Here is a 144,179-nt window from a genome sequence, read left to right as displayed (position 1 = left end):
ATTAATGTCTACAAGTAAACAAGGGTAAACTTTGTTACAGTATACATGGACTAACTTTTAACTCTCGAAAAATTTTTTTGTTAATATTCCTGATGCCCCGATGCAGTTTATTTTTTATATCCTCCACATTCTTTGTTCTGTTCAGAGCAAAAAGAGTTCTGGGAGAACTAGCTACCCAATAAACCAAGGATTATTTTTTAGCATCTTAAAAAGGAGTTGATTAAATACATACTTTCCTGGGAGGTGGCTACTTTGAGAGGCATTTGTCTACACAGCAGAAAGCTTAATAATACGAAGTTTGTTAAAAGGAAATGAACTGAGGTTTCCTTATTTTTTCAATAGATGGTGACAGTTTATCTCCTGACATTGTTTTGCACATTTTAAATGAATTTTTCTGATGCTTCTTTAAATCCTCAAATAGAGCATAACGCAGGACTTCAGGGTCTCCAGCTATAACACCTCACACCAACAGTTCTTGGGGTTTTACCTCAAAGCATCATACTGTTTTAAGCTGACACTTATACTTTGTCTTTTTTCTGTAATATTTTCTCTTTCAGAAGCTGTATGTTCATCAGGACATTGCACTGTAAGCAGAAAGCTGCGTCTGCTTTAAAATTGCTAAATGCTGGCTACATTTCCTTAGCTGAGGTTTCTGCTAAGAGAAATTCTGAGTAATTTAGGAATTTAAGACTGAGACTAAAAAAGAAACTGTAAAATAAGGTTATTAGAGTTTGCAGGAAGACCAAAGTAGTCACTGGCTTTTTTTTTTTCTTTCTTTTTTTCTTTTTACAATTATGACCCTGTTCCTTCAAAACACAAAACCATATTTTGTTTGCTTAAAAATGAACATAATAATGATGTGCTTATAGGCTTGGACCTGAAGGCAACACTTTGGCAGATAACTAAAACAAGTCTTGAGCTGCTTTTTAGGTACATTTTGTGCAACAAGTATAACTATTGCAGCAAAATATATAATCAGTGCTCAGTACATTGTACATACATACGTATATATTGTCAAGCCTTAAACATCAGATTTTGCAAGACTACCCTAAATCCTAAGCACAATCCACAGAATATGTTAACAAATGCATCGAGCCATAGGAATAGTGCCAGTGGTTACTATCCTACGAGAAGTAGCTCAAGCTACGGTCATGTAAGTTGAAAAACTAAGTCAGTTTCTGAAACAGTTGGGATAAAGAAAGCCATTCCTACTTACTGTCAAGGTGGCACGCATCACACCTACCTCATCCAAAAGGTACCAAGGAGGAGCTTTCATCAGTCAGCCAGCCTCCTGAGACCCCTCCTTTTTTCCAGCAGCTTGGATGCTTATCGGTGAAAAGTGAATTAGAAGACTGCAGACTGACATTTATAGTAAATTAAAAATTTACCTCTCTTATCCAAGCTGTGAAAAATTTGAGTACAATCAGCATTTGGTTTCTACTACTATTTTTGAATGTATGAGCTGTCAGTGCTTTGAAACAGAAATGAATGGAATGGATTTTAAATAATGATTTTTAATGCAACATAAGACTAAACTTTGTAAATAGTATTGGGTTTGGATCATAACAATTTCTGATAACTTGAGGATGACATGACAATCAATTAAATACCAGCTGAGCTGCTCCCTTCTTGTTTGTATTAATATGTAACAGTGCTAATATCTTTAAGGAAATTTCTTAAACTGTTACATAAGTGCACAAAGAATCAGTTTGTACCAGTGAGTGCTCCACCTATTCTGAAAAGAATCTAATGATGTAGGTGACTTGGGTATTAAGCACACCTGAACTATTTTATGATTGAAAGCTTCATTCATTTGAGGTAAGTTTAATAACAAATTATTTATTTTTACTTACTAAATAATTACTGTGGAAGCATAGATTTATAAAGCTGGCTAAAGACACTTATGGCTAAAGAACTAGTAATAGTTAAAAGTGCTGATAGTTAAAACAGTAAGTTCACAGCCTCTTTTAATGATGTACAATGACAGTATGAATTGATATTGTATTGATTAAGTGACAGTTGCAACCAAATTAAATACAAAGCACTACAGATGTCTGTAAATATATGAAATGTAAAATGTAATAAATAGGAAAACATTAAGTAGTGATGTTGCTGCCTGGTTATTTTACATAATGATGTCTGAACAACTTTGTGTTACAGTTGTTAACATTATGGACAGTGATACTGGAGGGTAAGTGTCTTAAGAACAGAAGTGGAGCTGATTGTGCAGGGTTTCTGTTTAACTGGGGGAGATGCCTAAAGCGGTATTGTAACTGGAAGGGATGGAGAGTATTTGCACCACAATGCAATCTACCACAGAATAATCTTTCTTCCTGCATTGCATCTGAAATAATCTCTGGTACAAGTGAATATCTGCCCTTCATTTGAAATAATAGTATCCAGAATATCACTTTGGAGAAACTGCAATACTAATCTGTAATTGAAGGTAGGCATAATAGTGAACTGTAGCCCAGCTAGAGTCAAGCAATAAAAAGTTTTTACTTAATTGATGCTGCTCCCATTACAAAAATAAGCATCCACAGCACATTTATTTAATGTTTAAGTTACTTCATATTTTTACATAACCTGAAAAGAAAATATATTTATCCCACATACAGTAACAGTAAACAAGTGCATTATTTCAAACATTAAAAATAAATCTTTTAACCAAGTCTGTACAACAGATAAATAAAATTATATCTACAATACTTAAGTTGTGAAGAACAAAATAAAAATTATCCCTCAAACTCACAGTTCACCATTGCTCCTAATACTGGCATAGATGAAGGTTATGCGTCCTATCCCCCATGACAGTGTTCACCTATACCATTTCTTTCAGCCATTCAAATGTACTGATCAAGGAGGTTAACTTTCTAAACATTGGAAGTAATGCACACAAAGAACAAATAGCTGAGTATCTTTCCAATAGCTTCAAAATAGCTGGCAGACTTAGTAAAACTGCTGAATTTGGGGGAAGTGAATGATTTTTCTTTTTTATGATGAATGACTGGTCGTTCTTTAAAAGAAACTGTTCTCCACCAAAAAAAAAAAAAAAAAAAAAAAAGCCATTCTTTTCACACTTATTTTTTTGCACTTATTGGTGGCTGCAAATTTGAATTCAGTTTTTTAACTGGGATAAGATCAAAAACATGTACACGACAGTACATACAGTACAGATTAGGATTCATATTGTTTATAATCATACATAATTGCACATATGCTTGGAAAACAATACTGTGCTCATGTTTTTGACTGCTAATAAGTAATCAGTAGAAGAGTAAAATGAAGAAGCAACTAGAGGTCAAACTATCACTTGAACTAAAACCACAAACAGCAAAGAAATTACTATAACTTCACTGAATAAGTGGAACATAAATTACAGCTTGTCACTGCCACGCTGAAGGGCTATTTCTTTCAATTTTACTTTGTATGCTGAAGGAAAGAGTTAATAAGAAAGATGGGAACTGCTAAAAAGGATGGGGAAAAAAGGTTCCTCCAAATGGCTCCAATCTCATTCCATTTGTAATTCTGAGATTCAACCACCTGCATGCAACAAGATGACTACTAAATTCTTCCTCCTCATGATATCAACAGATTGACATGCATCCTTTTAAATGAAAATATTATTACAGGATAGAATATGGCACCAGTTCCCTAATGAGACCTAGTTCAAAGTTCCCTACAAATTCAGAGAGAGGTTCGAAGATCACCATTCCCCTGTTCTCCCGTTTCCTTAAGATCTGACAGAGTGGATATGATGGGATTTCATCTCACTGGAAAATGTTAGAGGTCTTCCAAAAATTCTCCATCCTGAACTGAGTGTCTGAAAATTATTCATCTGTTTGTTCACTGGGATTGTACAGAGAACTGCACATAGTTAAATAAATTAGTAGATAATTTATGAAAAAATGCACACAATTTTATGGAGAAAAAAAATCAAATTTTCTTTATAAAAAAATTTCACCTCAGAATTCACCATATTTGCTGAAAACATCTTAAATTTCTAAAAAAATCCCATTAAATATTATGTAAACTTGTATATATTCTTAAATCACTGAATTGGTGATGACTTTTTATTTCCACGTATAAAGGGTTTCATATAATGTATACTATCTCCACCCAAAATACTCCTTTCTAAACAAAAAAATACCATTTTGTTCAGAAGAACGCCCTGGTTTACCAGTAACTTCATGTTTCACATCAGCTAAAGGTGAGCATTAACGAAGGATCATCATGTTTCACATCAGCTAAAGGTGAGCATTAATGAAGGATCACAAGTTTGCTCTTTTTTGTTCCTTGATGAGAATGATTACAGAATGTGTTATGTATAGGTGGTACTCTAGTAATATCCACTCTTCATTCAACTGACCCAAGATAAAGATAATTCCGTGATATGCACGTGATATTGCTAAATGATTTAACTTCACTTCTTCGTGTCACGTTTAAACAGATATGTAAACAGAAACATATATCCAGTAGAAAAGACTCATTTTCACATGCAATTCTGTACAGTGCATTCTTGTTTCTCAGATTATTTGAGAAGGCTGTTTCCACACAAAATGTGTACATTTGCGCTATATACATTTTCCACAAACTTAATTTAAATGTCTTCTTGTACTTCCAGTTGAGAATTTTTGTTCAGGCAGACACAAAGTAAACCTGAAGAAAGTTTCCAAGAATGTTTTTAAGTTAATGCCTTGACTGATCTTGCATTGCTGAGAAAAGGAGTAGTCCAGAAAAAAATCCAGCTATGCATAGCAACCTTTTCAGCAGAGTTGAGTTATCTTTAGGAACCACAATCTGTGCTAGATCATTAGTGATCTGAGAAATCTCATGTGCCACACACACAAATATAAAAGTGCTGACAAGAACATTAAACATTGGATATCCAGGAATGAGCACCAAGATCCCCTTTGTGTCTGCTGCCAGCCAAATATGGTATTGGCAAATGAAAAGCTGAAAGAAAAGAAGAGTGTCTTTAATAATACTTATCTATACATATTTTTACTTATATAAAAACATACAATTATTACTATTGCATCAATTGACACACTGTCCTTCTGCTTAAGTCAGACATTTATGATTAAATAATGTACTTTGAGGAGCTGTTTTCCACATGTCTTTGCTACAAGACAAAACTATTAGTCTGTTACAATACAATGGGATGGCTTAGCTCTTAACCAAATACAGATTAGGGGAGCATCGTTTACATTATGTCAAAACAGATGAGGAATATGCCTCCACTCAGTTACTGTACATCTGGTTAGGGACTGAACTAACAAGCTTGCAAATAAAAGCTAATGCTTCAACTGCTGATGAATGCAAAGCACCTTAAAGTTCACTAGGAATCAGAACAGTGAAAATGTGATCCTTTAAAAAAAATTCAGAATCATGTACTACATATACATTGTATTACAACGAGTTTCTCATATAAGTTCCTTTCCTTTTTTAAAATATATTTTAGTAATACAATGAAATTAAACATTTAATTTTACTAAAGAGCAAATAAAATGGAAAGCAAGATAATTCCTACTGTTTCAAAATTACACTCAATGGAACAAGATAACATTTGCACTAAGAAGGGTTTTTTTTGTAAAGTTACATTTGTTTATTAATGCAGGAAAGCCTTCTAGGGCAAACACATTTATAAGTGTACTTATACTAGTCAGTATAATTCATGCTGATTCTTCAACTGGCTTAAATTTTATCTTCCAACTGCATACACGCCACAGCTTACTCCAGCATTAAATCCCCTCTCTCACAACCCTAAACTCCCACCCAAAACAGCGTAAGAAATAAGTTTGCTACTGTGAGACTGCTATTTCAGCTATGATTTTTAAGTGTAGATGGAAGCTACAATGCTCAAAGAGGTCAAACACAACAGCATTGTATTAAATAAGCCAATAAATGTTTTCACTATTTATGTGTTATACTACAGTTTAGATAATAAACCACCTTACATTTCTAAGTTTCAATTCACTGTACTTCTGATCATTCTACTTACCTCTAGAGAAATTTTGCCAAACCAGGCAAAGAACGAGCTATACACAGATCGGACGTATCCAGGAATGTTCCTGATGAGGATGAAAGCTAAAATCTTTTTTAAAAAAGAAGTAAAAAATAGTGACTGTGGATGACAAGTAGATTACACATACACACACAAAAGGTTTATTCATTTTCATTGTCTAAAGTGAAGGGCATCATGCATTAAATTTTCTTTAAAATCTAATAAATATATAAACCAAACAAAAAATCCATGTAGTTTATACTTAACAAAGTAGGTCTTGAAATTGCAAATCTCTTACACACATTGTTATAGCATAGCAAGTCACATTTACATCTTCAGTAGAATCATGGCCTTGATGTTGATAGACACTACTATACACTTACTAGGCATGGTCACAAAACACGTTATACCATGCTAGCCTAAAATGAAGGTGGCAACAAATTTGATTAACCCTCATTTTTTAAAGAGATGGTGTCAAGATGGACAAATTAATACTAAAAAATTAAGTCACACATGCTGCCCCTCAAGAAAGCAGGACAAACTATTAAAAAAAAAGAAACAGAGAAGGAACAGAATCAGATAGCTGGGGTATAGTGGGGCAGGGGACACAGTAAAAGGAAAATCTAAATTTAAGAAAACCACATGCATGCCTCTGTGGCCCACCTCTTCTCTGCCTAAACGTGACTATAGGGTCCCATAGGTTGCTTCCTACATTAGTACCTCCCAAACACTCGTGCTTCCCTACAGCTTTCTTCTTTTCCACTGCTATGCAATTAGTCAAAAGTTCAGTTTGGACTTAAACAGTGCATATGAAACCTACCCTAAGGACATCAAGGTTAATCAAAAGCATAATCACACTATGTGATTTCATTGCTTAAAGGAATGAAAAACAGCGAGCAATGTAGTTAAACCATTTTTCACTTTCAGACACAAGAATGAAGCTCAATATCTGACATGTCATGCTCAAGCAAAAATATATTTAAAAATAATTTTTAAAAAAGCCCAAACAAGAACAGACTAGATTCTATCACTGTAAGAAAAAGGACTATAATTATAATTACCTGTACCACAGAAACAGAAGGATGTAGTTCATTGCACTCTGTCTTGTTTTTACAGCTACTAGCCCAAATAGAGTAGGTCTAAAAGATATAAAAATTAGTCAGTGTAGCAATTATATGTAACATTTAAAAATGAAACAAGAGGTAAGCTATTTTGAAGTGCTTCAGCAGTAGTTGGTTCACTAAGATGTGGGACAGTAATAGAAAAATACACATTGTGTTTAGTTTTGTGTTTCTCAAATTCTTTGCAACTGACAAATACCATACTTGTTCATACCCTAAAATACAGGCATACTGTTGACAATTTTTTCATCATAAATAGGTAAGCAATGAAGAGTAAAGAGCTGCATTATCTACCATGTAATTTCTATGATCCAATTTTCTTCTAACCTTTGCAATGAACTAAAAGAGTGATGATGTTTTCATATACAGTTGACTGAGAGGAAAAATATTTTAGTGAGTAGATAGGTAGGGCTATGCACAAAAACACAGCTGAAATACCACCAGATCAAGATTTGATTTTTTAAATCAATTTTTTTTTATTTTCTTAAATAAGAACTTCAGAAAACTTATTCTATAGAGATTTACAAACCTGATTATACTAGTATACTAGGTACGTACCAAAAATGATACAATTGAAATAAATAATAAAACATTAGAAACTCTGTTGGAGAAAAGAGGATCTCCCTTTCCTTCTGATATCATCTGATGTTTCTGCAATGCCAGATAAATAAAAGCAAACAGCATCCCATAAAAAACCACCTGTAAAAGACAAACAGAATGCAATGAGTGTTTCATGGCTTTTACAAGTACTTCAGGTACAAACTCTTAACAGAAATGCTACAGGATAAACTATTTGTAATACCAAAGCTCAGGTGTCAAAAGGTCCTTTCCCAGATTTACTGAAGCAAACAAAAATAGGCTTTCTACACTAGATTGTCATAAGCTGCATTTTTAACTCAACTCAAAAACTACAAATGAAGTACTCTTACTAATGCTTCACAGAGCATTAAAGACACCACAATGAAATTTCAAGAAGCTTTCAAGTACCTACTATTCCCTCTGCAATCTATGCCAGCATTGAAAAGGTCTTTCTCTGGGGAAAAACCATGAGTCTCTGGCCTTCTCCCAGTTTGGCAGGTGAAAACATTCAAGAAGCACTACAAGTGCTTCCCTCTCTCACAGACACAATTCTTCAGAGTGTTTTATGATCTTATGCCAAGTTCTCATTAGCTAGCAACACGATGCTGTTTCAGGCCCATGTGGCGCATGTCTTCTGTATTTATTTTGGGACTTCCTCTTTAGCGGCATTAGAGAACACACACTATTCACAAGCAACAGATCTCCAAGTCTGAAATGTCACAACGCAGTGTGTGCTGCTGATGGGAGCAGCCCAGGATGTGACAACTGTGTACTCCACAAATTTCAGTTACTGAAGACCTCCAGAGGGACAAGCCTGCAAGTGCTCCCATTAAGGTTAGCAGATGAATGCTCCCGTCTTAGAAACTCCACTTATCTTACCAAGACAACAAAAAAAAGTGTCTGCCTGTTCTATTCCCCTACATTGTAGGGTCAGTAACTGGAAAGAAAGCACTTTCCCACTGGAAAATGATTTCAAAATATGTGCAAGAATAGTCTGGTTTGGGCATCAAGACCCTGATTTTAAAAGCGCTTTAAAGGTTACCTTAAAAGAAATACATCCTGAATTGATACAACTTTCAAAAAGTATTATTAAGAAAGCCACCACAATAATTTGCCTTGTATTTCAATAGCCTGAAGTGCTACAGGCGTTAAGTTTTCACAGTAAAATTTTTGAGAAAAGACTAATCTAGGTTGCTTTATGACTTTATTTTTTAAAAGCAAACTAAGCAGGATCCAGCAGCAAATAAATCAACAGCCATCTTTTAAGCAAGGCTTTGACAGACATTTGCAGAAGTAAGGTGGATGCAGCTTAGTCTTCTATTAAACAATCCACTGGGACAAACTTCTGCTTTCTCTGGAGGAAAGGAAAACAACCCACCCTCCCCCAGATTAAAAAATACACTTAAAAGACCAGTATAAATTTATGCAGATGTTACATACATAGCGATCCAACTTCCACCTAAACCACCATTCATAGACATTCCCATTCAGCTCAAAACACTTGGACAGTGGCCAAAAAGAAAATATCTTCTCAAATGCACCCTGTAAAAAATAAACATGGCAAAAGCATTAACACTGATGTCAACCATATTTACTAAGTTTAAATCAATATGCTGTCTTTTAATATTATCGCATCCCTATTTCACTAGCTACGTGGCATTACCAAAATAACAGCCTTCCTTAAAAGGCATTCTCCCCCCGCCCCCTCAAAGGAAAAAAACCCAACAAAACAAAAATACTTCTTCAGATGAGAGAGGGTTTCAGTTTTGCTTCCCATAAAGGTATTGGCATGCCTTCTATTTTGTACTGCAGGCTTAAAGGGAGAGATCCACTGGTGTGTTGGGATAACGAATGCATTCTCCACAGAAGACTACAGTTCAACAGGCTTACAACCAATGAGGGATTAACCACCCCCTCCATAAAATCCTAGAGTGACAAACTCTGCACTTACTTCTGTCAGCTATACTTACAGCATGCAGTAAGTCAATAATGTAGCATGAGAACCAGTCTTTTGATAAGGTATCAAAGACAACACCAGGTCTCCGAGAGACACAAATCTTCATATAACCGTATCACCAGATGTGTATCACCATATGCTAGCAAAACCCAGTAACTTTAAGCACATCAAAAAAACCCCACCCCAAAACCAAAGCATAGACCTTTGTATTTATTACAGTTGAGGTATACTGAAAACATGTCAAGCAATACAAGTGAGTAAGATAGAGAATTGCGTTTTTTCCAGCATCCACATCAATTCAAATATGAAAAGAAATTGAAAGTTTCAATTTTTTCTCTTCTGTATTTATGATACAGGAGCAAATATACAAGTTATGAGCACATTAAAAAGTAGAGAAAGATAATATACCCTTAGGATGTTAAGGATAAAAATAGTCAAAATTTACAAACCTGAGAATATGACAGAAAATATATACATGTCAGTAAGCAAATTAGTTTCAGCAGTAAACCAAAGTGCCATAAGCAGTTCCCTGAGGAAGAAATAAATTAATCAGTATACAGCCATCAATTTTTCAATAGCAAAACCCAGGACACATTAAATAATAATTGCCAATTATTTAGTGTAGTTATGCTTAGTAATAGACACATTCATAAATAAATGTTCAAGTATTACCAGCAATATTTTATCACTATCTACATTTACGTATTAAATTTTACTTTAAGCAATTAAAATAAACATTCATATTAATTAACAACCTATTAATCCTAAAACAATCCTCATGTCTAAAACAGGGACAACATACATAGATAAAGAAGAGAATTTAGGTGTTCAAACAGAAACACTATTTTAAAGCCTCTCCTTTCCCAAACACTCTGCACAGGCAGTCCTTATTCTAGTTGAATGTAAATAAATAAATAAAACAAAATGCCCAACAGCTTTTGTCATGTGAAATAAGTACAGCATGTATTATTAAACTTTGAGGTACCAGTTGTATTCTAAAGCTCAACAGCAGGTCATTAGGGACAAGTATCTTGTTAAGAGAAGCCTGAGAAACTGTTCCTCAAAGCTGTCGACTGATACTAAGCTCTACCCAAGCCTCAACATTGCAACCAAAATCATCTCCCTCTCTCACCATATAAATTGGTAGCTGTAAACAGGGACATAAGCAAGTGAAAGTTGTCATTGAAAGATTATCTAGTTTCACAGTACACTATTGCTCCTAAGTACACAACAGTAATTTTTCTGTATCTGGAACAGAAGTGCCTTTGTAGAAAAAAAAAGTAATATTGGAGCTGTTTGGCTTCGAGGTATCTTGTAAAACTACTCTCTAATTATATTTTTTTGCAGCATCTATTCCTAGCATGCATTTGGTATATTTCATTATCATATCTGCAGACTATAAGATATGGAAATTACTCCATCAATAGGAAAGGAGGATCTAAGACTCTTAATGTTTTAGTTCTAATTTAGGTGAATTAAATAATAAGCATTTACTTAATCTAAGATACTAAGATAACAAATCCCATGTTCTTAATTGGCAGGATATGGCAGAATTGGTGCTCAAGATGGATAAGACATATTGGCAATGCAGAATGGGAAAGTCTAAAAGCTCACTGTTCATGCCGTACTCATTGGTACACCACAGCAACAACCTCAGCTAGCATAGATAGTGTAACCTATATTTTTAGTTTGCATTCAGTAATATTACAACTCTTGATAAAATACATTTCTGATGGTCAAAGCTTATTAAAAAGTATTCTAATATGACTGTAACCAGAGACAGAGTTTAGTTATCAGCTGTTACATTTTTCAACCGACATCTAATTCATCCATGACAAACTGCATTTCTGTGAACAGCCATTTAACATATTTTGACTACGTTACAAAGAGACTGAGATCTACTAACAATACCATTTCTGTATGTAGCATGCAAATGTTTTATAGTAGAAAGAAAAAAAAAATCTTACCATTTGCTTTCTTCTGGACTATCTGAGGCCATATAGCTAAGGTGGCATAAATGATCATAAACCAGACAGTGACTAATGGCACAAAGTAGTAGAACTGGTAAGGTCGGTCCATCACTATGCACAGTACCACAACCAAGAAATTGAGACGAAATAAAACCTGGAGGGTGTCAGAGGAGGGAAGACAGAGGATATATAAACTGGGAGGCAAAGCTGAGAGAGACGGGGGACGTGTTTCTTTAGCACTATATGAAAATATCTATGTATTTTACATCTCACATCCTGATTATATTTCAGTTGAAACATGGATGAGTATCGTGGAGAACATCAACAATGCAATATAAGACTGCAGGCTGATTATGTAGTACTGGACCTGTCCTACACTGGCCTACTTGGGTAGAGATAGCAATGAAAATAGGGTAAAACAGAACTGACTATTTCCCAGGCTGGGGACTGAGTATTCCAGTTGCTGGATGCTGTTAAAGCCTCTCTGCTTTCACTCCCATAGCTACCTGGGCTAGCACAGTTAAAGCTAGGGTAATGTCATTACCAGCGCTGCAGTTAGGCTGTAGACTATAAGCATGTTCAATAAGCAAGATGACTTGAGTTATATGACAATATAACACTTAACAGCAATAAAAAATATTTTTTTTCTTAATTTTTTAAACTGCTACAGCACACACTGCAAAATCTGGGAGCAAAACCACAAAAATAGGTATGTTCTCCAGTACTGTTATGGTGTGAAAATTTATTTTCTTTATTAACAAATGTAGGCTCCAATACAGTCTTGGGGAGTCTGCCTGGATCATTACTTATATATTGCTATATACTGTAAATTGCTATTGGAATGAAAACTCCATTGCTATATATTGGAAAATATTTGTCTTGATATTTTAAAGCCTACATACTTACATTTTTTACATTGTAAGTATCATTTATATGCCATATGTTTGTATTAGATAAACACTACCAAATAAACAGGTCAGATTACATAGAAACAATAGCCACTTTTAATGCACAAACCTTGGTTAAGTAACCTGATATCACATTATTTAGGGAGTACAGGTATATTATGGATATTGTGTTATCTGAACAAATTTCTTTATAAAAATGGTAAGTAGGTATTCTTACCTGACACACTCTGTATACACCAAAGTCCCCTTTTATCCAGAAATATGAGAAGTGCCCATAACCTGTTTGGAACAGATACGCAGCAACCAGAACTCGAATGTGCATGTACACAGGCAAAAACTGTTGAGAAAAATAAAGTACCTTTTACAAATTGCCATGTAAATGCTTCTGGCTTTTCTTTTTTTCCCCCCATCTTATGCTTTTTCTGCATTGCGGTAAATCATGTTTAACTAAGAAAAGAAACATTATGCTACATTTCCCTGTTTATTACTAAGCTGTTTTGATGCCCTAACCTCTCTGATATTAAAATGAATTTCTTCTATTTATTACTCTACACTTTCCATATTTCATTACCAGTTAAGGGAGACTTAAGAATGGCTCTTTGAAAGTTTACATTCAGCAGTTTCCAGTTCAGAGCATAAAAAAAGAAGTGTTGCTAGCAATTAAAAATAAATTAATGTAATATTCTACATGGACGAAACAAGTATATTTTTTCACTGGTTAAGTAATGCATAAAATGTTCTTATCAATGAAATCCACACTTAAACAGAGAGAAAAACTAATTCAGCTAATACCATTTTTAAAACTACAGGAACGATAGCATTAGTTATTCATTCTATTCAATTCTAATACACACTTGCACTATCTTTCTTTTGAAGTAACATACCCAAATTGCATTCCCACTTAAAAAAATGATGAAATTCAAATAACTTACAGTGCTTGCTCCAGAGATATGATAAATCAAAATAACAAGTTGCATCCAGCCCTTCCATTCATCAGTCTGTTCTCTATTTAACACTTTAGTCTAATGCAAAACAAAACAAGAGTGTTGCTATTCCAAAAAGTACAACGAACATCTACAAAATGAGGAGAAAAAGTTCAAAACAATAAACCACTTTATGGGTAAATAGGTCTCAATTGTAAAAGCCTTCTGTCTAGTGGACACAGGTCTACCAGATTTTAACATCATCTACACTCTCTTGTATCCAAGCTATGCTCACTTCCAGTTTGACTATGACAATGGCTCAAAGCACTCATAGCCATATGCTTTCAAAAAGCTTTAGCATCTAATTCCATGCAAACATTAGATTGCTTGTGAGTGCATTTTTTGCAGATGAGTCATACTGACTTTGAAAATTTAACTTTCAATACTTAGCAATTAGTTATTTACACTCAAAATGGGAAACAACATTATAAGCTGGATGTCAACATCATCATTACCTCTTTGGTATTTTCGGTATAAAATACCCCCAAAACCAAGATATAGACGATTGGTATGAAGAAAGATGAATGTGTATAAAACTTATTTTCCTTCATGAAAAGATTTGCTCTGTCACATAGATAAAAATAGGTCATGATTAGACCAAGTTTGCAGAAGGAGTGTAAGAGCATCTCTAAAGTAGAAACATTAGGAGTGCTGATGGCAGGTTTCTTCTCCTCTCCACTTTCCAAATCAGTGCATGATTTGTTCTTCCGATAATTATTCCGATGAATTAAATTGATAATTAAATATCCAATAATGGACAAAGTAAAGAAACAGAAAGCTAACTTCTGTATCAGAGTGAGAGGAGGCTGAGGCTGGCAGCAGGAGCCATCAATGGGCTTCATTATCTTATTGCAGTAGACATTCATAAGAATCATCGCATTCTGTCAAAGAAATATGCAGTTTTGTCAATTAATCTCTAATTAAAAAGTTAACATTTTAATCATAGGAAATTTTATTCTAGATCATGCATTGACATAAAACATATGCTATTCTCACTTATCATTACATGGATAAAATTTCACAGTACCCCCATATACCTAGTTGCATTCAACAGTACAGTCAAAACATCTCTTCCAAACAGGAAACCCTTGAGCTTCTTGAGGTAACCAAAAAGACCTAATCCTAATCCTTACAACAGAAGGGTTCTCTCTACTGGCTGTAAAAGGAGCTATAAAGAGCTAAATGGACTATAAATGAAAAACAGCTCACAGACTTGGGTCCTAAAGGGGCACGGTAATGAAGGTCTCTAAAACATCACAATGCAACTGAAACCTGTGGTGAGATGGTATTTAGTTCATCCAGTACTTAAAAGCAACTGAAACCTGCAAAGGAGTGGAACTGAAAGTGACATGGCGGCAGAGCTCTTTCACAAGAAAGGCAGACTGACAAAGCTCAGAGGGGCTCACTGCATGCATATATATATTGCTAGGTTAAAGATAAAATAAGAAATAAAGTCAGTGGCACTCCATGCAACCAGGAAGGTGGCTATTGTATGTTTTCTTATCCTCTTCATACTCCTTACTAAACAAAATTATATGGGCACATAGGGGAAAATTTAAGACTTATTTCTTAGCACTGCTTTACAAATCATTATCACCCTAACTCATTCATGCAGATGAAGGCACAAAGTTTGCACTCAGGATCTAAAAGATCTAGCGGATTAACAGCTATTTCAAAATAGCTAAGCACTAGTGTGTTTGCTGTTATGTTTTTTAAACATCCTATATAACTGATTGCCCTCCCACCTATTGGGATCCTCTGAACAAAACTTCCTGAAGAATGTACAGGTCCTCATTACATTCATATTGTCGGCCATTTCAGAACATTCACTTAAAATCTTGTTTTACTATTAGTACTTTATACTATTGACCAGTGATAAAAACACTTACTGTATCCCTGCTTGATTCAGGGAGATGCAGGCCATCTGCAGACTTCATGATAGTTTCTTGTGCTATCAATTTTGATACACTGAAGACTTTAACTTTAGCTTTAGAATTTCGGGAGCTACTGTTCAGAATACGAACAGCTGCTTCATTATAAGCATCTATTTTCTCATTAGTAATCATTTTCCGACTTTCACTCAGCATATCTTCATAAACAGGATCTGAATTTGAAAGGACAAAGAACGAGCACATTAATCTTCTACTTGACCAATGCATTTGCTTAGCCCAAGTTGCACAGGCTACTTTCATTTAGGTAGTCACAACTGTTTAATGGTACAGAAAAAATGTACAGCGAGGAATGAGTGACTGTTACAGTGACTAGAGTTTATGATGAAATGTTCATATCGCCATTCCCTAGTCATGCATATGTACCTATAGATTAGAAAGCTTTGGCCAGACATAAATGCCTGTTTAATTTCCCCAAACCCATGAAAAGCATATAATGCTGGAGTGCAGAGCTGCTTATGCCTTCTCTTACTAATAGAATCCCCCAAGGAAAGACTCCAAAGCCAAGAGGACAGAAGTTAGGTAGCAGAATAGACACATGGAAAAAAAAATTAAAAATCTCAAACCCTCTAGCTACTGCAGAAGAAACCAGCTTCTCATTTCTCTAAGTCATAATCCATAAGCATATTACACTTGCTCCTGTTGATTCCAGTTTAACTGATGGCAGAATCTCAGTTTTTCAGAAGAATGGAACACCATTTAATTGCCTGCAGGCTTCAGAAATTATACAGAGCTTAACACAAAGCTATACGGGGTTCTAGATCAAAAGGTCAACTAGAGATCAATAAGGTGCTCTGAAAAGCTGCTGATGTTCATAGCTGGTGAAACACATTCTACAGGCTGTAAGTGGATTTACTTTAGCTACCTCATACTCACTTTTGGACAATTAATGCCTAGACAACTCTATGTATACAGACTGCTCATCCTCTTATTTGTTCCATGAAAGAGCTCAGAGATGACTTAAATGGACAGGATCTTTATCAACAGAATGGTGGGCCGTGTCTGACAACTAATTTCTTCTGTTATAGATAAAAATGGTTTTGAAACAAATGCGAGAAAATTAATCTGTTGATTCAGGTTAACCTCTAGAACCATCTTTGATAGCAACTTGGATGTGACTGTAAGTGTACAGCTGGGTGTATTCCTATCAGAGCTCAAAATCTGCCTATGTTTCTAACTGAGGTGATGATAATCTAAAATGCTATTTTCTATGGCAGATAAATCAGTAGTACATTCTACCTATGAGCTCATTGTTCAGTGTCAGGGACATACTTTAGTTTTATTGAAAAAAAGGAAAAGAATGTAAGCTTGGTGCCATAATAAAAATCTCACAGACTCATTGTGAACCACGGTTTCTGGCTCCTAATCTTAACTCATCTGTGCTCAGTGTACAGAAGCAAGTCTCATCCTAGAGACATAAATTCTCTATATTCTCTAGAATATTTCTATTCATTCTAACCACACAGAGAGGATGCAGCACTTGTTGCACCTCTCCTATTATTTATGTAATCTGAAAACTTAATAGAACACTAACACAGGAATACAGCTGTTTTATGCACTTGTGTTCTTGACTCCCAGGAGGTATATATGGAGTACAGCACAGGGAAAATAGACCTGGCTTACTGACTCTGAGAGTAAGCTAACAAAGAATTAAGAGCTCAGAAGGCAAACCATTTTCCTGAGAGCGCTTTAAAATCTCCATGACTAGTAACAGCTAGTTAGGCACCAGCTAGTTAAGGTTGCAAGAAAGGCCAGACTGGAATTCAACCAGCACCCTTCTTACTCTGCAAGTAAGCAATATGTACTAAGTTTTCCACATCCCACAAGATAAAGATTCAACAGACAGTGACAGTACAAATTCTTACCTACTGTTCGTTACTTTACCTTGTAAGACCCAGTAAACATCACTACTTTTTGCTAACTTTTCCAAAAGAGGGGCAATTGAAGTGATATTGATTTTATATTGTGTGAGGGCTTCATTGCTGCCATTGTGAATCTTGATAGACCACTGGAGAAATAAAGAAAGAGATTCAGAACCTGCATGTCTGAAGACACTTAATTAACTGATTCCATTGCTCTCTGTTAGTAGCTATTTTTCATTGTCTCTATAAAGCTAGATTATTTCTTTAGTCTTTGCTTTTAAAGTGCTAAAAATTTTCTTTTGGACCAATCAGCTGTGTAGACAGATAATTACATTCAAACAGACCATTTAAATGTGGAGTATATAATATTCAACTTAATGTATATTTGATTTTTCATAAATTAAATGATGCAAAGTGTTTTAATTAAAAGCCCCTTGAATTTGAACAATGATGAAGTAGCAAAGCCAGTCACATTATATAAAAATCATGGCAATACAGTCCACTTTACTCTAGGAAAACTGACCACAGCAAGAGATGCGTGCAAGCAAAACTTGATGGTGGTATTGAGATCCAATATTTCCATCTATTTTGCAGACATCCACAAAGAAAAAAAGAAAAGAAAAAAAAAAGAAAAAAAGCCATCTTAATTTCTGATTTAATTTTCTACATGTAACGATTGGGAGAATGTTATAGCAGGGCCTGTTGTGATAGCACAAGGGATTTTAAACTAAAAAAGGGTAGATTTAGGCTAGATATAAGGAAGAAATTTTTTATGAGGGTGGTGAAACACTGGAACAGGTTGCCCAGAGAGGTGGTAGATGCCCCATCCCTGGAAACATTCAAGATTAGGTTGGACGGGGCTCTGAGTAACCTCATCTAGTTGAAGATGTGCCTGCCCATGGCAGGGGGCTTGGACTAGATAACCTTTAAAGGTCCCTTCCAACCCAAACTATTCTATGATTCTATTCTATAGCCACCCAAGAATTTCTCCTAACTTCTGAAGAGAATTTCCCACACTGCAGGAAAAACAGATTTAGCATTTTTTTTAAAGTATTACTGTATCTATACTGATTTAGTAAAAATCTGTAAAAAAAAAAAAAAAAATTATCCTGAATATAGTGAAATCTCTAGTTATTTCTAAATATCTACATAAAAATTTTGATATAAGCCAAGTACACTGATTAATCCACTTGCTGAGAATATTACTGAATATAAATGAATAGTTCATGAAACCAAGTAACATGCAGCTCCTCTGAGAACTCACACGCTGGAAAAAAGCAGTTTCTCCCAGTAGCTAAATCTTTACTCGTGAAATACCTACAGTATTTAAACAGACATTTTAAGAAGCATATTCTATTCAACAGGAAGTCAGGAACCAAGGAGAAGAGCACTGTAGTGACATTCTCAGAGCATCTCCTCTTCCCCAAATAAGCAAGCAACTGAGATTTGTACCAGCTGAAGCTTCTCCAGCTTATGAGACTTTACATCTATTTATAAACTGTTACGTAGTTGACATCTTAAGACAGACATGTCCAGACCAAAGTAGCGTGACCAAATCAAGAGCTAAGTTAAAGATACAGGCAAGTTTCAAAATGCTGACAAGTCCAAGGGCACACACCAGTTTAATCTAGTAGCAGGCTACCACACTAGTGCTATCCATGGTAATGTTGCTGATGCACCAGATTTTTGAAGCACTTTATTTTTCTGCAAGTCCCTTAAAATAGGGGATGTTCACCTTTGGCCAACTCTAGGTATCACTATTAATGTTTTGTGCAAATGTATTGGTGTCATAAAGAGCTGAGCATCACATGCATATTGTTGGTTCGTATCTCCTGCTGTCCACAAAGGACAACAAGCTATGGCTAATGTACATATATTAGTAAAAAAACCTATTTAGCTAAGAGTTCTGTAGTTTTGCAACCTGACCTTCTGCATGCCAAAACACTATCCATATATAATGGCATTTTCTGTGTGAAATACAATGACTCATGCTAGTAAGACATGCTAGATTCTCAGATTGAGCAGAGATATTCTAGGCTTACTAAGATTCCTAAAGCTCAAATATTTATGTGGATCCTACAAAGGAAGAGAACTTAGGGGGTTCACCTGTAAGGAAACAGAGGATTTCTGATCCCTCAGGAAATGTGTGGAGGTCTGCATACACATATGACCTTCCCCTAAAATTAGCGGAATTCACCCTAGATTGACATGCCCAGGAGCTTCCAGATTGGTAGATGCCTGGACTGTCTCTAAATCAAACTGCTTTCAAAGGATTTTGTTTAAAAAGGAACACATTTTTCCCTCTCTACATTTGAGTTGGTATGAAATTTTAACAGTTAATTCCTTTCAAATTCCAGTTCCAAATTATTTGGAAGTAAAGGACATTAAAAGTGGAATTAATGACATAAGCAGTTGTTTGACTCTTGACTCCCAGTACCCAGCCAACTACTGGAATAGACTACTTAGGTGGGAGCTGTTGTATTCCACCCCTGGAAGTTTTAAAGAATTGGTTGACTCTTGTCAAGTGCAACACAGGTATAACTGATCCTGCTTTCTGGCAAACTGATGGGTTAGGAGACCTCTTCAGGTCCTTGTCAGCCCTGTTTTCTGTGACGCTGCTGCCCATAGCAGTGGTGGAAACTTCCAGTGGAACAAGATTCAGGAAGCACAATCTCTTTGGTTGTTGAATCGTTCATGTAAAATTCAGGGGTTTGCCCATATAAGTCTAAAAGCAATATGTGCGCTCAAAAAGAGCATTCCAGATTGCGCCATGCTCAAAAGCAGTATTTTGTGACTAAAAAGAATTTATTAAAAATGCATCTTAGTTAGTATGCAAGTACTTTTACTTAACTTTTTAAATGAATAATCTGCTTTTAACAAAGCTACTTTATTAGCTAGGTTCAAGGTAATCAATGCTTATCAACCAGTATTGCTGCCAAAAAGCAAGTACTGTACATTGCACAGCTATAATAAAATATACCTGATATTTTAGAACTACTTGTTTTAATAACAAATTCACTGAGAGTATATTTTTTATTATAAATTGAGTTTAACAACTTTGTCATGTAACCAACTTGAAAGCATAACAATTATGCTACTAGAACTTCTTTCTTTACTAAAATGCTCCATAGATGTATAACTTACCGTGGCAGCTCCTGCTACAATTATATGAGGTTTTGCCACAGAACCCTAAGACACAAAGTAAAGAGAAATTAGTTTTAACATATTCACAAATTATTATTTTACTAAGCAGGTTAATTAAGACTCGTATCTTAATTAACTGTGACTCGTCCATCAGTTAATGGTTACAAAAGAATAGATTGCAGATATATTACAGAGAACATCAACTTGTGATATACCAGAATTTTCACATAACAGAATCTGCAAAAGTGTAAAGTATACAATCATTATCAATTTAGCAGCATAAGTTCTCTTCACAAGCCATCTAAACATCTTCTCCTAAGGTCAAGTAAACTGTAGATCACACTACTGAAGTACTTTTTCCCTTAGTGTCTCTCAGCATTGTCAAACATCTCTTTGAGCTGTTGTACTGACATGACAGAACAGAAAGTTGTTGCCCCAGAGGTCTGAAAGTTACGTCTAGGACAAGGAACAGAATATGTACTCAAACGGAAGAGTACAAGGAAACAAACAGTGCTGACCACCTCAGTACAAGTTTTGCCTTGGCACAGCAAGTGTTTAGCAGCTCTCATTTTTTTGTAGTAATCACAGAAAAACAAATGATAACTTTCGCTATCTTTATGGAAGGTGTTGTGCAAGAATGACCAATAGGGTAGCAGAAGAATCACTGGGGGACATTACTAAATAACTTCAGGCTATTTAAAGATCAACAAAGGAAGAAGCATGAAAAATTTAGTTGCCAATCTGTAAACATATTACTCCTTATCAGAATTACACACATAACTTTATGCTGAATAACATGAAAAATGATATCATTACTGTAATGTAAGATTACTATGTAACTTCAGGGAAATACTGAAAAACAACAAAAAAAATCAAGGCATTCTTGACTTTCCAAATTGCCTTTGTCGTTCAGTTTGGAACACTCAAATTAACGTAAATATAGAATCATAGCATATCTCAAGTTGGAAGGGACCCATAAGGATCAAAAATGTTTGGTCACATGAAGGTGGAGCCATTGCAGACACAGAGGAAGCAAAACACCAAATCAGAGTAAATCCTTTCAGCTCTTAATAGGATGAATCAACCTGCTCCTAGGAAATAGGGTTTTTCTGGTTTGGTTTGGGTTTTTTTTGGCCCAAGGGAAGCCATCCTGGCGAGACCAGGAGATGCCCAGAAACATATACACCAGTAAACATCCCCCTTTCACTATCCTGATGTCAAATTTCAGGTCTCTGGTACATAACTAACTGAACGTATGCGATATGCTGCAGTTGCTGGACTCCTAGTAATTACAGTTGTGTGTACGAAAAAAAGAAAGGTAGTAGTCCTCAGTCAGATGCTCTATCTTCCTAAAATAAACAGGTTTTTTAAGACAAACCTCAGTCCAAGATTTGATACGTTGCCTCATAGAGCCATTAACTTCTGGATACCACAGGAAATCCTGTAAAATAAATGCAGATTTAGTCTGTAAGCTTAATGATGAGCAGTAGGCTAATAACAAAAATTCAAAAAACCAAACTAATTGCCATAAATTCAACTGTGAAGGAAAAACACTAGGCTCAAAGTGAGATTTTGTTTATAGTTAGCATGAAAAGCCTGACATCTCACTCTAGCATGGAAAACAGAAAGAAGAGGAAAGAAAAAAAAACAGGGGAAAAAAAAAACCCCAACACAAAACTTTGCCCCCATGAAAAAAGAAGTTTTCATTTGTAGTTCAGGAGTTGGGATTTCACCAAGAAGGTAATTTTTTAGTTTCTGCCAAATGGGATGTCCTTGGGTTTCCAATGCGACCAGGGATAAAACCAAGCTCAAATCTATAACTTCATTTATTAGAACTTACTTTTTGCTCTATTTCCCACAGTTTTTACCAAAAGGTTTTCTTTGTTCCAGAACTTCATATAATTGATCATAATTTTCAAACAAAAAGTAAACCTAACAATTTACTTTACAACTTCGTAAGTTATCAGCTGTTTAAATGTAATAGTGCGATGGGCATCAAATGCATTACCTACTGACATTTTTATAGATGTCAGGAGTAGTGCCCAACCTTCATCTAGAAGGACAGTCTACACTTTGCCTAGTGCTATTATGCCTCTCAGGTAGAGCCATGACTTCCTAGCATCTAGTGACTCCTCATGTGCAGAACTATTGAGTAGACTACAAATACATATTAAAGTGAAATGGCAGGGATTACATATGCAGAAAATATTGTGAGGAAACTTTATAATGCAGAATGCAGAAACACTACCAGCAGAGAGGAAATCTCTATCTTCCACTGGCACAGACCTAAAGATTTTGGTAGCTCACTTGAGCACTGTCAATTAACTGGTAGGTGTGAGTGATCACATAGCCCTCTGCAGTGGCTGAAGGACAGAAGGATCAGTATGATAACTAGAAAGGGCAAAATTAAACTCTCCATTTGTTCCCAGTGACTTTCTCTTTTGTTGGTCAAGTATTTCCACATTTAGATTACTGGGTCACAGACATTCTGAATGTGAAAATTCAGCTACCATGCCAATAATATCAACAGCAATACAGCATCAAAACAAGGAAGCAGCAGACTAGGAATATATTCTTAACTACCTAGGCATCTCCCAAAAGCCCAAACCTGCCCTCTCAAATCTTGGTGGTTAGACACCTACCAAGGCTCAAGGAGTTTTGAAGATGCAGTTCTGTGTCAGGCTACACCATCATAAATCACATTGCATCGGCCCCTTTGTCCTGCCTGGTGTTCTACCCCCCCTTTTCCAGCACTCAGATAACCATATGATGAGCCACACCAGACGTGAACAAAAAGGAATCCTACAAAGTAATTTTTTGGCTGAATCAACTCCTGAAACAGCCCATTCCACAGCTGTACCAGCGTTAGTTACAGTGCAAACACAGGAACATACTGTGAAGGGCAACAGAGCATGACAGCATAGACTTAAATTGCCATGGGCTCACACCCTAAAATGTTATTCTGTAGCCTAAATCTTAACTGTACACAAACAGGTACTGAAAACTCGCTTGCAGACAACTCGGCAAACACACTGCTTCTTTGGTTTTCATGAACAGAGAATGAGTTGTCTCCAGGGCATAAACAAATACATGACTACCAGAATCCCAGCACTGCTGACAGCTGTCATGGGAAGCAAAGAAAGCTATTGAGGACACCATTTCCATTGCCAGGGCAGAGGAGAACAGAGTCCTTCATAAAACCTACCGTCAAGTACTTTGTTTTCTTTTTTTAAGTATCCACATTATAATCAACAATGTGGTTATTTCTCCATGCAAAAACAGCGCAAGGAATACTTGTTGGGATAGCATAGAGAGCTCAGTGGCGATTATGACAATTACCACTCCAAGTAAGTTAGCCCAGATACATATTCTTACAGCAGTGGAAGAGTAAACTTCCTGGCAAAAGCTATTTTTGGGAAGGTCAAATTATAAGATCTGACAAAAAGAAAAATTATACACACTTCCAGAGCTTATGCCCAAAGCTAGCACAGAATACAAGTACTCAAAGCCAGTGTCTCTCAAAGAATCTTATTCAAAACGTAATATTTTAAGATACACTCTGATATATTTTGTGGAAAATTTGTAAAGAATGTTAATGGTCTAAAGCTTTTTTTTACTTTTACAGCAATTGTGGAAATTTGAAAAATCCAGCTTTGACTGCAATTTGGATTACATTGTATGAAATAATAATATGATTATGACTTGCAATTTAATGCTAGATAAAACCTTACCACTTTAATTGAAGCAGATTTATCTTCAAAGGGGATATTTCCATGCTGTCAAAAAAACCAAAACAACAAAACAAAAGACAAACTTTCAGAATGAAACAAAAATATTTACATTCATATGTTAATTTGCTCTCACCCAAAGGTTTATCTTTAGTAGAAAGGATTTTTCTTGTATAAACTTGTCAGTATACTCATGCAAAATACTTATGTTACTTTCTTGAAAAACAAGCTACTCACAGAAAGGGTTATTTTTCCTGGAAGAAAACAAGTCTGAAATGCTTTCTGTTCACTGTTACAAAGGTATAAAATATTTTCCTAAATTTAGCCTCCCAAAATGAGAAAAACTTAGACTTTTTTTATCTTTCTTTTCTTACACTTCCTTTGCCCTAGCCTTCCTTTTCATCTGCCCATCTTCTTTGCACAAAACAACTGACAGTTTTAATTAAAGAATAAAAGAAAATCTCAGGCAAGTCTGGAATGCATTATTAAATTTGCTGAGTGAGGCTGTAAGAAATCAGAAAGGAAGCAGTCAGCTACTGCATGCACAATCCTCCTTTAAAATATTACTAAATACAGTATTATTTTCAATCCCGGTCCAAAAGAACAAGCGTATTTCTCTTCCACAAATGGAGACCTTGATTTCATAAATACTTGACAAAAGACACCTCTCAACTCAAACTCAATTATAGTACTCTATCATCTCACCACTACTTTTGGGCAGCAACTGTGACCTAACCAACAGACTAGGAAAATCAGAGTTACGCAATCAATCAAACATCTTGTTTTGACAAGTGAAAGTGACTGCATGCTGTCTGCTGGACAAGCTGCCAGCTTGCACTTCTAAATGACAGAATTACTAAATAATTGACAAATCTGATGTACAGTTGAAAATGAAATGTGTCTTCTCCCTCACATATGTACATACATCCACAAACAGATATGCCTAAGAAACATGATATAGCAAAAGAAATTAATATTCTGTTCAACAAATGATACAGCTAAAACCTTTCTTACTGCTTCTACTGAGCAAGCTGCAGTTTACATTCTTCACCTTATAAAATTCAGACAGCTCTTCTGCAGCAATCAAAAGGAAGGTAAGACCAGGAGCTATTTTTAGTTTCAGCTTCAAGTTAGACCTGGAAATCTGTCATTGCCCCAAGGATTTTTATGAACAGATTAGATCAGCAATTTAACTGACATTTAAAGTGACAAATTATAACCCACGGATTACTACTATTTAAAAACACACGAAGGAGTAATCATTTTCTCATCAAGAAACCTAAGTTGCTATGGGACAAGTCAGCTTCATTATTTTATTCCCAGACTGCCACAAGCTTTCTCTTGAGCTTCCTAGTTCACTTCTCAGATTCCCAATCATCTCATCTGTACCCAAATAATTATCTTGGTCTAATCTTGTTCTTGTCCAAAAGACCTTTCTGTGGTTCTTATTCCTGATGGCTAGGCCAGCAAATGGTATAATTTCTTACTTTTTTTAAGTTTAGAGTTATGAGGTAAATTAGGAAGAAAGAAACAAAAACATCATCAAAATAAACTAACTCACCTTATTTCCTTCTTCTTTGACTTGAGGATTTATGAGTTTTATAAATGAATAGAACAGCTGTCGAATTCTAGAATCTCCTATAAACACAATATGTTTGTCTATGAGGCAATTCTTTGCTTCACTGTAAAACAAAACAGCAACGTTCATGTTACAGGAAATTTGTGTTTTAGGAAAAAGTCTTTAGAAAATCTACAGAGCAATATAGATAATTCTAAGCATTATATCCAGCTCTAAGGAATGGTAAATCTTTTTTTGAACATGCTGAATTAATAAAAAGTTTAGTGTAAGTTGCATAGAAATGAAAATGAACTCCCCTGCTAATACAATTAGGCAAATCACCAAGCAGGCTTTCCTATTCTGTGGTGCTACAAACATAGTAGTTTCAAAATGGTAATCTACAACATAATTCTAAAAAATAAAGTTCTCTTACTAGTAGGTGAAAAAAAAAAAGTGATTGGTAATTTTATGTGGGATTTTTTTACTTGCAATTCTACACATAAGGTCAGTATTTTCCCTTTCAGCAATCTGAGAGTGACATACGAAGCTACGCAGTCTCTTGCAGTATCTTGTGGCTCTCTGTAACACGTATCAGTACTACTATCACCAACATTTATTTGTATTTTTATACATAAATACACCTATGGTAAACACTGTAGACACATAGACAATGCACAAGGAAAAGAATTCCTTCTGATAAATGTTGCATATTTTTGAAAGCCTAAAGGATCAACTATAAAGTGAAAAATAGGTGACATTGCAATTACTACAGCTGCAGTCAAACAATGACTCTCCTTTCTAGGCAGATGAACAGAAGACATGTGTTTCCTTACCTATTTTTATACTTATGCATCATACAGCTGTGGGGTTGCCATACTTTTTCTCCAAGAAATCTCCCACTGGACAGAAGATACTCACATGTATCGCCACCTTTAAAATGTTATATTAAGATCAGAATTCAGACACATGAAAGTTAAAACCTAGCCCCATTGCTATTAAAAAAAATTGACAATATTTGAAACACAGGAATCGAAACAATCAATAGTAGTAAACCAATCTAACTTTTTGCAAAAACATCTTGCACAAGTTTCTGCAAATTGCCTTCTCACTTACTATACCACACCTCTCTGTAAATCACTCCTCTATCCACAAAATTTTAGCGATCCCATTTCTGCTGTCAGAAAGATGTTGTGACCTAGAATGGCACTTCCACCGAAAGATGCCAATCCACTGTGCCATCTGCTATCCAGAATACACTTACATGAAATTAAAGAACAGTTCAATATAACAATCTTCTACACAGAATCACCATACACAGCATCTTGTGTGGAACATGAATGTCAACATGAGATTTGCAAGAAAGTCTATTACATCTCCTTGCTTAAGACATAGCAGACGCCTTAGAATCAGTGAAATTACAGGCTGGGTTAATATGCAAAACAAAAAACATTTACACGAGAATTGGTGGTGATGTTTCAGGTCACTTAAGTTCATATAAACAAAATACCCCAGTTATGAAATCAGTGACTTATCTTCCAGCACACTCCATGTCAGATTCTGCTGCCTTATAACTGAACACAATCGAACACAATTCACTGCAAGAGAAGTTGCCCTCCAACATTTTTGTCATACTTGGCATTTCAGAGCACTGACAAACAGGCAAACAGTGGTGAATGAAATGGCAGGTACCTGTGCTAGCTTGTGCAGAAACAATGTACCACAGCCTGTACTTAACATTTTCTGTGAAACCTTGACTTTATTAAACTCAACAGATGACTGCTCATTTACTCCACCAAAACTTGCACTAATTCTAAAGAATAGGGCATTTTCTGTGTACTTCTTCTTTTCATGGCTGTTGGGAGCCACACGTTATAATGGGACAGACTTTCTACTTCAATTATTACGAGAAAATCTGAAGCTTTATCTAGAACTGCAAATTAGATGAGGTAAACAGAAAGAGATGCAAGTTGTGTGAAGTCTGAGTCTGTAGGAATTGGAATTTACAAGGTACCACTGATGTCTACTGAGACCCAAGCTCACAGTCCTCAAAGATCAGTACTACAGTAAAGCTTTTAGGAAAAAGAGACAGAGCCATCGTATCTCTTCCCTTGTGCTTAAACAAAGGATTCCATAAGACCACAGTCCAATCAATTAAAAAAAAAAAAAATAAATAAAAGGTATACCAGATAAAGAAAGACTTTCTGTGTAACAGTCTGATAAGAAAACATATTCTAAGTTACAGTCCTAAGATCACAGTGAAAACTAACTAATTCTCATATGCACTGAATCAACTCTTTTTTTTGGCTTTTTTTTTTTTTTTTTTTTTGAGATGGACATAGGATAATTGGGAAAACTACTTATTTCCATGATTTCCCAATAGTGGGAAGAATGACAATAGTATCTATATTGAAACAGTTTTTCTATAAACATTTCAGACCTATGGGTAATAAACTTCAGAAAACATTAATAATTAGTTGGATGATGGAAACATATCTGTATTTCCAACAAATACAGAACTAGGATTTCTATAATCCTGCATGATCACAGATGTTTCCAGATAACTCTTCCATTAACATTGGCAATGATGTTGCTACTCTAGTTTGTGAACTGATACTCAGCTGCCTGTTCCTTCACAATCCACCCAGAAAAACAAAAGGTAAGGTTCCCATCTATGAAACTGGGAAAATGCTACAAAGAGCATTAAACAAAACATGTTTGAAGTACAGCTGACACCCAAACCTCTTAGTTCTCTCTTACTTCAAAACTCTAGCTCTCATACCTACTTAGGATGCATGAAGAACATTTCAGATACACAAGTACAGACAATGCAGCTCATGTATGCTACTTCTTGAAAAGCAATATAAAATTAGCTTGGAGGAAGGAAGAGGTGGCAGCTGAAGACATCTTCTATCCCTGCCTTCCTCCCTGAAACTCCTCTTACCTGTTTTCATGAAAATCAGAAAAAGGCAATGTACTTTGCAGAACATACTGTATTGTAATTGTTACTCCTTGGCTCATTTATCCAAGCAAACTCAGCAGTAACACAGTCAAGTAGTAGTATTTACGATGACCTATGGCTCCTCATTCCCTCATTTCAAAATGAACTCTAACAACCAAACTTATTTCCTCTCCTGGAATTTCAATTACTTACCACTGCTATTGCATTGTGACTACTAAAATAGCTGGAATAACATGAAGAATTACAACAGTCTTGAAAAAAGTCTGAATAAACATCTCAGAGTCATAGCTCTGGATTTGGGTTGGTTCTCCATGAGCAACCCACATGATATACCCCTAACACACAAGATAAACTGACTTTATTAAAACTGTCATTCTTTACTCATTATCTCTCAGTTTTGGGAGCTCTTGGTCAGGCAGATCTTGACACATGGAAGAAAAATGTATTTAAAATTTAAATAAAATATACACATATGGTGATAAGCTCCTATTTTTATCATCAATAAGAGTCTATTTGTCACCCCAGGGTACTTCAGGAATTTCTTCAAATTGACCAGTAACCTCTCAAGCAAATCCTTGAGATACCAGAAATCAAATTGACACTTCCTTCCTAATCGCAATGCACATGCACTGTCCATGTCAAACTGATTAATTACTGCACAGCAGCAATGGGATGTGGCAAATAGCCAGACACAGAGGGCCACATGCTTCTGAACATTTAAAGGAGCTCTCATGAAAGTATGCTAAGACCATAGATGTAGGTTGAACTCAAAAGGTTTCCAGAAAAGTAGTCTCTGTAACTCTCCTATTTTTCAACCAGTGCAGGTCACTCCAGGTCAGCAACATCATCTTTTCTTTTCCAGTCTGTGCCTGTTTCATTATTCAGTACAGCACCATTTCTGAACAGATTAAAGATCTTGCAGAAGCAGATTATCAATGCCTTTCTGCTCCTCTTTCAACCATTGCTACTTATAAAACAGCTGATGATCCTGCTACCAAAACTTCTGCAGAAGTAGCTCAGAACACAGCAGATGACATGGAAAGCTGAATCTTTACCTACTTTTTAAATATGTTGGCATAGCTCAGATTTGCTAGACAGGTATCTTTCTAGTAGAAATCATAAATTCAAAATGACCATAGTTTCATATTTTTCTTAATAATTTCAAATAAAACCCTGGTTTTATACTTTGGCTTTCAAGCAAAATAATTTCCTTGATTCTGAAACATACACACTTATGTGAATGATCATTTTGAGTAAGTTACATAAAAAGAAACTGTCAGAAATAATGAAAAACATAATCAAACTCATGTTGCTTGTGATTAGATTGTAAGAATAGGTGACTTACCAGTTATTACAGCTACTGCTACAAAACCCTCCGCTATGCAGATAATGAAAATCAGGAGCTATATCAGAGCGATGTAAGAGTGAACTATGTAAAAGAAAACCCACTACTAACTAGAATCCCTCTGAAAGCCACTAACTTGCTGAGGAAGATGCATAAGAAAATAAGGACAGTTATTCACAGTCAGACCAATGGTCAGTCTAGCCTGGTATTCTGCCTTCAACAGAGGCCATAAGCAGATGCTCTGGGATGAAAAAGAAGAGGGCAAGTAAACATTATGTTCTTGTCTAATATTTTGCCAACTGTGTTTAGTCCAGGAACTTCCTGAGCTGGACGTAGTTTCTGCATATTCTGTAGAACTTTCCACAGATTTCTTTCTGACAAAGTCATGCAGTCTTCTCTTCAAATTTTCAGCATCCACAGCATGCTTCTACAAGAGTTTTCCATATCCACTGCTGCTGACTGAAGAATCACCTGCCTTTCTTTTAAATATGGTTTCTACTAGATTTACTTGGCACTTAGTTCTTCCGTAGTGTCCTGGTTTCGGCTGGGATAGAGTTAACTTTCTTCCTAGTAGCTGGTATAGTGCTGTGTTTTGGGTTCAGTATGAGAAGAATGTTGATAACACACTGATGTTTTCAGTTGCTGCTAAGTAGTGTTTAGACTAAGTCAAGGATTTTCTGGTTCTCATGCCCAGCCAGCAAGAAGGCTGGAGGGGCACAAGAAGTTGGGAGGGGACACAGCCAGGACAGCTGACCCAAAGTGGCCAAAGCGGTATTCCATACCATGTGACGTCATGTCCAGTATATAAACTCGGGGCAGTTGGCCTGGGTGCGGATTGCTGCTTAGGAACTAACTGGGCATCAGTCAGAGAGGGGTGAACAATTGCATTGTGCATTACTTGTTTTGTATATTCCAATTCTTTTATTATTATTACTGTAATTTTATTATTATTATCATTATTTTTTTCTTCCTTTCTGTTCTATTAAACTATTCTTAACTCAACCCACAAATTTTACTTTTTTTTCTGATTCTTTTCCCCATCTCACTGGGTGTGGGGGGAATGAGTAAGCGGCTGCCTGGTGCCTAGTTACTGGCTGGGGTTAAACCATGACACATAGGAAAAGACAGTTTGAACTTCTGTCTATCATAATTTGTAGACCACTACCAATTCTTCCTTAGTCAAGTTTTCAAGACTGAAGAATCTCAGTTTACTAATTCTTCACAGGAGAGCATGTTCTATATCTTGAGTTCATGACCCAAGCTTGGTAGTTCTGCACTCCATGGCACTCCCATCAATTACTCACAAATAAAACAATCCTCCATCCTACAGTATGTTTACTGAAATAACATTCCAAACATCACACATTATATATATTTTAAACATAGACATTTTAGGCCAAGGATTTATGCCTTCTTTCCAACCTCCAGATACTGAGTATCTTACTATTTCCCCAAGCAATATTAGAAAGCTCCTGAAACATGTTAGGAGCACTACTTATGTCTGATGTCTTTCTTTAAACATAATAGTAGAAGTTTTGGGTGGAAGATGAAGGAGGAGAATAAAACAAAACTGAAACAGCAGCCAAGAGAGTAAACTGGAGGTTACAAACAAGACAGTGCCTCCAGAAATGCCCAAGTCTTCCTTATGAGATGAAATATACAGCAGCCAAAGAACCACTCTCATTTTAATATACCACACCTTCTTCTTAACCATTAATGAGACCTTAAAAGAAAAAAAAAATAACCACAACAAAACACCCAACCCCAAACCTGTGAAAAAGAAATCTAAGTGCCATTCTATATACAAAACACAGACCATTCTTCTTAAGCTCTTCCTTTGTACTTTGTGTATATTATCCTTCCAACATACTACCTTTTATTTTTATCAAATGTTGCACTTAGATACACTACAGTGTAGTTATACGAAGAGTATAATTTCTCTGAATTTTATTATGCTTATTATTCTAATTCATCATTCCTTAAAATCATGGTTTTTCCATTGAAATTGTGAAATCTCAAAGTCTTCACTCAAAGCCAAAACAGACTATATTTCACAATGCTTTGTCTAAAGAGCACACTATTTCGAAGAAATGGAAATTCAATTGTTCTCTATTATTCGAAATGAAAATGTAGTTTTAAGCAGTATCTATCAGTGCTGACTGAGTTTAAGAACGCAAAATTTTAAGTAAAAACTTATTTCTAACAAGGTTTAGGACTGTACTTTTGAAATATGATAATAACTAAAAAATGCACAGGACTAATTTCACTGGAAGTATATAAACATTTAGTCCACTTAGCTCTTCACAGAAGCTGTATGCAAGTTAAAGAAAGTCCTTAACTTCTCTTAATTCACTTCAAGTTTTGCAAAAAATATAGGTGACCCCTAAATAGGATAGTCTCCCTGATATTGAATTTAACTTTCCACAACCCCAGTCCAGCATTTTTTCATACAAGTAACTTTTATGCAGGTAAGTTTTACTGGGAAGTGCACTGGGCTGCTCCTATCTATAATATGTATTTGCATGACTAAGGCCAAAATTAGCCAAACCCTTTACATGTAAAGACAATCAGGCAAAACAAAGGAGTTCTAACTAAAGTCTCAATCATCCAAAAGCTCCCAAAGGAAGCCAAGATAAAAACAAGCACTTATGTATAAAACATATGTATATTCTTAACTTTAATTCATGCCTTGTGAACTTTTCAATATTGCAACGGGAGAAGAAAAATAGATGGCAATCTGCACAACATGGGGTTCTAAATCAAGCGAGAGAAACTAGGCTAACTACCAAAAAGTTAAAGCATCCAATTGCCACTCAGTTGGAATCTTAAAAGTACTGACACACTGAAAACATAGAATATCTATATATTAATACTTTCACTCCTAACCAGCGGTAGTGAGAAAAAGGAAAAGGTATGAATGAAGCAGCCTTTATGTGCCTTTATTACTTTTAGAATGTCTTCCTCAAAAAAAAAAAAAAAAAGTTTTAAAAATAACTCTCTCTCAAGCACTCTTTGTGTACCCATGCTTGTCCCACAGCAAGAAGGATTCACTGACAAACCTTCTTCACATGTACCATTCTCTGTCCGGTTATATAGATTTTTTGTGGCTTTTTCCTTCTGGCAGAACTGTCCACGAGAAAAACTGCAGTAGGACAGGCTAGAGGTCTCAACGCTGCCAATGTGCTTCTGTGGTAAAAGTCTGATTTTGTGAATAATAGAGGACATGAAATAACAAAGTATTTTGACTTACCACATAATTTTTCTTCAAAGACAACTGTGGTCTTTGCCACCTTTTATATGCCCTACAGGACACCAGGATCTTGTATATATCATCAGGCACGTCTAACTCCATGAATGACATGTCTAATTTCTATCTCATTTTCTCTGTTATTCAGACAATTGCTGTTTCAACTTATGCAAACTTTAGGTCATCAGTTTCTTCAGCTATTAAAGACCAAAATTTTTATTTTTTTGGGGGGGGGAACCTCACCCCTCCCACAAAACAGATTTCACCACTTTTTGTTGATATGCAGCTCTCTTTAATTTCCTCCATATTCCTGGACATCTATGAAAGAGAGACAGTACCCACATGGGTGGTTAATTCATTGTTAAATTTCTTGTTTGCCCCACTGTGACAGAACATACGTTCACCTGCAAAAGTTGGTCTTGCCTGCTCTCCTCTTCCTGACAGCAGCTAACGACAGATGCTTATAGACAAAGTATAAAAGCACAACAAACACAGAGCAATCCCCTCCTTGGCACGGCCCAGCTTTCACAGCCTGGCAACTTTGAGCCAGAAGTGCAGCATGTTTGCAGCCCCACTTCATCCACCCTCTGCAAATCAGAATAACCCTTTTCGGGGCATTTTTGGTATAAAATATTGGCAACGTGTTTCAAAACGTCTTGTATGGAAAAAAGTGCTTTCTTCTGATCATTTTAAATGTATTGCCTGCTAATTTCATTTTTCAGTTAATACTTTGTGTTACAACACAATCATAATGATTTTACTTTCCCCCAATAATTCGTAATATTTGAGACCATTACCAAGCTAATAATTTTCTGTCCAGGCTACAGAATTGTAATCTATTTCATTACTTTTTGTACAGGAGCTGGTTTACTGTTCTGCCATTTGCGTTGCTCTTTTGTACACGTTTTCCAAGCTCTATTGTACCACCACTCAGTGGGGGTGACCAACACCACTGACAATAAGCAAGGTGCCATTTAGCTCTGACATCTGCTGAAATTCAGATGTTTGGGATCACTGAAGGGTTGCAGAACGATCTCTCAAGCACCTCTCTGCTTTTATCTATCCTGTAAACTTTTGTCTGCTATAAATGCTCCACCCTCCTTTTCTAAACCATTTGTCTTTCAGATGTTATTTGTTCAAAGGAGCCCAAACTTGTAACTCTGTATTCACTCTCACTCTACATCCTATCTTTTTAAGTTATGGGAAAGCCTCTCTCCTACCGTATAACAGCTTCAAGAAACTAAAAGCCTTAGGCGAAGGAACTTGTTGAAAGCTTTGTGAAAAACCCATACAGACCATATCAACTTACATAAAGGCCTGCAGAGTCTCACCCTTTTGCACTTTGTGACTCACCCCTCTCATCAACTCTCCCATAATATATCGTATATATGCATATTCCAGTTTTCCTGTAATCTGCTTGATATGGCAGTCCCTATTTTCCTAGGCCAGTCCTGAAATCCCTCTTTAAAAAAGCATCACATTTGCCACCCTCCTTCCATCTAGTTTTGCAGCTGATTTGTGCCTTAAGGAACACAGCACAACAGGCAAGTTCAATTACTTCATGCTTGAGCTCCTCCAGAATTCAGTAAATGCCTCCATGTCTTGCAGCTTAGTACTAGTCAGTTTATCAGACTTACTGACATGCCAGCCAGGGGGTGAATCTAGGGAACTGTATCCATAAAGATCCCTACCCCCTTTCCCATTTCCACAATAAACTGCCTCAGCCTTGCCTTCTGCAGATGCTGGCAGCAAGTGTTAGAATACAGCAACACTAGGTGTCCTGCAATAAACAGAACCACAGCAATCTCTCTTTGGATCACCTTTCTGGTTTACCCACAAAAAACATACTACTTTTTTTAGCGTGAATTGGAAACAAGAAAATATTTCCCTTTAGCAGTTCCATTAGTAATTTACGGATCATGCCAAGATTCACAGCTTCAGGGCCAAAACAACCCGAAAGAAGAGGGATCAGCAAAGCTCCCAGCAGCCCGGTAACCGGCGCGCACCCGTGTGCATCCCCGTCACGTCCACCAGCTATGCTCTCCAGATCGGGGTTACTGGCTTGTCTGCAGTCGCTAACAACACGTGAAACCAAACAACTCTTCCTCTCGCTTCGCCCACCAAAGAGGCTGGGTTTTGCTATGTTTGAGGCAACGGCGCAAACAGTGAAAGAACATACACCAAGTCTTGTACCAATTAAGATTTTAATCACTAATTGGCAGGTAAAGGCCATTAATTATCCTGCACGGGAACAAGTCACAGGGGAGAAATCACCCTCTACTCCTGCGCCCTCACCTGCAGCCATTCAGCTGCTATACCCGCCGCAGGCAAGGCCCCGAGAGCTGGGCTGTGCTCACAGCAAAACCATCGCGCCGCCACAGACCCCTTGAGTCACGCACGACCGAGCCGCGGGGCCTCGCCCGGCCGGCGGGAAGCCTGCGGCGACCCCGAGGCCGGGCCCCGCCACGGGGGAGCCGAGCCGCGCCGCTCTCGCCGCCGCGTCCCCGCCGCCGGGTCCCCGCCGCCGCTGTCCCCAGGCTGGCCTCCCGCCGCGGCCAGCGAGCTGCCACGCCGCGCTGCCCTCGCCGCCCCTGCTCGCCGGGGCAGGGGTACGCGCGTCGCCCCCGCCGCCCCTCGGCCCCGACGCGCCTGGCCCCGGGCGGCGGAACCGCCGCCCTCCGGGCACGGGCACGGCCGCGGTCCCCGGGCTCCGCCGGGGCTCCGCCTCCCGCTGCCCGCCAGCCGCGGCCCCCCGCGGAGCGCCCGCGGCCGCCCCCTCACCTCGGTAGCGGCGGGAGGCGGCGTGGCAGGCGGTGAGGAGCAGGACGGCGCCCAGCGCCAGCGCCTTGGCGCTCCTCACGCTGAAGTAGTAGTTGATCTCCCGCTTGCCCCCCGTGTAGGCCAGGGCCGCCATCTTGGCTCCTCCATGACAACAGCGTGCGATGGAGCGGGCGGGCGCAGCGGGGCAGCACTGGGTCCCCGCTGGCGGCGAAGGCAGACCCCGCCGCCGCCGCCGGCTACCGCCGTCCCCACCGGCGCGGCGGAGAGGGGCTCGACACCCCGCGGCCGGGGCGGAGCCGCCGCCGCCGTCCTCCCGGCGTCGCCGCTTCCCCTCGGCCGCCAGCGGGCGGCCCCAGCGCTCGGCTCCCCGCCCCGCGGCGGCCGGCTCGGCGCAGCGGGCCCCCGCGGCGGGCGCGGGGCTGCGGTGGATCCCCCCCGGGCTTGGTCCGAGGCCCGCGGCTGAGGGGGCGGAGGCGCGGGGCGGCTGCGAGGCGGGGAGCTTGCAGGCCCCCGGCGCCTCGCTCCTCGCCGTGGGGTGGTGGGGACTGTGCTCCACGAAGGTGTACCTGGGCCAGGTGCTGTGCCTGACGCGGTGCGGCACTGCCGGCACCGGGCAGTGCTGGCTTTTTCCCCAAGTATTGCGATTTTAAGCCCTTGTCGCTCGTCAACTGACATGGAAGTGGTCAGCCCAGGCTGGGAGACGTTCACTCCCTCTCAAGGTGGATAACGCTGTACAAGGAAGCCGAACCACGTTCACAGATTTACCTGGGTTTATGGGAGGGGGAAGAAGAAGGTGCGTGTTGCGAGCGAAGTGCTGAAATCTCAGCAAAGGGAGGTCCTGTTCTCCACAGGCAGCTACTTGACTCGTACCTGGGGGAAGGTGCAGGGTTCCAAACCTGCCCTCCGAGGCCTGGCCCTCACCGGAGAAGCTGCCCACATAACCAGCCAGGCCCGGAGCAGTGCAGGCCGTCACATGGAACACGTTTCCACAAAATAAAGCAACCGTATATAAACAAACATAAAACTCTGGGAAAGTGTTCAGTACGCATTTGCATAAATATGGGAGCTAAACGGTGAGCAGTCGTCAGGCCTCGGGTTCATGATGAAGTACTTACGATGCTTGACAGATATTCTCCCTCAGATTCAGCAGAGCTTTTTTCATGAGGACTGGCCAAAAAAATGAATGGAAAATTTTTTTTTTTGACTGAGCGGGTAAATAATAATCATCAGTTATCTGAATATGGAACACAAAAAAAGTCTGGTTTTCATTTCACCATCCTTCCACTTCCCTCTCATCCAAAACCCACTATTCTGGAAGTTCTGGAAATCACTGAATTTCACTATTCATTTAATAGTACATGAAAAAAAAGATTGGGGGGGGGGGGAGAAAAAAGAAGTGAAACATTTGAAGCAAAACCAGGAAGTCTACACACTGTCAGCAAAGTTTTATTTTCAAATGTTACCTGAAAAACAGAAGAACTTAATGCATTATGCAAACATAATGTAATGTACATACAAAATTTGAGTTCCAAGTATTCTGATGTGCACTCTTACTATATATTCAAGGTATATCCCACTTCCACCCAATCAAAGTCTTCACTATCCGCCAACATAATATCTATATTCTGTTAATTCATTCACTTTCCCAGCAATGTTTTTAAATAATAAAAACACTTTACTATTTTAAAGTGTTCAGGTTCATTCTCTCAGGGAAAGAGGAAAAAAAGGTACCAGGTAAACTCCCAAGTGTACAGATTTGTAGTTACTGCGTTATTTTTTCCTTAAAATGTATTATTTTTTGGTCATGCATCATTCAAAAAGCCAAGAATTTTCAAAGCATTCTCACTGTGAACAAGTTTTATTATTTGTTAAAATATTCCTGCTAGTGCTTAGCTTTCTTTGTCCTCATTTCACATATGTTCAAGTGACAGCTGCATTTTACACTTTAAGAAGAAACTTAAACATTTTTTAACAGCTTCTCTAACTGAAAGTATTCACTAGAATATTTTTTGTAGCCTTTTGCATTGTTGCTCATTAATGATTCTTAACAGTCTTACAAAATGTGTCTTTCCTGCAGTCATTGAGGACCACAGATACTCTTCTTGATTTGTTTTTGTAACATTTATTCATGAACAAGTAAGACTTTTCACCCAACCAAAACATACTTCAGCCTGTCTCATTCTGTAATATAACTGTGTTAAGTTTGCTGACTATGTTGCAAGTCTGCAAGGTGCATTTGTGACTGTGAGTGTAGCTCCTCAAAACTTAATCTAATTAACGCTGTTACCATAAGCAGCATAGATGCAGGAAGGACGGAGTTCAACTGGAGCTCCTGGAGTGTTGACTCAGCTTCTCAGTTAGGATGGCTGCAATGCCTGAGCAGGGAAATGTAACTTTTTCTCTCAAAATTAAAAAATAATGCAGTTCTCTACTGCAGGATAGTATCTCTGGAGAATTTCAGGGATCTTAAATTAAATCAGCTTCTTCCTACAAACCACAGCAGAAATTAAAAAGTTATCAAAATAACCATACTTTTGTTTATAGATATCTCAGAAAATTACAACATTCAGAAATAGTAACTGTCCCACAGCCTTTGGAGGGCTCTTTCAGACCTGCTGCTGGAAGTCCCCGCGCCATCCTCATTTGCCCTGAAGCGCTAACACTGGCCTTCAGTGATGCCTGAAAACTCCGTGTGTGGATTACATCTCCATTATTTTAGGACTGTACAAATGCATACTGATACTGTTGCAGGTTGAATATCTTAATTAAGGCAATACACCTGTGTATATTAAATATTTACATGAATGTGAGCAAGGCATCTGCTTTTGCTTCATTGGTCCTTTGGAGACATTGCTTTGGTGTTCAACAAGAGAGATCTCCCTCATTTCAGTCAGAAGCTTTTGGCTGAAGTGCCATGAGTTAGGAAGTGGTTTGCATGTGTGCAGCCTTGCTTCTTACAAGTACCTCCTTTTTTTTCACTAGCTAATTGAATTTGGCATCATTACATATACCTAATTAATTCACACCAAAACCACTATATATAAAAGGCCTGATGTAAAAGGCTGAGTAAGGATTGCTAAGTAGTCTATGAAACCAGCTCCAGGCATGAACTATGATTAGCTAGAAGCAGCTTTGTAAACCGTATACCTACTTTATTTTCCTGTCTGCTGGTAAACTTAGTATGCTGGAAGTAAACCAGAAGTCTGCTGGCTCTTCTGACCAGTCAGGCCTCAGCTTTTGGTTTGCAAATGCTAAAGCTTCGCGTTGGCTGTCTGCTTGCTCTGCTAGAAGCACCAAAGGCCATCAGCGGGAGGGGAACACCTAGAGCAGCCACGGAGAGAAGACCCAGTAAGCAGAGAAGTGGTTCCTTTGAGAGGCAGAGGAGATGTGACACTACTGTGTGCATGGGATAATGTCTATGAATATTGAGAGTAAAAAGCTTCAGGAGGGATTTCACATTTCTGTTTTCTACAGACGTAGCCTTGGCTTAACTGAATTTATTATTTTCATAAGAGACTGTGGTGTTATGTATGGTCACTAATGACAGAAGCTAAAAATGTGTACTGTGGATTTTGGCTGAATTACTTGACCTATGTGTCAATACAATAAAGCAATCAGGAAAGATGGGGTTCATCTCACCTAACTCCACCTATTTACAGTGAACCAATCTAGTTTAAACTAATCACCGACCTCCCTCTGTAGAACTGGTGCAAGTAAGGTGCTGGTAATTTGCTCATAAATTAGAATAAGCTGGATGATTTACCATCAGGAGTGGCAACTCTCTGTTGAATTTAGACAGTAAGTTTAAATTGGGCAGATGTCATTTACACAGGTATAATTTAGGTGAGAGAATTCTTCCTTTGCTGCTTCCTGACTTTGCTTGGCAGGCTCAGTGTAAATGGAAGAAGAACTTTGCGCCATGGTGTGGCGGTGCATTTCTTCCCCCCTCTCTGGGATGATCTATGAACTTGGGAAGTCTTGCTAGGCCTGAGCATAAGTGTAATGAGTTGGGCGGTTAAGCGTCCCTTGACTGTACCAGGAACTCTTGCATGGCTAAGATGGGGAGCTGCACTGACCATACCAAGGACCTCGGTTGCCTGGGAGAGGCTGGGGATGGGAGTAGGGATAATTAGTCATTTCCTGACAACCTTGGGACATACCTCAGTCCTCTCCTGACAGCCTTGGAGCATCCCGTATCTGAATCTTAAGTCATTCTCTGACAGCCTTGGAGCCTTCCTTATCCGAATCATAACTCATGTGAAATGGTACCAGTGCTGCTAGAATCGCAGTAATTTGCTGATGACTAAAGCCAATCATCTCATGAACCTATAAACAGCAGTACTGAGACCCTTTGAGCTCTCCTGGACCACAGCGGGTTGCGACCAGCATCTCCCTCTGAGTGGGGTGCCTCTCGGAGATTGCAAACTCTTTGATTTGCAAAGATCGGAGGTCTGTCACCAGACGCTGATGGGACCTGAGCTGATACTCTTTGCTCCTTGAGGCTCAGCCCTTTGCCCGTTGAGAAAAATGCTGAAGCATTTGACGTGAATAGTTTCACTGAACTTGAGGGGAATTTTTAACAGGTATACCTCTTTGACTTGCTTGTATGTATATCTCTTAGTGTCTTTGTGCATATGTGTGTACTAACCTGAATATTCTATAGCAAGTGTATTACAAATACTGCTTTTCAAATCTATACATAAATTATTGTCATGAACTTTATTCAACTGTGAATGAATCTCAGGCTGCTATTATACTCATAATCCCTTTAGATAAAAACCGTTGCCCAAGCCTGAGACTAGGAGTTGATCCAGCCGCACCTAGACTCTGACAGGAGTTTAGAAAGCAAGGGGGTCTCCTCTGAACCTCGTGACTCAACAGGAGGGTCTCCCCTACCTTTTTACAAATTCCATCTCTGTACCAATCATGAAAAATGAATTCTGACCCTATTTTCCTTTGTATGTTTCTGTCTTAAACTTTTGCATCGATGGTTTCTGTATACATAATTCTAGTTGGATTCTACATTAATTTTCCTGTGCACGCTTCATCCATGTATTTATTAAGTAATAGAGTGAACCTTGCCATCGAATTCTGTGAATTTGTGCTTTTATATAAATTCCTATTAAATCATATTTGCTAATACCATTGGAGGTGATTCTTTAAGTGGTCCAAACCACTCCATTTCATGATACATGAGTCAAACTTGGCATGCATGCATGAGTTTGCTGATAAGCTTAGTTCACAGTAGATCTCCTTCTCTTGATTTTTCCAGTTTTCAACATTACAGCCATGTGTAGTTTCTGGAGTTAGATCTGCTGTCCTCAGCCAAAGGCACAAGGCAATCCTAAGGACTGTTAAGCATGTAAGAACAGACAAAGTGACTACTATAGTATAAAGTCAGCTCTTACAGAGAGCTGATATTTAAACATTCTCAGTCAGAGGAATACTATGGCATTCTCATGTGATATTCTCCCTTTAGAGTTTTTATATGCTTATAGGAGTGGAATTAATTTTTCACAAGTATATATAGCAAGGAATACAGGCACCAGAGCTGGAAGAAAAATTATGACTTGCCTCTAATCTGTAAGTTCCATAAGGAAAATGTTCATATATTCATAAGGAACATACTGTTTGTTATATACTAGCTGGACTATTCCCTACATTATCTTACCGGTTAAGTGTTGAATAATTAATCAGTAGGATCTGCCATACCCCAAACCATATCACATCTTAATTTAATTTGTGCAGCATTGTCAGATTTCTCTGGTCATACTGTAATTCCAGGAATAAAGCTATCTATCTCTAACAAATTCCTGGGCAGAGTAATATTTTCAGTAGTGCAGCTTTTGCTTCAGCAGCTTTTGTGTACTTGTCAAAAGATGGCATCAAACATTTTAATTGCTGAGTTTTCAGCCTCATAATGGTGATCAACCTTTCCCTAAGCATCAAGTTTCCAGGTGTCATGTGCATGCATGGTAGCCATCTATTGCAAATATTTGATTACATTAATGAAGAGGGAGTACAGAGAGTAAGAAGTTTTTTTCTAAGTGGACTTGTTCAGTCAAGCAGTGTACCCTGAGTACTGTCTCAGCCAAATACCAAAACAAATATGCCACCAAAGCTGTAAGATCTTGGAAATTCTACTATTGCTTTTACAGATTTCTGATTTTGTAACAGTTGCAAAAATGGTTCCTCAATAGGCTGTACTAAAGTCAAGCTGATATTAAGTGAAGTAGTTTTGAAATCACATGTACAAGGCTATATTTAGCTTTATCACTAAGAGATGAATAAATCTGCAGCTCTATAACATGAGGCTTAATTGCGTTTTCATTTCAGGTTTCTCTGGATCTGAAATAGAGGTGGATTGGAGGGATGGAGACAGGGAAGGGAAATAGGCAGATTGCAAATGTTTAAGTCATCCATTCCCTTCCATTAAGGACAGTCAAGAGGCTACACCTTTCTGCATCATGGGGCCTGGTCATCACTGTGCAGCTATGCAGTCTTGAGTCCCAACTGGGACTCTGCACAGCTCATTAATGCAAACCTATTTTTCTTTCAGCTGCTTAGATTCTTATCCTCAAAGCTTTGTATTCATCAATGTAATGGGTTAAGAATTTTCAATTTAGATGAGTTTCTTGCTATGCAGGTACTATTTTTTCTATTTCCTCCCTCTCTTTTCTTGAATCCTGGTTGAGAGAAATGGCAATCACTGTTAGTTCCTTGTCAAACTGAGTTATTCTTTTTTCATCAACACTTCATTTTCACATTGTTTCTCTTCCTGTTTCCCCCTTATGCTCCCAGATGTCTCTTTAAAATTCAGAATTCTTTATAATAAATAAAGTCTTTGGACTTTGGAATCCTACACAGACACTGCCCAAGCTGTGCCGCATTCCTGGAGCATTAGAAGCCTTCTCTTCTGGCTGCCAGCAATAGAGATGCCATCCTGTAATTACTATGTTCTCTTTAAAACAGAGAGAGAGAGAACATAATTTCTACTTTTATCAGTGTAATATCTAGTAAAAAATCATTGACAGTAATCATCATTAACATTCTGCGCAGTACATTAGTAGTCTGTCTGATACTGGTCCATTAAAAAATACTTAGCCTTGAGTTCAAAAAGTCCTATATCAAAGTCTCAGGCAGCTTATGCTTAGTGTGCGGCTAAAACATATCCTGCTTCAACAGTCAACTTTGTCACAGATGTTAGGTAGATGTACTCTGATAAAAAGGCCAGGTACCTGTGTGAGTGAGAGTTGATTTTCACTTATTTATTACCCTGCCGTGAAGCTGAGAGGCAAGGAAGTTCCAGGAAGAACTTTGCAGAAGATACTAAGTAGGGAATATAGCAAATGAACCAAAATAATGTAATAAAAGATTGCATGAAAGAAATACATAGGCAGAATATCTTTATAAATGTAATGGAAGGGAAAACAACTTAGTACTGGTTGTTTCTACATTTTAAAATGTTAAAGAACACTAGCTAAAGAAATATTAAAAAAATACTAGTAGGTGGTCCAGCTGTTAAGGATAAGTCTTGCCCAAGATTCAGATGATGAGCTGTAGGAGATTAAAAATTCAGTGCATCTTGGAGTGCAAACATCTGAATGAGCATGGGATTCTGTGAGACACTCGACAGAGTTAATGCCTCAAACACCCATCGTGACGGACAGAGGCTGCAGCCTGGCTTTTGCGTTTGAGGGAAGGAATGGAACTTGCTTGCAAGGCCCTTCAACGAGGTAAGTTCTGCATAGCAACACCACACGTGACACGGGTCGCCGGAGGTGTGTCGGGGGATGCACTGTCCTGCATCCTGATGAGCTGAGTGGAACAGCTCACCGTGTCTGGCCAGGGGTCATTCAGAGTTTATTTGGGGAGGGGGGTCATGACCACCCCCCACGATGGCACCCGCGCAGAAAGTCGAGAGGTAGGTAAGTCCTCAGGGGCAGTGCGCAGGAAACCAAGAGGGGCACGGTAGACATGAGAAAAGGTGGCAACGGGGCTGTAAAAGACGCAGACGTGAGGAGCCCCGCGTGTGCCCATCACCAGAGGATTACCACGACTGTCAGCGTCACTGACCACCATTAACTTCATCGTGTGATCCAAGGGTGGTGATCTCTCCCCCCCCCCCGCCCCTTTTCTTGTTTTCCTCTCTTTTTCTTCTCTTTCTCCTCCTTACCTTTGTAGACACTTCAGTAGGAACCACACCACCTACTATTACAACTTCCAAGGTTGCTTCTGCCATAAATAAAATGTTTAACTGATCATTTGGTGTTGGTTCACCTTAATTTAGCCCGAGGGAATTTCAAACTCACCACAACCCCTCCCTGGTCTGTCCAGCATGGGTTGTGACACATTCATCCCAGAGGAGCAATGCCTGAGTGCACATCCCTTCTAGGGATTAATAGCTAATCACTAATATAAAGCTGCATTACTACAAATCTAACAGGAAAATATAACTGACTTTTCATCCTGTCTCTAGGCCAACTAGATCTAGTCATTAGCCTAATTTTTATACTTTGTGCTACTGAAACAAATCTGGTTTTATTTTTGTGCTCAAATTCCCCACTGCTTTGTTTCTCTTTCCTGTGGTATCGTTTTGAAATAGCTTAGGCATAAAGATGTAACTTCTTAAGTATAATTTATAAGATATTAGAAGTTCTATTAGAAGCTCTTTAACAGTCTTTTCACATGGCTGCTTGTCTGCTAGCACTGTTTGAGTAGGCTTCACTCTTGTTTCTTCTCTAGGAGGAAACTTTTTTGCTCTGTGCTTGCATAGCACCTACTCTTACAGCTTTGTTTATGACTTGTCCTTATTGATACTGTTCAGTTTTCAAAGCCTGGAGTCTGTAATGGGGTCAGCAATCAATACAGAGCAAAACACAGCAAAGAAAAGAGTAAAGGAAAGCAGGCAAAACCTAGAAAATTATCAAAGTGCAAAACGAAGAGGCTCAGATAATGAGGAAAGTTGGATTTCCTTGCAAAACAATGTTCACAAGCATAAAAGGAGTATAAGGAAGGAGTGACATTTTGAGAGTTGAAGGTAGGTAAAAAATTGGAACCAAAAGGCAAAGCGTTTCTATTGCAAAAGAAGGTGAGAAGTGAAGCAGCTATTATTGCCTGCAGTAATGCCTGGAGCACTGGGATAGGAAAAAATCCCAGTTGATAGGAAAACACTGGGATGGGAAACTAAATGCTGTGGTCCTTGAGACTGGACAGAGCCAAACTTCAATGTCACAAAGGACATTTAGCTAAATAAAAAATAAGGATAATGGAAGTATTACTGATGAATGAAGTGACATCTCCTACTGCCTATGAGAAACTGGAAGAATGTTCCACCAGGTTTCAGACCCCAAAGCTAACCAACATGTTTTCACTCATGTATGATTGCCACTATTTTGTGCAGTTTAGTGTTTCAGAACCTCTCCAAAATAGAAAGTAAAACATTAAATATACCTATGTCAACTGGCAAATACTTGACTAGGTTATTAAATGCTGTTGGAGGGAGGATGCACAGCAATTCCTTCGTCTAGCCACCAAGAATACCTCAGCTCCATAGAGCAACTTTTAAGCTGTCCTCATTCAGCAACATTCCCTTCATGTTCTCAGCTGCTGTTGCATAACCAGCAACATTTCAGGCATTGAAACTGGGTGATTGTGAAAGTAGCATGTATTTCACTCTGGAACCAGCTATGAACAAGCTATGGAATTTATAACTTAAAAGCAAATATAACAATGGGAAGGTGTGGCTAGTTTATGGGACAAAAGCTAAAATAGAAAAGTCAAAGCATGAGAAGATTTATTTGTGAATGAAAAATTATAATTGACTGTTATGGATGCCAGTGCAAAAATACACTTTTTTGAAATTATTAAATGTCTTGTCAGCTCTGATTTTTCCAAGCAACTGATAGTTATACACTTGATTCTGTAATATTCTTTTAGGAGCAAAACCCAAGCTGTATTAGAAATGGAAGAAGACAGTTTTTATAAAGATATCTCAGGAAGGTCATTTCTCGCTGACTTTGACGTAACTCTGGATCTTTCGAGTTATGCTAATTTCCCAAGTTTCTTTAAATAAGTATGAAATTTGGTGGAACTGGGCATGCTTGACTGAGGTCAGGGAAGAAAATATCCCTATCTGTTGATTCTGATAGTGAGAGATCATGACTTTGTAGGAGGGTTCTTTTCTCACTACTAATAGGGAGAACCTGCCACCCAATATAATTTCTCCAATAAGAACAATCATCTTATTTATTTTCCATTGCAATTTCTTACTGGAATTTGCAGGGTGCTGTTGAGTATTTTTTGCATTTAAATGCTGAATTACTTAGATCCTATATGAAATAATCAACTACAATGAAACATTGTATTGTCAATTTTTTTCACTTTGAAAGATTCTAGAATATAGTAGGATTTAGTGCAGTGTACTTCTGCTACTTGGAATCAATGTTTTTAGGAAGGTAATTTTATTTTAGGAAGGAAAATTATTTTTTATTGTGAAGATCGCTCCAACCGGGGAGTCTCTGTGGCGCAATCGGTTAGCGCGTTCGGCTGTTAACCGAAAGGTTGGTGGTTCGAGCCCACCCAGGGACGGGATTGCCCCTTTCCTCTGCCACAGGCAGAGGGGTTGGAATTAGATGATCTTTAAGATCCTTTCCAACCCAAACCATTCTATGAAGCTTTGGAAATCAAATTCTCTGTTAGTCTCAAGGCTCATTAAAACACTAGTTTGCTGAGGTATCAGCAATGGATTAATAGACTAAAGTGTTTAAAGTAAAATACTAAAAGTATTTTATTTACTTATATGAAGTAAATAAGGGGCATTATTTAAAGATGAAAATGGCATAGAAATAGTTTAATTTAAGCAGAATATTACAGAGTGTTCCTTAGGGTTCACGTTGTTCTGTCATAGCTGTTTGTCTGTATGGTGCTGTGTTGTGTTGCTGTCAGCTCTAATGAGCCTATGTAATTTTATGATGTTGAAATGTAAACATATATATATATACACAAAATATCAGCATGGGCTACTGTACACCTCAGATTAGCAAAGATTTGTCATTTAGGAATTAACAGATAGGTGAGTAGTTGTGCCATTTCCAGAAATTTTGTGTAAAATTTTGTGTAAAAAATTCCAGAAATTTTGTGTAAAAAAAAAAATAAATCCATATGCAGTGAAATGACTGAAGTCAATATCCTTCAGTAGCTCTCTCTTGTTATCATTTTATGAGTCAGCCGTTCTCTCACAGGGAAAACTGATAGGGTTCTCTCTCCACTGCCCATCTGCCTGTTTTCATGGTACGTGCAAGAATTTAATCTTTTTGAGGTGTCTTCCTTTCTATAGTGTTGGAGCATAAGGATCTAAATCCTAGGAAAGAGGCAATCAAAATGCTGGTTTCAAAGCTGAAGGCAAAAACTAGTGTACAATCGAGTTGGGAGCAGGAAGCAGGCAATTAGCTGGTAAAGAGGTGAGCCAATAGCCAAGAAAAAATGCTGGCCTTGATCTAGGTGCAAAAGAGCAGCTAATAAAACCAGGAGAGATCTTCGGTCTTGTCTGTTGGCTTTGACAGAGTGCTTCCACTCTACAGGTAAGGCACCCAATACCTTCGGATTTTCAGAAGATGGCTCGATGCCCTCAAGGTGGCAGAAGAGTGCAAAGCAACTTGAAAATGGAAAAGAAATCCCGGTTGTTTTTCAACACATCAGATCCAGATCATATCAGATGATCAGTTTAAAATTGTTATTTTTTTAGAAGCTCATGCTATCTTAAATTCCAGAGCTTCAGATAGTAAAAGGCTATGAATTTAACTGAAATATCTATTAAACTTTGTAACCATGCTAAGAAACAGATGAAGGGGTTGATAGGAATCAATGCAACTATTCTTCATGTTGTGTTTGAACAGTGCACTATCATGTTTGTGGCAAAGAGGTGAGGGAGTTGTTTAGACAAAGCCCACGGAAAACAGCTACTGAGTTGTTGCATATGAAATTTCTACTGTATTTATGTAGAATTAACACAGAGAACAGGTTTATAGACTAAACTTCTGGAGCAGAGGATAAGGAGAAGGTAAGAACATTGATATGGACCTGGAAAGAGGGTGAGAGAGAAACTCAATTCATCCAAAGGTCAGTCCTTGGCCTGTAATTTTATTAACAGAGTGGTCACACCTGGAATGGATAACCAAGTTTCATTACAAAGAAGTGATCTGTGAGATCCTGATACAGAGAAAACAGTAAAGCCTACAGAGGTGGTAATACCATTGTATACAGGGCCAGAGAAACACTGGCTTAAACATGAGCAAGGTCTTAGAAACAGTATTGTTCACTATTGGACATGCTTGTTGAAATGCATATTTAATGGTCAGCCTGTGGGGGGTGGGGGGGTGGGACAGGAACATCATTCCTGTATCTCCAGGCGAGACAAAGAGCTCATACTCCCAAAGTTGCTGAGGGCATCCCAGCTCAGGAGGAGGGTGCTGAGATGTTAGTTCCTCTCACCTGGAGCCAGCCAAGGACATTGCCATTTGTAGGGACAAGTCACCAGCTTGTCTTTCACAGGGAAGGAATTCTTAACCTTAACTCTTAAGATAATCAACAAATTGGAGACTACTAACTAAAACAATAGTTTCAAAAGTTACAGGAACGATATGAAATAAAGTATTTGAAGCCTGTACCCCAGACCCAAATATGGAACCAAAAAAGTTCAAAGGACCTCTTTTATCTATTTGCAAATGAAAGTAGCTGAGAGAGATGACGATGATACACACTTTAATTCTACTCTTCATGTACTGTGAGGCAGGTGCGCTGTATGGATGTAGTCTGCACTCTTTGCTCCTCTTCAGAAGAATAAGCAGAGGTCCTTTGGATCTCACTGCAGAGTCTGGGGAACCAATCATTTTGGGTATGTGCAGCTTCTATAGGAATTGAAATTTTAGATGGCTGGTAAACCAAACATGGTGTAGAGATAGGTACAGCAATAATAGCCATGGATGTTATTTTGAACTGAGGCATTAGAGTAAGTCCTACTCCCTGTTAAATGCTGAAAGATAAAAATTAAGGAGAAGGCAAAAAAGACTATCAACCAGAAACAATTGTATACATGAAAAGTATTTTGCCTAAATTAAGGAAGTCTCTGTATGGGTGACTCTTCTTGACACATATTCTAGGCACCGTGTAGAGAATTTACTGGGAATCAGGAGCAGAGACTAACACCTCAAGATGCTAAATACCTTAATGAAAAGGTAGTGGTAAATCCCTTCAGGCAAAATTGCCCAGAAAAACCTATAATCATTATCAGGGGAGGACTTCATGAAGACAAAACCCTGTCCTTCAGACCACTAAGTAGAGAAGGTAATTTCAGCAATTAGGCTATTGCATGATTTTTCCCAGGCCAGAGACCCTAGCCATATTTAATGTTTCCGAGAAGAGTACAAAAAGCATTTGGTTATGGCAGTGGGGTAATAGAAGGATCCACTTGAGAAAAAAATCTAAGTGTAGAACTAGAGCTGTGAGGGTGAGATAGTTTGCCATACTGGCGTTTAAGGATGGAGGAAGGTGTGGAAAGAAGAAAGGGAAAGATATTCCTCCAACAGTCATGAACATGGTAGAACCACTTGAACAGGAAACCAAAAGAAAATTCTGGTTTTTAATGGGAAATTTCTAATTATCACATTATGTAATTATTTAATTATTGCTATTTAATAGTATAATACCAGTATTAATCAATGTCCTAATCAAATGTAGTTAAATGGTTAATTGATTAATATAATTAATATTTACAACAATTATAAAATCTAGTTATTACTACTACATTATTTAGTTACTCAGACATCCTACTGTTCCCATCAGTTTTTAGGTAATCTAGATTTTTTTCAGAAGGAGTATAAGCAGCCTGAGGAAATGCTGCTCTCCTGGATAGTTTGAATTTTATCAAAATAGTTGAACCTCAAGCCACAGGATCAAAGATCCTTTTCTTGCTTTCTGAAGTGAGAACTACCTTCCATTTGAAAAAAAAGATGCACGATGATAGAAATATGAGGTCTGTGCCCTTGCCTGCCTTTGCGAACAGTGAGTCAGGGCCCGATTCTCCCCTACTCTGACTGTAACATGAAGGAAAGACGTTCTTCACTCCTACTGTGGAGTTAGTGCTTCAGGAGCTTGATGCAGAGGTTCATCTCAAACACACAATAAATGCTACAGCTGGGGTGTTGTTATGTGTATTGGCTTTGTGTGGCAAGGTTTTGGTAGCGGGGCGGGGGGGGGGTTACAGGGGTGGCTTCTGTGAGAAGCTGCTGGAAGCTTCTCCTGTGTCCGACAGAGCCCATACCAGCCGGCTCTGAGACGGACCCGCCGCCGGCCAAGGCCGAGCCAATCAGTGATAGTGGTAACGCCTCTGTGATAACATTTTTAAGAAGGGAAAAAGTTGGGAGAGGGAGAAACAGCTGCCAGAGAGAGGAGTGAGAACATGTAAGAGAAACAAGCCTGCGGACACCAAGGTCAGTGAAGAAGGAGGGGGAGGAGATGCTCCAGGCGCCGGAGCAGAGATTCCCCTGCAGCCCGTGGTGAAGACCCTGGTGAGGCAGGCTGTCCCCCTGCAGCCCAGGGAGGTCCACGGTGGAGCAGATCTCCACCTGCAGCCCGGGGAGGACCCCACACCGGAGCAGGTGGGTTCCCGAAGGAGGCTGTGACCCCCTGGGAACCCCACGCTGGAGCAGGCTCCTGGCAGGACCTGCGGATCTGTGGAGAGAGGAGCCCACGGAGCAGGTTTTCTGGCAGGACCTGTGACCCCGTGGGGGACCCACGCTGGAGCAGTGTGCTCCTGAAGGACTGCACACCGTGGAAAGGACCCATGCTGGAGCAGTTCGTGAAAAACTGCAGCCTGTGGGAAGGGCCCATGTTGGAGAAGTTCATGGAGGACTGTCTGCCATGGGTGGGACCCCATGCTGGAGCAGGGGAAGAGTGTGAGGAGTCCTCCCCCTGAGGAGGATGAAGCGGCAGAAAATAATGTGTGATGAAATGACCATAAACCCCATCCCCATCCCCCTGTGCTGCTGGGGGGGCTTGGTAGAGAATCCGGGAGTGAAGTTGTGCCTGGGAAGAAGGGAGGGGTGGAGGGAAGGTGTTCTGAGATTTGGTTTTATTTCTCATTACCCTACTCTGGCTGATTGGTAATAAAGTGAGTTAATTTTCCCCAGGCTGAGTCTGTTTTGCCCGTGATGGTAATTGGTGAGTGATCTCTCCTGTTCTTATCTCAACCCATGAGTCTTTTGTTATATTTTCTCTCCCCTGCCCAGCTGAGGAGGGGGAGCGATAGAACGGCTTTGGTGGGCACCTGGCATCCAGCCAGGGTCAACCCACCACATTATGGTAGGAGTCTTGGAATAGTGGCATTTCTGACATAACCCTGTCGGTTGACGTCTACTGTGGCAATTTGTGGAACAAATTTGTGCCCTCCATCAGTGATGAGAGGGCATCCAAACCCCTTCTCACCTCAAAATGGTTTGCTGCCATTTTCCCCCATTATGAACCTCATGTTAACCCTGTATATATATATATTTGTGTAAAGCATAATTGTCAATGCCCAAGTCCCACTGTGAGGTCTGGAGGCTAATTTAGTGGGTTGTGAATGATTGAGTCAAGTATGGGTGCAGTTGTTAATGGCTTCCACTTACACCTCAGGACAAAGCTCTCTTTGCCTTGCAAAAATAACTTCTAACCTTTCCAGAAGTGCAGGCAGACAACAGGAGGACAAAGCTGAAATCTCGCCCTGGATTAAGATAAAATTAAATATTCCAGAGTGATTCCAGTATAAAATGATAGCTTAGAAAGAGAGGTGGTATAAATGCTTTACTTCTCCAATCAATTTTCTTGTCTGAAGACACAGGGTATGCTCAAAGGCTAAGGCTCTGGCCATGGGAGCTGAATAAGCATCTAGTGATTTGTCAGGAAGACAGAGGAAGAAAGAGATGCCTGTGAGATGGCATCTTCAGTTTCCTTCTCTTCTGCCACCTGTGTCCTTATAAACCTTGTAGGGTTCGGCGTTCGGAAGATCTCGCGATGTCACGGAAAGTTAGAGGGTTAGTCGCAGCCTTGTGATGTACCTGTAACCCCACCTCCCCTTGTTAGTATAAAAGGAATTAACTGCGCAATAAAAGGCGGAAGTTGGCGCTCACACTGTGTGTGTTATCTGTCTCTTTCCCTGGTCCGGGCCGACCAGTGATCTAAGCGTGGCACCTTGATATGTAGCGAACGCTACAAACTTCATAGCAGTATTGTGCCTCTGGATGAACAGAAGGAACCCAGTTCTGCAGCTCCTCTGTAAACTAAATTCTTTTTGCTCTGACCTGTTCCAGACCACTACCAAATGTACTGCATACCTAAAATGACAGAAGTCTGTTTAACAGCAGTATCTTTGCACAGAGGTTGTTGCAGAGACTGGTATGTGAGTTACGGGCAGCATGTTAACAAGCATTTGCTTCATTGGGGAGCAGCTATTAATCAGATGAATTTTAATCTGCTGTTTTGGATTCATCAAACCTGACAACTAAGAGGCTAAATTATTATTGTCTTGAGTCTTTTCTACTGCGGGTGAGACTGCAGTTTGGGGCCAGGAGGTTTCCTGGATGGATGGGTATTCTTCTGATAAGCTAATATATTCTGAGGATGAGTTGTGATGCTGGTATTTTTCAGAAATAGCCCTCGGGATATTCTTGGCCACAGGCAGCTCAGAAGTTTTGGATAGCAACTATGACAGTGAATTCAGGAAAAAAACCTAGAAAAATACTCAAGGGCCGGTAATTAGTGTCTATGTCAATAGGTGGTGCACTACGCTTGTGGAAGTGGAGAACTGCTCTTGCTGTTTTACCAAGGGTCTTAAGAATTGGCGTTCGGGAAAACTTGTTTCATTTCATGCAAAGAACCAATTTCAGTAGCTTGAAAGCAGTAAGAGAAAATAAAATAAATATATGTTTTTAAGATGGTGTTGACAATAATTATTGGAATGAATTATATATATTTCACATGCTTGTGTTCAAAATGGCATTCAAATGTTGTATTTGTTTTGATACTTACATTTGGCTTAATGAGAACCATCGTTTCATGAGCAGTTGGAGAATATACTTAGGCATGGAATCATATTTAGGAAATTTTGCTCATGTAATTCCTGTATTCAACCACCTATTTTCCAGGAAAGGACAAATTTATTCCAGCCTAAGAATATAGACATACAGTCATTTCTGCTGAAGATCTTCATTTATGCACCACAGGTTGCATTCATTTTGCATCTGAGCTTTATGGGGAAGCAATACAGAAAATTAGTGGGTTTTTAATGAGCTCGGAAGGAAGTGTGAGTAAAGCTAGATGAATTAGAGATTACTTCTGGTAGTATGTCTAAGAATTGCTTTATTTGAACTTGCTATTATCTCATTGTTTGAAGTTGGTATACATGATTCTATTACTGTCAAACACTGTGTCAAGTGGGTGGTAGGAAAGCAGCTTCTCGGAGATCCTGTCTGAAACCACTAAGCACTACAGCAAAACTAATCAAAAGACACGTTAAAACCTGCAACTTAAACCTGTGTGGTGGAAGTGTAGATCTGTTAATGTTGTTTTGTCACTTACTTGTATTAAAGGAAATTTGTCTATTCACAGCCTTTAGCACAGTATTCATATTTTAAACTGATAAACACAGATTCATAAGGTAATTGTCAGTGGCTCATGATTCTCTTCCCAGTGAAGCAGCCTGCACAGTTACAACCATCCCTTCTACAACCACTTTCTGGGTTTTGAGTTTCTTTTTGCTCTGCATTGGTCAAATTTACAGTGTTCTCATCACCTCTGCTTTTTACGTACTTATGCCATGTTCATGCAAAAGCACATGCTACAGAATGCCCAACGTGCTGCCAGCAGAGCCTGCTGAAATGGGAAACAATATATATCAGCTTGACACCGGTCCCAGGAGAGCAAGTTATGCTCAGGAGGAGCAAGGAAAGAGGAGACTGAATTCATCACCCCTTGGCAACTGCTGTTTTGTTTGATTCCCGTTTATTCAAATGATTCCTCTGCATACTGGGATCACAGGCTGACTGAAAGGGAGTTGTGCCTATGGAAATACACACTTACAAAAGTGCGAACCAGCCCCAAGAGGTGTTGCCTAGCCCAACTAGTAAAATTCAGGTGTCAAGAGAACTGTGTAGCAAGCCCAGTTCATACATGCAGAGGCACTTCAAACACTTCTGAGGCCTTTTTAGTAAGATTTATGGATACAGTAAGGAATATTTGCACTGGAGACTCCAGGCTTCAGTTTAGATGCAATTCGAAGCACCTACTGACAGGAGCCTTCTAATCTCTGTTCACCTGCCAGGGAGATGTCGCAAGAGGAGCTGACAGACAAGACACATTTATTGATCACACAAGTGGGTGATCAGTCCCACACATTCCAGGGAGGAAAGTGCTCTGAATGCTGCAGTACTTTCATTTTCACAGCTGTATCACAACTGAGCACTGTGTGTGTCAGTGGCTTCTTAATCTCTCTACCCAGCCTTAGGCAGCTTCTACAGCAATTCTGTTCCTGTGCAGGGCTTGCTGCAAACTTATCTTTCACTTAGTTACTCCAGCTGTTTTCCTTTCCTTCCATGTTTCTTTTGTTTTCTGAATGCAAACTTTAATCTGTTTTAACCCTATTGTTTTAGCTAATTTATGCTAATGGTCTAGTTGCAGTACTGCTGATGAATACCTGCTCATAATTAAATTCTCCAGAGATAATCTTTACAGAGAGGCAGACCACTCCCAAAGATGATTAAGCTCACTGTACCAGAAGTTTATTCAACATTTTATATTCCTGAAATTAGACAATGTGAAGGCTGCCTGCTTTGTCTGCCGTTCATCTCACTTACTTTCAGCTATGATCCTTGAGAGGAAAGACAGTTTCTTCAATATTGTACATAGCATAAGCAAAATACTTTTTTGTGCAGTAAGTTCTGATGAGCTCAAAACCTGCAGGCCGAACTGAGCATCGTCTCGGTGCTAATGAGGCTAGAAGTTGTGAGGTAGGTGCTATGTAGTTTTTCTGGTTTAATTTCCAAACGAGTCCATTTTTGTGGCAAAGGTATGAAAACACAGAAGAATTTGGATGTAACAAAGGGCTGTTAGAAAGGAAACGTTCTCTGCCTAGCAGGACATGCTGTGGAAGAGATCACAGAGAGCAAAGGAGAAATCAGAAGATGACAAAAGTGAACAGCACTTGCCTTTTGTAGTTTCCTTTCTAAACCTCAAGTGTTAATTTATTCTTTCTTTTTTTTTCCTTCCCAGGCAGCAATAGTCGACCTCCCAGTCCTAGCAATAACCTTTGCATACATCCTAGCAGATTACATAGACTGAGGGATGCAATTTTATCTTTTCAGTCCTTGTAGGAACTTCTTGGCTTGTAGATAATCTACATGAGAAAAGAAACTCATACCATTTTAAAGCATTTCATTATTTTCTTTTTACAACAACAACAAAAATTATATTTTGAAATACTAAGAAAATGACTGAAATATTAACACTTTAAGAATCATCATTGTCCAATGAATAAATGCATGTATTTACCTGAAGAAAAAACAGGCTATATTTTATCATGGCAATTCCCCTTTTACTAATTCAGCACACAGCTGTGGGCACATAGCAGCTGCACTTAGGGCCATGTTTTGATATTTTCCCCTTTTTTTAATTCATTGCAAGCAAGAATGAAAAACTTTCTTTAGAAACAGTTTTTAGTGCTTATTCCTCCTTGCACCACCTGGAGCTGCCTTCAGACTCTCAGCTGCTAACCTTTGGAGTGGTGCTTTCTTCAGGTTACAGGGACCTTCTTCTGGATGTTTTCTTCATGCTTCCATGTGGGGGTTCCTGCTGACTAAGCCTGTCTCACCTCTCCCCTTACCTGCTTTTGCTGTTGTCTTCATGGTACTTTGTGTGTTCTCCCAAGTGCCTTCCCAGTTCCAAAACCACGGCTGTTGGAATTGCAGTTCATTTAGAGTTTTCAGAAAAGTGCTGTACGATAGCAGTCTCTTAAAAGGCCTCAGATAAGAACAGTCTTTGCTTCTTGTGGTGTTTTTTGTGATGATAGTAGATTATTAAGGTTAGCAACAGCAGATAGTTCTGTGTGTCATACAGAACTGAATGAACTGTAAGGCCTAACAAACCCTGATCTCCCTGACAACAAAATTTAGAGATACCTTGCATGGACTTCTGCACATTATTTCAAAAGCAGACAGGCATAGTTCTACTGATTACAGCACAGCATCAGCTAGCAGTGCTCTCACCACCAAGGAGCTTTCTGTCTTCAAGTGTAAGACAGAAGCTTCATTTTCCTTCTACCTTTAAGTGAGAAGATGATTCTTCTTTTGGACTTTAATCCTGCTTAGCATTTGGAAAAAAAATGAAGGAATTATTTCTGCTTCTGAATTTCTCATACTATGAGGCACAGTTACTGAGTTTCTTGTGGACTTTTGAAAAGGTGGTGTTGAAATGAAGAGTCAAGTAGACAATCACACCCTTAAGACAGTTGTTAGCAGTCTTAAGTATGCTAACTTAAGTATGCTTAAGTCTAAGTAAATGTTTTAGAGCAATGGGTTAAGATAGTTGCAGTAATACAAATGTATTGTAAATTCTGGGTATGAGTATCTGCCAATGCATCTAAGCAAGTAACTTAACTCATTAAATAGTTTCTTTTGGAACACTGGACATGCTTTATTTCATTTTTTCACAATTTATTTAAACATCTCACATATACAAAATACATTTTCTTTCTTTTTTTGAGAAATGATGTTTTGTTTTTTTTTACCCATTGTAGAAGATGGAAATGAGATTTGAAAGCAGGAGCACCTGATTTTGGAGGAAGAGGACAAAGATGAGGAAAAATGATCCACATGCTTAAGCTGCGGGTGAGACAGGACATCCTAAGTTTTGAGACAGACTTCAAAGAAACAGAGAAGTGATACTTCAAATGCTATTAGCACCATCAAAGTTCAAGTATTGGAAAGATACTCTGTAATAACGCAATTAGCACCACTGTATTTTGAGTGGAACTGAAAGTACCTCAGATCATATGGAGAAGTACCTACAAAAGATGTGGATCACACTTGATTGGTGTATGAGGTAGTTTAAACCTTTGGAAGTCGTGGTTTTAAACTTCCTCCGTGGAAGATATTCAAAGGCCACAAGTGGTGCAAACTTTCATGATTTTTTATTTTGGTTTTTTTTCTTTACAAAGGTTGACATTTCCCAAAGCAAGGTGTTAAATCTTGAAAGACTTCCAAGTCCTTTTGGGGCTGTATTAAAATTTCATTGCACAATGCTCCAATCAATTCTTCTCCTTCTCTTTCGCCCAGAGTTTAAGCAAGTAGATGAACAGAAGAAATGGAAGGAGTCAGCTTTCATTATAAAAAGAAATGACAAGAGAATAATTTGGGAGAGGCTTTTAAGTTAATTTTAGTTCATTCATTTGAAACAGACTGGGCCAATGTCCAAACCGAATTCTTGGTCAGCGCCGCCAATATCCAGAGGTGCAATGTCAAGGATGGGCAAGCGAGATGGCTTATTTGTTCTGTATTCAATGATCGTTTTGCCCCATTGATTGTTCTTTCTCTGCAAGAGAAGATTCATTACCATTGTTATTGCATTATTCACAGTATTGAAAATTGTTTCACCTGAATGGATAATTTCTGAAAGAATTTCATATTCATTTTGCTGCCATTGTTTGCAGATCAGATACCCATATCCAACTATTTAGTTCTCTGATACAGAGAAAATACTTTAATCTTCTGAAGTCATATGTGTGACGTTCTACATAAACTACGTTCTCACTGATGTTAAATCCTCAGAGAACCCTACCTGAGTTTTTCAGGACTTAAAGATCCTGCCCCTCCTATAGCTTATGCACTATTTCCTTATCAATCTTCAGCTTACACAGAATTTGAGTCTGGTCCCTCTGAAAAGCTTTTTCTTTTTTGCCACACTGCACAGTACAAGGTAGGATTTGTTTGTACCCCAGTCCTTCCCGCTTGTTAAAGATCTGGCAGAGTTGGTTTTGTAAGCTATTTATCTTCACTGGGTAAAATTTTGCTGGTCTGACTGATAATCTAATTCTGAATCAAAGCACAACTCTGTCCCTAATCATGTGCTTAAATGTGGGCAATCATGGTGCCAATGGTTTCTGCGTTACTTACAGAGCAGCCATCCTCAAGAACACTGAAAGTGAATCTGCTGTTGCCTTCAGCTCGTAGTTCAACATCATTGGATCCCTGCAGTATAACAGCCTTTTTAAGGTTGCCAGTTTCCTCATCCATGTAGGCAATGCTGTTCTTGCAGTGGTAGGTGATGTTCTGGGAGGCATGGTTGGCCAGCAGACGCATGAAGGCCAGTTGGGTGGCCATATCCTTTGAGGTCACTCCTTCATCATTGTATTCAAACTGAAAAACAGAAAGGAAGCCAGTCAATTGTATTGCTGGAGAAAGGTGGATGTTTGTAATGCAAGTATGTGATATTTGCTCTAGGAACATGAAAAAAACCCCCAACTACATAAGTCTGCAATCACTTGTCTATTGCAACTCCAGAGCTAAAGAGCATCAAATAAAACTAGTAGGAGGTAGGTTGAAAACCAGACATGAGTAGATGTAGTTAAACTGTATAACTCTGTTCCAACATAGGGCGTTAATAGTTTATGTGAATTCAAAGACAAGATCAGACAAGTTCAAGGAAGAGAAATCTATTGTTTCCATAGATACACAAACAATGCCTATTTCAAGAAAACCCTGATTTTTATTTTTTTTTTAATCTAATAGAATAGTGTCTGTGGGTATTACAAATGTTTACTTCATTCTTGTATTTTTTTTACAGCATCTACTTTCAGCCACTCTAAGAAACAGGACCCTAGACTGTTCCAACCCAGTGTGATCAGTCTTACATTCTTATATTAAAGATCTTGGACACTGCAATTTCATCATAAGATCAACTCAACTTCATTTAAAGAATTATGTAATTAGATTTCCTTAGCTATACAAAAGTGATTTATTTGCAATTGGCTGGTGTCTAATGAGCAAGTAGACATATTTCTTTTTTTCACTTACACTAGCAATTCTGAATGTTACGGTGGCATATGCTCAGGATCTGTGATGTGTAATATAAATATCTTTCCAGGAACAGTGTCATATGTAAAAAAATCTCAATTAAAAGAATAAGCAAAGATGTTTTTCTTACTTTTTCAGACAGTTTCCAAACTGTCTTTATACTAATGTACCATATTGCAGTCCAGGCTTCCCTTAGCTGTAGCCATTAGTCATGCCGAATTGATCATTTGCAGACACCAAGAAAAATTTGAACAATACTGAGAAATCCTTTTAGCAAATTGTGATCCAAACCAGAACTGGAGCTCTATTCCCTTCAAGATAAAAGGTAGTTCCCTTTTTCATATTTCTTCTCTAATAGAGTTTAATTTATCTGTTTGCTTGCTCAGAGTCAGTTGATTGGGAATTCTTCAGACAGCACTGTAGGAAACAATCACCCTCCCATACATCACTTACCTGGCTGCCACCATTGATAGTTTCACCAAACCATACATGCTTCTTGTCCTTTGGATTCTTGTTGACATACCAGTTCTTAGCGGGAATATTGTCAGGGTTGGCATGGATGCAAGTCTCACCAGTGGCAAAGTCACAGTATGCCCTAATAGCATCTGCAGAGCAGCCTTGGTTAGGATCAATCCAGTAGAAGCCTGCCATTGAGGAAAGAAATGCGAACAATAGTTCACTCAGCCTAACATTTGCAGCCTATATTCACTTGTTTGATACAGGAACTCAGAGAGAGGTCAAAAATATCACAAAAATATCACAATATTAAGGTGATAACTGGGATAAATACATATTTTAGATTGTTAATGTATAAGAAGCTGTATTTGAAAGCTAGGGTTAAATAATTTTGTATTCTTTTGAAAGATTATTGCAATAATCACGCAATAATAGCTATAAAGAGCTTTTCAGAATTTCCTTGTATCTATTTTCAGTGGAGGGAGAGAGAACTTCTTCATTGGTCATTTAGTATTTTCACTGGGTGGCCAAAGATACCATTCATCAAAGAAAGCTAATAAACTGGAAGTACTGCCTGAGCCAGAAAGGGCAAATATCTGGCAGTAACATACCACTGCTCCATTCTGGGTGGCTAAGTCTTAGGTCACGGCAAGTGCGAGCTGGGTTCTTTCTGGAGCCTTCTGGGGTCAGCAGGGTCTCAATTTGGTTGTTCAATGTTTTCAGAGTAGCATCAACTTCATAGTCTTTGGGTCTGAGAGAAGGCTGATCAGCCCGGTAGTATTCTGCATCATAGCCAACTTCATATCCACCACCATTGGGACCAGGGGGACCTGGGGGACCAGGAGGACCGGGAGGACCCTAAAGTTTTTCAAAAGCAAAAAACAAGAAGCATTCTATTAGACATATGGTTCTCTCAATTAAGTGTTTCCACACATGCATAGTCCTACTTAACTCCTAGCACCCTTAGCTCTAATCTGAGGCAGCACATATGGACTTGCCCTGTGATGAATACTGTGGGCTCAAGCAGTAGAGGATGCACATTGTAGGACTACATCTTCTTTGTGTATTTGCTGTCTGGCCATAAGGAATGAACAAGAAATTCAGGTTTAGGCCTGTTAGGGAGATGTTTAATGTTAAATAACAATAGACATTTGGAAATTTTGTGGGTTTTTTTTAATAAATAAAACCACACCTTTTCCTAAATTGCTAGGCTTTTGAAGTTATTTTCTTGTACCTGTGACATAAATGTATTACATCAACAAAAAGTAAGTTATACTCACAGCAGGGCCTTGGCTACCATGAGAGCCACGCACACCAGCAGGGCCAATAGGTCCAGGGAGACCATTGCGACCATCTTTACCAGGAGGACCAGAAGGACCAGGTGGACCCTACAAGGAAACTCAAACAGTTTAATGACAGTAGAAAACACTACAAGTAGAGTGTACATATATATTGCACAAAAGGAATGGGAGTTATTTGAATATGCTCTTAAATTCACATACCCTTGGGCCAGCAGGGCCATTGTTACCAGGAGGACCTTGATCACCATGTTGGCCCTATTGGGAAAGATACATGCATAGTCATTAAAAAAATTGCAGTGGCACACATTTGTATTCACATGATTCAAGAGGGAGCTATAGTTAGCACGTGCATTTGGGCTCAGAGAATGGGAATCTAGGGCTGATGGCATTTATTAGTGGAGTTGGGGGTTAAAATGCCTGTTTTGGGCAGGGAGGAGAGAGAGTGTGAAGAGGTACTAAAGGGGATAACCTATTAACGTCTCAATATTGTTTCTTCAGGTTTTCAGAGAAGGCTTTAAAATAAAAGTCTGAATTCCTAAAGGGCACATCAGAATTTAAAGGGAAGAAAATCTACAAATTACTTCTGCTTCTCTGTGATACAAAGGCTTTACAATTTCTGGCCAAAGTAAGAAGTAATACTAAAAGAAAGGCAGAGCTTTTTGAATTCTGTGCTAGCCAAATGCAGTCGACTTTCAGGGCAGCTAATGGTACTCACAGTTCTAAAGCCAACTATCAATGGCAATATCAAAATTTGCCATTTTATGTGAAGAGTGTTAAGTGTTAAAGAGAATCTTATGGCCTTTGAAAGATGATGCAGAGTGGAGCAAGTGGTATCAACCTGCTGGGTTGTGCATATGTAATCCCACACTTGGGTGACCTTATTTCCTTTTTTTGCTCTTTATATTCAAAATTGTGAAAATCATTTACTTACAGCAAGACCAGGAAGACCCTGCAATCCATTGTGTCCCTTCAAGCCAGGCAGACCTCTGGGCCCCTTATCACCAGGTTCACCTTTCTCACCACGTGGACCTTGTGGTCCCTAGGAAGTGATATAGGTGTCAGAGAAATAAAATAGAAGGCTTCAAGTATATACTACTGTCAAAGCAAGAATTAAGCATGAGCACTCTACATTATGCCATAGGTTGCCCCTGATATATATACGTACATTCTGTTGACACACCCAGGAAGAGTGTCAGTCCCAAAAGCTTCAGGATTGGTCCCATAAGAGAGAATGCTGATCAAGATTCTAGGTCTATAAATCTTTACAGCTCCTTAAGCACTACGTTTTGGGCCCATATCTTGAGCACAGTCACGAGTTTTTATTAATAAAACGTGTTTTCTCTTCTTGCATCAATGTGGTAGCGTATTTAGAAATCAGACTTACAGCAAGACCTCTTGGACCAAAAGCACCAGCAGGACCGACAGCACCAACAGGACCCTGAAACAGTAAATGCATGTCACTGCTGTATATTATACCTAATAAAGGTTCCACACTCAACACATCTCTGCAGAAAGCAAAGTAATTACATACATACTGTAGAGGTTTCATGCACAATGTATATGTGTATGATGGACAAATGTTACTCCTGTGTCAATCGAAAATTAAGGTCTCGTCAACTTACAGGATCACCACGGTTTCCAGGCTTTCCAGAAGGACCAACTTGGCCATGAGGACCAGGAGCACCCACAGCACCACTGGGACCAGGGCTACCAGGAGCACCACGCTCACCCTGGGAACAAAGGAATGCAAAAGGACAGTGTGTTACTACTGACTTACACATATTGGAATATTTCTTCCATGATTATGAAATAAAAGAAAAAAACAAGTTACCTTGAAACCAGGAGCACCATCACGGCCTGGAGGACCATCATTTCCAGGATTGCCCTGTTAAAATACCATGAAAAATTATTAAATTCCATCAACCTTCATCTCACACGGAACTGTGTGTCAGTCTAATTGCTCCCAATGAGAGTAAGAAGTCATTAAGATGGGATAGCATAAATCTTGAAGATAACATACTCTTCCTTAGCGATGCCATGCTCAAATTCCTTAAATACATTAATGTTCTCAGAAAAATAAGATGGTCTTCAAATATTTAGGTTTTACAAGTTCAGTATAGAAGGAAATTACTGGGTTTTGCTGTATTTCTCCAGATGAAGAGGTCAAGACCATAGTGGTCTTCATCTAGCCTGCACTCTTGTAAAACTGAGTCCTACTTTTTAGATGAAAAATGCCAGTGGTGAGAAAAGGACTTAAACAGTAGTCACAGCTAAATTATTTTTAGTACTTCACAAGCTTAAACGTCTTCCTTTGAGAATGTTAATTTCACTTCAACTGTTTCACTGTGTATACTAGCAAACATTTTCCTTCAGAAAATTCCCATGGAACAGAAAGTGTATTTCTTTTTAATTACTATTCTCTGATCTCTTTGAAATCCTGTAAGTCTTAGGACTTGCAGGAGTCCTGTATTAACAATGCTTCAGGTTATCAAATAAGCTTCCCTGATAAGGCTCAGAGAAAGCTTTACATAGTTATCCTAACAGGAGACAAGACAATGTGTTAATATTTTACTTTAACTGTTCTTCAAGTGTAAGTCATGGATAGACACTGTGTCAATACCCTTCTTCAAGGTGAATTACTAACTTGGATGGTTAAATTGGATGGAGAAGTTTATTTGCTGCTCTGTGAGCAGGGCCCCATCCTCCAAGTAGTCACCCATGAGGCAGGGCATTAGAGGAAGCAATTTGTTCCACTCCAGCATTCCCACATTCCCCCTTCCACACAGGGCTCAGGTCCTCCATTGCATCTTAACCTGCATTGATCTCTGCAGTTCAGCAGTACCTGCCACACAGGCCAGAGTTTGTTCTGTCATGTTTTCAGCCTACAAACATACTTTACATTGGGGTGAGGGAATGCACATTGGGAAACATTATGTAGCTCAGCCACAATGTTAAAAGTGTATCTGTTTTGTTAGGACTCCAAAACAGTACTGAGTGTTGTACAAGTCCAATAACTGAATTCCAACATTTTGTGTGATGTGCTTCATATGCCTTAAGTTAAAAAAAATTGTCTTTAATACCACAAATCACTAGATCACTCAAGTAAAAGTGACTTCCCTGAAAGATATGTGTATTGCATCTAACATAACAAGCTTTCCTGATATATTCTCTATAGACAAAACCTTATCCTCTGGGATGTACTACTTTTCCCAGCTCCAACAACAAAGTAATCTTTTCCCCACTCCATCTTTCTTGACAATTAAGTAAAACATCAAAAGATTCTGACAGTGACTCTAGGATGTATTTCAGACACAACTTGTGCCTCGAATTTGTCACCTAGTTGGGGACGGGGAGGGGAATCCATGTCTATTAGAATCTTGCTATAATTTTCCCTGAAGACATGGGAAGGTACAAGCTTGCTAGCAAAACAGCCTCCAGTTGCATCCATTTTTTTCTGTGTATTTGTCTTTGGCTCAGGATAAAAGAAAAGCAGTGCTGAAGAGGAAATAAGACATAGCTTACATCACGACCAGCTTCACCAGGAGCACCATTTGGACCAGGAGAACCCACAGGACCAGAGGGACCACGGGCACCAGGAGGACCAGAAACACCCAGGGGACCAGGTTCACCCTAATACAGGAACAGTGGTAACAAAATGTGACATTATAATACAACGTAAACCAGTCTTCCAGAACTTTTGGCCTATATCTAGGAGAAACATTTCTCTGTAATTGATTCTGGAAGCGAGAGAACCAGGACACAAGAAACATATCTAACTATACCAAATATTATCTTCATTCTAAATTTTCTACCTCTTCTATCAGACATCTCTGATGCCATTCAAAAACATGCTCACCTGCAGACACAAGTCTTGTTTGTCTGCAACAAGCAATAATTTCTTCCACTGCTCTGTTAGGTCCATATCCTCTGTTTGCAGTAGCAATGGAAACAGCAGAATCTACATCTCCTCTTCCCTGGTTTCTCATAAGAGACCTCAACTTTTTTCTTTACACATCTCTGTTTAAAGCAGTAAACTAGTCATATACTCACTGTTGCTCCAGAGATGCCTGGAAGACCACGTTCTCCCCGAGAGCCAGGCAGACCAAGGATACCAGGAGCACCAAGAATACCCTGAGGACCTGGGCTACCAGGAGGACCCTATGACATGAAGAGAATGGTTTTTTATATTAATAGAGAAAAATCATTTTTTTACAGCCCTTCACATTTCTTATTTGTTTTGTTCTGTAACAGTACCATCTGCTTTCTAAGGATCTCAATGTGTGTCAGTGCTAGCTAGTTCCTGCATGGAAGTAGTTGCAACCAAGCCATAAGACTTTAAACACCAAAGCTAAAGGTCTGTAAGAACATAATGCCAGTTATACTCCCCTCACAACTGTTTTCCAGTGAAAATGCTGTTTCTGAACAACACTATACACATTTTTTCCTTTCACATTCAATAACAGTGGGTGACACATGAAAATTGGAGTATTCAATAAGAGAAGATGACTATGTGAGGGTATTCCATAGCGAAGAGACTGATCACCTGAGACTGATCATGAGACAGGCTTAGAAGACATCTAGGTGGTATCTGGCATCTCCAAACAATCCTTAGAGCTCTCTACTGACCATTTGAAAGGTAAAGTTTGTCTAGTTAAGTGACTTTTCCATTTCCTTGAAAATTGAGTATATGTGGCACTAAAGTTGGCATAAGTAATCAACCTAACATATTACCCTAAATTATTATCCTAACTTGCAGTCAGGCTTACTAGTTAAATTGTTTTTCATAATTGAAATTAAATTAGAACATAAAAATTAGAAAATGTATTGCTTTATACTGGACATTAAAGGGCAAATTTTCAGTTGTCACCTACACAATTTTAACACGTCTGACAATGACACTGAAGATTTCACTCTTAGCTGCAACTTCTGCAGATCACAGAAGAAATGTCTATATTTTTTTACTGAGAAACAATAGAGTGGTAATTCACACAAGTGCATACTTCTATAAGACAGAAATGCATCTGACTTTTAAAAAGCCAGTAATTCTGGATGTGCAAGCTTAAAGAGACTCAAAATTAATTTATTTATTTGCATAATTCTAAGCCAACCTGGGGCCAGACAACTTTAACCTTGTGATCCCCACAAATTAGTTTCTGATGCAGAAATGAATTGAGATTGTTCTAAATGGATGTTCACATGTTCCTCCTTTTTCCATCCATGATGCTCGATTTTAGAGCAGGAGATTCTGCTTCCCCTTCTCAGACTAAGTAGCAATTTCTTCTGTAGTTAGCCTCATTGCCTTCATTTTGGCTACTTGCAGAGAAAGATGCAACACACCACAAGAAAAAAAGAGAGAAAAACCTGACCCAGAGATCAGGTTCATTTTTTATGGTATGTTTGTCAAACATGTCTATAAACAATTTATTGAGTCTCAGTGGAACTTCTACTTAAAAGCTTTGCTAAATTTGTGGATAAAAGAGAAAAGCCCTTCACAAATACCAAAAGTATCTTAGAAGCCATAACATTTATGTGGAAAAACATTTTTAACGAGATGTGATACTCAGCAACTTACAGCAGCACCAGCCTCTCCAGATGGACCTTTCTCACCAGCAAAACCAGGTGGGCCAGCAATACCTTGTTCACCAGTACGGCCAACTGGACCAACATCACCGCGTAGACCTCTAGGACCATCTTTGCCGGCTGGGCCAGGAGGACCAGGGGGACCAGTGATGCCCTAGGATTGAGTATGAATATGATATCATTACAATATAGACCCATTAACTGGGGAGAACAGAGATAAATTTCATTATGTCCATGCACAAAAACAGCTTTGCAATAAACAGGTTGTCAGCTGTTCTGAAGCAGCAACTTCTATTGCTTTTGTTAGCAGCAGAAAGCTGGAATCAGTAGAATTATTGAACTGAGAGATTTGGTTTTTTACACAGGGCAGCTGAAAGCAGCAAATTTGGTGGGAAAGTATTGATTTGGCTCTGGAGACATTAATTGCAACTATAAAATCTATGAGAAAAACCTCTTCCAATTCAACAGGATTATTTGCTTTGGATAGTGAGATTTACAATATATTTAAATGTAGGGTATCTAAGGAAAGAAGTGCCTTTTGATAAAGGTTGGAAACACCTTTGAACAGAAAAACTACAAATGTCAATTTGAAATGAGAATTTTTGGCTGAAAAATAAAGCAGCAGGGATTCACATTCTTAAACACAACAAGAGGTTGCCCTGCTTGAGACAGGGGCTGGAACTGCAGATACTTTAGAAAGTGTGGACACAAGATAACTTTAACATTCTTTTTCAAATAGGACATGACCTTCTTGTTCCACTCAAAATCAATGGCTATGCAGTTACTCAAAAGCAAAATAAACACAGATTTTTACAAATGGTTAGGCACCCACCTCAAAATGCAGAGGGATGCTTGATGGATTGTAAAAAACCCACAAATTAAATGCATAACTCCCAGTCTGGGAATTTAAACAGTTAAGAGACTTTTTCTTATCTCATCCAGTCCTAGAAGGATCTGAGGTGATTCCAGTGCAGTTAGATTTGTGTCCATGTAGCGAAAATGAGGATCATCCCTAACCAATGCAACTTCTGACTTAAGACCCATTAGAACTTCTTCAATAGTTACTTACAGCAGGGCCAGGAGGACCAACTCTTCCAGCAGCACCAGGGAAACCAGTCATGCCCTAAAAATAAAAGTGAAAAGGAAGATTTGGTTTAAAGGAAACAAGGACTTCATGAAAAGCAACAACATCAGTGCCAAAAGCCTGAAGACTTACAGGAGGACCAGCATCACCACGAGGGCCAGCAGGACCAGCAGCACCAGCGGGACCCTATGTATGAAGGATTGAAAAAAACAGATGAATCAAGCAAAGACTGTTAATGTTCCCTATTTAGAATAATGGCTCAGTCCCACTCTCATGAAACTTAAGGGCTATTTTGCCTTTTACTTTAAACAGGAGGAGGACTGGGCCCAAATCCACAATTCCTGTCCTGATACTAGGGTAGTAAATTCTCACAGACATTTTAAATCAGTACCGTAAGGACTGAGAAGAGTTGCATATGCCATTTATGATTCAAATGAATTTGCCTTACAAATGTTATGTCCATCTAAGCAAATCTGGAAGTCAAAATGTGAAAGACATAGTAAGGCAAAGAACAGCAAGTCCTCTGCACTGCATGACTAAAACAGCCATATAGTGCAAGGGCCTGGTATTGCTCTATTGGAATCACATGGTAAGAACCCCAAGACATGTTATCCTGTAGCACTTTACAGTATTTAAAATACCAGGGCCTGACTTTCTGCATCATTTCAACCAGTTCCCCAATAATGGGCTGCATGCATGTGAAACAGTGTTAGCACATGACAAGCCTGCATGCAAGTGGGTGCACAGACAAATTTGCACATATGCTTCTGAATGACTGGGTCTGAAAATCAGACTGCAACAGCACATCCTGTCTTTGATAGGAAGATATCAACATCCTCAGCTCGGAACTTAACCACAATCACCCCCTGAATGGTCCAAGATAGACCGATTTTGCTGATCTTCAGGGCAAGTTGAAAATTAATTATTTTTTTCTCTTCATTTCAGTTCCAGACTCACAATCTGAGCCCACATAAGTAGACTGATGAAGCTTATATAATGTGTGAAAATCAGTACGGTGACTTTCCTCACAGCCTAGTTTGAAGTTTTGTTTCTTTTTTTAATTACCTTTTCAAAATTCAAGGCCTTCAGGCTAGCGTATTGCTTGCATAGCACAGTTAAGAACTATGCATTTTACAAAGACACAGTTCACTTACTGGTGGTCCAGAAGCACCAATTGGGCCAATAGCACCTGTTGGTCCAGTTTCACCCTTAGGTCCTTTAGGCCCACGCTCGCCTTTAGCACCAGGCTGACCAGCTGCACCCTATGGGCAGAAAAAACACACAGAACAAGGAGTTGGAAAAGCATGAAAAGGAAATAGAGGAATGGCATGGCATCAATAAGAGGAAACGGCAAACAATACTCACAGGAGGTCCAGCAAATCCACTAGGACCTACGGGACCAGGCTCACCGCGTTCACCCTAAAGAGAGGGCAAAGAAGAGAGGACTGGTTGGAACAGGCTTTAAAAGGGCATTTTTCTGAACATCATGTCTTTGACACAAGAATAGTTGTAGGAATTGTTACTTACAGGGATACCACGGGCACCAGCAGGACCAGCAGGACCAGCAGGACCTCCTTCACCCTAAAACAGATGGCAGAAAACATTATGACACTGTGGGGGAAGGCTGCACTGCAGTAAGAACAAGGGTGATCTTTTGGTACAGATGCATATAGCAAGTCTCCCTGTGCCTCCAATGAAGATGGTGTTACTGAAAATGCTTCTGTTTTGCCCCGCCCTGTATTAATAATTTCTAATGATACTCAGACAGGATAAAAAAATTCTGAGCTAATGTGTTGTTGTTCATCACCATATCAAAACCTCTTCTCACAGTGTGAGGAGGACTGTGGAGATTAGCCTTATCTGGGAAGAATTCAGACAAAGCTTAGATCAGAATCTTCTCCCCATATAACCCACTGCCATGTAGATGTGCATCCCTTCCCTGCCCTTTCAGGAAAAGGTATGGGGTGCTATGGCAAACTTCACTGAATAGTTCTACAGTCCCAATAACCCTTGCCTCCCAAATCTGAGAAACTTGCAGAACTCATGCACACTAGAAAGATAGAATTGGTTTTTATGGAACTCCTCATCTTAAATATTCATATGTGGGGAAAATGTATAAACAAACAAGACACTTTTTCATTCAAAGAGTAGACTTACCCGATCACCAGCACCACCAGCAGGGCCAGGAGCACCAATAGCACCAGGGAGACCCTATAAGTCAAGAGACAGGACACCATTTCTAACAAAATGTAAGCAGGAGTGACTACTTTTAATATTTTTTCTCTTCCCTCCTGGAGACAGGTGTGTGACTTTCTTCCAGCTGTTTTCAATATAAAGGACACATGATTTTATAAACCAAAATCTATTCTGTTATTTTCCTTCCAAAGTATGAATTCTAGGACAGGCAGTCAAAATCTCAAATTAATGATAATTTTGTGTGGCTTTGCAGGCTGCCTTTAGAATTAGCTGTCTGGACTGAGGCCATGACGTTGAAGAGGATAATGTCACACTGAACAATGGTCTATGAAATACAAGGTTCTCTGCTGATGTAATTTCTCTGCTTGTGTGCATGAGAAGTGGTCACTTTTCTCTCTCTCCCTCCAGATTCAAACATCCCTGGACAAGGTGCAACAAAATCATATTGACTTGTATCAAAAGTGATCAGATATAAGTGGAAATGCAATATAGTCGGAAATGTAAGTCCTGAACATCCTTTTTAGTCACTTAAGTTCTGAGGTGTAGCAAGGTAAACTCAAGTAGAACCAAAAAATACTTACACGAGCACCATCTCTTCCTGTTGCACCAACATCACCTCTCAGACCTGGGGCACCCTAGAATACACAGAGGGAAAAGAACCCTTATATTGGTAATGAACACAATAGTTTGTATGAAAGAAGTCTTGAACTGTTTGCTGAGTATCCACGTATTACTTGCATATCATACGAGATGCTTATCACGCTAGTCTGTTGGGGAACAGACTTTGATTAATATTTCATTCTTATTGCTGAGTATGTACTGACTTGCAAAGTGAGAATTTGCAGACAAAGGGGACTGACATGCTTTTCAGAATTATGAGCCTGCCTCTTTCATGGGAAACCTACTTGGTTCCCCCCAGGTGGCAAGAATTCTGAATGGAATTAAAAATTCAAAACCAAGTTGATGTATATTCCAAATGATGAATGTAAATCCCCCCTCAAAATCCCTTTTCGTTTGGTCAAGAAATAACCATATGTAAAAATTCTTCTGGGTATTCATGTTATACTTTCTATTTGAAGCAGGAAAACAACTGTTAAAAACAATGATGTCATATGAGTGGTCATATAAAACACATATGTTTCGTATCACAAAAAATTATATCGAGGCCACCACTAGTGTCAAGAAATCAGACCAGCACTCTGTTCTCTCTCTTTTTTTTTTAAATATATCCTACTCTTCTGCATTAATCTGCATGTGAGAATATAGTGTTTTATAAAAAGTTGCAAGCAATTTTCATCTTAATTTCCTTACAACTCCATTTATGCTAAATGACTATGGATTTTTTTTAGTCAAAACAAATAAAGCAGTTCTAGAAATCTCAGTTTAGAGTTTAAATAATGAAGAGAATATGGAATGAGATGTACATAACAAGATAAAAACCAATTTTATAGATAATTATTCAGATAAAGTAGAGGTAGCAACAGGGCTTGCTACCGGACTACACAACTTTATGTAAAGGCTTACCTTGGCTAAAATGTTTTCTGATTTTATAAAAAACTGATATAATCACAAGATTTTTGTAACTGATTTACTTATAGTCATGGCACCTAGAACAGTCAAGGATTTGATCAGAGACTCAGTCCTTTGTGATCAGTAGGCCCATTCCTACTATAAAGCCTGTACTCAAAGACAGCTTTAGTATTTCTTTGGTAAAGATAACCTCATTGTTAACCAATCCTGTGAAGGACTAATTGCCACTTAAACCAACTGCAAATGCTGAGCATAGATCAAAATACAACCTTAGAAAAGACTGTCAGTCTGTTAGACCAACAAAACCTCTACTTATTGACCACTAAGTAATATAGTTTCACATTAAATAAAAGTCGCATTGGGGTAATCTGCAGTTATTTTTTTAAGTTAATGAAATTCAAGCATCTCCCAAACCTGTGCATGCAGTAACAAAGCAGGTTGTCCACCTTACCTTTTCACCCTTGCCTCCTGGAACACCAGCAACACCTCTCTCCCCTGGGATTCCACCAGGGCCAGCAGGACCAGGACCACCAGCAGGACCAACATTGCCAGGCTCACCCTGGCAGAAACAGTATATCATGTAAGACAGGGTCAAATCATTCACATAATTTGGTACAAAATTCTGTCATTACTACTTTGCCCATTGTTCTGTTTCCTTATAAACAGTATGAATAGTAGCATTTTGTCTTAAGCTATTGTACTTATTTTACTTTTTCAGCTACTGAAGATGCCAGACACGAACAGTCTCTCTGATTCTGTGGGCTTCTGAGGTTTTAGGGTGTCCCATATTACAAACTAAATTTCTGTAGAAAGACTACCCATTAAAATCCTGAAAACTAAACCCCATATTCAGTTACATCAAGCCAGTGTTATTTTGGTAGATGACTGCTCATTATTGTGCTAATGTTTTGGGGAAAATATTGCTTACTAGACATAAGAACTTCCTGTGTATAAGTAGAGGTGGGTATAAATAGCAGTCAGCATGAATTTTGGCCAAAATCTCAGACCCTATCTCAAAAAAGAACAATAATATACCCAGCTGACAAGCTGTATTTAAACTGAGTCCAAACTGGAGTTCACCTCTCCTCATCTATAGTGCTAAACATAAAACCTTTAATATTAATGTGGACTAGCTGGGATGGAGCTTTACCACTTGAAGAAGTGACACCGGGGCTATGGTGTATAGGTTACCTGTTACCAGTAATTACTTATGCTCTTAGGAAAAAAGGTTTTGGATTGCCTTCATCAGGAATTCAACAGTAAGGCAATGGCAGCTGGGGAAAGCACACCTTGTTACCATCAGGGCCTGGTGGGCCAGATGGACCACGGCTTCCAATGGCACCGGCAGGACCAACAGCACCGCTTTCACCAGGAGGACCACGTTCACCCTGCAGGAGACAGCTTGATTTGAGTTTTTTCTTGAATTGTTCTGTAGCTTAGAGGTTTAAAAGCACTAACTAGTAGCAATGACAATGTGATGCATTTTTATCTGGACAAACCATTAAGAACTGTATTAGAATTCTGCAGATATTAACTAAACTGGTCATAAGAATTGGCTCTAGCTTTTGGCACAAATGTAGCAAAGTGAAGTACTAAAGTCTTGCATCATGATATCAGCTGACAAAGTACAAATACTTCTTGAACATGGATTTTGGCTACTGTGCTCATTCTGGTAACAGTGTCTTGCATGCTATTGTCAAAATGGAGCTTCTGATACCAGTTTGAGAGCAGATAATGGATTCTAGTGAAATTAGAGCCATAGCAATTGGCAAACAATTATTTTTACAGTGGCAAATGCCTGGTGAATATTGGAGAATAAAGGTGACAGCTAAAGCCTACTAATGTGACCTGTACATTATAACAAGGATAAGGATAAATTCAGGTCATGTCTCCAGGTCAACTGGAGACATCGAAGTAGCCAGAAACAGGGCTTAAATGCACAATAGATCTATCAAAGGTAGAAATATCAGTTTTACTAAAGACATCTCAGATTATCCCAGTATGATCAAGATGGACATCAATGAATAATCTGATAAGAAGTAATAGAGATTTTTAGTTATGCTGGAGAACCTGGGAGTTTGTATGAGAGCTATAATGTGGTCAAAGAACTAACTCAAGGAGAGATAGCTCACTGTTAAAAAGCACCAACAATGCAGAAAGCTAACTTATATTGTAGTGATGTTCCCCAATATATCTTTTAATTTTTTTTACATACATTTTGTTAATGACAGAGAGGCAGAAAAAGAAGAAAGATATTTATGAAATATGCAGATATCACAAAGGTGGAAGCTTTTGTCAACAGGAAGAAGGGATGACATATTACACTGGAAGAAGTGAATAACCTGTTGGATGGCTGTCACGGTAGAACTGGGACAAAATTCAAGAATGCAAAGTACCAGGCCATTTATTTAGGCACCAGAAATGAGGATTTGTGCTGTAAATGGAGGTTTCATCTGGTGAAAATGACAGAAAGGGAAAGGCGATAGTCAATAGCCAACAATATGATGCGGTCTTGAAAAAGGCAAATGTGGTCTGGCACAAGCAGTGAGGTACTTTTAGGATGTGTTAATTTTGTTGTACAAAGTATCAGTAAGACCTAATTTGGAATAGTGAATGAAATACACTCTGGCTGGGTATGAGATGCTTAAGGCAAGCTAGAGCAGAGAGTAACTGCTAGAATGATAAAGGGAACTTGGCTTGGATAGAATAGCAAAATGCAAGTTTAAAGAGGACATGGTTACTAATACAGCCTCAAGCCACTAAATATAGGGAGGAAAGTGCTGTTTAAACTGATTGACATGACTGATAAGAGTGAATGGGAATATTTGTCATGAATACTTTTAGTCTGGAAGTCAGAAGAGAAGAGGAAGCAACAGAAGTAATTTAAATACCAACCTCTTTAGTGGATTTGGAAAGCAAACAATTAATCAAACATTTTAGAAACTACTCATTGCTCTGCATAAATGGGACCTTCCTGCCATGCAGGAAGGCCTCCACACAAAGCTCTTTATAGACGTTTATTCATGGTGCAGGAATAAAGGGAAGTGGAAGGCAATATCTTCTAATGACTACTCCAGGCTCTGGATTCGGCCCACCATTTGTTCACAAAGACATTACATGGGAGGTAGGAGATAGTCAGCAAGGGATAGTATGACTGAAATGGTCAGGCTAAGAAGGTCTGTGCATAGGCATTGGAGGTGAAAATTCTCATATGCACCAGGCCTCAGTGTAACACTGTAGGATCAGTCTTTCATCATTCACACTCTCATTGTGCAGTTCATCAATACAGGATATCATTACTTGGGTAATACTCATATTGCTTATCTAGAAGTTCACTAACACTGGCAACTATTGTATTATATAATCATACACCCCGACACATGCGAACAGCAGAGAACATTATCTGTCATTCCTGAGAGTCTGCTGCAATACACTATATTCTGTAACTGAGAAGAGCTGTTTGTCTTGAGAAACTTGGAAATGTATATAGCAACTATTATTACTGAACATGTTATTAAGACAGTCAGTACTAGATTTCAAATGAGTTACTCACTCTTGGGCCAGCAGGACCAGGGACACCAAATTCACCATGAAGACCCTAGAAGAGAGTAGATGTATTGGTAAAGCTTATTTCTAAAGCAAACTTATTAGCTTAAATTGCACTTTGTTTCTTAGAAGTAAATAGAAATGCTTCTCAAATTGCAGCAGCATATTGAAAATCTTCAGACTAAACCCAGTCTTTTAGACGCACAGAAATAAACCCTTTTCATATAGCTGCACAATATGTCAAAGCACACATGAGATAGTAATTTCTCTTCTGAAGAAAGAGTTAGCTGTTAAATTCCAAGCTCATTTTTCAGGTACATGCAATGTAAACCCTTTTACAGGGACACAGAGAGATGTAACTGTGAACATTAAAGGTGGTTATGACACATAGAATGCACAATTTGCAGATTACATCACATACTTTAACTGAGCAGAACCTAGAGCCTGAATTACCACTGAGCTACCTCTGTTGTATGCCATTGCAAATTCACTGAAATCAAATGAGATGCAAAAGCATACAACTGGAGTAATGCAGGTTAGACTGAACCTTGAAGATTTCAAAAGAAATTTGAAGTAAAGTATTTTTCATGTACTGTCTTGTCTTTTGGGAAAGGGGGCATATTTTACTGCTGTTTAAGGCCCAAAAAGCAAAGGATTGTCTTTGCTCAGTTTCATACCAAAACTTTGAAAAAAGAAGTATGTTGCAAATTCCAATGGACTTTCTTCATTTGTGGCTAACTTTAACAAAAGGAACTATTAAACTTTGCATATAACACAGATTGCTTTGTTTTGGCAAATGGAACCAACAGGCTCTTGCTTCACCACATGTGCAATTGTAAACATAATGCTTATGCAATGCCTGCACCTACGTGCAGAGTACTGTACATCTGTCACTCACCCTTTCGCCTGGTTTACCAGCTTCACCAGCTGGACCCGAGGGACCTGGCAGACCCTAAGTGTAAAGAAACAAGAGTACAAATAAAGTTAAGGCAGAAGCACTTCATGCTTTGTAAAGCATAGATAAGATTGAGCAGAGCACATAGTTACCTGGAAGCCAGGAGGGCCAGCGGGACCTTGTTCACCCTTTCCACCTTGGTTGCCCTGGATGGAATGAAAAACAAGTGATTAACTTGGAACGAGAAATATAGGAAAATGGAATATAAAATGGGAAGTCCCATTAACAAAAAGTAAATCACAAATTGGATCTGTGTGGAGGCTGTTACTCACAGTGACTCCAGGAGGACCTTGAGCACCATTGTTTCCCTCTGGACCAGGAGCACCCTAAATGTGTTCAAGCAGAAAGCTGTTATCAAAGATTTGATTTGTTACGAATAATATCTCTCTAAAGAGATTCTGTGCCAAAAACAAAGATCTCTGCGTATTTTGAACTTAACCATTTACTTGTAAGAGCTTCACTGTTAAAGGGTACTAAAGATGCTTACAATTTTAAACTCTGGGGATTGTTTTAGTTATTGCAGCACATTAATCGTTAAGGAAACTTCCTTTGGAATTACAGATTATAGGAACCTTGCTGACAGCATTTTTCCCACAACAGACCAATTACTTGGCCCTTTAAATGGAAGGACTAGTAAGTTTCAACTATCAGTAAGAAGTTGGAAATATACAGGATAAATTATAAACAATACACTGTCCTCAAAAATTTGCATGGGGACTGCTATTTTTTCCTCTTCATAGTAAGCTAATACCCCATAATTAATTACCCAATTAATACACAAGAAGGGTAGTTTTCATTTATCCCTTAAGTAATAGTCCCCACTGACATGAGGCTAGATGAATGCATCCCCAAGTGCTTTTCTATTTCATAATCTATTCATTTTTGCACAGGACAATGCTATCTTATTACAGAGGTTTTGAAAATCCACTTTTTTCTCTCTGGAAGTTGATAAAGAAAACATATCCACATACCCGTGGGCCAGCAAGACCAACATTGCCTTTTTCACCAGGTTTGCCAGGTTCACCCTGAAGTTGAAGGAAAAAGATACAAAAATTAACCAAACTTCATATTAGATTCAGTTTAAACTACTGAACAGATATATACTCTTCTTGATAGAAGCTTTATTGTAATATTTCTTTAACCCTAATTAAAACACCCACAAGCTCCATGTGCCTCGTTGAACCACTTAGAAAAAACAGCTCAAAAATGTCTTGTCTTTTCAAAACTCCATTCCTTTTTTTTTTTTTTAGATCATAATTCATGACACTCTGCATAGTATCCTATGCAATACACTATATAAATGTCTGCATGTGTGTGTATGTATAGCAACACCACAAATCCAAGAGATGATTATTGTTATCTGTGGCCTCTGTGTGACACATCAAGAGCCCCACTGAAATCACTGGTAGCTTTTCTTCTAAATTGAGTGAGCTTTGGATTGTGCTCCATAAATAACAATACTCTGGAACTGAAACTTAGGCTTGGTGGCCAACCTTTACAGAACTTTTAGAAATGATAAAATGGACATGCAGAAATTATAGTATAGACATATATTATTCTAATCACTTCAATGTCCAAATATTCCTAAACTAATTAAACTGCTTTTCATTTGTTTAATCATACTCCAGATAACTGGAAAATAATTTCAAACAGAACTCTTGAATGTAAGTGGATACCATTCAATAAGCAGTACAGGAGGACAGAGGGAGATGCGTTTGATTGCTAGAGCTGGGGACCTACAGATTAATCTGGAAATACCTTCATAGTAATAGAAAATTTCTGTACTGTACTTACAGTGGGACCTTTTGGTCCAGGGAATCCAATGTTGCCAGGCTCACCTCTATTACCAGCTGGACCGATTGGCCCAACCCTACCATCTGCTCCAGGGAAACCCTAGAAAAAGAAATCATACTATTAAATGGCTGGGGTAATTTAATTAGAGTTCAGTTTTAGGAGAAATATGTACTGACAGGAAACGAATGCCATTTAACTTTTACACACTGTTTATACATTGCATGCTCATGCATTCCTCCATTTTTCTCCTTTTTGTAGAACTGTGTATTTCTTCTTCCCCTTTCAGGACACAGGCCTTTTCTGAGAGCCACAGAAATGAATGGAAAATGTCTCTGATTTTCTGACTAATAAGGTAGTAAAATCTTGCTGGCTTTACAAAGAGTTGTGTTAGAGCTCAGTGCTGAGACCTCTGCTTTTTAAAAACTCAGTTTATGTTTCACATGCAATGGGGAAACAGAATGAAAAGCAAGGTACTTACAACAGGACCTTCCTTGCCAGCAGGGCCTGGGCTTCCAGGCTGACCTGGGAGACCCTGAGAAAGGAAAGGTTTCATGTTTTTAGAGGGAAACCAACTCACCCGAAAGTTAACCAAAATTTTTTTCCTACATGTGTGCATACACACACAGATGCCAAGTTATCAATATACACTGTGGACACAGGACTGTATGTCCTATCAAGTTTACATCTAAAACACACTGAAGTTTAATTTGGTGGTGTGTGCTCCCATGCCAGTTGAAAATCAGTATAGGTAAGTAACTGTTTCACTCAGATAAACTCATTTAGACTCTACTTTAGCAGAGAATGTGCTTAAATGTTTGCAGATGCCTAACAGTTCACATGTGCACTGAAAACTCATTCCATGCGGTGGGGTAGTAAGGGAAAGAGTAGATTAAAGAGGATAAAAGACAATGACATGGACATAATCTGGCTGCAACATCCACTAGAAGTGGACGGCTGTTTTCAGTGAAATCATTTGCAAAATAAAATTGAAATAATTGAGATCAGCCATCTCATATAATTTTAGTAGGGTTTGTTTTTCTTTTAGTTACTTAAAGAGGACACACACACTTCAGCTGTGATCTTAATGATCACATTCTGTAAATAATCACAAGTGGAACCCCCTCTCAGAAGTCAATGCAGTATCCAGTACAAGGGGGCACTGCTCCATGACAAGGCAATCAAATGCTACCACATACAAAAGAAACTAATTTCAGTAAACGTTCTGATGCTTAATCATTTCCTCATGGATGTTTTTTCAATAGAGTGGTAGAAGTTCCCTAATTGTGGTTAGCACAGGCTGAATTTTTGCCATTGGATTTCTGAATTATTTTGTTCCTAAATTGTAAGTAATTTTCTTTTTGCATAGTTCAAACTTATTCCACAGAGTTCAAACTTACTCTCGGACCCATAAGACCAGGCTCACCAGGACGGCCACCATCACCACTAGGACCCTTAGCACCAACGGGACCACTAGGACCACGATTACCGGCAGGTCCCTACCAAAATAAATAAAATCAGGCAGAGGTAGCTAAAAGCATCACACATCTGTATATAAAAGAAGATAGTTTAGAAATAGTGACCCAGACAAAAGTCCTACCATGACACCAGCTCTTCCATCAGCTCCAGGGAGACCACGAGATCCAGGCACACCCTACAAGTGAACACAAAACAAATCAAGAAAGGGTAAGAAAGAAATCTGTTTCTGTAAGGTGTAGAGTGCTTACTAAATTTTAGCCTTCCAAGCAGGTCTGCTGAATTTGAGGTAAGCACAGCTCTAAGCACACACCCCTCAGTGAAAATGTATATTGTGAAAGAAATCTCTCTCACTTCCTTTAGATTTCTTTAAGTCCTAGTCTGCTTGTATCAGAGCATTTTCAGTGTTCATTGTAATCTAATAGTGGCTCTAGCCAGCAGCTAGGATCCCACAGCCTGGCCCACACAGTTTCACCTTCACTTCTCTATAGACAGTTACTGGCTTCTCTATGACTGTACACCATACCCAAGATGCAATACTGAATCTATATCTCTACCCAAAAAATCTGACGGAAACACTGCCATTTTTCCTATTATTTTCCTGTGAATTCTTTTCCTGCATGAAGCCACATGCCCCCTGAAGTTCATGGAGTGTTTCCTCACCCCATGAAAAGGGTACTAGGCACCCTTGAAGACACTGAATCGAAACCTTCTGCATCACATCATGTGTGAGCCAATTATCTGTTCTAAGCAGTTAAATTCCATCACAAAGCTTTAAGAGTAATCAAAGATAATTCACTAAATATTACACAATGGATAAATCAAAGCAACCTCTAATTACTTCAGTGATAAGATAGTAAACAGCATTAACACAAAGCAAAAATGGGTTTGGTCCCAACTAAGCAAAAGGCTCAGAATTGCAAATGATCTTTTCTTAGCAGCATTAATGTAAATTTAATTACTCATAATTACTTAATTTGCCTTTGTGACTCTAGCTTTATTTCCTCTTTCATTTTTGCTTCTACTTCTGGAACACAAAAAGAAAACCTACTCTTAGACCAGCAGGGCCTGGGGGACCAGCAGAGCCAGGTTCACCAGTGCCGCCTCTCTTGCCTTCCTCACCACTAGGACCAGGAGGGCCAGCGGGTCCAGCAGCACCCTATTTCAGGCAAACAGAGAGAAAGAAGAAATCAGATGCTGTGTTGCAAGTAACTATCAGGCTTTTTCATTGAAAAAACCTTCACATGTTGCCATACTTACAGGCTCACCCTTGTTACCACTTTCTCCCTTGGCACCAGCAGGGCCTGGTTCACCCTAGAGTCCAAAACAGAGATCACAGAATTAAGCATCATCCCCAAAATCTCTCTTCTACCTGGACAGCTTTTTCATGAATCAAAAAACTCTTTAATCATCCAGTGCCATGCCTGCCTCTATTGTGATACATGGTCAATGAACATAACTGCATTTTTGGCTTAACAGGCATGAAAACAAACGTTAAAGATGCTTAGAAATGACAGTAATTGAACTATGACACATTCAGGGCTGGTTCCTCTACTGAGGATACCTGTTGAGGGCCTTATTGTTAGATTGCTGTCACATCTCTCTTGATACTATGAACACAGCTTAACAGTCCTTGCACTCAAAGGGAATGCAAAATAAACCTCTTCAGTCTCAGCATCTGAAGCAAGCAGTGAGACACAGAAATGAACTACAATGTTTAATTATAGTGGAATAAGAAAAAATGCCTGCGTTAAATACAAAAATATATCCAGAGGAAATCTTTTACAACTGCAGACACTGTCCAATTTTTAAATGAAGACATACAATATACAAGGTCACTTACAACAAGTCCTCTAGCACCACTAGGACCAGCAGGGCCAGGGGGACCAGGAATACCACGGGGACCAGGCAGACCAGGAGCACCAGCAACACCAGGAAGACCCTGTCCAACGGAGGGGGGAAAACATATTATAAGTCCATTATCTGCTGCATTAATTGAATTGTGTTTTTTTAGAGCAAACAAGTGTGAGTATGGCTGTACTTACAGCTGCACCCTTAGCCCCTGGAAGACCATTAGCACCAGGGTTGCCCTATTAAGAAAGGTAACAATACTGGTTAATTCAGAGTCTCAAGTGCACCCATTGGACAACAGATAAAGTCTGGTAAGTTACTCACTGGAGGGCCAACAGGACCACTAGAACCAGGAAGTCCAATCTCTCCTCTTGGACCAGCAGGACCAGTAGGACCAACATTACCAGCAGGTCCGATTTCACCCTGTTTGAGAGAAGGACAGAGCCCTCTATCAGTGTTAGGACCATAATAGAGCAATCCTATATTAGCCTGACATTAAGACAACAATCATGTATATATACTCCCACTTCAGAGGCCAGGAAATCAAGGAGCTGAGAGCTTTTACTGGATTTTAAAGGCACTGAAACTGGGATGTCTAGCTAGGCTCCATCAAAGCTGATGGCTAACACGGGAACAACAGATGCTCAGCATTATCTGAGAAGCTATGCTATGGCCAAGAATTACACAGAAGGTTGATCTAGAAAATCAGAATTCTGATTCCAGTATTATCTACAGCCATGTGCCTCCAGCATTGGCCTGAAATGCCTTACAGTGTATAAGAACTAACTGACCATTACCTTGCACCTCAGGATGCCATTTGCACTGATGCCTGATCAGAGCGCTGTAGGATAGTGTTCACAGTACAGTAAATGACAGAAAAAAACGTTCTTAGTTTTACTCTCAGAAGCTTGTATTCACTAAGTCTACTACAAAAAGCTGCATACAATGGCAACTTCTCTTCAGCAATTCTCAAAGTAGTCAGAGTTCCCCCTGGACATGTAGGCAGTCTTCTCTTGAAATTACATGCTGTAACCACACTCACATCTGCATCAGAGAAGACTTCATGGTTTCCAAAAGTCTTGCCTTTTGACAGGAATAACCAGAATGGGATCTCAACTTTTCCTCATCTTTCCTGCAGTTAATATTAAGAGGTCTAGCAAACAATACTCTATTTTCTTCTAAAGGTGGATCAAGATGAGAGTTTTGTCTGTTGTGACATGGAGTTTGTATACTTGTGTTACAGGTGAAAAACTGTATCACACTACATGTAAGCGTATGCAGCTTTGAGCTTCTTGGCAAATGGTCAGTGAAATTTGTAAATGCAGTATATGGCATACTGTTGCCCCAAATCCTCTGTCCTTCCTTGGACAAAGTAAAATTCAAAATAATGAGACTCTTACCCAGGTAAAAATGCTAAGGTCTAAGCAATAAACTGAGTCATCTAAGTTATAGTCTGCAAGAGCAAAATGGTACTGCCCTAAACCTGAAAAGTTTAAGTGCAATTTTTCCGTTGTAATTTCAAGAACTTAGGCTGGAAAGAGCTTGATACTCAACTGCAGCTTCTTGGTCCTCCACTACTTCTGTAAAGTGATGTAAACTGCTACTTTTCTTATTTGTTATGATCCATGTCACCCTTTGAAGGTGTATACAACTGCACCACTTACAAAGCAGTAAAAAAACCCGAAGAGGTTATGTGTCTTCCTAAACCTGCCTCGCATCAATCTTTAGCTGTAAAATAACTGCTGTATTTTAAAATAGCATTCACATATGATGTTCTCCAAATACTGTAGGGATTCTTCCTCATCCTGATCTGTAACTGATAAGAAAGCACTCCCATTTCAGAGAGGGTGTTTTTTTGCTGCCTAGCAATACTAGTTACTATATTTCATTTTCACTATCAAATGTACCAGTAGAAGCAGATGTTCATACCTTAGCACCAGGAGCACCTGGGAAGCCTGGAGGACCAGCAGCACCAATAGGGCCCTAGGAAATGAAAGAAAAGCAGCTGTGTAAAGGTGTTCAGTGATGTCAGAAACATGCTGCTTGCTGAAGTAAACAGATTAAAAAAATGCACATTTACATAGACACTTCAGCACATTACCATCTCAGAATATCAGTTGCCTTTTGTAACTCCAAACTGACAGATTTGGTTCACTACAAACAGTTAAGAGTGAGGTCAATGATGAAAAACATTTGCAGTGCAGCTAAAGAAGTGTGAATTAAGCAACAATTGGTAAAACCTTGCCTTGAGGCCAAACACCTGAGAAAGAATAAACATAGGATGGGCAGAGGCAGGCATCTGCAAGGCAAGATTTCTTGCTGTACAGTCCCACAATGAATGAAGGGGAGCACTGCATCCTGCAAATGCAAGTCTTAGGTGGCTGGTTCTAACACATTCACTGTGCAGGGGTAACTGTATACACTTTCACACCAGTAGTCCTTCTGAACTACGGGTCACACACAAGAGCCCTGTGTTGACAACAGCATTTGCCCTTCTCCAAGCATGGGAAGAGGGTTAAGATCTCTGCACCGCTTTACAAGCCAGCGCTTGGCACAACTTATATTGAGGTCCATAAAACTGTACAATAAATTGGATCAGGCTTGACAGAAGCGGAGGCCAGGAGCTGATTCTAACATGCGAATGGATTAGAAATCTTGATTCGTACCCAGAGTATACATTTTGAGGCAGTGAAGACGTGCAGCCCCAGTGCCCTTTCATTAAACTGTTTTGGTTTTTTTATGTCAAAGGCAATGGCATGTCAGCTTGAAGAGACCCTTTTACTGATTCTACTATGTCTTGTTATTGCTGTGAGATTTGTAATTAGAATGGGACAAGCTTCCTAATGTACGGTACCCAGACACCACAAGATACGACACACTGATGGATCCATAGCCTTTGTTATTCTTTAATGCATACAAATACAAAGGGATAGTTTTTCTTCATTTATTAATGAAATATTCAACTCACCTATAGCTATTGGGGACTGATATCTACTTTTTTGTGAGCTAACATCTTTCAGTTATAAACACTTACTTTAAAACTGCCTCACAAATCCAAGGGACTAAAATGGATCAGCTGGTATAACAAAGAGGAATTGGCTTCCAACATTGTATAACCTACTGTTTTTGTTATAAACTGGGTACCTGGAATTCTCACTGGTTTTGCATAAGCAAAGAAAAAAAACCCAAATGCCCTTTAAGATATGCATGAAAAAACCTTCCAGAATTTCCATTGCAGTGACTCTTTTTACGTTTTAAATTCCCAGTGGCAAGCAGAATAAAAAATTATTTTTGTTTTAGTTTAAAAAAAAAAAGGGTGTTAGTAAGTGCTATGCAGAATGTTTACAGCATCACAACCTAAGTATGTGTAAAATAACTTTAGCCTGGCATAGACACTGGGACCCAATGCAACTCTCTGCTGCTGCCCATTCAGAGTAACACCTCTGCAATCAGCAGTTCCAGTATATTTCTCCCATAGTAACTCAACTGCCTTCAAGACAGCTAAAATGTTTTGTTCTACTATGAAGTATAACATCAGATCTTAGCTATAAGGTCTCTATTTGCCTGCAATTTAAATGCCCAATCACATGTGTTTTTTAAATACCCCATATGGGAGAACTAAAGCAAAATTCACACCTACGCTAACATTCTACTCTGTTAAAGCATGACAGATGTTTCAAGTGACAAGGAGTATTAAAATCAACTGTTTCAAAGCTAAAGGCAGGAAGGAAAAACTATTCTGCGCTATTCCTGAAATTTTTTTACAGCTTCAAAACTATACCCCTGTACACACATTTATTTCACTGAAATAAATGAGGTTTATTGAAGTCAGTGGTATGCCATGGCAACATTAACTCCTTTTAAATGAACAAATCTGCATTGGATTAGCACTTATTAGAATAGTTATTGTTTACCAGTCAGATCAGGACAGTTGGATCTTACTGGCCTTTCCCACTAGCTCACATAACTCAGGTATCAGTGGCGAATGAAAAAGGTTAGCTCCTGTTAGTCAGACAGGACAATGTTGCAGATGCAAAGCTGTGTCCTGGAGTGCATGTAATAGTTTTAGGGTGTATGTAATTATATACATCTGCAACACATGCATGATACATATCTGTTAAAAGGTATAAAGTCTCTTTAGTTTTGGGATGAGAACTGTTCTGTTAGACTGTTGGAAATGAGAATTCTGTTCATTGGGTGTTTCCCTATGAACTCATCAGTGCAAATGAGAGAATATTTGGTTCCTTTGATACAGATGTGCTTAATATAAATCCTGAGGCTCTCAGGATATTGTCTGCAAAGGGTTTATGTTTTACTGATTCTTTTTGTGATGGGCTGATAAGCAACAAAGAACTGTGTTAAAAACATCCACACAATAGACTTCTCAGAAGCCCATGAAATCCTCTATAAACAGAAAGAGGGACACAAGGCCTAATGGAACCAGATTATCAAAGATCAAGACTGAAACTTACAGCAGGTCCGGTGGGGCCAGTGCTGCCATCACTTCCACGAGCACCCTGTGAGGAGAGAACATGATAAATATTTTGAAAAGAGATTCGAAGATCAGAGAAAGCCACAATTAGTGGCTGGTCATGATGACAAACAGACAGATGGGAAGTCACTTACCGCTGGTCCGGGGGCACCTATTCTTCCTCTCTCACCAGGGAGACCACGAGCACCCTGAAGGAAAAATTAAATTAACTCATTTATATCTATTCACTGACAAAGATTTCTTCTTCTAAGTCTCTATACAAAGTGTGTTGCAGCCAATCAATTCTGTTCTAAATATTCACATACTATTACATTAGAGTATACAGCTACCTGGAGTGTCACTGATGACAAAAATTGACCAAAATGCTGGCTGAACCATATCTATCAGATTATCGTTGTCTACAGCAGCAGTAAATACTTACAGGTTGTCCTGGGGTACCATTTTCACCAGGGGCACCAGGTTCTCCCTATGAAAAAAGTTTGCAGGCTTGAGTTACTTAAAGGATGCTTTGGACAGATAGCACAACACCATCTAGATAGATATTCAACTGCTGGAACCTAGCGTCTTTGTCTTCTGTAGCACTTGTACCACAGTATACAATAAAAGCACATCAAATCCTGAGGGTGCAGAGACTGTGACTGTCCCTGCATATACTGGAATATGGCCAGTTGGAATCCTCTTAGAAGAAGAGGACCAGAACAAGTTGCTTCTCTTACCCATGTCAGCTTTCTTTACCCCCTTTCTTTATTCTGATATTTACTCTGTAGTACACACCTAAGAGATAGGGCTTGGATAGTCAACTACCAATTCAGATCAATCAGCAACTTTTTTTTAGCTAGAGCAGAAGCAGAGTGATGCTTTCTTTTGCCTTAAATTGACAAAGTTCCTGTCAAATGGCTGGAAATAAGGGTCTGCCTCAGGTATTTTTAACTTAAGACCAAAAATACCGAGATATGAGTAACAGCCATTAAAACATGACTCTCAGCAAGCCTGCACTTGGTCTAGGCTGGTCTATATTAACAAGATTTGTCCTACACCACTTGTATCCTGAATATATCTGAATGCACCTAGTCTTAAATGCTGCAAACAGCACAAGTTTTTGCCTTCATCACTGCTTTCAGCAGAGTTATATCATGAGTGACCTTGGTTTATTATGCTTGTGTTTTCCAGTCAGATCAGCGCTCTTGCTAATAACTACTCTTTCCTTTACTTAATTGCTTTACCTGCTTTTAATCTCCAGTGACTGGACAGAGTGTTTGCTACCTCTTTACCAAACTTTTTCTGAAGGTTAACAGCTTGCAGTGATATTGGAGAATGCTATGTTACAATTAATAACTCTATAAACAAGTAGTGCTAAACTCTTAGAAACAAGCAAGAGGGAGAATTAGTATTTGAACTTTTCATTGTTAGATTTAAAAGTTCTTGAATACAAATCTCCTGTGAATAGGAGCAGCAGCATTAAAATTTCCTACGACCCAATACTGCAGTCATGTTTTTTTAAGAACACTGCTATTAGGCACTGCGGTGGAATGGGAGAAGAAGAAACTAAGAGAGGAAGAGTTTGCTAGAGATGTTTCTAGACCATATTTAAAAACTTTTTTTTAACAACAGTGTTCAAATATGCACTAATCTGAAGATGGTAAAAAGGAAAATGACTGTGAAGATCACATAGCCTTAACTCAGAAGAGCACTGCATCTATCCAAACTTTTAGCAGAAATCCTTACACTAGAGCATGTGTCTCACACAGCAGAATTTTGTAGAAGAATTAGATGTTTTCATTTTAGTGTGCTTTAAAAAACCCCATGAAAATGCAAAATACAATCCATAGAAAAGCAGAGATAGCAAAATCAGTCCTAAGTGCTGCTGGATAGTCAGTCATCAGGAGCCCAATTCTGCAGCTCTTACTCACTGAAAGTACTAACTTGACTGAGGGCTCAAGAATAAGGCTCCAGGAATGACTTCTCATGTTGAGATTCATATATATGTCCTACATGGATCCACTGACTTCTAGGTTATTGCAGCTGGTCAGTGTTTTAATGACAACATGGAAGACTGACTGAAGGGGACTTCATATGTCTTTCACTAGAAAGAGCTACAAATCCATCCTACATTTTCAGATTTCATCTTTACCTTGTTGCCAGGAGTACCGGGTTGTCCCTTTTGACCATCCGGACCACTGTGTCCCTATATTGAGTAGAAAAATAAATATTAATATATCTTTTCCCACAAATGGCTATACGCAAACTCTTAGTCTTGTAAGGTAAATCCTTCTTTCCATACAAAATGTTTTCCTAATATAATCTTACTATTTTTTAAAAAAATCAGTCTTTCATATCAGGAGATATTAAAACCTTCAAAGAGGTTCATGCACTCCTAACTCAGGGGTTTTCAGTATGCTGAAGAGTTGTCAGTCTTAACTATTCAGGGAAAAAGTATGTATATACTCACCCTAATTCCCTTAAAGCCAGGGAGACCAGGAGTTCCAGGGAAACCACGAGCACCCTAAAAACACACAGTGCATGAATGATTGTCTCTCCTATTATATACTGCAGTTAAAAAGAAAGAAAAAGTCTTTCAGTAAAATTAATGACTAGATTTGGGCTGTGATCATTCAAGTGAGGAACACAGTCCATTTCCTAACCTCCCAGGACCAGACTTGTTCCAAGACTAACAGTAATCAACCTGATTTTCCAGTTCTGAATCTCAGAAATTTCATGCATTAACATGTGATAGCACAGCTGTTTTAGCTTTCTATGCCAAGGTGCCTGCTCACCTGCTCCTGTGTAACTCGTCACTATATCACTTCTGTTCTAATTACACAAATTTTATTGGGGGGGTGAGAGGTGGTACACAAAACAAAAACATAACTATATGATACTCCCAAAGGTAATTGGCTTAATCCGTACAGGGAATATTAGTATGTTGTTAATGTGGTGCAATTCAGAAATATTGTTAGGTTTCACTGATAAGAAAACTGTTTTGTATTGTATACAGTAGATCACTACATACCTGAGGGCCAGCAACACCTCTCTCACCAGGTCTTCCAGGTTTGCCAGGGTGACCCTAAAAAATGCAGTAATAATGCACTAAGAAGGAAAGCTCACTTCATAAAACAACAACATAAACCATTAAAAAAAGAAAAGACATTGGCAAAGTTTCTCTTTTTCAATAGAGAGCTTGTTAGCTTTCAAGTTTCCTTCTCCCTGTATTCATGAAGCTAAATAATGTATTTTGACAGGTTTTGAAGTTATCCATTTTTCTGTACATTTCCAACATACAACATCTCTTGTACTGTAAAAAAATATTTCAGGGGTTTATTTATTCTACCCAGTATTATAGAACAATGTAAAAATTATGGCCAATAGAATGCTTAGCTTAACAATAACCTAATGTTAGAGTTGAATCACTGCCCCAAAAGAGATGAGAAACATTTAATAACCACTTACGTCTTCACCAGCCTTTCCTGGAGGACCAGGGGGACCACGAGGACCCTGGGGACCCTGTTAAAAATAGATTGAGGATTGCTTAAAGCATCATTCTTCAGATAAGTCTTTTCACTGGTTTCTGACTTGAGTTGGGGCATAGCTGGATCCTAATTGACTTTGCACTTTATGATTCCAATCTGAAGGAGTCTGAATCTGAGTGTTCATCTCTGTTTCTGTAACAGGATCAAGCAGGAATATTCAATTCAAACATTCAAGGATGTGCATATGGATAGCAGAAATGGGCCTAAGCATTACAAGCCTGCTTTGGCGTCCTATTTCTAATGCTAACAGTGCTGTATGTGAAACTGTACTTACTGTTTGACCAGGTTCACCTGGCTCACCAGGAACACCTTGAAAACCAGGAGGACCCTAGAAGAGGAGGGAGATTTTGTTAGTGTTTGACCAAGCTATTTTGTGATTTTACAGGTATGTCAATGTTAATTAGTCAGTAGGAGAGACGAGACTGTACTTACAGGGGGTCCAGATGCTCCAGGTGGGCCTCTAGGTCCCATTAAACCCTGTGGGAGAAAAATTACAAAATCTTTAAAAAAAATCACCATTATATAAACTCATCTATAACACCAGTTCCTGGTATTCCTAAAATATTGGTAAGCATTGCAGTTTTCAGTGTGCAATGTCCAAATCAAGTTAGAGGAAGTTAAGAGATCTGCATGAATTTGCACAGGCAGTCCAAGTGCAAACAGATCTTCTAATGGCAATGAACCAGCACAGAATCCAGTAAAATTATTAGGAATGTACCATTATGGCTGGGAACTTTGAGATTAGATTTGTTAATCTATTCTGGTTTGTTAATAAGTGCACTGGTTGATTCTTCTATGTACTCTCTCTCTTCCTGTGCATGACTTTCCAGAGCTTAAAGATGAGGGTCATAACAACACATTAAGAAAGGTTGTATTTTTGGGCCTGTCAATTTTATCATGATTTTCAAGAACAGATGTTGGAGAATAAGATCATTAAAACGGTAGAGAGGTAAAAGGGAAAATAAAGGTGTGTAAGTGGCAGTACTACCATGAACTGGGACATTCACACACAATTTCGGAAAGAAATCAAACAACTCTTATACATATTGTGTATATATCTATTTCAAATAACCATCAGCTTCTATTTAAATATTTCATTGTTTTCTGTTTTTGATTAAATTCTCTTCATTTCACCTCCAAAATAAGTCACTAACATATTCTTCTTGACTGAATTTAGAATTTACATACACCTTAAAAAAAAAAAGGGGTGAAAAATCACTTTTAAAAAGGAAATTTCCACAGATTGCTGAACTTTAACAGTTGTCTGAAGCTTTAGTAAGCAAGCAGCTTTGAACTGAAACTTAATTTAGTTTTCTATTATCAAAATGAATGTTTTATAAGATGTTTCAATAGAAATCATTATATTTTTAACTGGTTTTAAAACTTTCTTGGGAACTCTTCTAGATTTTCTGATTACAAGATTAAAATCATGTGCCAGCTTTGCAATGGCTTATGTAGCTTTCTCGTAAGACTGAATACTTTTTATTAAGGGGAATAAATGCATATTATATACAGGCATTTACTTATGGAAGCTAAAGCAATTTTGTGGCTATAAAAATATGCAGTAATTCTAGGAAAAATACTGGCTTCTGGACAGTCTGAATCATATGTGCTGCATAAGCCCTGTGAATCTCTTCACAAATTATATTCTGTAATTGTATTTCCCTCCTTTTCTATCTTCCCAATCACTCACATTTTCTTTATGAAACTTAAAATTTCCTCACAGTAAGTAGATTCTACTGCTGTTGCTGTCAGATGAACCCTAACTGACTCAAAAATTGGAACCTACCAATTGTGACACCCTGAATAAATCCTCATCTACATTTTCTGATTTATTGTCAGACACTGAGGGCAGAACTTGATTAAAGATACACCTATTTTTCTATATTAGGTATCTAAATGGATGCAAAAATTTTTTCAAAAATTCATTTACTATTACACTATTTTCAGGAATGGAAACAAGCACTTGACCCAGCGTAATCCTGGGCAGCCCTCATCCTGCTGCTCACCCATCAGATGCATCATCTGTGATGTCAGTGTGTGTGGTGAATTTAACCCATATTCTGTTATCTATGTGCACTGAAAATATCTGCTAACATCAGGAAGAGTTAGAAATTTATGTGGAAAGGCAATAGACTCCTTAAATGTCCATTTGGAATAGTATACAGTAACTGATAAAGATTCCTCCTCAGAATAGCCTTGTAATAGCAAGTACTAACATTCAATTATTGAGACCCAAATGTGGTGGCCAATTTCCTACCAAACCTGTGCTATCCAAGGATATCAAAAGGGTTGTACACCCATGGGAGAAAAATGGTCACCAACCAGAGCTGAGATACTGAGTTACTTTCTAGACCTATGTCTGCTTTAGAGAGCAGCTTTACAATCGATCTTATTCCTAAAACACAATCTTCTGTCTCAATATGGGTAAAGTAATACTGTATCAAAGTACATGTGTTATCTGACATCAGATTATGAGAGTCACTGTTTCATAAAAGTGTGGTCAGACACAATTAAAGCACAAGACCCAGTAGTGCTGTATTCAAGTTAAATATACAGTCCCAAGACCATATTTCAAGTCCTAAGGCTATATTTCAAACACTTCACATTGTCCTACATCAAAGGATCAGTTGACAGTCTGACTCAACAGATGATCAAAACACTAATTTTAACACTATGCTTTGCATTAATACAGCTCGATTAGGCTCAAAGGAAAATACTAAACATGTTATTTATGCAAGTTATCAAGTACTAAATCATATACCTACCATAGGTCCTGGGCCATAATCAGCGGCTTTAGATGGATCATATTGAGCAGCGAAGTTCTGTAGGTGATAAAAAGTTTGAAATTAAAATACTAAAAATTTTACTTTAAAAAGTATTGATAATTATCATCCTACATCTGACTGTCATATGTCTTGCTATACTTGCTATATGGTATGTTAAAGCAGCATATGTAAAGCTCAGTAAACATGGCCCTATTATAAATATATTTCTATTCACTTGTTTCCAGAAAGACTTTATTTTACTAGGAAGGCCCTTTCACACAATGGCCTCAAGTATCTATGCAGTAGCAATAGAGAGGCACTGCAATAGTGTGAACTGAAAATTAAGAATGTAAACTCAGCGCTCATTTAAAATTGAAAACTTTCTTGAAACCCTCAAATCATTCTGCCTAATTTCCAATGAGGGAAGTTATGCATATTTTTTCACTGCACTGCTTAAATAAAATTCCATGTATCAGCCCTGACTGACTATTGGATGAGGTGGGTCCTTCAGCTTCACAAAGATCTGAGGAGCATGCAGCCTCAGAAACACTGCACTGGATTTTTGATCTTTTTGTTTTGTAGGCAAATATACATCTAGTTTTGTGGAGTATGTTTTCCCTCTTCACTAAAACGGAAAAAAGTTCTATACAACACAATTAAAAATCCTTTTCTTGCTTGTTTTGTTTTATTAGCATATAAAAATAATAGAAATTAATGAAAGCAGTTTGGGGGTTGCTAATAGGAAAACAAATTATTGCTATTCAAATTGAAGGCAAAAGAGTATTCTTCCATACAGGATGATTTACTAAACTTGACCAATATGACACTATGTCTTCATGCTCCCTGTGCAAGCTAACGTCAAGCAAAGAGTTAAAGCCAGTATTCTGTAGAGAATACATGATGGACACTTCTGCAGAAAGTGTGTATGCGACACAGTCCACTCACATTCTGCAGCATGAATATAGATAGAAATGAAAAATTCTAAAGGAAGATATTCTAAAATTCTAAAGGACTTTTAAGTATAGAGTTTCAGCTTAAGGGTAGGCTTCTTCAGCTTATTCCAATACAGTTGCTGTTTCTTGAACCCAACCACAAAGTGTTGTTTCTTTTCCCCATCTGCTTAGCAGCACAGGTTTCATTTAGTTGATTCCTAATCCATACATATTATGGCTGTATAAATTTAATGCTAATTAACAGGGTTGATTTGCTCCTGTGCGTAACTCCCTGTTGAATACAGAATCCAAATTTGCCACGGAAAATGTACATCCCAAGGAGAGTTTCATCAGAACTGGGACCATCAGTTTCTTGCAGATCACAAAAGAATGTTTCCTCTATTCTCCAATGCAACATCAGTGTTTTCCAGCAGATATGCATTTAGTCTTAGTCACAAAGCAGAGATTATCAGTTTCAGTAATAGAAAGTTTGGATGCCTTACTCCGCCAAGACCTGGAGGACCAGGGGGGCCTGGAGGACCTGGTAGACCATCTTCACCATCTCTGCCTGGTGGACCTGGTGGACCCTAGAGTCAAAAAGACGATTATAAAGTGAACATTAGAAGTAGCTAAAGAAATCTCTGAAGTGATAAATTCATTAACAACCAGGGACCTACAGCACACACTACAGCAGTTCTATATATGCAGTTGCAATAAAAGGCTAACTTTAGAAAATAAGTATAGCCTGAATTTACATTGTCTTGCCACACCTCATATCAGATATTTACTGTAGTTTCATATTTAAGAAGATTTATGGGGCCATGCTACCAAAGTGTAATCTCCAAATTGGGAAGTTTCAGTTTAAGCGATCAAAGTTTGGACCCGTGAAACCCCAGTGACCCATGTGAACCCATGCAGGCTGTCACATTCTGTTAGTGAGAGCCTAAAATTTGACCAACTGAGGATTGGCAGAGGTCAGCCCTACTGGTACAAACTAACACAGATACAGAGTAAGCCAAAGGCCAGTTTTTAATCAGTCTAGACTATTTGCTGGTATAATTGCAAATTCAGTGACAATAAAGCAGTGCTCTTTTGATACTGTCACTCTGCTACCACTGTCGGAACTTTTTACAATTATTTTTGTAATTTGAAATTACATGTGTTCAGTCCAGCAACATTTGCCCTTATATTCTTTCATCCTCAATGCACAAAACTAGTCAAGTTTTGCCATCATGGCAATTGAGGTGAGGTATTTCATTTGGTCTGTATTTTGGACCTAGTTCAGTGCTAGATGAAATCCATAATAAAAGTCTTACTAATTTCTAAAGGAGCAGGATTAGGTTTGCTGCCTTCAGGACAAAGAATATATCTCATTTCATTAAACAAATTCAGTTAGTGGTAGCCTAAAGCAAATATCCAGTGGACTATACAGATATACTAATAGTTCCCATTATGTTTTTCAGCATATTATGATCTAAGAAATCTTCAAGAGCTACCTACCAGTAGTATGGCATTTCCATTTTCAGAAGATCCAAAAAAGACACATGGTAACTACACACTGTCCAGATAAGGATGTGAATTTCAGAATACCACTTTACAAAAAGCAGCAATGATGGAGAAGCAAATCCGAAAAGCAGATATCAGCAATATGAATTAACATTACAATTAAGTTATTCAACTGTCCTTATTTATGGTTACTTTTACAGTAGCCTTTAACAGTACAATATCTGCTTTGACTAATAGAAGGTAGATGACAAATGCCTAGCTGCCAAGAAGAGAGCTTTTTCAAGCCATCTTTGGAGGCACAGATAATGAATGATCCTCAAAGCCAGCTTTGTCTATTCAGGTTTGATATAGAAAGCTTATCCGCATGCCATATTGTTCAAAGACTACATCTTTATGTGTCAACTTTCCCTTCTGCATTTTCATGCACTATTTCCACTATGGGCAGTTGGAAAAAAGTTTTTCAAACCATCACTTGGATTGCTAGGTTGCTCTCTGAACTCAACCGCATCTGCTCAGGCACAATGACCACAATTAGGCTGGTGAGGTATTGCTGGGGCAGAATTTGGTACACAGTTGACTTGGTTTCTTTTTAATGAAATTGTACATGCAAGCTTCTACAGGTACATTCATTTAATCTCACATCAATGCCTAAACTTAGTTTTTTTCCTACTTGTCTTCCAACAACTGCTGTTCAAAGATCACAAACAGATGAACGTCAATCTAATTCCTTACCCTTTCTCCCTGTGGCCCTTTGTCTCCTCTAGGGCCCTGCTGAAAGAAAATAAAACTTAATGAGTTACCGTGGAAATTTTCCAGGACGATACAGGGAAACAGATACATTAAAAATAATTAGTGTACATGAAAAAGGGAAAGCAGACTGCACATACAAGTCCGATAGCTACTTTCCACAGACAGCATATTCTTTTTCCACAGTAACTTACTGGAAATTGATTAGTCACTGTCATTACTATGTCAGTTAAAATTATCACTGTACAGTCCACAGAAGTACTTGCAAAGTTGGTTTTAGTCTCTACTGGATAACTGGCTCTAATTTAACAGTGTTAACAGTTAACAGTGACTTTTAGAAATAAAGTAGAAACTATTTAGCCTTTTAGACCTGTATGGATATTACTGTACTCTTCAATTCATGTAAATTTTTCCAAAGGAACTCAGTTTAGTTCTTGGTAGGCTTAGTTCTGCTCTTGGGTAAAGCAGCTTATATCCAATATTTGAATTTACCCTGCTGTTAAGATGTTGCAGCCATTGTTTCCTCCTTTTTACTTCCTACTCATCTCAGTACTACTGCTATTCTCAGGGAACACTGGAAATAATGAATGTGGTTGTTTTTCCCTTCATCCAATATTCAACAAAATATTAATCTGCCTAAGAATATCTGATATCATCTCCATTTCCACACAAGAAAAATTAAAATGCTTACCTTCCGCCCTGCAGGTGTCTGGAAAAAATAAAGAAGAGAATTAAAAAAAAAGACACACTTTCTCCCAATATTTTAAACTAAAATAATGTACAAACTTAGACTCAACTTCTTACATAATTTTTCTCAGTACAGTATATTTAAATATGCCCTATGTTTTTAAATTACTATGAAGGCTAGAAGTTTATTATATATCAAAGATACATGTAACTACATTAGAACATTCTGTTGAAGACTGACAATTTTATACCTATTACAGCTTACAAAACTGACATAAAAAGTCACACCTGAGTTCTTCCATAATCCTTCTGTGCAATGAAATTTAGACTGTAAGACTGGCTTTAAAGTAGAGTAATCTCCAATCCAAACTGCCAGGTATGATGTCCAAACACCACTGCTCCGTTACTTTCTCCTCATGGTCTTTACACCTATGAAGGCAGTCTCTTAAAAAAGGACGTCCCACTTGAGAAATTGGGGTGGGTACATTTTCAGGCAGTCCCTTCAGGATTTAATCGGTATCTTTCCATGACCATCTTGGGAATTAACATTAGTAAATAATACTGCCACGAAAAAAGAAGTCTAGCCTGTTAATTGAAGTTGAGTGTTACATATTAGATACGAAATAATTATACTGACCTCACTCACATCTGGAAAAAGAAGGGAAGGGAAAGAAAAAAAGGAGATAATTAGAGTGTGGATTCAGTTATTTTACAAGTTTTACATTTCAATGCTTTTAAATCAAAATGCAATTTGGTTAATTTTCTTAATGCTAGAAACATTTTCTTAATGTAATTTCTTACTTTTAAGGTGATTATCTTAACTGTAAAGACTCACAGGTGAGATTCCTATGTATTTCAAATTCAAAACAGACTTGCTAATGAAATTAAAACAAGTAATATGGTTGATAGTAAAAAGGCAGATATCTTCTATAAGCCTGCTCTAAATATGCTTAAACATATCTCCATGGAAAAAAATGGACATACATATTTTCACATATGTGTGCATGTAACAGATGAATAAACCCAGACAGGCTGACACATGTGAAGATATTAAATTGTAGGAGTAATCTTAAATTTTAATATAAATGGCCCCATCCCACTTTTTATGGGGAATGGTTCTACCCAAGCATACCTATTTCCACAATTTCCTGTCAAACATCGTATAGTATGTTAAAGAGGAGTTTGAAGCTATTAAACACCAAATAGCAAGCAACTTCCTCTCTGTATGTTATTTACTACTAAGTACGCTCTTGTTAATTAGTTGGAGATGCTGATATTCAAAAATCCGTTTTCTGAATTTCAAGCAATTAAAACTCTATTTTGGCTGAAACTTACCATGGTAAAAACATCTCACATCACATCTGAATGCCAGCAATTTGACGCTATTACTAACAGGTTGTTGTGTGTTTTTCCACAAAGTGTCACTTTGGCAACATATGATCACGCTAAATTCGGATGATTCATACAGTTCAGCACAAAGGTAACAATACTGAAGTGCTGAACGCTATAAAGAGCTGAAATACCACGGCAGGACACCGATTGCCTATACTAACTCAACATAAAATTAAAAACACTATTGCCCCCGGGTGTTGGTGACACTGGCGACTACACTATCGTACTTAGGGAAAAGCGGGGGGCGGTCGGTACGGCGGGGTCCCCACGCGAACCGCTCCGTCTCCTCAGCCGCTGCTACCGCTGCCCGTCACCCGCGGGCGGGAAACGTCCCCGGGGGGGGGGGGCGGCCGCGCTGCGTGGGACAGGCCGCAGCCCTGCCGCCCCCCGAGAACGGCCCCGCCGCGGGCCCTCGCCCCTCCTCAGGGCCACGGCCACCACGCCGCCCACCGCCACGGCTTCCCCGCCGCCCCGCCACGCCTCGCTGCTGGCAGCGCCGAGGCGGGGCGCAGCGGGCGGGGCGCGGGGGGCACCGTCCCGGGGGCTCCCAGCGCCAAGAGGGGGCAGCGCAGCGCTGCTCCCTCCGCCCAGGAAGGCGGCCAGACCCTGGGTCAAAGCCAGTCCCGCAGAGGCACGGCGGCGAGGGGCTAAGGGGGGACTCTACAGGATGCCGCCCAGCAGGGAGGCAGGGGGAAGGCTCCGCTTCTCCCCCAGCCAAGTGCGTGGGGCGCGTTTCTCTCCCGCCGCCGGGGGTGGGGGGACGGGACTGCGCTTCTCCGTCAGCGAGGGGCGAGACGAAATCCTTTTCCCAGCGAGCGTCGTGGAGCCGCGCTGCACCCTCGGGGAGCCCCATTCCCTTTTCGCCCCTAGAACTAAGCATTTCCTTCCCTGCCTCCCTCCTCCTGCCTCGTACGGTCTTTCCCTCTCCGGAGACCCCCGGGCGGGCGGGCGGGCTGGCTCAGCGTGCGGGGGTCCACCCGGGCAGCCGCCAACAGCTTTCCCCCTGCGGGCTGGCTCGGAGGGCGTCCAGCAGCACGGCGCGCCGCAGGGGCCCCGCTCCGCCTCCAGGGGGCGCCGAGGTGCCCGCGGCCCGCACGCCCTCCGCTCGGAGGGAAGGGGTGAGCCGGCGCTCCCCTCTCCTCTCTGCGCTGCTCTCCCACTCCTCCCGGTCCCCCGCTTCGCAAAGCGCGCCTGAAGTCTCACGGAAGTGCAGGCCGGCTGCAGCCCCAATTCTTCTGCTCGCCGTAAACACGCTCCTCCTAGCCTTTAAACATCTGCGCTTGAATCAGGGCTTTGCGTGCTCCTTTGGATGCCAGCCCGCCCTTTTTTTCTTCTTTTTTTTTGGGGGGGGGGGGGATATCTCGTTGGCCTTTTGCCATCCCTTTCTATTTCTGAGGAAAAAAAAAAGAAGCTAGATTCTGATCTGGGACGGAGGTGGCAGTTTTGTGAGATGGTCTCTATAGCTTGGGAAGCTGCAGCTCCCCGCAGACTACCATCCGTGGGGAAGACGTCTGGCTAGAGCGCGGAGAGTAGGACAGCCACCCCCTGATGACACCACCCATGCCACAAACAAGCTAAAAGCACTTACGTTGGCCTGTTGCTAGGTATGAAGTTACTGCAAGCAGCAACAAAATCCGTGTATCCACAAAGCTGAGCATGTCTAGTTGCAAGACATGCAGACTCCTTGTGGTGCAGAGTCCCTGGTCGGTGGTTAGCTATTACCTATGGGACGCAGGCATACAGTCTTGAGCAGTAACCCCAACCTTAGCAGAAACCTGCTGCCCGGGATGCTAAATTAATCAAGCCCCGGTCCGCCCTATTTATACCGCAGGAGGGTCCCGGGACCGCGAGTCACCGGCGGCGGCGCAGCCAATGGGCGCGCGCCGGCCGCGGGGCCCGCGCGGCTCCCAGGCTGTCACGTGCCCCGTGTCTCCGGCCCGCCGCGGCAGCCTTGGCAGCGGCGGCCGCGGGGCGGAGGGGCGCGGGGTCGGAGGGGAGGGGTCGGAGGGGGGGCGAGGGAGGCGGCGACGGTAAATTGGTTCCATGCTTTGAGGACGTGGACACTTTGAGGCTTTCGGAAGGAAAATCTGACTCGTCGTCTCATTTTTTTTTTCTCTTTTTTTTTTTTTTTTTTCAGACGTCCCCCGCCCCTCGCCCTGCTTTTCTGGGCTGCGCGGCCGGGAGCCTCGCCGGGCGGCCGGCTGGCAGCGGCCGGGAGGGCGCTCCGAGGGCTTTCAAAGCAGGAGCTGTCCAGGGCCTGCGGAGGCTCCTGCCCCGCTCCGATCGCGGCGGGGAAGCGGCCAGGGGAGCCGGGAAGAGGCTGGATCCTCTCCTCAAGCTTGCCCCGCCGCCCCGCCGCAACCGGGGGCGAAAGGCGATGCTTCCCCTCACCAGAGGTCCCGAGGCGCCCGGCCCCTCCAGCACGGGGTGCGGGCAGCCTGTCACCCCGGTCCCTCGCCCCTCGCGTTTCCCCGAGGGCGGCCGGCGTGGGTGCTGGGCTCCCCGCGGCGAGGAGGTGGCGGCGACAGCCCCATCAGCCCGCTCGCAGCCGACCGCGGCAGAGCGCCTTCGCGTCTCGGCGGTTTGCTCTCCCCAGGGGGGGTCTCTCCGGCCGGGGCGCGGGCAGGGAACCGCCACTTTCTTCTCCCGGCTTCGCGGCCGCTTGAGCAGCGTGCGTGTGTGTGGGGGGAGAGCCTGGGGCGTCCCGGCAGCCGGCCGTCCCGCGGCCCGTTCAACTGAGCCCCACGGCGGCTCTCCGGCGCAGGAAGGAGGATGGGCGCTCCCGACGGCCCCCCTTCCCGCCGGCCACCCGCGCACCCAGCTGAGGGGAAAGCTGGCGGGGTTGCTTGCCACGTCTGTCCGGCAACCGGCTTCTCCCTTCTCGGGGGGGGGGAGGTTGGGGGGGGGCGACCGCCCCACGGCGATCAGGGAGGCCGAGGGGGGGTGAGAAGAGCTGCCCGCGCCGTGCCTCTGAGGGCTGGCAGGGACAGGCCGCCCCTCGCGGCGGGCAGCGGGCCCCCATCTTCCCTCCCCGGGCGCCTCTGCCCCAGGCACTGGCGTCGGGGGGCGGCAGTCACTTGGGGTCGCCCACCTCGGCCCCGCCGGGCCCTGGCCCGCGGCGGCTGAGGGGAGCTGACGTGGTGCCGCCGGCCGGGCCAAGCGGCGGCAGCGGCCAGCCCGCCTCCCCGCCCAGGGGCTCCTCCGAGGCAGGCAGCCGGCCCCCTCCCGGGCCCCCTCTGCTCGCTGAAGGGAGTCCCGGGCAAGAGGTAACGGCGAAGGCAAATGGCAGCCCCGCCTCAGAGCGGGCCCCCCTCTCCGGGGCGGAAAGGGCGAGGAGGGCGCCGCGGGACGCGGTGCTCGCTCCCCTTCCCTCCCCCAGCCCCTGGCTGTGGGTCGCCAAGCAGGCGGATCCTGCTCCGACACACCAGCGAGCCGCGGCGGGGGGGGAGCGGGAGGGCTCCCGGCAGCGGGGCCGCACCGCCTCCTGCCCACCCCTGAGCGAAGGGGGTCGTCTCTGCCGCAGCCTATCTTTGGGGAGATGCGGGGGGGTGTACCCAGCCCTTATTTATAAGCTGCCTCCGGGGGGGCCGCGGCCGGAAAGCAGGGGAAAGATGGGACGCGGGTGGGTATCCGTCTGAGGGGGGACCCCACAGAGGCTGTGTCCCAGGGGCACCGCCGAAGCAGCAGGTCTGTGCCACGCTTCCACGCGTGTTGGGGAGAGCCAGCCGTACCCGGGCTGAAGAGCCTGCCTGAAGCCGCCTCCGCATACGGGACGTTCCCTCGCTATCAAGAGTGACGATGAAAGGGATAAGGAGCATGACAGCGCGGAGAATTAGACTGCACGTGGAATTAAACCTGCCGTTTTGGACAAAAAAACCCCCAGTGTTAGGAAAAGGTGGTCCAACAACGTATGTCTGACCACAAAATAGGAGCCCAACAGATGATGACAGGTTGAAACGTTGTAACAGAAGTACATGGCATAAACAGTACATAAGTAGCCTTTCAGATTATCTTTCATGTGAATGGTATCAATTTAAATCAACTAGGATTTAAAATTAATCTGGGCAGCAAAGTTAACTACTTCAAAGTTTATACCACCATAAACCTAAAATAGCTCAGTGAGCTTCAAACAGGTTGAAATAATAATTGAAATTAGACCCAAAGCACTGAGGCTCAAGTCTGACACCTCCACTTTCAGTGAATAGTGTTTTGTTTTTTTTTTTAAACTTGTCCCTTGAAATCAATCATTTGACTCTATAGACAGAGTTGTTCTTCATTTTGTCAAATGAATTTTGACTCTGCTGCATCAGCAGAACATTTATTGACTGATTATAATAGTAATTAGACTCTTTTGAGACAAAATCTGTTCTAGTTGCATATACATCATGTCAGACAACCATTGCTTGCCTGCTTTTATACACATTTTCAATAAATGATGGCCCTTTTCTACTAATGGAATACTCTGATGGTGCAAGAATGTGGACACATGGATCCTGACCAAACCAAACTAAACCACCATTCCCCTCCATCCCACCCATGAAGTTTCACACAGGAACACAGGAAACACAAGCCCCCCCCCCCCCCAAGATGGGACACACACCGCCCCGCAAAGACATGGATTTCAAAGTCAACTACAACATCTACCATAAAGCAAATGGCTCAGGGAGACACAGCCGGACGTTCAGCAACACACAAAAGCTGTTGAGATTACAGGAAACTAGAGCTCCTAGGCTTCAAAAGAGATACATTCTTGGTATGCTCCAGCCATTTCAGGATTGGTGTGTATGGGCAGGAAAAAAGAGAAAGAGGTACAGAATAATAATTCATTGGTATGGCTCTTTTCCCATGTCTACAGGTCTCTTTTCAACAAACCCCCATGCTGAAAAACCCATAACTGAAGTTCTCTAGGACCGGCAGCTTTGCCCTAACAGTCTCAGATGTCTTCCTGACCTTTGGAGCCTATGGTGCCCTTGGCCATTTTCTTCACTAACACACAGCCGTAGTCTGTATTTTGAGGAAAGACGGGGGAGGAAAAAGAGGAATCTCTTCTCCCTCTAGCATCAGCACTAAGTCAAGCAACACCAATCATTTTAGGGTAAGTGACAAAGGCAGATACTGTCACAGCTTCTGTTGTGAGGGTAGGCTACATTGCTCATCTACTCTATCTAAGCATGCAAAAGTAATCTTAGAAACTTGGGGAAAAAATGAAAGTATTTCCAAAAAAGGGAGTGCTCAGTGAATTTGGTTCTATAGTACGGACTCAGAAAATATTTTTTCCTTAAAATACAATTATTGCAAATGGTTGCTATTATGCAAATGTCTTTACTAGTACAGGGACTCCTAAATTAACAGAAGTAACATGACAGCTTTTGGAACCATTAGTATACCAGAAGTGATTTGATCAGCCAGCTTTAACAAGAAAACATCTAAGAACTCATTTTCCCTTTGGATCATACCTATTTAAAGGAACTATTTCACACTGAAGCCAGTAACGCCTATGGCACAATTTAAACTGAAACTGATGATAATAAAAAATAACCTCTGGAAAATTTGCTGTTAGGGCAAGCTTTGAAAGAGATAAGCTTCCAGGTGATGTCAAAGCAAATTTATTTCTCGTTATTTTGAACAATTCATTAGAATGCAGACCTTAAATTCTGAAAACCATAACTGTTTTTAATACGTACACTGGGAAGCATTTGCCCTGCCTACTCCTTCAAAACTTATCGGCCAAACATTGAGCCATTATCCAGCCAAACAATTTTATGCTGCCTGGCCAGTACCACATTACAAGAAAACACAGAGCAATGCCAGAGTTTGGAGAAAGATCTGCATCTTTATGGGCTCATACCCCAAAACCTCCTACCCCACGGTGGATAACTGGGTTTGGTGTGCTCTCAGATCCTACTTCTCCTCAGGCTAATATGAGTGGGAAAGCCACAGTATTTGTGGTTGGTGCAAACAGCTATTGATTTCTTTACATCTATTCCAACACAAAGCTTTGCACATTTGTTCAGATAATGGATGTGTGCCCAACCATATAGCAGTAAAGTATGAGCAATGAAGCTTCATAAGGGAAGTAGTTTCCCAGTGGGACTCGTTTGAGTACTGGGGCTGGTTAAGTGACACAATCTGGCTTTAGTCTTTCTTTTGTAGGATACATAGATATATGAGGGTCTATACAATTTAATGCAGCACTAAGTTGAACCCTGCATAGATTTTACTTGGTGTCTGCTGTGTGGACATATAAGCTTGATTAGAGCTAGCTTTAATAATACCGTTCATGATTCTGCACTTCACATCTTAGCATGGTTGTAGTCAGTATCTTGCTCTGAATAATAAGGAGATTAGTACTTTGTCAGTGGAGAAAATACAGAAACAGTATGGTGTATCCCTCTAACCGCAATTCATTGTTTCATGTTTGCTGTTTTCTTCCTGACTGCTTAGTTAAAAAAACTAACAAAAAAAGTTGTGCTATACTCTTATGGGAAAACCCTGAGGAGAGACGAGATGATAGTGCAAGGAACTTCCACCAGGCCTCTGCACCCTGTGTTGAAGGGCCACGTATGCCAGACTCCTGTGGTCAGGACACTGTTCCCATATGTCCTGCTTTCAGCTGGGATAGAGTTAATTTTCTTCCTAGTAACTGGTACAGTGCGTTCTGGATTTAGTGTGAGAATAATGTTGATGATAACACACTGATGTTTAACTTGTTGCTAAGTAGTGCTTATCCTGAGTTAAGGATTTTTCAGTTTCCCATGCTGTGCCAGCACGCAGGTGTACAAGAAGCTGGGAGGGAGCATGACCAGGACAGCTGACCCAAACTAGCCAAAGGGATACTCCATACCACAGAACGTCATGCTCAGTATATAAACTGCGGGGAGTTGGCCAGGAGGGGCACATCACTGCTTGGGCATTGGTCAGTGGGTGGTGAGGAATTGCATTGTGCATCACTTGTCTTTTCATGGGCCTAATTTCTCTCTTTTTGTTATATTCCTTTTCATTACAATTATTATTATTTGTTTTACATTATTATTATTATTATTAAAAAAAATTTAGTTATTAAACTGTTCTTATCTCAACCCATGAGTTTTACTTTTTTTTTTCCTGATTCTCCTCCCCATCCCACGGGGAGGAGGGAGGGGAGAGCGAATGGCTGTGTGGTGCTTAGTTGCTAGCTGGGGTTAAACCACGACACCATGTAGGACTAAAGGTATACAGAGATCTAAGACCATGGCACAGGTACATAAAGAGAGTCATGACTTTGCTGGTCCATGCATCATCATTTAGAGGGAGTCTGTACAGTGACAGTAAATGGTATAGAAGCAGGAACATTGTTCTTTGTGCAAACAGCTCATAGCCATTGACTTCTAATACTTCTTTGATATTTTAAGACAGTTCTTTCAGAATCATTTGAAGTGGCTTTTGAGAAGTAGTCCACCAAATCGACTTTTAATGAGAAACAAACAGATTCTATGGCAGCTACTTCCTTTAGTTTCTGTTCCCCAGTGGCTGTGTATACTTGAAATAAATCATCATTCATTATTCTCAACAGGAGTAATGGTCATGCATTCTCAAAAAGGAACAACTGATAGGCAGAGAGCAGCTCATCAGCCCATGGGAGAGTGTTGATGAAGGCATCAGTAGACAAATTTAAAGGACAATTTTCCTTGCTTATACTTCAGTAAAGACAAAAAAGAGGAAGGCTCAAGGCTGCTTCACTGCAACTGAGATGTCTAGTTATCCTTCTCAAAAGTGGTAAACTTCTGCAGTGGCAGTCAGTGAGTTTTCTGGGTGGTGTTTACTTATTTAAAGTATATACTATTTTTCCTCTTTTTTTTTTTTTCTTTTTACATAGTTAGGAATTGAGGAGGTCAAAACAAAGGTTTAGTCCATGTATTGGTAGAGAGCTCTGTTGGTTTTTACTGGAGCCAAACCAATTTATCAAGCTTAAGTGAATTCAGGACACATAGACTACTTTTCAGATCATTATCAATTCAATCTGTTGCTCTATGACACTGAGAGTCATCCAATAAAATAGTGCAATTATTAATACGCTAGCTTACTTTACATCTGAAAGCTAATTTTAAAACTAATTTTTTTAAGACCATTTGGACTTTGCCTCCATTCCATTTAATAAAGCTGTAAGCCTGTACGGCTGTTATAAAGAGCTCTCTACACTGGCTCTGATTCTGTTCTCACTCAGATAATAGAATGGAAACTCACGCTGACTTCAGTAATTGCAGGGCCAGTCCAGTATTCACTATAGTTGTATATCTCACAAGTATTTAAGGCCTATCACAGAATATTTTTTTTTTCAGCTTTAACCATCTAATTAGGGGTTTTTTTGCCTGTTCTATTTGCTAACCTTAGAATTTTGACTTAAGGCATGCAAGATTCTCAACAAAAACAGAAGACAAGATAAAATTAAGGCAGGTGGTCCTTTTAAAATGATCATCAGTCTCAGTAAATTTTAGTAAAAGGAAATTAAAGTAATGCTGCTGAGAATACTTTCTCTATATGAACACACATATTAATGGGTGTGTGGTAAGTCTATGATGTGGCAGTGAGTTCTGGAATACCAAGCTTGTACCACTGTTAATCAGCATATGGAAATGAAATAACAGTATTAAAAAGGTTCCACTGCATCTTTATGGCATAGCACTCTGATGTGACAGCTACAGAGCCTCAGCTCCTGGGGACTTTCAGGATTCTCTTTATGAGAAAAGAAAAAATGAAAATGCAATGAACATCACTTGTAGCAGATCTGTATCCATTCCTTCACATTCTCAACAGGCTTGGGAGTGATAAGGTCAAGGACTCAGAAGTACATGAATGAAATAAGCACTGGAAAATGTAAGAAGTAGAGATCAGTGGCATAACTGAAAATAAGCAAACATGATCACGGGTTGTATTTGATTTGTGTGAAAATGTATTTACACAGAAAGTTGTGGAGGGTATCATATAAAGCTCTAGTTATTACTTGATATAATTATTATAGCAATCAATATTAGAGGAACTGCCAAATCATTGGTACCTTGCCTTGAAATTAACTACTGAAAAAGTTTGCTGCACAGTTAGAATAAAAAAAAACCCAAACCCAAACCACCGAAAGAACCCACAACCAGAATTGTTTATAGCAGGTGGGAAAATAATTGGTCTTTTTGTTATCTTCAGGTCCTGAGTTTCAATGACCATAATAATAAATGGTAGTTTTCCATATCAAGTGGTAATTTCCAGCTACAACGAAGAGTACATAACTGATGATTTAATGGAAAGAAATCTGTCTCAGTGAAGGAAGTGCCTTCAACCTGATCCTTCATTATACGGATACCACTTGGTATGCATGCTGACAGTCGAAAATAAGCAGCAGTGCGAGTAAAGGCTTGTTTCAGACAGTGCAAATCACTGAAGTTAGCTTCTGAAGCAGCTAAATTCCCACAGGCAGTGGGTGTAGTTTTCAAATGCATTTAAATCCTACTTTGAAAAATGAGGCAGCATGCAGATATAAGTAAGATTCAGAAACAACATCAGCCTGTCAGTCCAGGCTTTTCCATGACTTTAGAACTTTTCACCCCTTGTCATCCCACAGAGAAAAAAACCCTTCTGCACAGGCCTGAAATGCTTTCATCTCCTACGGCAGCTATGGACAGACGTCTGTTCTGCTTCATGTGTAGTTAGAACCCCTCATTCTGGAGGGAGGATGCAGAGGAAGTCATCTGTGTGCTGATTACTTTCGGATGTCCTTCCCACAACTTCCTACTCCCCATTCACTGGAAAGACAAACAAGATCTCCTGCTGCAGACTAGGAAAAAACCTTAGAGCATCTGAGTACAAGGACTCATGGCATATGCTTATGTCACACAGAGGCAAATGTGAATTCTCTGCAGATGCAATCACTCATGTAAGGCTTGGCTGAGTGCAGTATCTTGCTGTGTCCCAGAATTGCTTGTACACCACAGTGTTCCCATTTTTAAGTGGTAGAATCAATGAGTGGCATGCAGTATGGTGTTGTTTCTCCCTACAAGCATTTTTAAAGCTGATTGTGCTTTGTTAAAAGCATTTAACACAGTTTAATAGGTCATTGTTCATTGTAATAACATGTAGTTTTGTAAAAAATCCAGGTGATTGCATGAGTGGTAGAACCAACAGACCTTACAGTTAGATGTGGCATACATCCTAAAAACCTCATCTCCTCCCTTCTCCCAGATCACCCTGTCACATCTTCTATACCTGCTCCCTCTCACTAGGCTCAGCTCCCTCCTGTGCAACTATCAGCTGGGCAAAAAGCAGCCCACGCTGGGGCTAGCCTCAAGCAGGCCGGCGTATTTGTACTGATTAGCCTGCTGGTAAGCCAAACTGGACAGGCTCTGACTCACAATGCAGCCTTTCCTTCTTGGAGTTGCTGATTTTGGTGTTTTCCCTCTACCTGCCTGCCAGTTTAATGAAAATTGCAGAATGTTAGTATCTTTGTGGGTTCTTGAATGAAGAATGAAGTGGACTACAAGGTTAGGAGTTATGGGGGAGTGCAATGGGCAGGCAAATAGGGAGAATGCAGGTGTCCCCTTACTGAGGTCTGTTGTGTCTTCAGACCAAGAATAGGTTTTGCTGAATGTTTTTGACACTCTTCAGCACAAAATACTTTCTTAATATTAACTTTCCTTGTTAGTAAATACTGCTAATGGATAAAAAGTGGTAGCTCTCCATTCTCTCTCCTACAATGTTTTCCACTCTTTGAAAATGGTTGCTAATCCTTGACTTGGTATATTGCTACGTAGTCTTGTGAGATGGTAAGCACCCTTGTTGTAATGGTGTAATCCACTTTTTTCACAGGATGATATTTTCACATAATCAAATTTTAATAAGATTTTTGAAGGATTAAGCAATAAATCAATGGACTCTTTGAAACTCTGTGTCGTGGTTTAACACCAGCCAGCAACTAAGCACCACACAGCTGCTCGCTTACTCCCCCCAGGTGGGTTGGGAGAAAGAATCAAAAGGGTAAAAGTGAGAAAACTCATGGGTTGAGATAAAGACAGTTTAATAGGTAAAGCAAAAGCTGTGCATGCAAGCAAAGCAAACCAAGGAATTCAATCACTGCTTCCAATTGGCAGGCAGGTGCTCAGCCATCTCCAGGACAGCAGGGCTCCATCACGCGGAACGGTTACTTGGGAAGACAAACGCCATCACTCTGAATGTCCTCCCCTTCCTGCTTCTTCACGCAGCTTTATATGCTGGGCAGGACATCGTATGGTCTGGAATATCCCTTGGGTCAGTTGGGGTCAGCTGTCCCGGCTGTGTCCCCTCCCAACTTCTTGTGTCCCCCCAGCCCACTCGCTGGTGGGGTGGGTGAGGAGCAGAAAAGGCCTTGGCTCTGTGTAAGCACTGCTCAGCAACAGCTAAAACATCTCTGTGTTATCAACACTGTTCTCAGCACAAATCCAAAACTTAGCCCGATACCAGCTACTATGAAGAAAATTAACTCTATCCCAGCCAAAAGCAGCACAATCTGCAAAGGGCAGATTGGCAGGTGAGAGTCAAGGCTTGTAGTTGCTGCACCATAAGAAGCTAAAGGTAGTGGGAATATTTTAATAAAATATCACCTCTTATATTTTTTTTTTTCCTAAATGTCTGCTACTGGTCACCGTCAGAGACAAAGCACAGCATTATATGCACTTTGATCTGACCTGATAGGGCATCTCTTAGGTTCCCAAGTATTTGTGAAAGAAAAAAACCACAATATTGCAAGAAAGCTGGGTTCTTTAAACAGATAGGTCAATCATATTCATTTATTTTCTATAACTGGTATCAGTAGTGAGCCTGTGTATTTAAAATAATTTTTTTTCATATATAGTTTGCAGATTAAAAAAGTTTACTTTTTTCTTCTGGATCTTTCTTGGGAAAAGTCTGTAGTTTAGATTATGCCTTAAACTGCCATTGAAAAATTAAATGGAAAACTAATGTACTTGACAGGTATACCCATGGGACTCTAAGAATGGTAGAACCATGTCTACAGAATCCATATTACTGAGCAGGTGGTACAGGAGAATAGTTAAAATGTCTGAGCTTAACCTGATTTTGCTAAACAGACATGAGGAAGAATATTTTCATTTGTAAATTGCTTTCTATTTTGTGACATGGAACGAGATGCTCAGTAGGGTGTATGGATAAGATTTGGACAGAAGACCTCCAGGTGCAAAGTGCATGTACAAATGTCTGCTGTCTTACAAATGATGCTATATTTCTATATTTACTCAATTTTTAAAAATTTTAGAAATGGTGGAAAGAATGAATAAGAAGTAGGATGTCTTGGTGAAATTTTGGTGTGCATGCAAGCCCCAGTCCTGAAACACTGGCGTATCTCGGTGGAGTCACTGCAGGAAGCCAACAGGTTTTGTCTCAGGAACAGTGTTGGGAACTTTGCGTGGTCCTCAGTGGAACTGATGCTCTGCTGCCCTATAGGAAAGGTAGTGATGTAGAGTGGGGCTATATCATGACTGACCAGGATGCCCTGCTCTGAGGTGACCACAGGTAGTGTACATTAAAAGGGAATGCTATGGTGCAAGGCTCAAGGGCATGAGCTGCATGGATTCTCCAGGGTGCAATGCCCTCTCAGGACAATTCAGGGCTGTAGCCTAAGTAGCCTGGATAAGCCTCAGGAGGTGTGATTCTGCAGCTGCTCAGCTTCTCCTGCAGCAGCCACAGGACTGGGACCATAGGCTGCAATCACCTCAGAGATTATCCAAATTGAAAAAAAAAAATGTTTTCTTAAATTATTTGTACCAAAAAAATCTCATAGAATGGAAAAGGAGCAAGCCAACAAAGGGTTAAAGTGCTTCCAAAACAAACCAGACTGGCTAATTAAGTGAGTAATTTAACAGGTCTTTGGCTTTTGGAAGGCTACGTGAAAGATTTCAAACCACAGAGGATCGTGCCTCTGTGTTATAAAATTGCTATAGACAAGAAGTGAGGGGGTCATGCCTACTACGGCCCCCTCAAATGCATGAGAGCAAAGCAAGCTAGCTACAAGCCTGATTCAAGCTGCCTTCCACTTGGCTAAACTGAAAATGAAAAGATCACCCTTTGTGAGAGAACGCATAGCCATATCCATTCTTCTGTTATATCCCTAGCAGATTTAGACCGTGGATTATACAGCCAGCTGAAGCCAAACTCTCTCTTAGCCATCAAATAACACTATTTTAATGAAATGAAGTAAATATTTTTGTTGCAAGTGAAATGTGCCTCCCTCTGTATCCCTGTCATGAAACTGAAGCACATTCAAATGTAGGCAGCTTTCAGCTTTTCTGAGAGCTGTTGTGTACTTCTGGTGATACAGTCTAACTGTGTGTGTGTCCTCCAGAACTGGTTTATAAATTTCACTTCAGTTTAAATTCTTTGGAATTATTGCTTGAAGCTATTTGCATTCAAATAGAGAAAGTGAGAGAGTAACACAGGCCTTAGTTCATTATTTTCTGTAGTAAATACTCATGCTTTTATCTCTTGATTTTAAATGTTGAAACACTTTGTGCTTTCATTGGTGCTCGAACTCTAGTTCTGCATTGGCAGACATCAGCTGTGTCCAAGCTCCCAAGACCTCTGCAATCTTTGTGCATATACAGACACATCAGTGTACTCAGTCTTACAAGTTCTAATATTCGAATATTCTAAACTCTAATACTCTAAGAATTTAGTGCTTTTAGCTTAGGTAGATGCATGGTTCAAAATTCAAGCTGCATCATATATTCTGCATCATCAGCTTGGGACAAGATTTGCTTTTTCATCACATGCAAGTTCCAACTTCACTGTACAGATACTTGATCATCTGAGGAGTCTGAGTGGTAACAGAGGGAAAAGCAAACTGCAGCAGAGAATGTGTATCTTAGCTTGTGCAGGAGTTCTCTTTTTAGTTTGCTTTGGGTTAATTTAATTTTCCTTAGCTGCTTCCAAATCCATAACTTACCCTGCAAGTCAGTGTTGCCACATTCCAGATAATTTCTGACTGCAGTTACCCAGCTGACCTTTTATTGCTTTGTTTCCAGACTCTCGTATTTCTCAGCTCTTTCCAAGTTGCTGGAACTGCTGCCCCTATTGCAGGGAAGAGCTCTACTGAAGGGGAACACACAAGCTTGCTGTCCCTTTTTCATGCATAAACATGAGTTTGTGATAAGAGGAATACATTCTTGACGTTTATGCAATATTAACTGCAAAGACTGTGTTTGAACAGTGAGTTTTGTCATACAACTCGTAGTACCTTAGGATTTCCTTAAACAGCAATAGGAAAGCAGTGGGCTGCTTCTATTTTAAATCCACAGGAAAACTGTGTGGAAACTGAACCACTCTACCTGATGAGCAAGGGTTAATTTGCTCATGGGTTAACCTGGCTCATGAGAAATTCTCATGATTCACAAAACTGACTTAAAAAAATTGGATTACCTAAAGAATAGTGTAGAGTTTCCTTTCATCTCCATTCAAGGAAATACGGAAGGAAAGAGTTCAACAGAAATGGAAGACAACTCACAATTAGAAAAAACCCTCCAATTTATTTAGTTAAAAGAAATGTGATTATTTTATCCTATGAAGTGTTTTTTGATTAGTGTTTGCTGATCATATCTAGAACAACAATATTTCTCATCTACTATAGGAGATATGCTGAATTATAGAAAGACTTCATGTAATACATAGGTAACAAATCCATCACATATCAAGTATCTGATCTGCTGGTGCATTTATGGGAATCAGGGCTACAAAAGATGAAGTTTGAGTCTTCTTTCCCTTGTGAGCCTCTGTCTCTGCAGCCTTGGTGCATTGGATTGACTTCCTCCACAACAACTAGAGAAGTGAGTGGAAAAAAGAATCAGAGGGGTTTGAGGGCAATGCTTCAGGCTTTTACAAGGAAACCTTGGTCAACAACGAGCACGGAAGAGCTGACATAATTTGAGCAGCAAGATTTTCTCATTCTAACCCAAAATACAGGGGTAATGCCTGGGAAGTATTAAGATTTTAGGGTTTCATTTGGTAAAGAAGAAAACCTGTTGTAAATTCATTACTACACTGTTATATTTCAGTCCTGAAAATTTAAATTTGCTCTCTCTCTTCCAACTAAGGTTTTTATCAAGAATAGCATCTCAAGAATAGGGGAAAAAATATACTTCAACCTTAAAGATTCCAGGTTCCGAAGAGTTCTGTGTCAAAAACTTCAAAGCAAACCTCTTATCATTGAAAGGTTGCCAAAAAGTAGAGCACCTTTCAAGGGATATCCTATATTCAGTGGGTGCAATTCTGTCTTGTAATTGCTGGCCTTTGTTCCTGGACTGACTGATGGGGATAACTCAAAGATGGTGAGGTGGGAAACCCTTTCTTCCAGGACTGGCAGTGAAGATGCCAGACAGGCATTAGCCTGCCTATGAAAACGATCAGGACGCTAAAAGGAGGTAGCAAGTATCTGTGGTAAACCCAGGAATATGTGAGAATAAACAACCATCTCCAACTACATCCTAGTGTAATTTCCTTCTCTAGACTGATGACTGAAAATTATTTTTACTTAATAATCCTTACCCCTAATATCTTCCTTGTTTCCCCACAATTAACTTCTTTGCCTGCACATACAATCCTCTTTCTACCAATATTATTTTCTCAGTTCCGTTTTCTCTAAGTAAAAAAAAAAAAATCTCAAGGCTATTTGTTTGTATACAGAACTGCATTTGACAGTTGCAAAGTTGTTCATTAAAAGTAAAACTGTACCAATTTTACATGGATTTCAGGCTCTCAGTTCTTATTCCACCAAAGTAACAGTTGCTCCTAAACTAAGGTCAGAGCAGGAGGAGGGGCTCATTTATTAGAGATCCAGAACTAAATAATGATTGCATTTACACCTGGGGGAATCTATCGCAGCACACCAGAGAATTTCACTGGTGCAAGAATCAGACTACTAAAAATGACAGCACTTTGGCTCTCATTCTCCATATCCTTGCCAAAATTAGACTGAGAAAAGTGAAGAATACCTTTACATTTAGTCCCTGCAGTATAAGTTTCATAGTTTTCTTCTCTCATTTTTTAACTTATTTTGCTGTTTTACCTCCCATGCTCCGGCTTACCAGTTAAATCAAATTTCATTCAGAAATTTAACTAATGAGTTACATGATAAAAATGTTGCATACACCAATATTCAGTTTGCAGGTCATTAATACAGTCAACAGTCTCAAAAAGGTTAGATGCCTCATTTGCCAATTTAACAGAGCTTAGGATCTCATAATTTCAAGGGACCATTAAGCCTCCAGATAATTTCTTAATTTCCTGCAACAAATGGAACATTTGCATACAAGTTATATAAAAAGGCAGCATGATGGTATTTGCCATAAGACGAAGAGTCAAACATTTATCATCACCTGAAGCCACTGATTTACTAGTTAACATCTGACAATTTACCTCCTGGGTCCTTGTTTCTCCCCCTGCATAATGCATGTAAGAGCCTTCATTTACATGACTTACAGATGGGTGATGCATGCTAATAGTTTCATGCTGGCACAGGTCTTTGAAGATATGAAGTTCAACAATGGTGCTAAATATTCTTCTTTTAGTCATCCCTGCCTTAATTTCAACTGACACAGAAATGTTAATGTTTTGGCACAAGCAGGCTGTGTGGCTGTGCTCTAATGCCAGTCTGAACCTATAGCGTTGCATCTATTCACTCAGCTCTAGCTACACCTGGGCATTACATCTCTCCAAGTAATTAATATTTCAAGAGCTATCTTTCAGTCATCACCTGTACACTTCTGTTAGACGGCTTACCGCTGTTGTGTGTGATCCTTGAATATTTATACTTCCACCAAGCAGAATGTCAGGCCTTACTTATTACTGAGTTGGCATAACGATAAGTAAGGTTGGGAAATAGCATTCTCACTACCTGAATTCAGCAGTGGATATAATTCAGCTTTTCAGTCTTCTTCACACTGGAAAGACGTCTGCAGAGGCTGTCTGGCCATTAAAATGCCACTTGGAAGATGCTGTCTTGAGGACCAGCTCTATGTCAGTCAGTTCTAAAGAAATTGTGGAGGGAAGTTTGTGGCTGATTATGGTTCTGAGGGCCTGAGACACTAGCTTTGAACCACAGCAAGGTGGCTGTGCTCTAGTTATTCTTTTTCTTTCTTACTTATATTTCTTAATGAGTTTGCCAGAAATGGATTATGTCATCACTTGCAGAGACTTCACCTGTCAAGTAAGGCTGTAAAAGAATCAGAACAAACAGGAAGCCCTTGTCTTCAAGCCCTAATTTGAACAATATGTGTGTTTACAGAGAGCCAGCTAACAACTATTTTGCTATATGATCATGCTGATGAGAGATTTGCAGAAGTCTCTTGGGTAGGCAGAATGTAAACACATCTTACATTTCAATGCAGGGATAGAAGACAAAATGCAGGAAAAAGATGCAGAGAGGGACCTAGAGGGGTCAGGGGATGGCTTAAGGGAACCTTTCTGTCTTCCAAGTATACCTGTATGTATGTATATAATCTGTTCTTAAGGTTCAGTCCTACACATTACACATTACCACCTTTCAAAGAAAGCAGCACTTTAGAAGTGTCCATAGTTCCTGGGCTTGCCCCATAATAAATAAATGTTCCAGGACTTGTCCCATAATGAGCTGACCTGGGTTCTTGTACGCTTTCTGCACTGCACGTGAGCTTATAATAAGCTGGGTGCTGTGTGGTGGGGAACGCAGCTAGGCTCACTCAGGTAGCGCTCAGGTAGCATGGAAAAGAGACAGAGGGAAGGTGAGGAGTTTTGTCAAATGGCTGCTGTTCATCTGGCACTGAACATCTGCCTCTCTCCTCATGGGCTGGGAGCTGCAGCTGTGTGCCAGCTGTGAGAGAAGTAGGAACAGTGTGCTGCGTGGGAAAGACTGTGGTGGGGCATGAGAGGAGCTGTACTAGCAGAAGAGCTGGCTTTGCAGGGAGCGGGTGAAAACGCTGTAGTGACATGGGCATCACTTTCCTCTTGATTTCGGGATTGTTCTCTGTGAGCTACTTAACGCAACTGGGTCTGAACAGCTAATGACAGAGAGCTGCAGGTCCTGGATGTGAAGTGGGTTGACTTGCTCCAGCATGTACAGAAGATTCTTCACTTTCTTTTCTATAAGCTCTTGTGTTTCACTGCTATGAGGTATTAGAATAGTGTCTTTACCATACTGTGTGCCCTTTGATGGCAGATGAAGCATACACCATTCCTTGGAATAAAATACTCTGTAGTCACACTAATTGGCAAAAGAAACGCAGTCTTACAAATCTTTCTATACAATGTAAGCACAAAGACATGAACTATTGCATACAGGTGGTTTAACAAATGGTCTGGCACCAGCTGAGCTGTGATCAGTGTCTCTGAGCATGATGAAGAAATCTGTGACAAACGTGAGAAAATGAGATTAATTTATCTCTATTCCCTTAAGGCATAAGGTAAATTGTATTAGCTTGCAGTTTACATGAACTGAGTGTGTGCACATAGGCGATAACACAAACAGTTGATATGTAAACATATCTTAAACCACTAATTTGACTGTGCATATGAGTCTACACCTGTTTCTGCCTAAAACTGTGTAACTGTGGAAGTTCACTGTGCTCTTTATGAGAGGAAGGACCTAAATCTGTACTTCCTGGAACTGTTCCATAAGTAAACACACGTTAATTGTAATGAAATTATGGTTTTCCTGGGGTATCAGTACCAGGAAAACTCTCCCTGTTACACCATAAGTTTTCTGTTGGTGTTTATATGGAGTGGTCAGCCTTTTTTCTGAACTGGTTGAAGGCTACTTTTTGATGGATTGGTCCCAAAATCTGTTGTAAAAAATGAAGGGGAAAAAAAAGCTGGAATGCAAAAGTAGGAGTTCTTCATAGCCCGTACTGCATCAGCCCATGTACCTCTGAGAGTGTAATTAGGAAATCGAGGAAAGAGCCCATGTTCCCTCATGTGTCATGCAACAGCCATCACCCAAAGTGTGACTGTGTTTGGACTGAGCTCCCTGTGCTCAAGGAACTGAGGAGCTGCCTTTTTTTCCCCAGCAGATTAGGTAGAGTGAAACTTTTGACATGTTGCCTGGTGTTTTAAAGATTCGAAAGCAGCAGAGAAATCATGAGTCAGAATAGACCTAAGGAATGTTTTCCAACCCAAATAGTTTATTTAACTAAAGTGCAGTCTGAAGAATGGGGGCAGGGAGGGAGACGGGACTTCTGCTCAGACATTCTTACGATTTCAGCTGAAGTTTTTCAGGTCCTGGGGAGGAGTTATTTTTCTTAACCCTCTCATTAGAAGTTAAGTATATGAATAGCTACAGGCAGTGCCACAGACAATCAGTGTATCTTTTTCTTACTACAATGACAAGGTCTATATTTTCATGGAGAGTCAGAGAAGGAGAATAAAGACACAATCAGAATAACTGACATCAGTCTGCTGACAGGGAACAGAAAAGCTTCCCTCATTTATACTAGTTTTAGACTGGTGTAACTAGTAAATTAAATGAAATTTCTTCAGTGTGCCGCTGGTTTGAGAATCAAAGTTATCTGTATCTTTAGATATTCCTTTACATTTGCTGCTGACTATATTAGTAGATTAATACTGTAATTGACTATTTCATGAATTCTACCTTAAAAACTCAGCATGTAAATCACAGCAAATGGGTAACATCTGATGATGTGCGGTACTGCCAGCTACCTATGTATTTACAGCGATGTATATACAGTGGTATATTGGCACAGGGTTGGGTTTTTTTTTGGCTTTCTGTCCTCTTCTCCCTCCTATCCTCCACCATTAAAAAAAAAAAAAGACCAACCAACCACCCAAAACAGCCTTGTCTGGCTTTTGTTTCCACTGTGCTCTAGGGAGCTGCTGCAAAACTATTTTGTGGTTTGCCTTGATGCAGTGCAGCTGTTGGGAAGTACAGTATCTCTCCAGCCCTCTGAATGCTCTTTGTAGCTGCAGCCATTTCCCCCTCCTTCCTCTTACCAAAACTGCTTGCAGCTCCTTGATTTCAGTATTCAGGCAGAGAAATTTCGTGCTGAGTATTCTCCTTATTCTGAAGTGTAGTAAGAGTGGAGGGGGAGAGAAGCTGCTGTGAACCTCTTGGTGTTCTGAAAATGTAAGAGACAGTCATCACACTGCAAATAATTGTGTTTAAACCACTCTTTTCTTTCATGCAGCCCTTCAGAAGAGAACGGGTGTTAGCTTCAGAGGAAGCCTGAGCAGAAATGGTCAGCAGTATGCTTGGGCTTATCTGAAAAGTAGGGAGCTTAAAATAACACAGAGATAAGTTACCTGCTTTGTTAGAACCCACTTTTGGCAATAAAACCTTTCCGTTTTCCTGCTCCTCTAATTCTCATCAGCATTGTGCAGCATTTCACAGACAGTTAGCTCACAACATATAAACACGGACCCCAAAGTTGAAAGCTCAGAGAAGGGCACACCCTTTGGTCAGCATAATAACCATTTGTCTTTCAGCAAAATCCACATGACTCATAGTTTTTTAACCAGACACATTAAAGAACTAAATATATCTGTTACTCGGAGATATGTATGAAAGGCAGCTGGGAAGGACTGGTTCAACTGTAGCCTCTATCTGGCTGTGGCATCTAGCAGTCCTCTCTTATTTAAACACAATGTCCAGTGAAACTCTCATTTTAGCCTTCAGTGACAATTTATTCAGAGTAATTGCATCGTGTGCACTGCACTTCTTGGACATTTAATCACCTGACTCCAGGACCTGCAACTAAAGCAAAATACAAAATGTTTTTAAAATTAGGAGTAAGTTATGAAATTGTAAATTGCCTTGGTGTATGTTTACTGACAGCAATCAGTCTGACTGAAATGCACTGGCAGTTCATATTACTTTGGTTCCTATTGCTTGGGGTAGGGTCACTCCTAGAGAGATTGTGTTTCAAGACTTTAACCCTTTTAACTTCCTTGCCTTGCTTTTCTGGGAAAGATCTAACCTCTGTGTGCCAGTCGGCTATAGCCCAAATTACCTTGGTTGATAAGAAACTCTCCTTAAAAAAAGTATATACCCCATTTTTGACCACCTCAATCATCTTGTGCATGTGACCCCCCCCCCCCATATATTTTATACAGTAAAATATCGGAAGTGCTTAATTCTACAGAAAATTGGGTTCAGCACTTTGAAAAAGCTGGACATAGCTTTATTCATGAAGACTGGCTTTTAATCCATCTGAGGGTTTATTGCTGAGATGCAAATTGTTGGAAATTGCTTGGGAAAACTGCTTGAATAGGCCTCCTCTTTTAATTGCATTGCATATCAGATAATGCTGTTTCCTTCTCACTCCTTATTAGTCTAGGGTAAAAACAGATTGTAACTACCACCAAACAGGCTGAAAAACTAAGAGTGCTTCAATTTCTAAAGAAGAGCATGGTCAGAAACACCTATCTGTGGCCCATGGACCTGGTGGTACAGATGCAAAAGAGAAATAAGCCTTGAAAAGATTGTTCTGATTCCTATCAGCATGATCTCGGAGTTCTTTGGCAGGCAGTCCTTCAGAAAAGGGACTTGGAAATATAAAGATGAGGGAGAAAAGAAGACGAGGAAATACTTTCATAAGAAAGCCTACCAATCCTAAAAGGACTGTGGCAAAGTTTCCTTGGAATTCCTCCATCTGAGAACTGGAGTTTGAAGAACTTACTGCTGAGCCACGTTTGCTTGTGTCTTAGGGAGAGGGCTGGAGAGCGATAGCGTGATTTGTTCCAGCTAGTTAGCCATGTGGCAGTGCTGCTGTTGCTGCAATAGGATTCCTTCATCATTACGTTTCTTCTCTTGGGCTCCACGGGCAGTTCAGCTCTCAGAATCTATGCTTAAAATGATGAAGTCTCAGAAAAAAAGGAGAAAAGCCTCCTTCTGCCCTCCCCCCCTGTAGTCTGAACATGAAATATTTGCAGTAGCCACACAGTTCCCATTGAGCAGGCGGAAGGCTGTTGCATTAAATTAGGCACAAAGGAGTCTCTGCCTATCCCCATCATGGGCTGTAAGCGCTATGATGCTGTGTATGCAATACCTAGAGGGCACATAGCCAGCTCTGTGGGTGTGTGTGACCTGGGAAGTGAAATTCCCTCAGGGCCTGGGGAGAGCTGGGTTCTGGGGAGGATTCACTGTTTACAACACTATGCATGGGGGTTTCCTGCTCTGGCTAATAGGGAAAAAGCTGGAGAAAAGCTTGCCTGTTTTTTTTTTTTTTTTCTCTCCCATGTGGTAGTAGGATTCATGGACTGAAATCACATCCTGGACTTAACCTGCTATGCCTGTCTTCTTGGGATAGAGTAGTTGACTTGTCCTTTTCTGACATGGCAGTTGCTGATGGATGTGCAGATTGACCCCAGCCATTCCTGCTTATTCCTGGGACAGTGCTGATGCCTGACAAGGGCCAGCCTATGTTTTATCATGTGTCTTACATGCGTACAAGCAAGGCCATGTTTTAATCTGTGTATATGAAAGACGAGCTAAACACAAACAATACATCTGTGAAAAATGTGTTGTTTCTGTATATACTATAGTTAGGTAAAAACCTTTAAATGAATGCATACTGAACTAGCTGTATCATAAATGTGCAGGAGCTCATTGTTCATATAATGGTGACATGTAGAGCAATCATCTCTTCCTAAGATTTTTTTTCAAAAGGGAGGAACAAAAAATTTTTCTCTGCAAATCCTTTTGACTGGCAGAACTGAAGTAAAAAACAATCTATTATTCCTCTCATTCTAGTGAATATTTAAAATTTAGTTCATTAATGACTCATGGTCCTGTGTTTGCTTTGTGCTTAGCTGCTTCCACACAACAATATGGTTCTGAGAAAAGGCAAAAATACACTACAGAAAGTCTTTACATATAAGCAAATTTAAAATCTTAAGTTACGAAACAAACTATGATCTAAAGTTTATTAACTTAATTTTTAAAAAAGAAAAAGGATTTTTTGTGATTTTTCCAAAATGCCTAGTTTGATTTACAGATGATGCCGGGAATAATTGACACAACATGTTACTATTTTCACCTGTAGGTGCCCATATAAGCTATCTATGTAAGTGATATGAGCTTTACTGCTTTTAGTGAGCTAGTCTTTACAGACTTTCTCTGTTATGAGGATGGGGGAAACAATTCAAATAAATTACAGCCTTGGGCTACAAAAGGAGTGCCTTACTGTTTCTGTAGTACCTATATATTATTCTCTTTATGTGATCTTGCTCCTTTTCATGTGGTATCTGTATCAGTGTGAAGTATGATAAGTTTAGTGGATTTTAAAGACAAGCTATTCGAAGGACCCAGTGGTGTTCCTACTTAGGTACAGTTGCATCAGATGGACTGAGCTGGTCTGACATCTCAACAGCTCCTGAAAAAGGTGGTTCCATTCCCATGTGGTCCTGGCTCCTCAGTCCCTCTTTTGCCAGGTTGAGCTCTCATCTAACTCTTTGGTGAACCAGCTCTGTTCACTAAAGCAGCTGAAAACCACTGATTTTTATTTTTATACTTGTTTTCTGGCAGTTTAATAAGCTGAATCGCCTCACAAAGTAGTCAGACAAACTTTGGACTGCAAACCTGTCCCTTTCAAGCTGTAAGCTCTCAGCTTCATCAGTTCACCATGTAAATATTAATCCTTTTCACTTTGCCTAATTTGCATTTACAAAAATCGAACTAACAAATTATTAAATCATATTCTGGGATTTCTTACTAGATTCACTACTTACAAACTTTCTCCATTTTATTTTACATATCCAAAATCTACTACTATCACCTTCCTATCCCTTTGCTACTTCCGTTATATTAAAATTAACCAAAGCTAACCTATATTAAGGTCTTATATTTTAAAAAAAATTATGTTATTGACAACTTTTCCTTTCCATTCTCTCCAAACACAGTATCTCTCCCCCATTCTTTCTAGGTAATCTAAAAATTTCTCTTGCTCAGTGTTCACTAGTTTTCAGTCTTCTTTTGACTTCTTCCTAGACACATAGAAAGCCAGCTGCAAACAAAGAAACAAAAACCAAAGAGAAGATCCCAAATTAGCCAATTAAATACATTATGCTGTGTTGGACTTAAAATGAATCTTGTCTAAACGTTCCCTAAGGAGGTTGTGATAGGTCTGATTTTCACTGTTTGCACCTTCAGCTTAGTTGATGGTGAAGGTAAAAATGGAAACATAGAAGTAAGCCAAAACACCCTTCTGTGTCTGGGCTCCTACTGTTCAGGGACTAGGCTGAACTCATTTGATGCAGCTGGCTCATCCATTATTTGCTGCAAAATGACATGACTGCCAAATAGCAAAATAACCAGTACTGGAACAGCGAATTACCGATTGTATTTCAGGTATGAATCCTGATTGATCGTTTTCTCAGTAGTACATCTGTCCTACTCTTTGGCCTGTTATTCTTCAGTGATTGTACTATGAGATATATATGATGCCAGATTAAGCAGGGATGCTGGCAAATAGATCTAGAAAGCCTTCAGACTATGCTGATTAAATAGAACTCTGCATTTACAGTATAGCTCAACTCTTGTTTCAAAACTTCCCTGAACTCCTTGTGCAATTGCGTATCTCTATGAATTGCATCACATACTCTACTGGATAGGACTATACTTTGTATAGTTGCAGGTATCCATCCTGCTGAGGATATAAGGCAAGCACCAAGTCTGAGATTCACACTGCCCAGCTTTAAAAATCTACAATATAGTTATCTACATTAGAAGTAGTCCTACAAGCTCCCTTTAGATGGAGAAAACACGTGATCTAAGGTTGTAACTCATCTGACCTACTTTAGACTCTTACTTTTGGATGAGATGAAAAGTATGAAAGTACGCCTTTTTGTTCTTGACTGTAAAGGGAACATTGTGGGGGGGTCACTGTGGGAATGGTAAGCTCAGCTAAATTAGGTCTTCATTTGCTCAGATAAATCCCACCCTCTTGGGGTTAAGAAAATGCTCCTTTCACACATTTGTCTAAGTCAGCTGCAAAAGCTGGCAGAATTCCAGCAGAAACAATTCTGTTATATTTTTCTAAATAGTCCCCAATCTGCTTTGATTAGTCATTTAGGTAACAAATATAAGAAGAGGAAAGATTGTCCTATAGTTAGGGAGCCAGTGAGATGTGGGTCATATTCCTGGATTGCTACAGACTTCTTGACTAGGTGTACAGCTCCAAATACCTGAGCTCCTGTGACCTACACTTATTTAATTTGTATTGCTGGGAGAAGCTACAGCTCTTCTACGTAAGAGCCAGGTGCCGCTGGACTGAGTTGCAGTGGGCTTTCACTTCACCCCACGCTGTCTGTCCCAAATAATGAAGGAAGGGCTTACTTTCAGTTCAGGTGTGGAGAGCTTAGCCATATGGGTATGAGCATTGTTGTGCCTCTTGCCCACAGGCCCAGACAACAGACGTTGCTCATTATATCTACTAGTATACATGTTACTGCAGACAACTAGTAGGAAACATAGGAATATGACCCAAATCTTGCCTCTTTTCTAAAAGTAAGCATATCCTATTCTGCTTTAATTAGGATCCATTGTGAAACTGGGATTTCCAGGCCAAAACTGCTCCATATATGATGGCATTTTAGTCATCTTTACTATCATTTCATCATTCTTGCATGCAAAATACATGAGCAATTGCTGAAGCAGATACCAGAAGGCGGCTGTTTTGCATATTTCAAGCTATATAAAACATGGAAATATGCAAAATTTAGGCTATATATTTAGGCTATAAAAGAATATTTGTGTTGGCCTTCTTTCCGTAAATTTTTACTGTTTGAAAAATCCTTCTCACAGAAAGTCCTAAGTCCTGCAAAAATGTTTTAAAAATAAAAAAATGTATAGTTTAACTCTGAATAAAATTATGTGAAATGGAGGCAATGCACCACTAAAACCCAAGGAATGGGGGTAAAAAAGATACAAAACCACTTTGGTCTTATGAGATAAAATGCTGAAGCAACCTAAGAGATGATTGTTCTCCACTTTCAGTTTATTCATGATGTAGCATGAGAAGTTACCTACTTAACTGGGAAAGTGTACTGGTACAGTAAATTTTTTACTAGGGAATTTGCTGCTAATTGAGTTATTTTTATATGAAATGCTTTTCTCACATATATACCATGCACATATGTGTATGCGCAAACATACACGCATACACACACATACATATCACATGCTGTCCTCAGCTTATCTACTTATAAATTTATGAATAATCCTCTTAAATGCAAAAAATTAAAGCAATCTGATAGCAACTTGAGCTGTTCTCCAAAAATAATAACGTTTAATCTCTCTTTTTTGACAGTACAAAGTTCACATACAGTTACAAGACTAAAGCCTATGGCTAAGGTATGGACTCTAACTTTCCTGTGCAGAAGACTTGATTGGACACAGAGGGAGAGCAAGGGAGGAAAACTCTAGAAATACATGTCTCTAGAAATGTAGCACCACATTATTAGCTGATTTAGCTGCAGTTCTCTCAGTGGAGCTGCATCCATTTACCCCAGTCAAGTCCCAGACCCAGACTCACTTCCACTGCTGCTCTTTGAATCCCTGCCAGAGCGAGGTATAACTTAAACCAGAAACAGATGTGGATGACTGTAGCTGAGCTGCAGAATATATGTAGGCTCCATACGTGTTAATTTTCCGTGTATTTATAACAGGGTTGCTGAAATAACTTCAAAATCTTATAGCTAATGGACCCTGAATAGCGAGAAAGGCTTCTTCTTTGTTTGTTGCTAATTATCCTTCATTTCTGCCTTCCCTGTTTAGATCGCACTACATTTATTTTGAATTGTTTTCAGCCTTTTCTGCTAAGCATCATGGGAGCCCACGCTTAAGTGATTGCAAATGTTTCTGTGGTAATCATTTCCATTAGAGACGCCAGCTGGATCGTCCCCTGTTAACTAGCTGAAACTCCTGTCCTTTGCTTTTCAAAAAATAAAAACACAGTGGGATAAATATTTTTAATTTGTATAAAAGCGGTCCTGAAAATGTAGGGTGCAGGTATACAGGAATGTATAAAGTGAGCATTCCTTGAAGCAGAGACGCGCCATAGTAAAAATTCTTTTTCAGTGTACTGTGGTTTTGGAAGGCAGACCAAAAGAAAAATGAGAGGTTTCCAGAAAAAACAGAGTTATGGGCCAAACTAAGCAAAATACTTAAAGTGAGCAAAGCAAAGCAAGATTCCGTTAACAGTTTGTAGCAAGAGACTGTATTTTCTTTTCCAGCCTCCTACCCCAGGAACTTTGTCTTAACATCAAACAAAAAACACAATAGGAATAAACAGATTGCTGGGGATGCATTGGTTGTGCAAAAAATAGGCTACTCCAAAGCTAAAATAATGGCTGCCTTTGGATATGATTTAATTCTTTTTTATCAACGGTTCACTCTTGTTGTTCACTTACAAATCAAGGCTAGTTCACTGTACATTGTCTTGCCTTAACTCTGTGACCTGATTAGGTGTTTAGCTTGTTTATTAAAGTACTATTAGATTTCCTGTGTTTTTTTTAAAGAAAGAACCTTTCTTTAATAAGAAGGGGTGCAGTTGCATTTATCCCTTGAACTGCAGGAGTGAGAAGAATGTTTAGGAAGATTCAGAGGTCCTAATTTTTTTTTCCTGTGATGTTTGTGCAGTCTGAAATGAAGGTGGAGAAGGAGAGTCCAGTTTTCCCACTGCAAGAATTTCCATGGCTGCATTTCCCGCTGAGTAAGTCCTCACAGTCCACAGTGGCTTCTGCAGCTTTAATACTAAAATCTTGAGAAGCATATCTGTCAACTTGTTCATTATTCCATTTCTCCTCACCATGACAGAACAGTTCTGCAGGGGATGTCAAATGGACTAAGCTTGTGACCAAGATTTCCAGCCTCTGAAGTTACCGACTGATCTTTTAAGTTGAAATCCGCTTCCTGGGCAGGGCACCAGCACAAGGCCATCTTGCCACGTATGTCCCATCTCTGTGTGGATCATAGGAATGTGAAGAAGTTGCGTTGGCTCCCTGTGCTTGTGGGAGTGTAGAGTGTCACTGGCAGTTTGCAGACTGGTTTTGCATCAGAAAAGAGCGTTCATCTCTCCATGTTTATTGCAAAATTAAAAGGGAATGACTCCTGGTTTCAGAAAAATCACCTGAAGAATGTACCGTTCTGCAGAGGTGACATGTAGAGAGTGTACTGTGGGAAGGCTGAGCTATTTCTGTATTCCCAATTCTTGTTGGACCGTTCAAAGCAATAGCTAGTAAGATTCTTGGGTATCTTCCCCGCAAAAAATGCCCTACTGCAGCTCAGTAGCAGGAGTGTCTAATTCATCAAAATGATGAAAATTATATCAGACAATGGACCTTTGCAGATAAAGTGAGGAGAAGCACTCTATACTGTTATGCACCTGGAGATGTCTAGAATATGACTTTTAAATGGAAAAAGTATTGAATAGTAGCATTCTCCGTACTATTCTCCCCAATTCAGAAGATACCACCAATAAAGAAGATATTTGTCGGGACTCTGAGGCCACTAATAGGCCATACTGGTGACCAACCTCACCCTGGGGCCTCCACCCTGACCCATGGGTCCAGGAGCCCCATTTCAGCTCAGCCCGGGGCCATCAGTCCCTCCTTGAGTGATGTTGTAGGTGTCCTGTCTCCAGCCCTGTTTCTGGCCCTGCCTCCTGGATGGACTTGGGCCCTATGCGGTAGGTAACTTGGGTCTCGCATGGACTTTGGACCCACAACATAGCCTTGTCTCCAGGTCTCTGGCCTGTCTCCTACTGCTTATGACTGGACTCCCCAGAAGGACCCTGGACCTGATTCCACGCGTGCTGAGTCTCCGACTCTTGAAGGACCCGGTTACCAGCACCTGGCTCTGCCTGCTGTGTTGCAGTCATCCACTCCTACCTTTCTGGAAACTGTTATTAGACAAGCTTTAAAACATTTCTAATTTATGTTTGAATGTGGAAGAAAATAAAGTAAAACAAGCCAGAGTGGCAGGTTTGTGGGAGGTTCCAGGCTTGAACCCAGGACAGTTATCCTACTGTGATATCTCAAAATATTTTACTTTAGTTGGCTACGGGAGAAAGGAGGTTTCTGTAAGTGGAAAAATTGGTCATAACTTATTTAGGGAAAGAAAAATTCATTTGCTGAGGTACCGCACCTCAGGTGGGATCTAGAAATGAACACACACATGCTAGAGACTCCTGTGGTACTCTGCATTGGAAAGAAACCATCCTTTGTGTTCTGGTGAAATTCAGCACTGTGCAACTGTATTCTCATTAGTTAAATTACACTGTACTTCTGCTTTTTATGGAGCCTGTGTCATCCCATTACACATAACCCTGTGTTTTGTGCAGTTAACTTCAGTGTCCTACTTCAGTGAGAAGTACAGAAAGTCCTAAAGAAGCCAAGTACTTCAGAAGAATGTCATTACACCTATTTATCATCCTGCTAATTACTAGACTATTTTAAAATAATTGGAAAAAATCAGAAATGTAAAAGGTAATTTTTTTTTGACAGTGAAAATGGTTACTGATCTGTTTTCTCAGCAGGCATTCTGGCTGGTCATCAGTTGTGCTAAAACTGACATGAAAAATAAGTTAAAGAAAATGGTGTTTGGTTGCGTTAATATTCCTTACCAACCTGCAGCTGATCACTGAAGACATCAGCATGTCTAGATGACAAGAGGAAGCAGGCATGAAAAGTCGTTAAGCCTGTGCCACTAGAATTGAAGTGACAAGGCCTCAGGTAGTCCAATTCAATGCTGCCAGCTACATACAGCTATATCAACTGAGCCCTTCACAGCCTCCAAGGCACTCCACCTTCAGAGCAAAACTAAAGACTCTGGAATGAAGAATCCTCTACACTGGTGAGGGCTCACTCCAGGCAAATCTCCATCCACACAGAAATAAAAATTCATGATGCTTCACAGTACACTTGGCTCCCCAGTCACAAGCAGCTTCACCTTATGAATTAATGGCATTGTACAGCCTCCAGCTGAGAAAAGTAAATATAAATGTGGGACCCCCTTCACCTCCATTTTGTAGCCACAAAAGCAGCAGTCACATGTTAGAACTGGAATTTGTGCAAGACCTTTCTTATTAACCTAGAAATTGTAGCCAACTTAATGCCACAGCCTGAGAGATAGGCTTCAACGTATAAACAAAACCCTATGGAAAGAATGACCATGTTGCAGTCTGCCTCTAGTTTAGCTTGCTTTCTCAAAGTGGTGGGTTTTTTTAAAGAAAAAGATTTCATTTTCTTTTGCCAGTCCTCATGCTGCTTTTGTCTTCTCTACTTTAGAGGGAGAGAAAGAAAAATATTTAAGCTGCTTTTATTGTTGTTATTACTAGTTTGCACTAGAGGGAAAGACCGACCTAGAAACTGTAGGAAAACTTTTAGCCTGGCAACTTAAGGGTGAACTATGGTATCAGCGGTAGCCAAGTTTAGGCCTCCTTAGACAAACTGTGTCTGCAGGAAAGCAGAGCAAGCGCGACCACTCTGCCACCCTCCAAGGGCTCTGAGCGTATTTTGTCTCCAGTCTAGGGCTTGCTTTTTTGGCAAACGTGAAAATCAGTGAGCCCCAGCCCTGCAGCTCCTGCTGCAGGAATGACCCTGGCACCAGCAGTGCAAGCAGAGTGCAGGGACCTCTCCCCTCGGCCGACTGGGACTGTGCCCGGAGGAGGAGGTGCTGAGGGGACAACGGGGCTCTTGACCCTATGGCCAGGAGCTGGGCCAGACAGGCCTGAATTAATAGGGACGAAGCAGATTTTACACTTAAAAAAGCAGGCCTGTACTGATGGCTTTTATTCGGACAGAGTAAGAGCTTTCAGGGGCTGGCCCACTGCGAATTTTTCCTGAAATCTGCCTATGTGTCTTTCTTTGCACGAAGAGGTTGCAATATACTGGATTCCTTGACAGACAGCTGTGTTTAGCTCAGATGGCAAGCATGGAAGCGAAGCTGTCCAAGGTTTTTCTCAGCTGCACAATTCCAAAAGGTGGATGTTTATTGAAATGGTATTTCAGGTCTAGAAAGCTTTTACACCTGACTCCAGCTCTTTGTCTGGAAAATGCCTTTCCCCTTCTCCTGCAGGCAGAATGCAGCATAGGTCTGGCATATGGCAGAGAAAATAAACCCTATGGATCTCACAGGAGACTATGTGGGCTTTTGTTTTAGAACTCATTTACTGAAATCACCAGGTGATAAACCCACTATACAAGCCTTTATCCAAAATGCAGTGTGAGTCATATCAGAACTGTATCACACATTACCGAACCCAACCTATAGTCATTTAGGGTAGGATGCATCCCGCTTTGTATATCCTTGAATCTCCAAAAAGATTCTAAACCTTTATCAGGACAGAGATCCAGCATTTTCTCCTCCAAATTAAGTATGGTATTCAGTAGCTGGCCTCTTGGAACTGATGAACTATCTGACTGGTAGCTCTAAGGGTTTTGTATTTTCAAGTCCATTGGTTTCATTGGAATGGTCATAGGCTCTTTATAGCAAAAATGGGCCTTCAAAGGAGAAGGCTGGAATTAAACTACCTGCTGCTGGAGGCATGCTGTAGGATCATGGCTGCTGCCAAACCCCTGTTAGGCCAGGTGATATTCACTGGAATATCATCAAGTAGGAACCATAGCTGCGTTCCTCCTCTGTGCATTTCATCCCATGTGTCCCATGTGTTCCCCAATTAGCCAAAGTACCTAGTGATTTAGGCACGTAATTGTGAAATATCTACAGTACTGTCATAATTTATTAAATACAGTCCTATCTAGAACTCCTGTCACAAGAACCTGTGATAAAAATTTACAATGTGGTTGAATAAAATATTTCTGTTGTGTTTGTAGACTGCAACTGCGCTTTATATGACCAGCTGTAAAGTAATTAGGAAACCTGCTATATTGTTAAGCAGTTAGTTTAGTTTCAAACTTAAGCTAAAAATTGGATATTTGCATAATGTGAAACCTGATTTCCTGACATTCTTTGATTGTTATAGAAATAATAGCTTGAAGAAGTTTTTGGTACTTGGGAGCAGGTGCAATAAATGGGTGAAAAGACAGAAATGTTAGTGTGTGAATTCATCTTTACTGTTGAGCTGAAAATGTCTTCTTTTTTTAAAGACAAATGACTATTTTGTCAGAAAGCCAGTAAAATAATTTTGTTTGGACACTGGTCTACAATAGAAACAAAGGCATGAAAATCCTGTGTGTATGGTGTAGAAGCTTTAGTTACATCATTTAATAATATATAAAACATACTGCAAAAATTAGACTAAGGAGTTGTATTAAAGTCACACAATCGGAAATTAAAGTGTAAGGAAAATCCAGATGATGAAGGTTACTTAGGAAGCCTGTACAGCACCTGGTACATATTAATAGGAATGAATGGAAAGGTAAACAATTGCTTTTCACATTTTTCAAGTAAATAATTAAAAAATAAATTTTATCAACATCTTATGTACAATGTGTTTGCATTTCCTCATGAATTCATGAAAAGAATTGAAACATTTAAGTTTCAAAAAAGTACTTCTTTCATTAGAGAACAAAACATATTATTTCAAGATACTAAAACCAAAGATGTGAGTGAATGAAGAGATAGATTCACAAAACTGCCAGAATATAATGCACACAAGGAATTGGTATCCTTCATCCAACAGGTCAGTATGCGAAGCACGTGCTTGTGAGGTGGGAGACTTAAAGATTTCCTCTTTTTTTTTTTTCCTCTCAGAAGAAAACTCACCTTCCAGAAGAGATGGTTTCTATGTTAATGGTTTATTCTTAGAAGGTCATTCAATCTGGACAGTTGTTGTTAATCAGAGCCATAATTCAGAAACCAGATGTCCACCCTTCATTTTCTTTCCCTACTGCAACATTAGAAAGCCACTTGCTATATGCAAGTGCGGGTGGGCTTGTAGCCCCATTGGACTGGGGAAGAAAAGGACAGGGAGGATTCACAGCTGTGCAGAAACATCCTGTCGTAACATCTCATCTCGTGCTCCGCATCTGGAGGCTAATGATCCTTCTCAGCTCCACCAGCCCAACCCATTCCAGGTCTGGGGCTTTTCTCCATCATTTTCAGACTCAAAGACTGCACATACTTCTTCCATATGTCACTCCCCAGCAGAAGGAATCCCAGCCCCAGAGGACTGCAGAGACGGGCAGTCATTGCCTTCAGCTGGTACTGGGACATGGCTTCAGCCTAGTCTATCTGATCTAGTCTATCTGATTTGGCACTGAGTATTCAAAAGTCTGGGTACAGCACTGCCCTAGTGAAAAAGGATGATAATTTGGGCCCAAAGAGACAGAAACACTCCAAAACAACATCCCTATACCCAAGGAACTTTCAGGATTTCATATAACAGATCAGAAGTGTACACGAATGTACCCCTTATCATAGGTTAAACCTGCATCATACTGATTTCCGTTACATTTGTATTCATTACAGGCACAGATCATCACTGCATTTCTATTGTGTGTCATGCTTCAAGATACGTTCTTCAGAACATCAGAAGCTATTCTAATACATTAGTAATTCTTATGCTTAATGGAACATATAGCTCTAAATCTAGTTGATGTAGTATTTCAGGCCAGTAATCTACATGTAAATTGTGAAATAAAGTCCAAAATATGCACGAGTCAGTATATTGGTTGAGTAAAAGTTCTGTTGAAACTGGAAATCAGGAATTATTTTGTATGGAAGCGGAAAGAAACAACAGACAGGGAAAGGCATCAAAGTGTGTCCTTGTCTGTTGTATACACACTACATATTAAGTATGGGTGGATGAATATCTTCCATGGTAGTTAATAAACAGTATGCCTTTGCAGGACCAACTTAAAGAAATACCTCACTTGGGTTTGCTCCCTGCTAATAGCAGCAGGTTCCTCAAGTGAAATAAAGTTAAGCACTACAGCTAAAAGTCAAACCCTAGATTTGGTGGCCAGCTATGACTAAAGGAATTTAAATATCTTACAGAGAATTACTCAGTGCTGTCATTCAAGACTGAAGGTAACAGAGTTCACTCCACTGTTCCTCACAAGTCTCTTCAGGGTATGAACAATTTCTGTGAAACTCATGATACATTTTAACCTTGCCTTTGAGAGATCACTTCAAAGAGAATGTGACATTTTGATCTCCATTCAGTTGTGGAGTCTGAGGACTCCATGGACTCCATTACATGCCCATTCTAAAGTTTCTGGGTTGAAATCCTGAAGCCAGTTGTTTACTCTGAATATAGCTGAGTATAGCCTCTTCCAGTTGGACACCCGTCTATTAACACTGTGTGGGGCTGAAGGGTAACTTCCCTGAGCATCAGCAGAAGGGAGAGAAAAAGGCTTTTCTGCTTATGTAAAAATTTCTCCCTACAGTAACATGTCAGGGTACCTAGAAGTAGATGTGGTGCAGGGTGCCTCTTTGACACTTTAATTCTTCGATCCATTTTCTTAAACTAACAAGGCTTAAACAATTTTAGTGCCTTTCTGTTCCCATTCTAATGATATTTTAACTTTCTGATTGTTTTTAACTACACGTGAGAGAGGGTTAGAGGCCTTGGAGGTATTATGCTATTACAAATTTCATGGAAATGGGATGCTGAGTGGAAGAGAGAGACCTGAGTTAGAGCTTCTACACCCTGCTCTGGGAAAGCTACACTTGAGAGCACAGTCATGTTATTAGACACCAGGTAATTTAGCAGAGGCAGAGGAAACCAGGCTTCATTTCTCCTGCTGCTCATGAAGCTGTTTGGTTATTCTTCTCATTTCTGTCTGTCTGTCTGTCTCTCTTTTTTAAAGCAACTAAACTGCAAGTTAAATCTCTTTGTAGGAGGCCAGGATCTGGCATAGGTTTAAACCAGTTCCATAACTTAGACCTCACAGGGGTTCTCTATTGGCATGAAATCTCCCAGTAGCTGCCTCTCTGAACTTTTTGACCAATTTGACTGGCCCAAATTGAACCAGAGATGGAGCAAAAACCTGGTTCTTTGATCTCTGCTATCTCAGTGTAGTTATTAATGCCCTTTACCTTCCTCACTGTGTAGGTAAAAAGCTGGAAAGCAGTAAGAAGTATCTAAACATTTTTAAATCTCCAGTGGGGAAAATCGGGAAGTGTGAACAAATGCATTGCTAACAATGGGCTATAATAAGGGAAGCACTAAAAATGGTCTGAGGCAATATTGCGTTAGTGAATCAAAATTTCAGTATTCCTCAGAAAATTACAGCCAGTCTAAAACAATCTGGCTGAGAGTTGTGTTAAGTATCCAAAAACATTTCTGATAAGAAAAGAATACGGTCTAATTTTTACCAGTTTGTTTGAACATTTTCCCCACAGACAGTTTTAATTCTCCTGATTTTTTTGTATTTGGGTGCTTGACTTTATAGCCTTAAAATAGTCTTTTAATTTAAGTTTATATATGTTTTATTTCCTTATTAAGGACAAAAATATTATAATTTGGATAAACTGTTTCAGAAAGACTGCTCAGATGGTAGCTTGCCTGTGCTAAACTTTATGCACACAAACTTACCATCCCTTTTTCCAGTCTGAACTGTAGATGTTTTTAAGCACCTACTTCAGGAGAGGCTTTAGTGAGGTTATACAGATCCCACAGTATCACTAAGTCCAACGAAAATAGTTCAGGCTGAATGAACCAGTCATTGACATGATGGGCTTTTTAAGCTATCCACACAGACCTCTAACCACATAAGAGACTAGAAACCACCAACATAGCTACCTGTGGAGTTCATTAAAGAGCCAGATGTTGTTTCAGAAAAATAAATACTTCCTGCAGCCTGGCATCTAAGTCCTGCAGTTCTCTTTCAGAGGAGGGGTATTAATGTAACAGAGTTGGATGGCAGCCAGCTGCTATCCTGCTATGACACTTCAGCCACTTCATGCCACTTTGATTTTTACACTAAAATAGACATTAGAGGTACAGGTGTTAAGTTCATATCAGTGTTCAGCACATACCCAGGGATGTCTGTACAGAGTGATTAGACATGAGAGGGACTTGTGCACACATTTCACTTCAGATTTCACACAATCACAGAATTATATAGTAAATAATGTGTAAATTATTCAGTTCTCTCCATTCTGGAAAATGGGATACTGTCTCTGTTGCCTACACCAGGAGCTTATGTTCAGGTGATTCAATAGGGCATTAAGGACAGGCAAAAGAGATGACTGAACATCAGTCACGAGCTGAGGAAGCTCCATAATTACATTTGTTTTCTAGATGATCCAACACTCATCTCTGTGGTTGTCTTTATGATCTCTTTGAGCTTTTCCAAAATATTTGAAAAATAGTACTTGGATACCTTAATGTTCACCTTTAAGCACCCATATCAACTTGCTCTTCTCTACATAAAACATGATTTTTGGGAAAAAGTCACTTATTCCTTTTATTTTTCTCTGAATTCTGGTCTTTGTTTCTCTGTGTTGCTCCCAACATAAGCTTTTTATGATCACTTTCAAGTTTCTGTATGTCCTTGTTCTTTTCTGCATGTTTTGACATCTCAAAGCAAGTATGGATCTTACTAATTCTTAATAATCAGCATGTGATGCCAGCTCTGATAATTCGAAGGATGGTTTTTACAGCAGGCACTTCAGCAGGCTCTTCTGTCCTCAGACCCATCGTGTCTCAGATAGAGCCATGGCTGAATGAACACCCACTCTTTTATTTTCTGAGAGGACCTGCAGCAAAATGCTCAGAACTGGCATGCTGGGCTCTAAGGAACAATTGATAAACTCTGCCAGAAAGGCTTCTGAGGCAGGCACACGGCTGCCCTAATATTAGTCCTAATGGTTAGTGTTTGGCCAAACTGTGTGCCAAACACGGGGTGTATTAGAAAAAAATATTATATGGCTTTAAATATGTATAAAATAATCTAAACCACAGGTGTTTATTACAGTACAGTTAAATTAGAGCATTGCACCAATTTAACTCCAGGTATACAGTTAAATAGGTGTAAAAAGGCTCATGAAGAAAAGGTTTTCTCTAATTAATATGTTGCTACTTTTAGGGACTGAGCAAACAAATTGGGTCCTGGTGTTTGTGCTGTTATACCTACAGGGAGAGCATCCATACAGGTAGTCACTGTTTGGCCTTGCTAATGCAGTGATGAATTGTTCCTGGAACAGCTCTTCATAGTTCATAGAATTGCAAATATGTATAAGTGTTTATAAATGAAGGGGTTTAGACACACTCCGTTAAAAAACTACCCAGTGTACCCGAACCCAGGTAAGGTATCTCGTACATGTGGCTCACAGTCTGCCTCCAAACCTCTAGATAAAAAAAGCTTGAAATTTTTGTATATGGTGGGTGTTCAGAATGTGAGCATAGTGATACCAAAGCTAGGTAAGAATGACATTTGTGTCTACATGGGAGTTGCAACATCATCCAGACATGCCTGAATTAATTCTAGTACCAGAAGTTGTGGGAACCTGAGGCTCCACATTAGGGTGGAAACAACATTGGGTGGCTGTGTCTGTTAGGCTTTGACTCCTGAGTTAGCTCAGGCATTTGTAGGTGGAATTGTACTACAATGGTGGTGATATACCCTCAGTCTTGCTGTGCCTCAGTTCTTCCCTAATTCACAGAGAAGTGGATTGCGAGACTTTTGGATACAGAGGTAGTAAGTTCCTAGTTTCCTAAATGGAATTAGGTACTTTTTTTTAAACAGTGAGGATTGAAGCATTTAGTATCACCTATCAATCAAGTCTGACTGAGATGTGAGGGGCAGAAGGGCAGAAATTAGCAGGCATTTGGGAAGAGCTTTGTGTCTTGAATTACTTCTGTGGTGCATTTCACTTCTGCAGTGACTGAAGAGCGCTGTTCTGGGATATGCTCCTGCTGATGTGGCACCAGAATTTCCAAGTTTGTCAAGTAGAAGGTATTCCTGTTACCTCCGCCTCCTTTTGTGTGCTGCAGCCCTACAGACGTGGCAGCTTCCTGAACCGCTTCCCAATTATACGTTATGCATGCTGTATGTCCCTTGTGACGGTCAGGACAAGAAGAGGGTCAACAATTCCAAACTAAGAGCCACACAGCACAAAAAAAAAAGGGTAAAAGTGAGGAGTCTAGAATAAAAGCAAAGATTTTTTTTTTCTTTTTTTTTTTTTCTTTCCACAGAAAAGTTTGGTAGTGGCACAGCCTGATACACTGAGACTGAGAATTGCTAGCAGGATCTGAGTTTTGTTTGGTTTGTTGCAGTTCCTCAGTAGCATAAAAAAAAATTGCTGTTATGATTTGACTAAAGCTTGCAAGATCGAGACATTTGCAAGGGAAATCTTCAGCCTCTTTTGCCTGCCCCTTCTGAGAGGGGAGAAGCTGGGAGGCAAGATGACTCACTCACTCCCTGGGACTTTTAATTTTAAGTGTCTAGAGCTGCTGTGAGTGAGGCCAGGCTGTGTTTTATTACCCCCTTCCACGTCATCCTGCAGTTCTCAAATCCCTGGAAGAAATATTCGAGCAGAGCAGGGGGGAAGGGAATCCTTTGCTTTTTGACCTGCAAGTTTTCTTGCACTCCATTAAAGCGTTTGCATCTTTAACCCATAAGCATACATTTTGCCAACATTCGTTCCAAGTGCATTTCTACTTCCCACGGGTTTTTGTTTGGAACACCAAAGAAAGAAGTTAATGTTCTTCTTTTCACCATGGAAAATGACATTTTGCCCCTCTCCTCTGTGCCTGTACTTTACTATTGTGAGTTAGAAATAAGATGTTCTATTACCTCTGAAGCTTTCCGTTCTTAAATACAAAGGTACTTTTGCTTGTAAAAAACAAAGCTGGGTAGTAACAATATTTCTGAAAATTCACAAAGAAGTAACATAAAGCTACAGGACACTTCTCAGTTCTATATCTTGAATAGGATATAGTTTGTCACTGAGCTAGCAAAGTAAATTGCTAGCAATTTGCAGCTAAGCATAAAGGTGCTTGCATTTCTTTTAGAAAAACACACAGAGCATGAGCTATAGTCTCCTTGGCAGCACTAGGAAGAGCAGTTTTAATGAATGGCAAATGTCTAAACTTCCCTGCTCTCCCCAGCTGCCTAAAAAAGTTTCCCCGCTCCTTGCCACAACATAAACCCTGTATGTGGCATTATTTTTTTAACTTAATCTGAGCTGATTCACATAGCTGTGCAACAAAAGAGTGAAAAAATAATCTGGAAAACACATGCAGGACAGAGGCAGGGCTTCGAACAGTCTGTGCAGAGTAAGATAGAAAGAATCTTATGGAGAAACTCTGCTAGGAGAAGCTGGCTTGTTTCACTTCATGACGTGTCAGGAAGATAGAAATGATAGACCGTATTCAGGCTAAGCACAAAGCCTGGGCAAAACCTAGGAATAGCCTTTGTTAAACTGCCCCCTGGATCTTGAGAAGGAGATGCACCAGAGCTCAGGATCATGCAGGCTAAGGAGGAATCTTGAATGCTTATGGATACAAGTGCCTTAAATAAATGAGATTTCACAAAATATAAGATCACCAATGAAAAATGAGAAAATGATATTGTAAAATAAAAAATCAAGAATGCTGAGGATTTTTTTACTTTTTCAAAGTTCAGTAAATACACATTTTACATTGCTTGAGGTTTTTCATGCTGCTTTTTAATTGTTTCTGATATAGTTTTGGTGATCAGCATTTTTACTAAAAACCCCTTTTTAGTTAAAAAGTAAAAAAAAGGTTTGTAATAAAAAACTTTTTTTTTGTAAACCCCCCTTTTTCACTAAAACCCTTCAGTATTTAGTATGATACATGAGGGGGGGTTGATAAACAACAATTTTATTTAATTCTTCAGTAAAAACATTACTGAAAAGTTTACAAATACCCAACATTGGAGTAAACCAGTTTAATCTTCAGGGAAATTTTCTCATTTGAAAGACCTTAATTAAAAAAAAAAAAAAAAGTTGACATGAAAAATTTTGAAAAACTCTTTCCACTGGTAGCAAGTACTCACTTCACAGAATCATGGAAATGTTTGCTGATCAGGATTTTTGGAAGTCAGTTAATTCAACTTCCAGCTTGAAACAGCAGAGTTGCAAACACTGTATCAAGTCAGCTATGAGTGAAAAGGTAATTCATCTCCTCGGGCTGTTACTTTTTTTGTCTCTCTGATGAGATTTCTCATTAGGCCTTTCCTGAAGAAAGGTCAAATGAATAGGGAGCTAAGAAGTTAAGAAGAATTTTGCAAGAGCATCTGCACAAGATAGGGGATGAAATAAATTACGTTCTTGACTTACCCATTGGGGGCATTCCCTGTTTCCTGCTGTGTTATCAGAAGCTCTCATCTGCATTACATCTCTAGTCTACATTACATCACTGCACTTAATTCTTATGGTTTTAGGGAGGGGGAAACATTTGTTCATGAGAAATCACTGAAGGAAGAATTCATAATGAATGAAGAAAAACAGTAGTTGGGGACAAGTTTTAGAAATTAAATTAAGACAAAAAGTCTTGCAGCTGGACAGCATTAGGAAATGTCATCAATCTGATGGCCCATCCAATATCTTTCATTGCAAGTGTTTGATTTAGGACATTTCGTTACTGTCTAAAGAGCCATATGTGAGTTCTGCTCCACCCAGTATTCTCAGGGCTTATTTAAACAGAACACTAAAACATTTGAGTGTGATGCCACAGTGGGGGCAGGGAGTGAAAGATTTTAGGATTAGGATTCAGAATGATCTTGACAAATTGGAGAAAGGGAGCAAGATAGCACAGGGGAGTTCAATAAAAACAAACACAAGCAAAATAAATTTAGGAAGGAAAAGAAGCAGGTACATAAATATACAATGAATAGTTATTAGGTGGGTGATAACACTCCAGAGAAGGATCTGGGGAATACGGAAAAGGCTAAACTGAGTGTGAGTTAATGGTACAGGCTCTTTGCAGCATTGCCTGTGACATTTAGAAGTACGTTAGTAAGAACATTGTATGTAAGCAGTTACATTGCATTTTTCAACACTGATGAAGGCTCAGATTATTTTACTATTGGGATGCATGAGGGACAAATTGGAAAGACCAAGAGAGAGCGAGAGAAAGCAAGTGAATGAGCAGTCATTCAACAAGGTAGATAAGAGGCTTAACAAATCAGTTTTGAGGAAATGAAGATTGAATGGACACATAATCCATATTTTTCCAGCATGTGAATGGTTGCTTACACTTCATTTGGGGCAGAACAAGTAATTTTTTTATTCTTTAAATGCCAGAAGACTTGGATTAGCTATTAGAGAAAAACTTTCTGGTAATGCTACTTACCTACTGACACTTTTGAGAAGGTGACAGAAATAATTTCCTTAGAAATTTTAAAAGTATATCAAGTATGTGTCAGAATTTGTATAGAAATATTTACCCTTCCTTAGAAGTAAAGAGATAGATGAAGCTGACTTCTTGACTTGACTTCTCAGCCCAACATTTCTGTTATATTTAATAGACTCAGTTTCTTAGATTTTTACATGGGCGTGCCGTTAAAAGACTAATTTCAATGTCTGGCCAAAGAGCCCAGCTTTGCAAAACCTTAGCAGGAGCTGGGAACTTTTCATGACAATAGCAATGTTGGTGATCAAGGACTAAAAAATCTGGCAAAGAACAGTGAATCTCAGAACCACCTGTCCAAAATGACTTGTTACTTTTGCACATCAAAGGCCATGGTATGGATTTTCTGATATGAAACTTTTGATTTTGCCTCAAAGCTGTCTGAAACTTTTCTGCCAAGTGTTGCTTTGGATGTGAACAAAATTCCTACGTCCATCTTTATGTCTGGGCCAAGCTGGCTATGGATACAGTGGTAAATTAAACAGTGCCTGAGGGCCTTCCTGGGCACTATAAATGATCTATACTGTCCGAATGGTCCCTGGGCTGCTTTTGGCCCATGCCAGTTCATAGTCTGCCAAACAGTGTGGTACCATGCCTGTTTCAGGGATCAGCCCCCATATCATCTTGGTGTGCAACACAGCGGTGAAAAAAGGCTTGCTGGCCTCTATGTGTGTCAGTACCTGACCGCTCGCCCCAGAATACTTCTGGGCATGTCTGGTGTACTAGTATAGACACAGACACTTTTTCTTCATTATGAATCTGAAGGTGCATCCTCATTTATGTTTCTAATGAGGGCAAAGAGAACATTTTCACTGCAGAGATGTTGAGATATTTTAAGAGACAATAAAATATAGGTTCAAAGTCATATAATTTAAATATGAGAAAGAGTATATTCTACTGGGTTTCAGGAATTATTAAACCACTCCCTCAGGAGAGATCTGTGCCTATCACCTAGATTTCCTTTTAAATCCAGATTAGTGCTAGCAGTTGCAGAGGAAGGGAATGGTTTTTTTCCTTACAGATTAGAAGTTGCAAAGTTTTCAGTACCATGTTAAAAACTCTCATAGCAGTGAAATCCAAGTGATTTTAATGTTGCTTTTATTAGTAAAGGTTTTATTTAGTAAAGAACTGACATAGATCTCATCTGTCTAGTATAAACTCATTAAATGACCAAGCAGAAGAGCTAAATCAAAATTGCTTTCCTTATAATTGGTTTTATTGTCCTGCTGAGAGTTATTTGCCTTCAGCTTGCACTTTTTCAGTGTGCTGAATAGTGAAAATGGATGAACACACTAGGAAGAAATAGGTTCTTTCTCAGTACCTCATACCAGCCAGATTAAACTATTCCATTACAAGGCCTACCTGTTCTTGCATCCATGCTACCAGATCCCATTTCTCTCTCTTTCTTGGCAAGGCAACTGTCTACTGGGAACACCAGGTTATACAGGTATGAGTAAAATCATAAAACCTGTTTATTTTAATGGCCAGAAATATTAGCATTGTGATAGCAAGAAGAAATCAAAGTCTTTTCGATGGCAGTAATTTGCGTTTCCTTCTTTTCTGGGTTAGAGTGAAGCGAATGGCAAAATTCTTTTTTGACGTATAATTGAATTCACATTATAGGTAACTGTGGTCCCATCACACCCTATGGATAGAACCTTGTCATGTAATTTCAGGCACATAAGACATAAATGTTTGCATTTGACTTCCCTTTGTTGTCCATGGACAGTTTTAGGACATGATTCATTTCGCCTTTGACTGCAGTGAAGATGTTGACCATTTCTCCATATATTATGAGGGAGCCAAGGTGACAAGCTCAAATGTAGGAGTATCCATACCATGACTGGCTCACATAGATACATCAAAGCTAGGGAAACCCCAATGTTGCTGCATGGTTTGTAACCACCAGAGTGTCCCAAAGCTATGCCAGCAGGCCTTGTACCCTCTCTCATGTGTCCATACCAATTATACGCTCAGCCCATGGCATGACAGTAAAAAACCACCATCGATGGAAGACAATGAAGCAGCCACTTCACGTGTGTCCTACGTTTCCTAGTGATGGTTCTTCCTGGTGCTTGGAAGTATCAGCTTGTCACCCATAAGCAAAATTTCACCAGCAGGAATATTTCTGGCACCAATCTGAAGGGATAGATGTGGCAGACAGGCTGGGCTGGGGTGAACTAGTGAACAAAGCAAGGAGTTGAAATGTGCATGTGTTTAAGACAAAAGTAGTTTAACATCTTTACTGATGCTATCAGAAACCCCATGGGTGTTTTGGCTAGGTCATAGCCGATGAATTTCTGCTGGGGCAGAAGGTGTCAGCACCCGAAAGCCAGACTTCTTGAGGTAGTCCAGGACTTACGGAAGGGCATCTTCTTCACAGGGTGTAACAACACCTCTTCTCCCCTTGTCATGGGTGGGAGGGTTGGAAGACACAGGAACCATGGAGGTGGACATTTTGATGTGGACATCAATGTCAGAGGGAGAAAGAATGTCTAAGCAGAGGAATGATGGAATTGCCTCAAAAGATATAGAATAAATGCAACCTGAATGGGTCTGAGTTTTATCCTCTGAAAAGGTAGGGCTGGTGAAGTGCCTAAGGAGGAGGGAGGTCTCAGTGGTTTGCTGGCTTTCAAAGACAGCAGTTCTTAGCACCAATATGTTATTTTGTTCAAAAGGGAATAGAGTCCTTTGCAAATACAATACACGCCAACCTTGCATGGGCATCAAATGCACCATTGCAGAGGGGACTGCTGCTTTGCTCTGCAGCTTAGCAAACACATCACAATTCTTCTGTCATCCCCTATGTGTGTCAGAAGCTGTTTCAACCCTACCTTGCAAAGTGCTTTTCATCTGAAGGTCATAAAAGTTTTTTATACTGTGGCTGAGCACCATTATTTCCAATTCACACAGGGGGAAACTGAGGCATTAGGAGGCAAGATGATTTGCTTTAGATGGCTCAACAGGCCAGTAACACAGGCAGCAGCATGAAAATTATTTCATGGTGGGGAGTTTTAGGTTTGTAGAGTAAGTGTTTTTTTGGTTTATATTCAAATTCATGCTATTTTACATAAATATTAATAGATATTCCAGAATCTTTCACGTCTTTCCCTACAAGGAATTTAAGTGAATATTTTTCCTTCCCTTTATATCAGAAGGTTTCCTGGAGATTGAAGAGAGATGGCAACAGGCATTTTATTTCTCCAGCTCATCACACATTTATATAACTAGAGTGAAATCTGTTTTCTGTTAGAAGAGAGAGGAGGGCAGAGTAAGGTTTTGCTTTTTTTTTCCCTTTTTTTTTTTTTTTTTAATGTTAACAGACCCCAAAGTTGTCTGGAAACTGTGCCAAAACAATAGCATAAAAAGAATGCATCTGGAAGTCATTAGGGAAGCTTGGAGTGGGCAGTGATTAAAGCAGGATGGAATTTCTTTTTTTTTTTTCTCTTTACAGTTTCTAAGCCAATCAAACATAACTTTAAAGCCAATCAAAAAACCTCACTGTTTAAGCCTTATGAATATGCAAGCAAGAAGATTCTTCCCCCATTTCCCTCCTGAAGTCAATTCCAATCATCTCTTCTGTAATACCTCCCAACACAGTTCCCTGCTCTATGTGGGAGAGTTCAAATAGCTTTACTTTTGCTCTGCTTTTTTTTTTTTTTTCCCCCCATAGTAGTCACTGGAAAATTCTAGCTTCTTTCTTGCCTTGAAAAACATCAGCATACTGGCATTGTAAAATACAGGGCTATAATTTGGCATTAAAGCCAAATCCCTGTAGAGGATTAGAAGAATCAGATTATAAATGAAGATCTATTTTTGTTCAATTTCTTCCACTGACAGATCTGTTTGTCTGTAGGTAGCCATTTTGCTTCTGCAGCCATCAGTACTGTGGGCCAGGCTGTTACAGTCTCCTCCCAATAGCTCTTGCCAATTTAAGCCTTGAATGCAGCGATTATAGCCAGCTAAATAATGTCAGGGTCCTCCTTTCCTAACTACCTCCAAACCCCTCATAGGACCTCCTTCTGCTTAGCATATCTGGTGATGCAAAGGTCTGAAAACTTCATCCTTTATTATTCTGCTGAAGTCCAAATTTTTTTCATTCCATCTTTAACTGTCTGTAGCAGGAAATCTAATCTACTTTAAAGTCAGAATCAGCTGCAGTCAAAAAGTACGAAAACCCACTTTTCTCAACTGATTTTAAAGATAAATGCCATCACACAGAAACATTCATTGATCACAGTTCATCACCACAAACAGGGCAACATTTATTGAATTAATAGACACTGTTCCTGGTACCTTGCAAAGACCATAAAGAAGTGGTCTCTCACTTTGCATTTTCACACACAGTGTTTGTACCACATTCCACTGTTGGGGGTGCTATGCTTGCAAGCCTGCAGTGCTCTGCTTTCTTTGTAAAAAGAGAGGTGATACTTGTGCACTGTTTTCAATGCCCGTGGGTCTAAAAGATGACAAGCAGTGCAAAACTGGAATGACCAGAACATTGACCGGTGTCAGTAACGGTTGTGTTGTGCCACCTGAGTGCCCTGTGGACTTGGCCAGGCATTCAGTCCCTCATTCTGCAAGTGTCTGTGGTCAGACAAACATCTAGCTAAGCACTAAAGTGTTGTGAGGATTCCTCAATTAACACTTGGATGAGGCTTACACAAAATAAAGTGTCACATATGTGGAAATATAAGTATTATTATAGCTATGACAGCTCTATACCTCTAAAGCATATGCTGCCTGAATTGGTTGCAGAACTCTAATCATGAGCAAATAAATACAGGTATAGCTCTGCAACTGAAATGTATCTGTTAGTCCCCAGCATAGGTTTATGCTTTTCATGGAATAATTCATTTTCCTGTGCCCTATAGCACTATAAAGCTATATACTAGAAAATAGGAGATCATATACAGATGTCCCATTTCTGCCTTTTCACCTGGCAGGAGCCCTAGAGAGTGAAGAAGGGAAGGAGGCTATGGCCAACAGCCAAGCCAGCAGCCTATGCCTTACCCTGTGCCCGCAGCAACCCGTATGAATACACAGAGGCGAGCTGTGAGGGTTGCCTGAGCACAGGTGACTATTTTCCGTGGCTCCTTGCATTTATTTTTCACCCTCTGTCTCCTCAAGGGTTATGGGAAAATCATATACGGGGATTTTGCCTAGCATTTCTGTTAGAACAGGTTTTCTGCCTCCTACTGCCTTAACCCCAGTCACTAAAGTGTTGCTAACATGAATTAGCCTATGTATTATTTTGGCCTTGAGACCTCCATATATATGTATGTATTTAGCCTAAGATGTATACCTCAATCAATGCTCTCGATTTAACAATCGCCAACCTCTTTTCTGATTTGAACTTTGGAGCTGCTTATGGTACTGTCTCATTTTCCTCCCCTAATGTTTTCTTTTTGTTTGGCAGTTCTCAGTTTTATCCAGAAATGGTGATGGGACCAATGGGTCAGCTCTCAAACTATTGCTTCCTGCTGTGAGCACCATTAAAAATTGACCATCTGGGGCTGAAGAGATTTTGCTTGAGGCCAGGTGCAGTTGCAGCAGAAAAATAAACACAGCCTGCAATAGCACCGGGAAAAGGGTTTATAAGAGCCTGTTTCTGTTACATTTCTCTTAATTTGCTAATAAAGGGCACAAAACGAGTGAAAGAACCCAAACAGGAAGTGATGTGAAAGGTACAACAGTGTGAGAGGCCTGAAAACATGGGGAAGAAACTTACTTAATTAACACTGACCACATGGAACTGACTCCAGATGTCTTTCTACATGGCAGAGTATTGGATTCCTCTCTCCCATGAGTAGCTCCACTGAAATCAGTAAAGCTACTTACATGAGTAAAGCATGAAGCATTAACCCCTCAGGCAGAAATGAGGTA

At 39.8% G+C, this 144,179-nt stretch overlaps 2 protein-coding genes and 1 non-coding gene across 4 annotated transcripts; 1 reads left to right on the top strand and 2 right to left on the bottom strand.

The window, feature by feature from the left end:
• Positions 1-2,475: 2,475 nt before the first annotated feature.
• CASD1 (CAS1 domain sialic acid O acetyltransferase 1) lies at positions 2,476-36,424 on the bottom strand. Of its 2 annotated transcripts, XM_075049480.1 has the most exons (18): positions 36,099-36,424; positions 26,600-26,696; positions 25,770-25,890; positions 24,212-24,256; positions 21,859-21,921; positions 20,481-20,525; positions 17,359-17,482; positions 15,415-15,629; positions 13,981-14,406; positions 13,475-13,564; positions 12,760-12,879; positions 11,632-11,788; positions 10,114-10,193; positions 9,148-9,249; positions 7,687-7,827; positions 7,069-7,146; positions 6,005-6,097; positions 2,476-4,956 (listed from the first exon to the last, which is right to left on the bottom strand). In XM_075049480.1, exons 1-18 carry the CDS (start codon positions 36,229-36,231, stop codon positions 4,690-4,692), a joined length of 2,397 nt encoding a protein of 798 aa, XP_074905581.1. In that variant the 5' UTR covers positions 36,232-36,424; the 3' UTR covers positions 2,476-4,689. The 2 variants fall into 2 exon arrangements, with proteins under 2 accessions (XP_074905581.1, XP_074905589.1); XM_075049488.1 differs by lacking the exons at positions 17,359-17,482; positions 20,481-20,525; positions 21,859-21,921; ... (2 more) ...; positions 26,600-26,696; positions 36,099-36,424 and adding an exon at positions 16,041-17,335.
• Positions 36,425-46,614: 10,190 nt separating this feature from the next.
• TRNAN-GUU (transfer RNA asparagine (anticodon GUU)) lies at positions 46,615-46,688 on the top strand. The gene has a single exon. It is a non-coding gene; the product is annotated as a tRNA-Asn (tRNA).
• A 10,608-nt stretch (positions 46,689-57,296) lies between these two features.
• On the bottom strand, positions 57,297-98,798 carry COL1A2 (collagen type I alpha 2 chain). Its single transcript, XM_075049467.1, has 52 exons — positions 98,603-98,798; positions 96,260-96,270; positions 95,627-95,644; positions 94,921-94,956; positions 93,186-93,269; positions 91,751-91,807; positions 89,415-89,459; positions 89,257-89,310; positions 88,903-88,956; positions 88,466-88,519; positions 87,905-87,958; positions 87,587-87,640; positions 85,877-85,921; positions 85,590-85,643; positions 85,436-85,480; positions 82,893-82,946; positions 81,288-81,386; positions 81,158-81,202; positions 80,956-81,054; positions 80,373-80,426; positions 80,164-80,271; positions 79,237-79,290; positions 79,037-79,135; positions 78,118-78,171; positions 77,640-77,738; positions 76,817-76,870; positions 76,118-76,171; positions 75,938-75,991; positions 75,789-75,842; positions 74,898-74,942; positions 72,634-72,732; positions 71,796-71,903; positions 70,396-70,449; positions 69,776-69,829; positions 69,146-69,199; positions 68,984-69,037; positions 68,773-68,880; positions 67,751-67,804; positions 67,604-67,657; positions 66,527-66,688; positions 65,005-65,112; positions 64,477-64,584; positions 62,786-62,839; positions 62,577-62,684; positions 62,339-62,392; positions 61,886-61,993; positions 61,156-61,209; positions 60,934-61,041; positions 60,265-60,511; positions 59,651-59,841; positions 58,298-58,540; positions 57,297-57,716 (listed from the first exon to the last, which is right to left on the bottom strand). The coding sequence occupies exons 1-52, from the start codon at positions 98,670-98,672 to the stop codon at positions 57,570-57,572; spliced, it is 4,092 nt and encodes a 1,363-aa protein (XP_074905568.1). The 5' UTR covers positions 98,673-98,798; the 3' UTR covers positions 57,297-57,569.
• Between the last annotated feature and the right edge of the window lie 45,381 nt (positions 98,799-144,179).

The sequence above is a fragment of the Buteo buteo genome, chromosome 2, assembly GCF_964188355.1.
Source record: "Buteo buteo chromosome 2, bButBut1.hap1.1, whole genome shotgun sequence".
In the NCBI taxonomy this organism is placed as follows: domain Eukaryota; kingdom Metazoa; phylum Chordata; class Aves; order Accipitriformes; family Accipitridae; genus Buteo; species Buteo buteo.
Note: the sequence above shows the minus strand (reverse complement) of the source record. Positions and strands in the feature narration are given on the sequence as shown.

Excerpts from the sequence above, each read along its gene's own strand:
- CASD1 (XM_075049480.1), bottom strand. The coding sequence starts at position 36,231 with ATGGCGGCCCTGGCCTACACGGGGGGCAAGCGGGAGATCAACTACTAC. Across the intron at positions 11,789-12,759 it reads GTGTATACAGAGTGTGTCAG|GTTTTATTTCGTCTCAATTT; the intron begins GTAAGAATACCT and ends GACACCCTCCAG. Across the intron at positions 7,828-9,147 it reads GGTGGAAGTTGGATCGCTAT|GTGGTTTTTTATGGGATGCT; the intron begins GTATGTAACATC and ends TGTCTTTTACAG.
- COL1A2 (XM_075049467.1), bottom strand. The coding sequence starts at position 98,672 with ATGCTCAGCTTTGTGGATACACGGATTTTGTTGCTGCTTGCAGTAACT. Across the intron at positions 89,311-89,414 it reads CTGGAGCATCTGGACCCCCT|GGTCCTCCTGGTTTTCAAGG; the intron begins GTAAGTACAGTC and ends CTCCTCTTCTAG. Across the intron at positions 67,658-67,750 it reads GTGGTGATGCTGGTCCTCCT|GGCATGACTGGTTTCCCTGG; the intron begins GTAAGTCTTCAG and ends TTTTATTTTTAG.